This window comes from Martes martes, assembly GCF_963455335.1.
Source record: "Martes martes genome assembly, chromosome: 9".
In the NCBI taxonomy this organism is placed as follows: Eukaryota; Metazoa; Chordata; class Mammalia; order Carnivora; family Mustelidae; genus Martes; species Martes martes.
The window spans coordinates 105,063,926-105,208,104 of record NC_137896.1 but is presented as its reverse complement, the minus strand read 5'-3'; the positions used below and the strand labels follow the sequence as shown (position 1 = coordinate 105,208,104).

General features: G+C 43.2%; 3 protein-coding genes and 1 pseudogene across 7 annotated transcripts in view; 2 read left to right on the top strand and 2 right to left on the bottom strand.

Annotated features, from left to right (window-relative positions):
- EML4 (EMAP like 4) overlaps nt 1–2,481 on the top strand; it is a gene marked incomplete at its 5' end in the record, with an annotated part of 158,291 nt that extends 155,810 nt beyond the window's left edge. For 2 of the 3 annotated variants that reach the window (XM_080814856.1, XM_080814855.1), the window contains one exon: nt 1–2,481. This exon is cut by the window's left edge and continues 263 nt beyond it. In XM_080814856.1, the coding sequence (XP_080670982.1) occupies nt 1–211 (211 nt within the window). In that variant the 3' untranslated portion in view covers nt 212–2,481. The other variant, XM_080814857.1, reaches the window with a different exon arrangement.
- A 14,728-nt stretch (nt 2,482–17,209) lies between these two features.
- COX7A2L (cytochrome c oxidase subunit 7A2 like) lies at nt 17,210–36,254 on the bottom strand. Its single transcript, XM_080813319.1, has 3 exons — nt 36,101–36,254; nt 18,996–19,127; nt 17,210–18,080 (listed from the first exon to the last, which is right to left on the bottom strand). Exons 1-3 carry the CDS (start codon nt 36,170–36,172, stop codon nt 17,940–17,942), a joined length of 345 nt encoding a protein of 114 aa, XP_080669445.1. The 5' UTR covers nt 36,173–36,254; the 3' UTR covers nt 17,210–17,939.
- On the top strand, nt 26,183–26,676 carry LOC308349609 (large ribosomal subunit protein uL11-like; annotated as a pseudogene). The gene has a single exon. The product of its transcript is annotated as a large ribosomal subunit protein uL11-like (transcript).
- Nucleotides 36,255–95,745: 59,491 nt separating the features above from the next.
- Nucleotides 95,746–143,483, bottom strand: KCNG3 (potassium voltage-gated channel modifier subfamily G member 3; the record flags this gene model as incomplete). Of its 2 annotated transcripts, none has more annotated exons than XM_080814025.1 (2): nt 95,746–96,391; nt 142,819–143,483. In XM_080814025.1, 2 exons carry the CDS (start codon nt 143,481–143,483, stop codon nt 95,746–95,748), a joined length of 1,311 nt encoding a protein of 436 aa, XP_080670151.1. The 2 variants fall into 2 exon arrangements, with proteins under 2 accessions (XP_080670151.1, XP_080670152.1); XM_080814026.1 differs by having other exon boundaries at nt 142,852–143,483.
- Nucleotides 143,484–144,179: the final 696 nt, after the last annotated feature.

Genomic DNA, 144,179 nt, shown 5'->3' with positions numbered 1-144,179 from the left:
AGAAAGTAGAATAAGCAATTCTCCCACACTTCTGGAGAACAGCCTGGAACAGACTATGGCGCCCAGTGAGGACCACGTCGAGGAGCAGAGTGAAGGGGGCAGTGAAGACCTCGGTGAGCCTATGTATGAGGAGCCATCCACGGAGAACGGCAGGGAGCAGAGTGAGGCCGCTCTTCCCGAGCACCAGCACGACCCCTCGGCCCTGTCTTAACCGGAGGGCTTCAGTGTGACTCTCTCTGCTCCTTCAGCTGCATGTGATCTTGTGACAGTTCAGGTAACAGGCCGGGAGTGAGGGACGTCACTCTCGCAGCTCTGCGTTTCCACACGATGTTTTCGGTAGTCTTACCTGCCGTCTCTTAAGAGCCACTGGCCGGCCCAGCTGAAGGTTGGGTTTGGTGTGTGTTGAGAATTAACCAAACTTAATAGCAGGAAAGACTGAAACATTGTCTCAGAAATTACCCGCATACGTAAGTGGTATGATGTAAATACTGGAAACAAAGACAGCAGTTGTATGGATTTAAAATAAACCCCTTGTTATCTGAACAAGTTTTCTTCAGGAACAACCAGAGGCATCACAAACACTGTTACTCATCTGCTGGCTCAGACTGTGCTACTTTGTTTTTCCCCGGATGCAGAAAAATCAGAAGAAAAAAATGCTCTCTTACTGAGATATCCTCCCACCCCAAATGTGTAGTGGAAATCTTTTAGTTAAAAACTTCAGTATTGCCCCGTGTAGTGGGGTTGCCTTGAGTCCCAGCGCCATTTCCTTACACAAGCACTAGCTGTCCAGATGTGCTTGCCTCATCTGCCGTCTGGTGCTGCCCTTTTCTAAGTCGTCGTGAGGAACAGTCCCTTCATTTCTTGTGTGCAGATCTTATCTTAGAACTAAGAAAGCAGTGGTTTGTTAAAGAGCTTTTAATGTATATTAAACCATTAATACTCAGAAATAATGGATTCCTCCAAGGATTCCTGTACTGGCCGAAACATTTTTCAATGTTTGGCATTCAAGTGAATGGAAGAAGAAAAACCGCATGCCTATAAAACTCAACTGTAAGAATTACTTGGCTAATTTTAGCTTAGCCTTCCTCATAATTTGTTCTTTTGATAATAGGAGAAATATAAATACAGTAAGTTTGAATTGGTGCTTGAAATTCATCAGTTTAGTTGTAGTTTTTATACAGATTATATTGAGGGGTAAGACTGAAAATTACAAATTCTTTTTTATGGAAGTATGAATAACAGTCAGTAATTTTTTATAAATTGCATACTTAACAGACTTGCTACAGATGGTCAGTTTTCTCTGGTAGAGTTGCTGTAAGCCTTGCAGTTCGGACATGGGTGTCCTCTGCTATTTTGGGCAATGCATGTCTTATGCATTGGATAGTTTTGTTTTGTTTCTTGTCAAAAGACTGTTTTTTCTTAAGTACATGTTTCCTACTATAATTACCGACAAATATGCATTTCCTATATATTTGTTTATACATTGATTATAAAAAAACTTTGGATTTATTTTTTAACTTGCTGAATTTTTGTTATTGTTGTTAGATCATGTTTAGAAACTTTGAATGAGTTCAGAAGTCTTAAGTTTAAGTATGCAAGTGTTTACGTGATTGTGCCATTCCAAAGTGCATCAGAACTGTCATTCCCTTCTAGTACCTTCTCAGGAGTAATACAAATCAGGTATCTCATCATCATTTGGTAATTAATATACAAACTCCAGTGAACTCCCAAGGACACTCACATTTATATTCACATGCTGTATGTAAGGGTGCGGGTATGTGTGAAGGGGTGAGTGTGGACACTCTGTGTGTATCTATATAGGAAGATATACGCCACATTGAAAATACTCAGTGTATATCTCTATGTGTATAGGTATATGTCCATGTATATCTCTTTCCTTTTGTTTACAGTCTTTCAAAAAAAAAAAAAAACCTCAAAGTAGTTCTCTTCAGAAGGAGAGAGAGAGATTCCAAGCAATCCATCTTTTTTCAGTATGTTCTATACATAATTTTCAGAGAGCATCAATAATACCAGGCCAGCACGTGTTACTCCCTGCGAGAAGAATACTGAGAAGAACAAGTAGTCCTAGAAGAAAAAGCATTTCTTTAAGCACCTGGGCGATACGGCTCTCCGTGATCAGCAGGGAGTTTATTGAGGGACACCGGTCACCTCTGGGGTTGCTGTGTACAATGAGATTTATATTCGCGATACTCTTGGGTGGAAGTTTCACAAGACACTACTAACGCGCAGAAAGCGTCCCAGCTCTCTATTGCTGGCAACTACTGTTTAATGGTCAATTAAATCTGTGATAATGGTTGCAAGTGGGTGGGATTATGAAATTGTAGATGTTTTTAGGAAAACTTGTGAATGAAAATGAATCCAAGTGTTTCATGTGAAGATGTTGAGCCATTTCTATCATGCATTCCTGTCTCATGGCAGAAAATTTTGAAGATTATAAAATAAAATCATCAAAATGTTTCAGGCGTCTTGACTCTTCGTTTATACGGCTCATTTCCATGACTGTCCGTTATCAAAAGACACGGCAGTTAATCAGCTGATGCTGGGGATACCCCTATTCTGGTCCGAACGAGCCCCACCTCATAATGTTAGAGGAAATGACTTCTGATTATGCTTCCACTTACTAGGGGAGTAGCTTCATTTTAATTTATTTCATGTCTACACTTTCTCTAATGTTTAACATGGGCTAATCCTGGTGATCCTGGTTACCTGCCTGCCGGCCTCCTGTCGCTGCCTCCCCGCAGTCCGCCTCCATGAAGTCCTGGCGCTCGGCAGGGCCCTGCACTCCCAGCGGCCTCCCTCTCCCCCGTGCTGCTTCAGGACACAGCCTCCACCACAACCAGAAATTGGCCGCTCCAAATTTTTCTTTCTGAAAAATCAGGTTGGGAGCATTCTATACCTTAGTTTTTAAAAGCATGGAAATGATGAGGTTTTTTTCATTACCTGATTCATCCTAGGTGACTATATGTTCCCAGCCACTCCCAACACACTAGCCCCTGAGAGGCTGCCTCGGGGCGGGAATTAATCTTCTACCAATTTGGAGACAAAATGGCTTGATGGGCATCAGAACAAACCCACTGAACTATGTGGTTTTTCCCCTCAATACAAAGAAAGGAGATCCATAAAGGGGAAATGATGAAATTGATTTTAAACACACTGATGTGTTGGTGTAACTTCTAGAAGGAACTGGGTTTCCAGCTTAAAGCCGGAAGTGAAATGAAGGGATTGAGTTTACGAACATGTTTTTAGGACAGAAATGACAGGCTTGACGAGCAGTTAGGTGGGACTTGGGTCCAGAAGAGCAGCCAACAGAGGAGCATCTGTGTGGCCAAGCGTGCCTCCCCCACCTCGGGCCTTCATGTGGTGCCGGGGGAGTGTTACCCTGCAGGCAAGGACATGGAGATTTAGCAAGTGGCCCATGTTCCTTTACTTAGACAATGGCCATGCCAGGATGTTATGTTTTGTAACATCAAAGCTTGCTTCTGCCACTCATACTAGGTGAAAGACTTGAGTGCACACAGGGGAGAAAGGGAGAGAGAGAATCTCAAGCAGGCTTCACCTCAGTGCAGAGCCCAACATAGAGCCCAATCTCTGGACCCTGACATCACGCCTGAGCCGAAATTAAGAGTTAGATGCTTAACCGACTGAGCCACGCAGGTGCCCGGAGAAACACATCCTTTAGAAACGAGGAAGGAGGAAAAAATGAGGGTAGAGAATCTGGAAAGGAGACAGGGAAGCAAGAAGGCCTGTGTTCATCTTTGCTCCAGGAGGGGTGGGGGAAGCTGCCGCCCAGTGATGCTGCACATCGGCCCCCAGCACGGAAGCCAGGCCTTGCTGGAAAAGCCTCCTCTGCCTGGGCTACAGTTCTCAAGGACCAAAAGGTCCAGACCTTTCTACCAAAATATAGATGTGCCCTTTTGTAAAGAGGCGCTCTTGGCTGTCCTCACAGGGTCTCGGGTCATGTTAAATGTTCTGTGCTAATAATTAGTTTACCATCTCCAAGGAAAACCTGAATTTCTATTTGACACTCATTAGTAAGTCCCTACAATAACCCTTAATGCTCTAGTATAAAGAAGGCAAAGAAATAAAGAGAAATAATCCCGAACGGAAAAAAAAAGATTTCACTGACTCCTCTGGAAATGTCAGCCTGTTTCATTTCTGCGCCCATGGGTGACATGCTCAGAAGACCATGGCTTCCTGAACTCAATACATTTCTGTTGGGCGAATCCAGAAATCTGGCAGAGAAACTCACTGGTACCACTTCCACACCTGGACAAAAATACGAAGAGATGGGTGAAAACAAAACCCATGTCATGTCCCAACTCATGTCCAGCTGCTGTTCAACTGGAACAGTGCTAACTGCGCTCACTCAGTTCTTCCGTTCCAGCAACCCTACCTGTGAGTCTCTCCACTGAGCGCACAGGGCAACTCGAGGAACAGAGAAGTCGGGTCCCACTCCCAGCAGCTGAGCCGAGACTGGAGGCCAGATCCTCCTGCCCGCCAAGTCCTTGCAGCTGCCCCACGCACCGCAGAGGAATCACTCAGTGGTTCCTAATACAAAGAATGAGCTCGGTTAAATGAACCGCAAGCCCCGAAGAGCAGCGTAAGGAAAAGCTACAAAGCGATTCGACTTGGAAAAGGCAGCATTGGGCTCTGGACGGAGACACAAAGCTGAAGGGACCCTCCTCACACACAAGTCCTCTCTCCTGCCTCCCCCAAAACCAGAGCACGGGGCCGAGAAGCTTCCAGGCTCTTATGCCATCCCGTGGCACCTGCTGCCAGCAATGGCCTGCTCTCCTGCCGCCTTTCGCCAACTCAGTCCCTGACGTTCAGTTTAAACCTGCCGGTGTGGAGACGCTGCTCCCTTGTTTTCCAACCTTTGGGCAATTTACGCTGAAAATGAACGTAGCAACTTCTTCCTGTCCTTAGCCAAGTGCGTTCTCCACTTTGTCCTCATTCCCCATCCCACACTTCTCACAAGCCTGGAGGCTCTGCCGGCCCCGCCCAGCCAGAGAGCTTTGATCTTGCACCTCCTCTCCCTTAGCAATGTGAACACGTGGCCCTGAAAATAGATCTTCCTCGGCAGCCACCCATCCATGGAGATGAATACACATAATTACGAGGCTGATGGCTAAACATCGCAGCAGGATTACACAAAACCGGCTCCAGAGGCAGGTTTCAACCCCTGGCAGAGTTTACTTTCACCAGGTCTCACTAAAGGAACAGAAAACAAAGGAGAGTGGGGGCAGAAGAAATGGCCTCAGGGAGGAAACACAACTTTTTCAGTAAAAAGCAAAGCCTTCATACCTGGTCATCCTGTTTCATTCTTGATGTTCATGCAGCCACCAAGCCGGAGTGCGTCCTGGGAAAGGGCTTTGAGGCTGCCTCTGCACAGCGATGCCCATGCGGCCCCAGCTCGGTGGGGCTGACTTGGAAACCTGGTTGGAAGCGTGGACTCTAGAAGCTGGCATTCTCTTACCATGTCACCTGCAGAACACTAGTTCTGTTTACAGAACTATAAGGCAGGGATCCCAAGAAGGCAGGTCCTCTTCCTTCTATAGACTTCAGTCTCTCTACAACTATGTACTGTGCTGCCAGCACCTTCCAGCCACTTTGACTCTTGGGGCACGTGTACAGGACTAGGTCCAAAGGACCCGTCCGCACAGCAACTGTATGTCACCAGGCTGCCTCGTGCATGGAGCTGTGCTGGGCTCAGTGGGGAACCCCAGGACGAGACAAACAGCCCTGCCCTCAATGGTGCATGTGACCTAGGGAGGTTGTAAAGACAGGCCTTGTATGTTTAGAACTGGTATATGGCAAAGTCAGGTACCCCTGAAATTAGAGAATGAACCACATGCTCTAAGTAGCATATGATTTGAAATGTGAGAAGTAAATATCCTTACTAAAGAATCTTAGATTGGTCATCTATGGAAACCACCTAACCATTGCTTAAATTCTATAATAATATCCAAAAGGTTAAAATTTGATGTTTAATAATGACGTAGAACCCCTACGACAGAACACTGAATACAAAAGAACTATTGACACATGAAAATTTGAGGGAGCATAAGGGCATTCATTATACACAGGGAAAAAAGAGCCAATCTTGAATGCTTACCATATTTCCATTTATGTAACATTCTTGAAATGACCAAACTATAGAATACAGATTAGCGACTGCCAGGGGGGACAGAAGGGGGGAGCTCTGCGGGGATAAAGAGTCTGCAGGCATATTGGTGGGGACGGTGATCACACAAATCCATACATGGGGTTCAAAGCACAGAATGACATACTCACACGAACGTGAGCACACACAACAGTAGTGCCGACTGCACAAGGCCGGCAGTGTGGGTCACTGCAGCGGACACTTTCCTCCTCTTGGGGGTATACATTATCTCAGACCTCACCATCAGGGGAAACTGAGGGAAGGGCTCAACGGACTCTATACTATGTTGGAAACCTTCTGTGAGTCTACCTATTTCAAAATACAAAGTTTAAAATTATGATGTAGGAATATGACCTTCCCTTTATGCTTTTGAAGGGAACGTGGAAAAGGAAATGAATCTTAATACAACAATCTTTTTTCATAAAATTTCTGTCCTTGTGCACTTGAGGTACCCCACCTACGGGTCAAGTAGAACCTGGCTGCTTACCGAACCGCTGCTTCCACAGCCCGCGAGGCCCCCAGCTTTGCAGGTCTGTGGGAGAATTCCAAGTTCCAGGGTGGGGGTAAAGGGACCCCAGACGAGGCAGAGATGCTGCCAGAGGTGTGGCTGTAACGCTCAGCATCTGGGACAGCAGGGGAAAGAGCCAACCTGGGAGCCTTGAGGCTTCACCAGCTGGAGTGCCCCTCCGACAACACCCACCAGGGCAAGAAGGCCCTTGGGGTTCTACCCGCCTTGGACGGGCCATTTTGCACGCACACACGGGCACGGGCAGACACATACATACACACACCCCCCATACCCCCCACCCCCCTTACTTCTGGCTGGCTTTGTTTTTCTTTTAAAGATTTTTTTTTTTAATTCATTTATTTGACAGAGGTCACAAGTAGGCAGAGAGGCAGGCACGGGAGGGGGTGGGGGGGAAGAAGCAGGCTTCCTGCTGAGCAGAGCCCGATACGGGGCTCGATCCCAGGACCCTGAGATCGTGACCCGAGCTGAAGGCAGAGGCCCAACCCACTGAGCCACCCAGGTGCCCCTGGCTTTGCTTCTAACTGGTTTGGAAACTCCCTTTCTTGGAAACCCTCTCCGGACCGCTGCTGCCTGCCCTCGGGCGCTGGGGCTGAAACCTTCCCTATTCGGAAGTAATAAAATGACAAGAGAAAGAATTCCACTCCTTAGCCAGGCCCTGCTGCAGATGACAAGAGAAAGAATTCCACTCCTTAGCCAGGCCCTGCTGCAGAACAGAGATTAGGTTATCAGACCTGCTCCCAGGAGACTGACAGGCCCCGGCTTCCTTGGCAGAATCCATTTTCACGCGGCCCACTATTTGCTGCCCACGAATACCTCATCGCCGGAATCATTAGCAGGAATGTTTGCCAGGCTTTGACATTTCCATTTAGAAGATGAATTCATTCTGAGCTAAGCTAAGAGCCCCCCTCCTTCCTGGAAGAATGTGTTAAGACTCAGCCCTCGTGGGACCCTGGGAGCACCGAGAAGATCAGTCCTGTTCCCTTGGCACACAGGGGCAGCCCTTCCTTGGGGGCAAGGGAGGAATTTGAAAAAGAAAAAACTAAGCTGGGCCAAGAAAGCCATTTTCCACTGTGGTCTCTAAGTGTAGGTACTCTCGTGCTGCCCCGAGGCCCCGCCCCCCGGCCTTGCCCCCCAGAGTGGTGGGGCAGGGGGTGGGGGGGGTGCACCCCGCCTAGCTCAGGCTCTGCCCCTACCTGCTGGGGAAGGCCTGGCACTCCCAGAGCTGGAGCGTGAGCAAGAGCCACTGAGTCAGCACCAGCCCCGGGAAGGCCGTCCTCTCCGGGAGGGCTGGCTGGTGCTGCCACCACAACAAACGGTGTTGGCCCTGGAAGCGAGGAGCAGCGCGACAGATTGTCTGGGAAGCCAGGTGAGCCCGCAGATGGCTCTGGTAATGAAGCTGCCACCAAGGGCCGCCGCAGCTCAAGTGGTTTCTATGGGAAACCCACACATTAAAATAGAAGAAAGTCCTTTTAAATTAAATTACAGTCATTCATCACCTTTTTTAATTAAGCATTATCAAACTTAAACACAGGGATTTGTCGGGGAGGGCAGTCAGGAAGGCACGGACGCCGCCAGGCCCAGGCGGGAGCTGCGAACCGGGCACAGGACGCTTCTCGGGAAGGGCTTTGACCTGAGGATCTCCACTCCTCCCTGTTGGGAGTCCCTGTTGGGCTCTGTTCTGAGGCACTCCTTCCGCAGCTCTAGGGACACACACAGATAGACCCAGGAGGACAGACAGGTCAGCCTCCAAGGACACGGCCACACCCGTGCACCGTGGCGGAGCCAGCCTGTGGGGTGAGTGACCCGGACATCATTCTCCCCAGGATATCTGCCCTCTGCTGACACGCCCGGCTCCAGTCTCCAGTCTTCCTGCTTCCCTCCGGCCTCCCTCCCTCCGTCCCGCCACCTTCCCTCGCAGGTGTGGCAGAGCACGCCAGCCCAACACATGCCACTTTGGTACAGTGAGGCCTTGGAGCTGGAGGCCCTGAAAAGCAGCAGATGCAGGGGGAGCTTCTCGGAAGCCCCCGATCTGCCTAAAGTCCCCCTCCCTGCGAGAGGCTTCAGCCAGGGGAACCTGATCCTCGACACGAGAGAGGAGACCAGAAATGGATGCCACATCCTGACAAACTTTGTCACCAACTGTCGTACCTCCCATCTGTTCTTCTAAAGGCCCCTTCCTCTTCCCTAAAAGTCATTTACTCTCCCCAAGAGGCTTTTGCTCCTCTCCACTTTCCTTACTGAGAGGTACTAAAGCCTGAACTCCAAGCTGCCTCGGGGAGGGACTCATTGCCCCCTGGGCATCTCCCGTGTATCCAGGAGGTAAACACTTTGTTCTAATCTCTTTTATTTCAGGAGCCTCAGCCACTATGTCGGAAGAACGGAAAATATTACTTTTCCTCCCGTCTACATCCGCCTGCCTTCCTTTTTTTTAAAGCGTGGTTAGGTGGGGCACCTGGCTGATGCAGTAGGTTAAGCTCTCGATTTCGGCTCAGATCATGATCTCGGGGTTGTGAGATCAAGCCCCACGTTGGGCTCCATGCTGGGCGATTCTCTCCCTCTGCCCCTGCCCACCTACCCCCCTCAGATGCTAGTGCGTGCGCTCGCTCTCTCCCTCTCTCAGAAGAAAAAAAAAAGATTGTTGTATCTGTATAACTTACAGTACAGAGCACAAACCTCAGTGTCATCGGCATCCATGCACACATATGTACAACCACCCAGATGAAGACCTGGAACATTCCCAACACTCAGGAGTCAGCCTTGTGACCCCTCCTGTCAGGACTCCCCGACAAGGGTAACCTCTACTCTGGCCCGTTACCATGGATTAGTTTTGCCTGGTTGTGACTTTCACACACATGGAACGATATGGTATGTTGTGTCTGGCTTCTTCCACAGAACGTCGTGTTCCCCCTGCTCTTACGCCCCTATGAGCCATCACAGGCTCCTGCCCTCCCCACCCACTCCGGAAACAGGGACGTTTCCCCCAGTCTGTCTGCTGGAGCACATATACTCCCTAGCGTCGGAGCAGACGCTATGGTTTCCGCTGCTGCCGAAGCCGGCTCACTCTCCAATTTCTATCTCCAGACCCAACTGCCTACCAGAATTTTTGCCCAGGGGCCTCACCGACAACCCATTTCTCCCCAGCAAAACATGCCCCGCCGTGTACCCGCAGTCTCGTCCCTTCAGTCACCCTGAGTCATCACTGGAATCGCACACACACAGGCTGTTCGTGACCTGGCCTGAGCCTCCCTCTTCAGTCCTGAGTCCTGCCATTCCTCTCCCCATGTCTTCCCGCACATCCAGGATACTGTCCATCAGCACATGCTCCTCCCTCAGGCCAAACTGCTTCCCCACCATGTTTCCCTGGAAAGCATCTAGGCGCGCACTATGAATTTAAACAGTGCTCCTTCCCTCGCCCGCCTGGGCCCTGGCTTTGCCTCTAGACGGTTCTGTCCCACTTTGGTGAGCTCATCATTCTGTGAGCCCTGGAGGCCAGAGACAATGTCCTCTCTCTCTGGTCTCTACTGCCCAACACAGCATCTGGCATAGAGCACTCAGAGAACAGTCTGAGGTCACTGTGGGTGAAGATGGGACAAGTCCCCAGTCTGACAGGGAAGCAGAGTGCCTATCCTCCACCCCAGATCTGCTCACCGAAAAGCCATGTGCAAAAGGACAAGACACCGGATGGGCCAGAAGGTTAACAACATAAAACTCTGGGACACCTGGGTGGCTCAGTCAGTTAAGCATCTGCCTTCAGCTCAGGTCATGATCCCAGGGTCCTGGGATCTAGTCCCAAGTCGGACTCCCTACTCAGTGGGGAGACTGCTTCTCCCTCTGCCTGCCCCTCCCCCTGCTTATGCGCTCTCTCTAAAAATAAAATCTTGAAAACAAAACAAACAAAAACCACACATACATAAAACTCGTGAGGAGCCAGATACAGCCCAGGGAGCGAGGGACTCAAGAAGGAAAGGAAGCCACAAGACTTCCAGAGCCAGCTCAGCAGTGGTGGTGGGCTGGCTGGCAGCACCAAGAAACCCCAGGCCTGAGCAGCTGTTGGCTACGAAGCCTAAGACACGACTATCCTCACAAGTAGAGTCGGGCTGTCGCTTCAGTCTTTAATGGCACACCTTCCCCTCCTAACCCACAAACCCTCCTGGGCCTGCCCAAGCTGGCCCAGGCTGGACAGGCTATCCCACCATTCCTTAACTTTGGCTCCCACCGTCCAGGGACACGTTACAAGTTATGCCCCCCCCAACCAGCCCCCGCAGGGAAGACTTACCCCAGCCCTCGGCCACCACCACAGCCTGCCTCCCCCCGCCCAGTCCTTCCTGATGTTCGCTCAGTAGGTCCTGACTGAAGGAGGGACGGGCATACACAAAGTTACAAACCAATTTTCCAAATGACCGTTTCCTCAAGAGGACATAATTCCAGAGGAGAAAAGCGAACAGACACCAAGTATAAACAAAGGCTCTTCTGTGTGACTCTACTTTAATTAGAATGACAACTAATTGAAAGCAATTTAATGTTGGTTCATGAAAGGTTAATGGAATTCATGTTTTGGAGATGCCGAATGCAACACAGACTTAGCCGGAAACACAAATCTAACCTTTATTCTCTTTAATTATTCGGTCAGAATAATTTCCTGGGAGCAGGTTTAGTCTCTGGATGGCTTTAATTAAGCACCAGTGAACTTTGAAGTTGACATCAACTCATCCAGCTGCAACTCAATTTTCAAATTAATCTGCTGTCTAACACGGAGGTTTTGTGGCCTAAGCAGGGGAGAGCTGGGGGCAAGTAGGAGATGGGCTTGGAGTCTGACAGGTATTAACCGATTCTGGAACTTCCTCCACCTTTCCCCCACCCTCTCCAGTGGCAAGGCAATTCCATAACCTAAGGAAAACGGCTCCAGCTGAGCTGAGCAACCAAGCCGAGACCTCCTTCCTTGGCTTTTCCCACCAATGCTGGGGACAGCAGACCCCTGCCCAAGGCGCGCCCTGGCCCCCACCTCTGCCTCCTGCCCTCTGCCCACATCTCCCCACTCCAGAGATATGCTGAGACAGTTAGGAGCCCTGGCAATGCCCTCCTGTGGGGAGGTGCCCTCAGGAGCACTCCTATCGCCTACGTGGCTGCCTGCACTTCAGCATGGCCCCAGCCTCAACCTCCCCAGTCTGCCTTCCAAAACCCAGCTCCCGGATTCTTTCAGTTGTACCTGATAGCCAGACCCTGGCTCTTTTCCGCTGCTGACTGGGAGGCTACCCGAGCGCTTGCCACAGCCTGAGGCAGCATCAGTGGACTTCCACCAGACTGTGATATTTATACTTGGCTGATCTGGCTCCTGCTTGTTGAGCAGCATAAAGGGCCAGGGACTTGAGGTACACTCACATGACTATGACAAAGCTCAAGGTCACGGACAAGGTCATGGGCAAGGAAAGGCGTGATGTCCCAGGAGGGCTTTGTCAGAACTTGAGAGGGTAAAAAATTCTCTTAAGAATGCCATTCCCAGCCACTCTGCTTGCCCTGTTTCCATTCATATTTCTCCTTTGGAAATCGGTTCTAACCCATTCCAGACCCTGAGCAGAAGCAGCATCCACCCAGCCAACATGTCCTGAGGCAGCACGGCACAGCACGGCACCCCCTGCATCCTGGAACCACACAAAGGTCAGTTCCCGATTCAAGCTCCTGCAAGTGACAGTTGACAGTTGCCAATGCCAGAAAAGGCAAATGACCCATCCCACTCCTGTCTGCACCTTGGGAGGTGGCTGAGCCACCCCAGCTGCTCTCGTGTAAGAAGAGCAAGGCTCAGCTGATGCCTTCACAACAGCAGGGGCAACCTATAGCCAAGGTGCCAGAAGCTTCCCAGAACAGAAGCCACAGCCAGGGGCAGTCTGTCCTACAGCACCAGACCCCCTCCGACCCCACAGAGCACACAGATTGGGACAGGTGAGGGATAACGGCAGAATTCCTCCATAACAAAAGAGTTTCTTGGTCATATGGTTTATCAACTCTAAGCCACTGAGAGAGACCCTGAAAAGAACCTAAAAAATTTTAAGGTATTTCCTTAAATTTAATCACAGTGCTTGGTACAAAGACATCTGATTCATCTTTGGGTCCCTGGCACCTAAGAGCATGTGCGTTTGCACCCTAATGAAATAGCTGGTAAAAGTAGAGGATTAGTAGAATTCCTTGATAACCTTGGGTCAGAGGAGCCTTGGACAACCAAAGACGGCCAATGACCTTGACAAGAAGAGCACTGAGGACAGGATCCCACTTTCCAACCACACCCAACTTGGGCAATTTTGGGGGCTAGATTAAAGTCTGATGCAACCCAGGGGTGCCTGGGTAGCTCAGTCGTTAAGTGTCCACCTTTGGCTCAGGTCATGATCCCCAGGTCCTGGGACTGAGTCCTGCATCGGGCTCCTTGCTCAGCAGGAAGCCTGCTTCTCCCTCTCCTTCTGCCTGTCGCTCCCTTGCTTGTACTCTCTTGCTTTCACTGCAAAATAAATAAATAATAAATCTTTAAAAAAAAAAAAAGGCGATGCAACCCAGAATATAGGCAAAATGTCAAATAAATGTATTAATTGCTGAGTAGGTAGTATCTGAATTTCTAAACAATGAATCATTGCCCCTGGTGTAACCTCTACTAATGAAGGTCAACAGGTCAGAAAATGAGAGGTTTGCACACTCTGCAACTGTAAGAGAAGTCTGGAAGACTTGGGGAATGGAAACCTCAACACCAAACAAGCCCAGGGAGCCTGCCTAGAGCTCCACACACAAAGGGAAGGAAAAGTATACAAATCAAAGTCAGCCCGTGTTTAAAGCCACCACTTCCTTCACCAGGCCCCTGATGGCCTCACATCAGAGCCACACCAGACAAGAGCCCAAGCAGCAGAAGGAAAGCTAGTCAGACCCTGAAAGGGAATCTGGGTGACAGAACAAAGGAGGGGGCACTTCTTTGAAAGGAGAAGTACAAAGGAGCCATTTGCAACCTTTCTTGCTCTTGTGCACCTGAAAAGAATTCTGACAATCAACGTGAGCCCCTTTGTATATATAAGCTTACAATGAAAAATTTTAGATGTTATGTTTAAATAGCTGCAAAGAGTATAGTTTTGGGTGTCTGACAGGTATTGGTGTAAACTACTACATCACTATTATAAATGTATTCAGTGGCACATAAATAGCACTGCAATTAGACACCTCCCTCCATCTAGTTAAAAACACAAATGTCTATGTAACAGAAATTTCTCCTTCAACTTTTACTGATTCTCACTTCACTTTTCCACCTAAACTTTTACCCACCCCCCAAATTTTATCTTTTTCTTTAAGATTTTATTTATTTGTCAGAGAGAGAGACAGCAAAAGCAGGGAGAGCTGCAGACAGAGCAGGCAGATGGAGAAGCAGACTCCCTGTTGAGGAAGGAACCTGATGTGGGACTTGATCCCAGAACCCTGGGAACATGACCTGAGCTGAAGGCAGATGGTTAACCGATTGAGCCACCCAGGTGCCCCAAGGAAAACAACTGAAACCAGAGAAATGTTACCACTTACCAGAATGGCAAAGATAAAAAGTCTGATAGAGCATTCTGCTGGCAAAAGGGAGGAGGAACCGGCACCCTCACGACAGCTAAGTAGGAATGCACACCAGCACCATCTCTCTCAGTGAGGACCAGCTATCAAAACCAGAAACACACATTCCCTTTGCCTTGTAAGTCTCACTTCTAGAAATTACCCTACAAATACATTCAACAACATTTAAGATGACATGGGAAGATCATATATTAAAGCAGTGCTTATAAAAGCAAAAAATTTACAACTAAATACCCATCAAAAGGAGACTAATTAAATAAATTCTGATGTATTCATAAGGTGGGATAATTCAGAAAAATGAGGCAGAGACTCATTTGACGGGGCGCGTCGACATGACACAGAAGCCAAATCTGGGGTGCACTGAAGCACGGGAATGAATGTTGACAGAGGCGGTGATCATTCCAGTGTGAGGAAATCACACTAGAAGTCTGGAAGAGGAGAGGCGAGCTCATCTTCACAGGGAAATGTCAACAATGAAGAAAGAATGATAGAATGGAGAATCACATTTTTACAACTACCTTAGTATTAAATGCTTCAGGCAAGAATCACCAATGACTGCTACACTGCGTGTAAACTAACGATGGGATGTTCCCAGTCTCAAATACCACCCCACAGATTACTTATTACAAAGGGGAAAGGGTATCTTATAAGGGAGAAATCTGGCAGACAACAGCTGAATAAAGCTATCCTACCTTCAAATTGCTAATAATAGGACAATCTGGTATCAAGCTGAGAATACCACATCATATATGAAGAATTCCTGACAAATATGTTTAACCTCAATCCAATCATAAGGAGACAGTAAGACAAATCCAAGTTGAAGGATGTTCTGCAAAACACTGACCTGAACTCTTCAAACTCTTCAATGAACGACAGTGGGAGCTATTCTGGATTTAAAAAAGCTAACGGGACACAGGAATTAAATACAACATTTGATCCTCAAGTGGCTTCTGGACCTAAAACAAAAACAAAAGTCAGTTAGCATGGGGCACCTGGGTGGCTCAGTCGTTAAGTGTCTGCCTTCAGCTCAGGTCGTGATCCGAGGGTCATGGTTAAGCCTTGCATCGAGCTCCCTGCTCAGCGGGAAGCCTGCTCCTCCTTCTCCCACTCCCCCTGTGTGTGTTCCCTCTCTTGCAGTCTCTCTCTCTGTCAAATAAATAAATAAAATCTTAAAAAAAAAAAAAAAAAAAGTCAGTTAGCACTGCTGGCAGGAATATAAAATGGTAAAGCTGATTTGGAAAGTCTGGCAATTCCTCCAGAAATTAAACACGGAGTCACTACATGCCCAGCAACTCCACTCGTGGGTATATCCTAGGTACATACCCGAGAGAAATGAAAACACAGGCCCATTCAAAAACCTGTACACCAATGTCCATTGAAGCATTAATAGCATAGTCATAGTAGTCAAAAAGTGGAAATAACCCACATGTCCATCAACTGATGAAAGGATAAACAAAATGTGGCCTATTGATACAATGAAGTAGTATTCAGCCATAAAAAGGAGTGAAGCACTGACACATGACAAGTGCTACAACATGGCCGAACCTCAAACTCATTACAGGGAGAAGCCAGTCACAGAAGATCACGTGTCAAATGATTATATTCACATGAAACGCCCAGAGAAGCCAAATCTAGAAAAAGAGAAAACAGATCGGTGGTTGCTAAGGCTGGGAGGTGGGGTGGGGAAGGGGAAATGACTTAACAGGACAGAACCTTCTCTTAGGATAAGGAGATGTTTTAAAATTGATTGTGGTGATGGTTGCACAACTCTGTATACAGTAAAAACCACTGAATTATACACTTTAAATAGGTGAACTGTAGGGGCACCTGGGGGGGCTCAGTCAGTTGAATGTCCGACTTCCAATTTCAGCTTGGGTCAACATCTCAGGGTGGTGAGATTGAGCCCCGAATGGGGCTCTGCACTCAGCAGGGAGTCTGCTTGAGATGCTCTGTCCCTCTCCCTCTGCCCCCCCTCACCCATGCGTACATGCTTTCTCCCTAAAATAAATAAATCGTTTTAAAAAAAAGATAAAATGAAATAGGTGAATTCCATGGTGTGTGAATTATATTCCAATTAAAGCTGTTATTTAAAAAAACACAACTATAAAGGACACATTATTGGGATGCCTGGGGAAATTTAAATACAGAATAAATATTAAATAGTATTGTTATCAATGTTAAATGGAGTATGACAACTGTATTATGGTTACAAAGGAAAATGTCCTTATTCTTAAAGGTACTGCCTACAGTTTTTATGGCTGAATTATCATAATTCCATAGCTTAATCTTGATTCAGCAAAGAACAACTGTGAGTTTACATACATTCATTATATGTGCCTGCATTTGTAAGAGAACAAGAAAATGCAAATATATTGCTAAGTGAAGGTTATACAGGTGTATACTGTACTACTCTTATAATCCTTCTGTAGTCCGAAGTTTTCAAAATAAAAACTTGGAGGAAATACCAGAGAAGAATAAAGTTTAGATCTGTACAGACAAGTAAGGGCCTGCTAGCCTGTGAGGATGCTGCTGGGTGTTTATTTTACCCTCAGTAAAAGGTCACTGTTCCTTGCTACAGCAAGACGCAGACTACCACTTTATATATAATAAAATCCCACCTTTTCTCAGCATTCATAGAATATACGTATGTGAAGCCTACCGATTGTGAAAGCACAGGAAATTAATGTCTAAATGAACTGTGTATTACAGGCACATTTCACTAAGGGGCGAGCTGCTTTCTTATAAGGAACCACATGGTAATCATCAATATGCCATTAGCCTATTACATGACTTTGAGGAACCATTCTGTAAAGATCATCTGGTGCCTAATTAAAAAGAAAGAAATGAGACTCAGGTTTAAGATGCCTCTGGTATCCTGAAAGTATTCTGAAAGGTCATTCAAAAGGACTTCAAAATTGAGATTTTTCATTCATGTATTTATTCCACAATCAAAATAAATCATAATTTAAAGCCATAACATTTTGAAAAGGTAAAGGAGACTTTGTGTCACAGCTGCATTAATAAAACACACTGGTCTAAAGTGCAACATTAAACAGGTGTCTTCTGTTCCCGAGGTGGAATAAATACAAACAATTACACATAAAATTTCACTAACGATCTGAGGTGAGGCAAATAACCCTTGGAAACAAACTGTCCAATGAACAGAGTCAGGCTGCAAATAATTTTTAACATTTTACCACAAGAAGGAAAAACCCCCAAGGTGTCTACTAGCGTAAACCTCCGTTTCATACTCCTGGCCTTGGTTTCTCTCTTCCTTCCTCAACCACATCCAAATCCAGAAAGGCCTCCGTACCCCATGCTCAAAAACACCACTCTGAGTCCCTAAGGACCTCAGGACAGACTGCTGTCAATGAGCCTGTGTGCAGCCTTCCCCTAGAACCTCCAGGGAAATCAGGAGCCCAAGGAACAGCAGCATTTCTTTAAACAATAGTTTTAACTGTCCAATGAGCTCTGATGGACCATGTGCATTTCATAAACCAAAATACTGCCTTAATATCTTCCTATTTCTCTGGGAAAATGTTAAGTAAACCATTCAAGTAAAAAAGAAAATGTTTACAGAGCAGTGAAAAATGAAAATTCAAAGGGTTTATGCCAAAAAGCAAACCAGTCCTCTGCAGCCTAAAGTCATTTGTTCCTGGGCTGCGAAGCCATGTAGAGAGCAATCAGGCAGTAGATGGTCCCCCCCAGCGTCAGCGCCATGGTGGTCCGGTAAAGCATTTGGTCAGGCAGGCCTCGTTTCAGGTGGATAGGCACACCATCGGATTTCTGGAAAGCAAGAATTACCAAGGACATCGTTAATAATAAAAAGATTTTGCAGTTTAGGCTAATGAAGAACAAATGTCGCTACTTTAGAACTAATCTATCGACACACTGCAGTGGAAAAAGCTCTAATCCATTAGAATTCGGAGAGAAAGAGTGGGATACGTTTTCTTATAAACGCAGCCACAGCCTGTAAGGCCAAAGCCATTCTCCAAAATGGAGCCTCAGGAACACGCATGCAACAAATTCCATGTTTCAAAATAATTTACCGTATCTTGCTCAATTAGAAAAGCAGCACTGGTGGATTTCTTTTAAAGGCAAAGGTAATCCACAGTTAAATGACCACAGGCACAAGAAATGCCCTACATTTAGTCTGACCTCTGATCATTAGCCAGTGATGGCTGAGCACACCAAGTCAATTAATACGCTCTAGTCCATTTTGTATGCAGCTTCTTTCCAGTAAGCTGTTAAACCCTTGTTTAAAAAAGAGACTCCATAAAATGCTGAATCCATTATTTTGCAGTCTACAAACTCCCTCCCCATAGTAACTCAAGACCCCAATTGCCCAATCAAGTCTTACTTATTGGATAAAAGGGATTCAACTGACCCAAAGTCCCCAAACCGGTCCTGAATCTGCATACATTTCTGAGGGGGCAAGAGGAGGAGCTCACAGTGCCGCTCCAACAGCACCTGAGATGCAGCGGCGTCACTGACCTCTCAGTTATCTGTATGTAGATTACCGTTAATAACATTCTAAATTGCAGTTCTGGCTTCTCTCTGTTGATCAGCAAACCCAAGAGAGCCTCCCCTACATCTAATAGCTCAGTGAATTTTAATATCAAGCAAGCAAAAAATAACTAGAAGAAAACGCATGGCCGAAATAACTTATTCTCTAGTGTCTGTTCTAGTGTCTTCTCTCACCTGGAAAAACTTCTGCAGCTCGGGAACTTTGTTTTTCCCAGCATAATCATATACAGGAAAATCAGAACTCAGTTTGGTTGGTGTGGCAAATATGATAGGTGGTGCTTCTGAGGAAACCAAAGGCCTTAATCCCTGTAGGAAAAAGGAAAATGTCAAGTTGAAAGCATGCCTGGGCTTATGAACAACCTTTCAACAAGCAGGCTGTCTGGAATCCTGGAGGCAGTAATTCAACCACACAAGAAGGAAGGAAAGGCTCTCCGAGTCTGCATTACAAGGCCTTTAATTTTAAGATTTAAAGTCCTTAAACTTTCAGCAAAATACCGTAGTCCACTTTCCCACAGCAAACCCTACTGAGAAGAATTCCCTGCCATTAAGATGGGGGTGGGGAAGGAGGAGAAGCAAACAACCACAAAAGCCCAATCTGGGCTTCCAGAAATAACTATTATGTATCTTCCTATCAAATCAGTAAATCGTTTAAAATCTTTATGAACTTTTGGTTAGATTTCCAAAGAGACCCAGCTGTCCCTTTTCTGCTCTGGGTAAGCTAGCGTACTAACATGTTCTAACTCCAGAGTAGACAGCAGAAAGTGTGTAGGCATACAGTAAAAAAAATCTCTCAATCTGGAGGAGCCTGTAATGGTAAGAGACCTGTCTTTCGGGACCAGAAAACAAAACAATTAGAGTAACTGAACCTTCTGGCAATAATAAACCTGTAAGTTAAACAGACACAGTAAAAATAAAGGAAATTCAATGTTCTCATCTAGGACATGTATCTAAAAGCACTGGGATCTTGGGGCACCTGGTGGGCTCAGTGGGTTAAGGCCTCTGCCCTCGGCTCGGGTCATGATCTCGGGGTCCTGGGATCGAGCCCCGCATCGGGCTCTCTACTTAGTGGGGAGCCTGCTTCCCCCTCTCTCTCTGCCTGCCTCTCTGCCTACTTGTGATCTCTCTGTCAAATAAATAAATAAAATCTTTTAAAAAAATAAAAAATAAAAAATAAAAGCAATGGGATCTAGCCCTGAAAAGACGGCAGGCAACACTGTGTGCCTAAAGCAGCGTCCCTGCCACAGGCACACAGCACACAGTCAGCAATATCCACTCAATGACACTGGGGGTCAACACAAGTCTGCGATTAGCTGCTCCCTGGGCCACACGGACAGAACACAGGCTTAAAAAGAACCTAAAGGGGGAGATAAATGAAGTACTGTCACAGGCTGTCACAAGGATAACCCTTAAAAACATGAAAAGAAGCTAGTCAAAAAGACCACATCTTCTATGAGCCCATTCATATGCAAGTCCAGAATAGGAAAATCTACATAGACAGAAAGGAGATCAGCAGCTGCCTAGGGCTGGGAGGTGAGCAATAGGCGGGTGATAACTGCAGGGTATACGTTTCTTCTGGAAGTGACAAAAATGCTCTAAAAGTAATGTGGTAATGGTTGCACAATATCCATCAATACACTAAAAACTACTGAGTTATACCCTTTAAATGACTGAATGTATGGGATGTGAATTGTATCTTGATAAAGCTATTAAAACAAAAAAGAAGTACCTCAGGGGAACTCCGGTTTTCTATCTGATAGAGTAAAGCCACAGTGGCAGGTTTATAGATGGTTCTCCAAAATAACCTGGAGATTAAGACAGGAGCTAAGAGTTAAAAACCAATAAAATCGCATCCTTTTATATTAAATTCTAAAAGATAGGAGCTAAGAGTTACAAACCAATAAAACTGCATCCTTTTACATTCTATCTAAAAAAAATAAAATTTAAAGTTAGGAAGTAGAGTTCAAGCTCAGCCTCTTTCATTTTACAGATGAAAGAGAAAATCCTTTGCTCAAATTAACAGAATTGTCAGACCCCTGGTCTTTAATCTCCTCAAAGACATAAAAACTTAACCTAAAACTGACAAGACCTAGTCTAAAGATCATATATTGAAAGCTTCAATGATACTCCCACCAGGCAAGCATTAAGATCAACGGGGCAACTAAAAGGCATTAAAGCAAACTTGTTCCGGTCCAAGGTGGCAGCACAGAAAGACCCCCGAACTCACTTCCTCCAGGAACACACAAAATCTACACCTACACACAGCGAGTGATTCCGCTTGAAGAACTGAAGGCTGACTGAACAGCTTCTGCATAGCAAAGGACAGAGGGACCACACAGAGAATGGCAGGAAACAGAGACATGGTAACAACAGGAACCGCACCTGATGCTAGAACTGCAGTGGGGAGGGACAGCACTGGGAGGCCCACACACAGCCTGGGGGCAGGGCAAAAAAAACCCCAATCAGTTTAAAAGGCAAATAGAGGGCGCCTGGGTAGTTCAATTGGCTTAAGCGCCTGCCTTTGGCTCAGGTCATAATCCTGGAGTTCCAGGATCGAGTCCCTGGTGGGGCTCCCTGCTCAGCGAGGAATCAGCTTCTCCCTCTGACCCTCCTCCCTGTCGTGCTCTCTTTCTCTCAAGTAAATAAAATCTCAAAAAAGTAAAATAAAATAAAAGGCAAACAGACTATAAGTGAAGAAAACCTCATATACTAATGCTAGAACAACTGCTAAATGGTGGGAGAACTGCTAGAAATCCCTCTGGTTAGAAGGTGCTAGCAAGCACCATTGTTTCCGTTCCCGCTCTGCCTTGATAGTGCAGATGGGAGCAGGCATGCTAGCCCGCCCCTAGCCTCCAGCCCCAGCCCACACCAGCTGCAGCTGTCCCCGAGGAATCCTCCACCACACGCACCTGCCTCAGCTCCAAACATCCCACCGAGGCTGCCCCAGCACAACACAAATTAGAAGAAATGTTAAAGGGACTTTAAGCCAAAAAGAAAAGGCTGTAACTAGGAGAAAATTACAAAAAAACCTCACTGGTAAAAGCAAACATATAATAAAGGTAATAAATCAATCACTTACAAAACTAGTATGAAAGTTAAAAGATGAGTAAAATCAATTACCTATAAAATTTGTTGAGAGTCACAAAATAAAGATGTAAAATATGACATCATATACATACATGGGGAGGATTTAATACATAGTGATTTTAGAATCTGTTTGAACTTAACCATATATTAACCCTAAGCTTAATAGACTGCTATATCCTTAAGATGCTACATATGAAACTTGAGCTAACCAGAAACCAAAAACTTATAATAAATCCACAAGAAAATAGAAAGAAAGGAATCCTAACAAAACACAAGTCACCAATTACAAGGGAAGAGAGGAGAAAAAAATGACAAAAACCACCAGAAAGCAATTAACAAAATGTCACCTGTACATTATTACTTTAAATGTAAATCGTCTTTTAAAAAAATGGGGCACTTGAGTGGCTCAGTGAGTTAAGTGTTCAACTCTTGATCTAGGCTCAGGTCTTGATCTTAAGGTCATAAGTTTGAGGCCCACACTGGGCTCCTGGCTAGGTGTGGACCCTATTTAATAAATTAATTAAGTAAGTAAGTAAATGGTCAAAATGTTCCAGTCAAAAGATAAGGGTAATTCAGGGACGCCTGGGTGGCTCAGTCATTGGGTGTCTGCCTTTGGCTCGGGTCATGATCCCAGGGTAATGGGATCGGTCCCACATCAGGCTCCGTGTTCAGTGGGTAGCCGGCTTCTCCCTCTGCCTGTGACTCCCCCGTTTGTGCACTCTTGCGCGCTCTCTCTCTGACAAAGAAATAAAAATTTTAAAAATCTTAAAAAAAAAAAAAAAAGCAAGGGTGATTCAAAGAATAAAAAACAAGGGCCATCTAATGTTGCCTATTAAGAGGCTCTCTTCAGACCTAAAGACAGGTACAGACTGAAAGTGAAGGGATATAAAGAAAAATATTCCACACAAATGGAAGTAAAAAGAAAGTTGGGATAGTAAAAACTTTTATCAGACAAATTGGCCTTTAAAACAAAGACTGTAACAAGAAACAAAGAAGGGCACTATATAAAGGGAATAATCCAACAAGAGGTTACAACAACTGTAAATATCTATGCACCCAACACAGAAGCACCTAAATATACAAAGCAAATATTAACAGACACAAAGGGAGAAACTGACAGTAATACAATAATAGTAGGAGGCTTTAACACCCCACTTATATCAATGGAGAGAGAATCCAGACATAAAATCAATAAGGTAACAGTGGCTTTAAATAACATCAGACCAGACAGACCTAGCAGATATATACAGAACAATCCATCCATGAGCAGCAGAATATATATACTTTTCAAGTGCATCTGGAACATTCTCCAGGACAGATTATATGTTAGGCCACAAAACAAGTCTCAATAAATTTAAGATGCAGCATCTTCTCCATTCACAGCACTATGAACCTAGAACTCAATTATAGCAAAAACACACACACACACACACACACACACAAAACAAAAAACAAACCCTGGAAAAAACCACAAACACATGGGAGGCTAAACAACATGCTCTTAAACAATCCGTGGATCAAGGAAGAACTCAAAGAGGAAATTTTATTTTTTTTTAAAGATTTTATTTATTTATTTGACAACGATCACAAGTAGGCAGAGAGAGAGGAGGAAGCAGGCTCCCCACTGAGCAGAGAGCCTCATGAGCCAAGGCAGAGGCTTTAACCCACTGAGCCACCCAGGTGCCCCACAAAGAGGAAATTTTAAAGATACACGGAGAAATGAAAATGGAAACAATGGTTCAAAATCTTTGGGATGCAACAAAAGCAGTCCTAAGAGGAAGTTTAAAGTAATACAGGCCTACCTCAAGAAATACGAACAATCTCAACAACCTTAACTTTACCCCTATAGGAACAAGAAAAAGAATGGAGAGCAAAGTTAGTAGAAAGAATGAAATAACAAAGATTACGTAGAAATCAATTAAATGGAGACTAAAAAAAATGAAACTAAGAACTGGTTCTTCAAAAAGATAAACAAAATTGATAAACCTTTAGCAGACTTATTAAGAAAAAAAGAGCTCAAACAAAATCCCAAATGAAAGAGAAGTTGCAACTAACACCACAGAAATACAAAGGATTTTAAGAGACTACTATGAAAATTAGATGCCAACAAGTTGAACAACATAGAAGAAATGGATAAATTTCTAGAAACACGCAATCTTCAAAGACTGAATCGGGAAGAAATAGCAAAACTGAGCAGATCAATTACTAGTAGAGAAAGTGCATCTGTAATCAAAAAACTCCCAAGAGGGGCGCCTGGGTGGCTCAGTCATGAAGCGTCTTCCTTCTGCATGGGCCATGATCATGGGCCATGATTGAGACCCACACCAGGCTCCCTGCTCAGCAAGAAGCCTGCTTCTCCCTCTCCCAATCTCCGTTTGTGTTCCCTCTCTGTCTCTCTGTCAAATAAATAAATAAAATCTTGGAAAAAAAAAAAAAAAACAAAACCTCCCAACAAATAAACATCCAGGTCTACATGACTTCATAGGTAATACCTCCTATCAAACATTTAAAGAAGAGTTAATACCTGTCATTCTCAAAGGATTCCAAAAACTAGAAGAGGAAGAAAATCTTCCAAATTCATTCTACAAGACCAGCATTACCCTGATACTAAAACCAAATAAAAAAAGAAAATGACAGCTTGGTATCTCTGATGAACACAGATGCAAAAAATACTCAACAATTAGCAATACTCAATCAATTTAGCAAACTGAATTCAACAATACATTAAAAAGATCAAACCACGATCAAGCGGGACTTATTCCAGGATGCAAGAATGGTTCAATATCCACAAATCAATCAATAGGATATACAACATTAACAAAATGAGGATAAAAATCAAACGATCACCTCAACAAATGCAGAAAAAACATTTCACAAAATTCAATATCCATTTATGATAAAAAGTCTCAACAAAGTGGGTTTAGAAGGAACATACCTCAATATAATAAAGACCATGTATGATAAATCCACCAGCTAACATCATACTCAATGGTGAAAAGTGAAAGCTTTTTCTCTAAGATCAAAAGGAACAAAACAAGTATGTCCCTTCTCCCCACTCTTATTCAACACAGTACTGAAGTCCTAGCCACAGCAATCAGATGAAAAAAAAGAAATAAAGGGCATCTAGATAACAAGTAAAGCTTTCAGTATTTCCAGCTGACATGATACTACATATAAAAAAACCCTAAAGACTCCACCAAAAAATTATCAGAATACATGAATTCAGTAAAGTCGCAGGATACAATATACAAAAACCTGTTGCATTTTGATATGCTAATAGTCAAGTAGCAGAAGGAGAAATTAAGAAAACAACCCCATTTACAACTACAAAAAGAATGAAATACCTAAGGAATAAATTTAACCAAGGAATTGAAAACTATTAAGACAATAATGAAAGAAACTGAAGACACAAATAAATGGAAAGATACACCATGCTCATTAACTGGAAGAATTAATATTGTTAAAACGTTCACTACCCAAAGCAGCCTACAGATTCAATACAATCCCTATCAAATACCAACAGCATTTTTCACAGAATAAGAAAAAATAATCCTAAAATTTGTATGGAACCAAAGGTCCCAAATAGACAAAGCAATCTTGAAAAAGAACAATGCTGAGGGTATCACAATCCCAGATTTCAAGATATACCAAAAACTATAATAATCAAAACAGTACGGTACTAGCACAAAAACAGAGATCAATGGAACAGAGAGCCCAGAAATAAAACCATTATTTTTATGGTCAATTAATCTACAATAAAGGAAACAAAAATACACAATGGGGAAAAGACAATCTCCTCAATAAATGGTGCTGGTAGAACTGGACAACTACATGCAGGAGAATGAAACTGGAAGTGCTGGATGGCTCAGTCGCTGAGCATTCAACTCTTGGTTTTGGCTCAGGTCAGGAACTTGCAGTCATGGGATCCAGCCCCATATCAGGCTCTGTGTTCAGTGTGGAGTCTCCTCTAGATTCTCTCTCCTTCCCCTCCAACCCAATGCTTTTGCTCTAAATTAATTAATTAATTAGTTAGTTAAAATAAAACATTAAAAAAAAAGAAATGAAACGAAATTCAGGGCACCTGGCTGGCTGAGTCAGCAGAGCATGTGACTTTTGATCTCAGGGTTCTGAGTTCAAGCCCCATGCTGAGTATAGAGATTACTTTAAAAAAAATTTTTTTTTTAAAGAGCTTTGGGCTTTGGACTACGAGGAGACAAAGGTGCAACTGTCTCGGGTCATCCTGAATCAGGGTTCATCCAACACCAGCCACCTCCACCATGCCACCTAAGTTTGACCCTAACAAGATCAAAGCTGTACTGTATACTTGAGGAGCACCGGTGGGGACATTAGTGCCGCATCAGCCCCTGGCCTCAAAGACTGACCCCCTGGGTCTGTCTCCAAAAAAGGCTGGTGACATCGCCAAGGCAACTGGTGACTGGAAGGGTCTTTCACTTTACAGTGAAAGTGACCTTTCAAATTAGGCCCAGAATGAAATAGTACCTTCTGCCTCTGCCCTAATTATCAAAGCCCTCAAGGAACAGCCAAGAGACAGAAGCAGAAAAACATTAAGCACAGTGGAAATGAGACTTTTGATGAGATTGTCAACAGTGCCTGACAGATGTGACACCAATCTTTAGCCACAGAACCCTCTGGAACCATTAAAGAGATCGTGGGTACTGCCCAGTCTTTGGGCTGCAATGTTGATGGCCACCAACCTCATGACATCATAGATGACATTAATAGTGATGCAGTGGAACACTCAGCTAGTTAAGAACTACAAAGGAGGGCGCCTGGGTAGCTGAGTCAGTTGAGTGTCTGCCTTCAGCTCGGGTCATGATCCCAGGGTCCTGGGATTGAGCCCCGCATCAGGCTATCTGCTTGGCAGGAACCCTTCTCCTTCCCCCACTACCCCTGCTTGTGTTCCCTCTCTCTGTGCGTCTCTGTCAAATGAATAAATAAAATCTTTAAAAAAAAAAAAAAAAAAAAAAAGAACCACAAAGGAAAATACTTCAATAAAGGATCATTTGAAAATAAAAAAAACAAAACCCCACAAAAAATAAATTCCAAATGAATTAAAACCCAAATGTAAGACCTGAAATCATAAACTCCTAAAAACATACATAATCTCTTAGCTATCAGCCTTAACAACATGTTTATGAATCGGTCTCTCCGGCTAAGGGAAACGAAAGCAAAAATAAACAACTGGGACCATAGCAAACTAAAAATCTTTTGCACAGGGGCGCCTGGTGGCTCAGTGGGTTAAAGCCTCTGCCTTCAGCTCAGGTCATAATCCCAGGGTCCTGCTCCGAAGGGAACCTGCTCCCCCATCCCTCGCCGGTCTCTCTGCCTACTTGTGATCTTTGTCTGTCAAATAAGTAAATAAAATCTTAAAAAAATTGAAAAAAAAATCTTCTGCACAGTGAAGGAAACCAACGAAACAAAAAGGCAACCAACTGACTAGGAGAAGATTATGTGCAAATGATATATCTAATAATGGGTTAATATACAAAATATATAAAGAACTTATACAACTCAACACCAAAAAAAAAAAAAAATGTACAGAGTATATGAACACTTATTTTCCAAAGCAGACTTGCAGATGGCCAACAGACACATGAAAAGATGTTCAACATCACTAAGTATCAGGGAAATGCAAATCAAAACCACAACAAGGATAGTTAGTATCAAAAAGTGAAGAAATAACAAGGGTGTAGAGGATAGAGAGAAAAGGCAACTCTTACCCATTGTTCATAGGAATATAAACTGGTGCAACTATTATGGAAAACAGTATGGAGGTTCCTCAAAAAATTAAAAATACAAATACCATACAAACCAGTAATTCTAAAAAAACAAACAAACAAACCAGTAATTCTGCTTCTGGGTATTTACCCAAAGAAAACAAAAATATCAATGCAAAACAATGTGCAGCCTTATGTTTATTGCAGAATTATTTACAATAGCCAAGATATGGAAGCAGTATTAAGTGTACATTGATAGATGAATGGATAAAGAAGATGTGGTGTGTGTGTACACACACACACACATACACATAATGGAGTAAAACTCAGCCATGAAAATAAGATATTGCCACTGGCAACAACTTGCATGGACCTAGAGATAGTATGCTAAGTGAAATAAGACAGAAAAAAACAAATACCATTAGTATCTCACATATGTGTGAAATCTATAAAATAAAACAAAAAACAGAAACAGACCCATAAATACAGAGAACTGGTGGCCCAGAGGGGAGAGGGTGGGAGGATAAGGGAAGGAGGTAAAGGAAATTAAAAGATAAAACTTCCAGTTGTAAAATAAGTCAGGAGGATAAAAAGTACACCATACAGAATATAGTCAATAATGCTGTAAGGTGACAGATGATTAAGTATACTTACAGTGGTGAGCATTTTGTAATGTATATAATTATAGAATCACTATGTTATACACCTGAAATATAATAAAACACTGTAAATCAACTATATTTCAATTAACCTCCCCCTACAAAGTAAACATCATTTCTATTTCTTTGACACAGTCCCATGTGGGCATGAACTGTGGATTTTCTGCACTGCATCCCCTCAGCATATATGACTGAGCACTTACTCTATACTGAAAATGCACAATGACTAGGACAGACAGAATCCCTGCCATTATGGATATTAATGTTCTGAAATAAGAGCCACTAATTATGTACTCAGACTTTGTTATATGGCCAGCATCCTGTCAAGCATCTGACAAACATCATCTCATTTAATCCTGCCAGCAACCCTACCAAGATGTTACTATACCTATTTTACAGAGGAGAAAACTAGATCAGGGAGGGCAACTTGCCCAAGATCGCATAGCAAAAGAATGGTGTCAAAACTCAGGCCCCTCTAAAGTCCAGAGCCTTGGGTTTTTAAATATTCTACTACCTGCCCCCACTACCCTTTCTCAGCTGTTGCTTAAAGGCAACAACTGATTTTAAAAGAAAGTTTTGTGAGTAAGCTGCTAGTCTAAATTTAGTATATAACACACTCAGATTCAGAAGGAGTTAGAGATGGGACGGGAGGCCCTAACTACTGAGATAGGAACATGAGAAAGTACTGCTCTTTGAACTGAAGAATTTAAAACACTCCTTTATTCTGTGAGCTTTGTATTTTCTCTATAAGGATCATTTCCCTTTGAATGCAAAAATTTAAAAACTTTTTCTACTAAGCAGCTCTGAAAATGGTTTGAAGTCAAATTCTTGTTTTGACAGAACTAATGTGAGAGCATTTTTAGAAAGGATTATACCTAATCGCTCAGTGTTTGTTCACCTATCAAGTGATTGAAAACTACAGCAGTTTTTGAACAGTATCATTCAAAGAAAGGAGTATCAACCATCCTAATGGTTTGAAATAACTCCGTATTTCCATTTATAATACTGTAAAAGTTTCGAATATGGAATTTTAAAGTTACCAATAATCCAAGTATCTTATCCCATTAACTATTATAAGTTGTATATTCTCCTCTAATCTTTTTTTCATATTTTAACATCTTTACAGTCAGGTATAAAATTCTACATTCTAGGGTCACCTGGGTGGCTCAGTCAGTTAAGCATCAGGCTCCCTGCTCAGTGGGAAGGCTCTTCTCCCTATGCCTGCCACTCCCCTTGCTTATGCTGTCAAATAAATGGATAAAATCTTAAAAAAAAAAAAAAATTCTACATTCTGCTTTCATTTATAATAAGCATTTCTTTTCAGGACCCTACATAATCTTCATAAATAAATTTACTCTTCACATTAACCCTGTAAATGAGGTATTATCATCCCATGTTACAGATGATTTTTTTTTAAAGACTATTTGAGAGAGAGAGAGAGAGAGCATGAGGGGGGACAGTCAGAGGGAGAAGCAGACTCCTCGCTGAAGGAGGGGGGGGACTGATGCAAGGTCTCGATCCTGGGACTCTGGGATCATGACCCAAGGCAATGGCAGACACTTAACCAACTGGGCCACCCAGGTGCCCCCCACTCAATTACAAACGATTAAAACAAAGCTGAGATTCCATAAGAAAGATGGATTCAAACCCACGCACTTTTATTATACCATACAATCAATAACTCAGCTGTCCTGGCCCCACAAGTAAAAGGAATGGATATTCACCAATCTGTCATTAAATTTCTTGAGAATTTTTTTCTTTTTTAAGATTTTACTTATTTATTTGAGAGAGAGAGAAAGCAAGCGAGCGCACGCACGAATACAAGCAGGGGAAGTAGAATAGGGAGAAACAGGCTTCCCGCCGAACAGGGAGACAGACGCGGGGCTCAACCCCAGGATCCTAGGATCATAACTCGAGCCAAAGGCAGTTAATGACTGAGCCCCCCCAGGAACCCCAATTTCCTAAGAATTTAAGAGCAGTCAGTGCTTCCAATGTTTCAAGGCAGCTAGACAGGACTAGCTGGGGCTCCAAAGAATGGGCTTGACCAGGAAGCTGTATTTACAGGAAGGTATCTAAAGCAAATCCCTTCCCCTATGCTCCTTCCAGGGTTGCAGATGTCCCAATATATAAGAATTATGGGCCTACCCCATCTCAATAACTGACAATAGCATCCTTCCAGGTTCTCAGGCCCAAATCCTTGGAATCTTTTTTTTTTTTTTTTAAAGATTTTATTTATTTATTTATTTGAGAGAGAGCACGTGCGTGCGCACATGAGTCGGGAGAGTCAGAGGGAGAAAATCTCATTCACTGTATGCGAAGCCCTATACAGCTCAATCTCACAACTCTGAGATCATGACCTGAGCCGAAATCAAGAGTCAGATGCTTAAAGGACTGAGCCACCCATGTGCCCAGAATCATTTTTAATACAGCTTATACACTGCAAATCCTTTTGGCTCTACCTTCAAAGTACACTCAGCATCTGACCACTTCTCACCCATCTCCACCAATCCACACTCTGGTCCAAACACCTGGATTTTTACAAGAGCCTCCCAAGTGATCACCCTCCATTTCCACACCTACTGTCATGCAGCAACCGGTGACTACAGATGTCACTACTCAGCTCAAACCTCTCCAAAAGCCTCCTATCTCACTCAGCAAAACCCAAAGTTCTTTTTTTTTTTTTTTTTTTTAAACCCAAAGTTCTTACAGGGACTTCCAGGGCCAAGAGATGCACCCCTCAAACCCCACCACCCTATCATTTACATCATCCCCTTTCTCTACCCCAGTCCCTGAGACAAGCCCCTTAAACCTCCCAGGCACCAGGCACTGTTCCCTCTACCTAGAATGCTCTTCTCTGGGTATCCACATGGCTGCACCCTCACCTCCTTCAGGTCTTTGCCCCTGTGTCACCTTCTCAGCAAGACATTCCCTTACCATCCTTTTAAACTGCATGTCCCCCCCTTACCCCACTAACAACCTATCACCCATTCCTGGTCTTTTTTTTTTTTTTTCTCCACAGCACTTATAACCACCTAACATACTGAATTTTACGTTGTTTACTGTGTCTCCCCCTACTGCAATGGAAGCCTCACGAAGGCAGGATTTTGGCATGTTTTGTTCACTGCTCTTACTTCCCAACACTTAAAAAAGCGAAGAGCACATTTAAATATCTGTTGAATGTATAAATAAACTATAGCTTCACCACAACGTAGACTTAAATATTTCAGAACTAAAGTCATGTAAATCAAATCAGCAGTTGATGGCAGAGCCTCCCACACCTCCCACAAATGAGAAAACCAGTGAACGCTGTTCTTAAAATAGTGGACTGCAGACCAAGTGGAAATCACAGGTTTTGCTTTTTAATATCAAATCTCCGAGCTATTTACACAATCACTACCTCTACAATTAAGAGCCATTCAACAGCAACAATATTTAGCAGTTGAGTTCTTCCCAGTATAATTTAGTTGCTCCAGAAAAATTTTTTTAAGATTTTATTTTTAAGGGGTACCTGGATGGCTCAGATGGTAAAGTGTCTGCCTTCGGCTCGGGTCATGATTCTGGGGTCCTGGGATCGAGCCCATATTGGGCTCCCCACTCAGTGGGGAGTCTGCTTCTCCTTCTGTCCCTTTCCCCCCACTTGTGTTCTCTCTCTCTGAAATAAATAAATACAATCTTAAAAATAAAAAAAGATCTTATTTTTAAGTAACCTCTACACCCAATGCAGGGCTCAAATTCGGAACCCTAAGATCAAAGAGTCGCATGCTTCACCAAATGAGCCAGCCAGGTGCCCCTAGTTGCTCCAAATTTTTAAAGACAAAAGTCAACTTGATTTCTTTCCCTTCAAAGTTGACTGGCCCAAGTTTCCCTCTTCTTCTACCTTTTAGATTTGAGAAGGAGAGTGGAGAAATAAGAGAAACACAATTTTTTTTTAAATTTTAAATGACAGAATTTTTCAGTGCACTGATCTGAATTCACTCTGATTTAGGACTAGAAACAAATTTCAGTCTGCAGCAACTCAAGTTCGTTCTTTCTACCTGCCAGCAAGATATTACCACCTCCATGTTTCCAGGACACAAAATCCACCCAGCTTCTCACAAACCTATTCAGGGGTTCCCTGTTTATTATAAGGAAAGCACCACCGTCCTCTCATTACCGAGTCATCCTGGAGTCCTCCTTTCTCATCCCCCACAATCTCCCTCACTGGTCGCTAAATCCTTATTCCCCAGACTCCTTTCCCACTTGGAAGACCCTGAACTATTGTATGGGTTTAACAGACATTCCTGGTACCGGTTTCTCCCAGTCATATTATCTTTCCAAGCATAGCTCTGTCATGATACTTGCTCCTCCATCATAAACCTTCCACGAAACTGAAGATGAGAAGTATGCCCTTGTTTCAACCTCTGGACAAGACTCTACCACAGCTTTCTCCATCAAGATGCTTTGTAAATTCCTGTTTCTGACAAAAGTAAGCCCTACCATCCTGGACCCTTCATGATCTATCTCCACCTACCACAGCTAAACTTACTACTCAATGATTCCCCTGCAGCCCCCTCCCCTTCCCCTCCTTCATTCTCATAGTTTCCTTTACCTAGAATGTCATCCTGCCCTCTTAACTAGAATTGTTGAGTCATAAGGTAGAAATGTTTCCCTTTTTAAGAAACTGCCAGACTATTTCTAAAGTGGCTGCACCATTTTACATCCCTACCAACAATATAGTAGGGTTCCAGTGTCTCCACATTCTCACTAACACCTGTTGTCTATCTTTTGATTTTAGCAGTTGTGAAGTGATATCTCACCGTAGTTTTGATCTGCATTTCCCTAATGACTAACGATGTTGAGCCTCTTTTCATGTGTTTATTAGCCTCAATTTACTTTGACATAGGACACAAAAAGATAAGGAAAATGCTTTTCAATCAACCACTGGAAAATACAATTACTTGCCATCAAGTTGATTTATAAATATCTACCTGTACTATTATTAGAAAACTAGTTTTTCCATATCAGGTTATTCAACGCATGTTAGGTTATTTACTTCACATAACACTGGAAGTTATAAACATCTACATTTTACAGGGTGCTAATGTTTCCAAGAAAGGAAAAACTGAAGTAGTCCTAACTGCCAAAGCCAGAACACCTGGTTTGGGGGATGCCTGTCACAAGCACTCCGAAATCTACATACAAAACCTACACATCACTTCTAAGTCAGAAATCTTAAGTAACTAAGAAGATTACATTCTCAAGAGAAATACCATTTAAGAGGCACTAGAAATCTGAACGCCCTACCTGTACCACACGCATCTCAGGATAATCTCTGCTCTGGGAGCCAATTTAATTTCAATATGTTAGTTTCAGTCAAAAATTTTACTTCCTTGCTAGGTAGCAAAACCTAGATTATGCTAAAATTCTATTTAAAAAACATCTACAGGCCACCTGGGTGGCTTAGTCAGTTAAGTGTCTGCCTTCGGCTCAGGTCAGAGGATCAAGTTTGGCAGTGAGCTCCTTGCTCAGCAGGGAGCCTGTTTCTCCCTTTAATTGCCGTTCCTCCTGCTTGTGCTCTCTGACAAATATGTAAAAAGTAAAAGAACGTCTACAACCACAAACAAATCAGTTGTGATATAGTCACACAATGAAATCCTACACAGCAATAAAAGGAGCTACTAATACATGTAACAGGAATGAACCTCAAAAATATTGATGGGGGGAAAAAAGTCCCTACACAAAAGAGTACTGTGTGGTTCCATTTACGTGAAATTCAAAAACAGCAAAACCGGTTTATTTATAAGAGTCACAAGAGGAAGGTGGACAGGAATAAGGAAGAGAACTTCCTAGGGGTGATGGAATGTCCTATATGTTAACAGGGGTATGGGTTACAGTGTATGCATTGGTCAAAACTCATTAAACTGAAACATTTATGATCAGTGCACTGAAAAATATGCTTCTTCTACAGAAATAAATATGACAGAAATAGCTATTCCCCTGTAATCTGCAAAAGAAATAAATCACTGTGGACAACTTCTTCTTTAGACCTCATTACCAACTTGGCTTCAGTGACACCACACTGGTTTCCCTCCTAATCCTGGTGTGTTCTTTTGATAAATGTTCCTCCTCTACCCCCCCCTTCATGGTTCTGTAGTCCCACCTTCCTTCCCTATATGCTCCCTGGGTGATCTCCCCACCATAGCTTCTACTATCAACTATAGGCTGAAGACACCCAAACCTATTAAATTCCATACTCCCAAATCCAGCTACTACCAGACATCATCACAAGTTCAACATTTATAAACCTGGACCCTTCCTCCCGAATCCCCCAAACCTGCCCTGTCTTAATTCTTTTTAGAGATTTTATTTATTTGACACACAGAGAGAAAGAGCACAAGCAGGGGGAGCAGCAGGCAGAGGGGAAGGGAGAAGCCGTCACCCTCCTGAGCAGAGAGCAGGGCTGGATGGCTGGATCCCAGGGTCCTGAGATCTTGACCTGAGCTGAAGCCAGACACTCAACCGACTGAGCCACCCAGACACGCTTATTTTAGTTAATATTAACAGCACATCTAATCTTAGACTAAAATCACTTTTTAAAAAGATTTTATTGATTTGAGGAAGACAGAGAGCAAGCGCATGAGCGGGAAGGGTTGGATGGAGAGAGGGAGAAGACTCCCCACTGAGCAGGGAACCCGACTCCGGACTCGATCCCAGGACCCCAAGATCACGACCTGAGCTGGTCAGACACTTAACCAACTGAGCCACCAAGGCGACCCTCAAATCTCTTTAAACATCATCCCCGCTTGGACAAGTTACTGTGTACCCCAGAAAGGAGGAGGTAACAACAGAGCATCCCACCTGGGATCCTTACTATTGATTCCAGCTTGAATATTTCACCAACTGCATATTTCACCAACCGTTCCTACACTTCTGAGGACAGAAACGAACACGATGGTATCTCACACTCAACTTCTGAAGAATTAGCTACCTATCACCTGCCAGTACCAACACCTGCCAAAGACTACTAATGACGTGACAAGACACTTCATTTAACCTGTACTAAAGCTGCCCTAGATGAAACTAAGCTCACAAAAAATTAAGTAACCTGATAAAGGTCATAAAAATAAAATGGCAAAGCCAGTATGTTAGCTCTTACTAAGAGTCTACAACTGAGTCCGAAATTCCCAACCAACAAAATGAGTGAAATCAGATTACTTTTTAGACTCAAATAGCTGCAGTCAACCATTTTACAGCTGAGAAGCGTTTAAGGTCGTTGCACGTAGTTGCCCAGATTCAATTGGACTTTTGAAAGATCCCATTAAGTCCCTCAATTCTGATCTTACAGCCTCTCCCGCCCCTATGACTTCCCTCGGTGCTGTCTCCCAGCTCTCGAACCTCGTGCTTTGATGCGGCTTTTTGGGCTAGGAAGTGGGGATAACAGTAGAGCACTGCGGAGACCAAAAGCGGAACCTCCTTAAATAGAACAAAGCCGAACTTCAGACTCTTGCCAGGTAGCATTCTGGGCCACGCCGACCCCACAAGCCACCCCACGACCCAGAAGCAACGACCTCGGAGGTCACCTTGACCCCAGCTAAGTGCCAGGCCCAACTTCCGCGCCGGCCCGGCCCGGCTGGGGAAGCAGCTACAGAATGAGCGGCTCTACGGCCGCTGCAAGCAGACGTGGAGAGGGGCCGGGACGTGCGGGGCAAGCCAAACCGAACCGCAGGCAAAAATCCCCAGCCGCCTCCGGCCTCACGACTTCCAAGCGCAGAGGCTCGGGCGGCCGCTTCTGTCCGAGATGGCCCGGCGCTACCGGTACCTGCGGGCTATAGGCGTCGGAAGCCCATGTTCCGGTCAACTTCTGCGTGAAGCCACTAAACTTGTAATACATGACGCCCGGTGTCCGGCTTCCCGCAGCCGCTGCCTGCGCGACTGCCCCAGAGAAGGACCCTGCCTTCCCTGCCGTCGCCTGAAGTCTCAGCCCAAGGACCCTGAGCCAGGAGACGGGCTGCCCAGAGAGCGCCTAATTTATAACATACCCTCTTCAGCCATATCAGGGAGCAAGAAGCCGGAGTGCCAGGACCAAGAAGGCAAAAAAACAGCTCTAGGAGAGCTCAGAAAGCCACCGTAGCGGGGTTTGTAGAAAGCACGAAGTTCCCGCCCCCGCCTCGCACACATTTTTTGATTCGGGCAGTGCCGAGACGCCCCAAGAAATGCGCAAGCTCCCTGCGAATCAGGCCAGAGGCGAAAGGACTTGTCTGGACCGAGTGGGGCGGGCCTGGGGCGGGGCCTGGGGCGGAGGTCTGAGGAGGGGCGTGGAGAGCTAGAGTTGAGGGGTCACCCAGTTGGGCCTTGGGTGGAAGGCTTCTCTTCATTTAGCAAACTTGCAGAGAGTCTGGTTTCTTTCCTCCCCTCCGTAGGTCGCCTGGTGAAGCGCCTCGCTATCACTCAGTCGGAGTATGGACTCATTGGCCAGGCAGGTTGGGGGAGCAAATAAGAAAATGTGGAATCTTCTGCTGAGAGCTTTTTAGTACAGAGGGTTGTTAGCGGTTTCGCCCCAGTAATATAAAGATAACTTCTTGAGTTTTGTGCTCGCTCACGCGCTCTCGCTCTCGCGCGCGCTCTCTCTCTCTCGCAAATAAATAAAATCTTTTAAAAATTATAAATATCACATGAACCAATAATTTCATTAGTATTACCCAAAGAAAACAAAAACACTAATTCATAAAGATATGTGTGCACCCCTGTTTATTGCAGCATTATTTACAATATGCAAGATACGGAAGCAACCTAAGTGTTCATCAATAGACAAATAAGGAAGATGGTGGTGTGTATGTGTGTGTGTAGATAAATAGATATAATGGAGGGCACCTGGGTGGCTCAGTGGGTTAAGCCGCTGCCTTCGGCTCAGGTCATGATCTCAGGGTCCTCAGATCGAGTCCCGCATCGGGCTCTCTGCTCAGCAGGGAGCCTGCTCTCCCCCCCTCCCCCGCCTGCCTCTCTGTCTACTTGTGATCTCTCTCTGTCAAATAAATAAATAAAATCTTAAAAAAAAAAATAGATATAATGGAATATTACAGAACCATAAAAAAGAATGAGATCTTGCTATTTGGGACCTCATGGGTGGATCCAGAAGGTATTATGCCAAGTGAAGTAAATCAGACTGAGAGAGACAAACACCACACGATTTCATTCATAAGTGGTATCTAAAAAAAAATTGAGGGTTCCTGTGTGGCTCAGTTGGTTAAGCATCTGCCTTCAGCTCAGGTCATGATCTCAGCATCCTGGGATCAAGCCCTGCATCTGGCTCCCTGCTCACCGGGGAGTCTGCTTCTCCCTCTGCCTGCCTGCTCCCCCTGCTCATGCTCTTTCTCTCTCTCTCAAACAAATGAATAAAATCTTTTTAAAATTAAATAAATAAAATCTTAAAAATTGAATAAGCAAACAAAAAGCAGAATCAGACCTATAAAGACAGAGAACAAACTGGTGGTTGCCAGAGAGAAGGGGGGGTGGGCTAAATAGGTAAAGAGGAGTGGAAGATACAGGCTTCCAGTTACAGAATGCATAAGTCACAGGAATAAAAGGCACAGCATAAGGAATATAGCAATGATATTACAATAGTGATCTTTTGAAGCAGACAGTAGCTACACTTGCAGTAAACATAGCATAATATACTAACTTCTTCAATTGTGATGTTGTGCACCTGAAACTAATATATTGTGTGTCAACTATACTCAAATAAAAAATAATAATAATGACGGTGTTTTTTAAGTACTTTTTTTTTAAGTACAGTACCTCTATTATGTGCAAGGTACTGTATGAAAGGAGTAAACCAGTTTCCTACCTCCAGGGATGGAGCACAGCTTTTCTTAGCTTTATCATCAAACTAGAGGTTTTCGGGGCACCTGGGTGGCTCAGTGGGTTAGGGCCTCTGCCTTCGGCTCAGGTCATGATCCCGGGGTCCTGGGATCGAGCCCCGCATCAGGTTCTCTGCTTGGCAGGAAGCCTGCTTCCCTTCCTCTCTCTCTGCCTGCCTCTCTGCCTCCTTGTGATCTCTGTCAAATAAGTAAATAAAAAAATAAAAATAAATAAAAATAAAAACTAGAGGTTTTCACAAGCATATTACGATGAATTTATGAAAGCAAGTGGAAAATCAATAGATACTAACTTTTACATAGTATTTCTCACAAATAAACTCATTTAATCTTTACAACAAGCCTATGGGGCAAGTGCTATTATTATGTTCATCTTTATTATCTTTATCTTCATTACCTTCATCAAAGGCCCAGAAAAGTCCCTTGCCCAGGTCAGCTCCTAGCAGCAGAGCTAGTCATCTGGCTCAAAATCTGTACTCTTAAGCACAACATTATAGAGAAATAGACATAAATTCATTCTGAAGAGGCTGAAGGCTGAGTATTCCGGATCTAGGGTCCACACCAGCATCCTGACTTTGCCAGGTGTAAGCCCAAGAGCCCCAAGTGTTCAGCATTGCCACTACTCGGAGGAGCAAAGGTTTCAGGCATATTCACATGATCAGCCCAGCCAAAGTCACTGCTTTTACAAAGCAACATTGCCCTATAATAGAAGAAAAGATACAATATGGGTTTGAGTTGCAGTTTCTTCAAGGCTGAGCGATCTGCAACTTGTCATTTCCATTTTTGGAGCTTCATTTGCCTCTTCTGTAAAGTAGGAATCATCATCATCATCTTTCCCTCCCTAGTGTTCTGAGAATCAACAGTTCAGAAATTCATAAAGCTTACACAAATGTTAACTTGATGATCTTACCTTTTAGTCATTTTAATTTTTTTTCTTTTTTTTTTTAAGATTTTATTTATTTGACAGAGATCACAAGTAGGCAGAGAGGCAGGCAGAGAGAGAGGGGGAAGCAGGCACCCTGCCGAGCAGAGAGCCCAATGTGGGGGGTCGGTCCCAGGACCCTGAGATCATGACCTGAGCCGAAGGCAGAGGCTTAACCCACTGAGCCACCCAGGTGCCCCGTCATTTCACTTTTCCATAGCTCTTGATGATATGTAGAAGTCTTTTCTTGATTAATTTAAGTTCATCAATCAATCAATTAACAGTTTAATTAATTAATTTTAAAATGCTGGAATCACTCATACCAAGAAAGGATATAAGCTTGCTAACAGATACTGGGTGAAAGGAAAGGGTTTTCATAGAGTTTAGATTGAAAAGAGGAATTAAATGATTTAGGATAGCTCTTTGCTTCCATTCTGCTGTCTTCTGGACATATATTGGAAAATGAAAGCAGAGAACATTCCCCAACTTTTAGCAGCACCGAGGTGTACCAGCTTCTTGAAGTATAAAGGTGCCTGTCAACATTGGTTATTTTCCTAAAGTTCCTGCCATCTGATTTTAGATCCTGCAAGACATAAATTAAGAATCCTGAAAATGTTACAACAGCCGGGCTGTTCAGTGGGAGGTAAAATGTCAGTAGCAGAGTGTGGGTTGGGATGTCACATGGAGTGGCTGATCATAGGAAGATTTTGTCTCATTTCTCAAATAAAACCCAGTGCTCTGACAGCCCTGAACCAGCTATTCTCATTCTTATTTGCATATCCCACCCAACATCAAAGCATGATCTTTCTTTATATCATGATCCCTTCAGGTTGTTCCCTGTCCTCTTCGGAGGGGAAGTGACCACAGTTCCCAGGGCACAGAAGCTTGTCAATTGCCAAGTGATTGCGAGTGAGCGCAAACCCTGGTCTGGCTCTGGGTAAATCAGACTGCAGGGCCGTGTCTCCATTTGGGAGGACTGTGTGCTAATGGGGGTCTGGCAGGCGGCAATCTGAGAGCACTCCGGAGTGGATGGAAGACCAATATAAATTTTAAATTGCTTTGTACTGAATATAAATAGGAACTGCCTCTATGTGAAATAGTTCTTAATTTTTTTTAATTCTCCAATTTTCCGAGAATTGGCTTTTTAAAAATTGACGTGCGGTGGGTCTGGCCGAGTTAAAGCATGTAGGCATTGCAGTCGTTGAGGTCATTGTGGGCTCCTCTCCCTGATTTCTTCCATCCTTCCCTGTGTTCAGAAAGGCTCATATGTCACCTGGCTTTGGTGTTGCCAGTGGGAAGCAGAAATATAAGTAATGAGCATTCGTTCTGGGCTGCTTTACTATCGGGAGGGTGTCTCCACAATACAGGCCTCCAGGAAACCCTGCTTTCCCCCACTTTACTGTTTGTTCCTTTGCTGCCAAATCTGCAAACTAGAGAACGTTTCTCCCCTGGGGAAACATGTTTGTGCTTGTGAATTTTGCCCATTCTAAGGTAGTTTGCCTGGTGGAAAATGGACTATAATAGTGTCATGTGTTTTTTATTGTGGCTTTTCTCTATCCTCTCTTTGGCAAAAAGGAAGGCAGAGGAGAAACATTTTCCCAGCATTTAAAACTGCTAGTGATAGCCCCCAAGACAAGCACCCCCTCCCCCACCCCCGGTAAAATATTGGAAAATAAAATGGAGAGCTACATACATGTTATGATTTTTCAGAATGAAGACACCTGTCGTGCAATTATTTGGTAATTTTCATGGAGCAGACTAGAAATCTCAGCAGTCATCTCTTGGGTTTTGTGTCCAATAAAGCCCTATCTGGTGTGCAACTTTGTCTTTGAAACCTGAAATCTAGCTTGTATCGATATTATTGAAAAACAGTTAAAGCTTTGTTAAGGCGTGGTGTTTTTTCACAGAAGGAGTCGAGGGTCAAGATGGCACATTCCTCACCCGAAGGAGGGGAAATGGCAGCTGGGGCCTGCAGGTGCTGGGACAGCTTTACTGCAGGACAGGCTGACCATACCGACATCGGTTCCCTGCTCTGACCTTCTCGATGGTGAATGTCAATATGGCGCCTGAAGCTGCCTCACTTCTGTCCGCCTGCTTTTCCTTATGTGCAAGTCAAAAGCACATCCACAGAGATTATGGATTTAACTCAATTTTGACACATCCCGTTTCATCTCACTGGTGAAGAAAGGCTGAGGTGTGACTCATAATTTATTTTAAAGCATTTTAAATACACTTAATTATGCATAGGAAAAAAGTTGAAATCCAAAACAAGATTCCTGCAACTTTCCATTCACATCATCTCTACACATTTAGTATGGATGAACATGATGTTGTTCTGTCCATGCAAAGGGAGGATACGCCTTCTCCGGCATGGGTCAGAGGGTCATTCCTAACTACTGGAGAGTCTCACTCTCTGGCTCATGAGTGTCTGCAGTGTTGCAATATTTTACAGTGAGCATGCACGACCTTTTTTAAGTCCATATAGACACAGACAAATAATATGAAGCCCCCAAAAGTCATAAATATTAAAAATTTTTAAAAAGATTTATTTATTAGAGAGAGAGAGAGAGAGAGAGGGAGCGAGCACTCAGAGGGAGAGGGGGAAGCAGAACCCCCGATGAGCAGGGAACCCAATGTGGCACTCGATTCTAGGACGCTGGGATCATGACCTACACTGAAGGCAGACACTTAACTGACTGAGCCACCCAGGTGCCTCCAAAATTAGAATTTTAAAATGTTTCCGTGCACTCTTACCCCAAACTTCCAATTAATTTAGAATATTCTTTAATCAGCCCTTGCATAGGTGTGAGGAGGCTAGTGAGTGATGGTCTCCAAGTATTAAGCCACAGGAGGGGGTCACTTAAGGACCTTTCTGCCCATTCAGGTTAACACTGTGGTGGTTATTCTTCACGGGGCTATTGGAGAAATGAGTGAATGAGTGAAAGAATGAATGACGGACAAATGAACAAAAGAACAAACATCATCTCCACACATTGCTGTGAGAAACAAGTGACCATTCTGGGTAGTTATTTACATGAGCACTCTGATGGCCATGGAAACTGGTAATGAAGGTTTAAAAAAAAAAAAAAGATGAAAACCCTGGGTCTCAAGAAGGCTAATGTTAGGCGCCTGGGTGGCTCGTGGGTTAAGCCTCTGCCTTCAGCTCAGGTCATGGTCTCGGGGTCCTGGGATCGAGTCCTGCATCGGGTTCTTTGCTCAGCAGAGAGCCTGCTTCCCCCTCTCTCTCTGCCTACTTATGATTTCTCTCTCTGTGTCAAATAAATAAATAAAATCTTTAAAAAAAAAAAAGGCTAATGTTGATGGATCATTTCCTTTTCAGGTAGGAGAACATTTTGTCTTTGGAAAAATCTTTGTGACTCTAACCAATATCAAAACATGGGGTGCTCCATAACCATTCAAAGTTAATAAGTCCACATCCCAGCTCTGCATGAGACTTGTGACCTTAGGCTAGTTCCTTGACCTCTCTGGGCCACAAAATAAAAATTTCAACTTAACAGGGTGATGGCAAGAATTAAATAAGATTAGAGGCACCTGGTTAGCTCAGTCAGTTAAGCATCTGACTCTTAATTTTGGCTCAGGTTATGATCTTAGGGTTGTGAGATTGAGCCTCATGTCAGGTTCCACACTGGGCACGGAGCCTGCTTAAGATTCTCTCTCTCTCCCTCTGCCCTTGCCCCTGCCCCTGGCTCTCTCTTGTGCTCAAATAAATAAATAAATAAATTGAAAAAAGAACTGAAAAAATTAGATTATATGTGCTGAAAAAAATTAGAAGAAAATATGTAAATATATGGATGTCTATATGGAAAATAATATTGAGCAAAAACTATAAAACTGGATCTAGTCACTGACATGAACCAAAAGTTAATTTAGCGTGACATAAAGCATTAGAATTTTAAGTCCACTGGATTTTGTGTTTGTATAAAGTTGGCTAGTTACAATAAAACTTGTAACCTAAAAATCTTTCCATTTCTTCAAACCATATACTTGTCTCCCTTTTGCTTTTCCCTCTTCCTTTCTCCTTTCCCCAAGAGTGGTAAATGTTAGTTAAGACCATGGGACAACAGACCAGAGCTGTCAGGTAGAACCCAGTATGAAAACAGCCCCAAAGGATGTGGACTCTATCTTGAAAGCTTGAAGGCCTAAGAGACAAGTATCCTGCTAAAACAATAGCCAATCTTTTAGCATCAGCATGAAAGTAAAAAAATCACATCATTTTCAAATACCAAATCCATAATGTCACCTGCCTCTCCTTCCACCTCAGACTCTTAAACAGTGGAGATCTGGCATTTCTAGAATCTCTGTTACACAGAAACACAAAATCATAGGTCTAACTTCACATCACCTCTGGAAGGGAGTGGCAGATACTTGGCTAGAATATTAGACCAGCCTGGGAGTGGATCCCAGCCCTCCCTACTGACAAGTTCAGTTCCTTTGGGAAAGTTACTTCTCTACTCTTGAGTCTCAGAGGTGAAATGAAGGGTTTAAACCACAGGACTGTGTGATCAGTTAGCAAAGGTACCAGTCTGTGTTCACTAGTACCTGGGCACAGCCTGCCTGGTGGTTCTAGATGGCCAACCTGGGGTGGAGGGACAGGGAGGCCGGCCTGGAGGTCTTCTTCCAAGAAACAGTCATGCTTCTGACGATCACCGTGGCAGTCTGGGAAGCAAGGCCATGGAAGAAAAGGGTTGGAGGAAGTTATAAATCTAGGAAAAGTGTCTAATGGAAGACAAATCTCCCCCTTGAAAGAAAGGGGACTGGCAAGAGTATGACATTCCCAAAACCCATAACTGAGGAACTCAGGAAGCCCAAATCAAGCACCATTTGCCCTGGGCCTGAAACCCCAGCCACTACCCCGCCCTCCACTGACTCGGACCCAGGAGGAGACTTTGCTAAAGCACCAATCCCAACAATGCAAAGATTTCTAACAAGAGACTTCTGTTGAGGCCTGGCTTTCTAATAGTGAAGAGAGATGGAGGAGACATTTTTTTTTTTTTTTTTTAGCATGGGATTGCATGATCATCACATCTCATTCAACCCCCAGACTCCAAGGCTACCCTGTCCTCTTCCCTGGCACTTATCCTAACAGCCCATGGCTGCATATGGAAAAATAACTGCATCTATTTTCATTTAAATCATGGTAAAGGTAAAATTCAAATCAAGGTATCCATACTTTCTGTACCCCCCAACAGAAGCATGCGCTCTGTGAACACACACACACATACACACACACACACACACAGCCTTGTTTCAGCACAGATGTCAGGAACACAGAGCCTGTAAATCTGCCCAGGCAGTTCTGTTCTTGAATCATTAAGAACAACTGAGTGGGTGGAACGAGAACATGAAATTGCTGTGTGCACTCATGTTTTGTTTATGGGGCAATCATTTCTAGACGTGTTTTCTTTTTTTATGAAGAATCTTTTCTATGTTTGCCTTTTAACACCCCACCTTCCTTCCTGTCCCCAGCTCTCCCACACCCACTAAAAAGAAACATTGAGAGCGTTACAAAAATCTCCGCGAATCTGAAGAGATTACATTAAGTGTCTCTCTAAACCAATTCCTTTTACTCAGTCAAAATAAATGATTTAGTAATACGAATAACACAGGTAACAGTCGAACATGGTACATCGTTCAAAAAGCTCATAACAACCGCTCCCAAATCATAAAAATCACCTTCCTTGTTCCACCATGTGCAATGAGGACCTTGTAAACTCAGTGGTTTTAGTTAGTGGTTTATGTACCTGCCGCAGGATGTTTCACTTAACTTCGCTGTCCCTCAGTTTCTTTATCTATAAAATGGGCATAATATCTGCTTTGTGCAGACTAAGTGCCTAGAACATAATACACACTCAGGAAACTGTAGTCGCTGCTACTGTTGCTAATAATTGCAACAACTGGGCAGACAGGATGGCTTTTGCCAGATCCTATGAACCCTTTGCTCTGACCCACCCATCCCCCAGCCTTGGCCAGAGCAGACATCCAACAAACTGGGGGCTCCCAGACGTACCATGGCGATAACAACCCCGGTTAGAGCCCAGTCTTCTCAGACCCCCAGCAATTTCTGTTCATCTCTAGACTGACCTGGTGGCTGCTACCCCAACGCTCCCCACACCCCCCACGCCCCCCACTGTGGGTGGGGCCTGTGTGTGTGTTTGTTGAGCCCTGACGCTGTGTTTACCGTCTGGGGGGAATCTCACTTCATTTTTTTTCCTCTCTCGTTGTTTTTGGCTTCTTGGCGCTGTCCTGCCTGGCACCCACCCTGGGCCGTGTTCTCATCACAGCAACATCCCCTTGTTTTCGGTCGCCAGCTTGCTGCTTAGAGGCAGCCTGGTGGCGTCAGGTGCTTTAAAAGAGAGAGCGATTGCATTAAATTTTCTCTCGGAAAATGAGCTTGGTTTTTAAAAAACGTTCCACGGAACGGATCTAATAACTTAGCTCTGTAATAATGTAATAATTTCTCCTCTGCCTCTTCTAATTGCAAGGATTCTTTCAGCAACAATGGAGTATTACTGCTTTTCAATAGGCTGCTGAGAGCATCTGCAGAGGGCCTTCCAACCACAGGAGGGCCTTTCAGGCTTTACACACAACACGAACAGGTCCAGGGAAGACTCCCCAGCCCAGAAATGGCTAAAGGGGAGCAGCAATCCCAAGGCCGATCCTGGAGAAGGTCTACGAGGCCGCTTGGGTGCCATGGGCCTCGGAATCATTCCCTCCCGGGGACGGCCTCATGAGGTACCTGCCTTTGGATTGGAATGCCTGTCCAGCCAACAACATTCAATGTCCAGAATGAGGTTTAACCACAGGAATGCTAACCAGCCAGCGGCCTGACTTCCTGCAAATTCTGGGAGGGCTGGGGGCTGATCAAATTCAAGAACAGAGAGCGGTGACCACAGACTTTTCCAAGAGAGCTGTAATGCTGCCCGTCAAATGGCACTTAATTTCCGGTGGGTTGTAAAAGTGCCATTTACCCTGCAAGCTTCGGGGCGAGCAGCACGGTAGGATTCTAAGTTAAATGAAGCAAGAATAACTGCTCTCGGTAAGGATTTTGTGCTTCAGAATTAAAAACAAAGCAAAAAAGACCAAACCTACTTTTACACTGATTGCAAATATTGTAGCGAAGGAATCACCTTCCATTAAATTCCCTTGAGAAAGCCACGTGTAACCTGAGCTGCCGGCCACCGGACGCCCACAGCCATTGACCAGCACCTTGTGGGCACAAGGGAGTTTTGTCCTTATGACCTTAGGTGACATTTTTGCCACACTGACACTGTCCCTCTGATAAGAGGATGCTCCCTGGGGGAAATGGGTGGAGTTAGGCCAGTTAGGATCCGAGGTGGCTTCTGAGGCAGTTGGAAGGGGGGATGCAGCAGTGGGCCTGACACAGTGAGGTCATTGGCTGAGTTTGCTGCTCATCAAACATTTATACCCTCTCCTGGGCCTGCAGGCCTAAGATCTAGAAAATCCTAGAGAATTTTCCATTTCTAAGAACCACATACGAAGCAACTTCATGGGGGCATCTGGGTGGCTCAGTGGGTTAAGGCCTCTGCCTTCGGCTCAGGTCATGATCCCAGAGTCCTGGGATCGAGCCCCGAGTCGGGCTCTCTGCTCCTCAGGGAGCCTGCTTCCTTCTCTCTCTCTCTCTGCCTACTTGTGATCTCTGTCTGTCAAATAAATAAATAAATAAATTAAAAAAAAAAAAAAAAAAGAAGCAACTTCATGAGGCCATGTAGCTGAGGCATAGAGGCAGGGGGTTCTTTGTGCATGGTGAGGTCCAGGCAAGAAGAGATTTAGGGACAGAAACTATTAAGTGTTTCAGTGACTTGTTATCTGAATTACACATAGGATCAAAAAATGCTGTTTAATAAATACTACCCCAGGGGTGCCTCGGTAGCTTAGCCAGTTGAGTGGTCGACTTGGTTTTGGCCCAGGTCATGATGTCAGGGTCGGGAGATGGAACCCTGCATCAGGCTCTGTGCTCAGCGGGGAGTCTTCTTCAGATTCTCTCTCCCTCTCCCTCCACCCCTCCCCCTGCTCTCACTCTGAAATAAAGAAAAAAATCTTTAAAAATAAACAAATACTACCTCAAAACACAGTTAACTTTGATAATAAAGATAGACTAGCAGTACCATAGAATGTTCTGGGGGTGCTTGGATGTCTGAGTCAGTAAAGCACAGGACTCTTGATCTCAAGGTTGTGAGTTCAAGCCCCATGTTGAGTGTAGAAATTACTTAAAGAAATAAATAAACTCAAAAAAAAAAATAGGACATTCTGTGAGGGTGGTAATGTTCTATGTCTGTGCCAACCACACGTGGCTGTTGAGCACTTGAAATGTGGCTGGCACAATTGAAGGATTTAAATAGTAATTTTACAGTATTTTAATTTTTTGTTGGATAGCCCCCTACAGCTGATGGCTACAGTACTGGACAGCACAGATTTCAGGGGATCAAAGTGGGAAAGAGAAAGGAGACACTAGATCAAACTTCCTGTGTGCCCAAATTCTGGAAGTAGAAAATTCAACTCATTTGCTAATGAATTCAGGCCCTTGGAGTAAAAATTAATAATAATAATAATTTCAATTTGTATCAAAAATGCTTTAATGCCTGTCTAAATGTTGAACCATAATAGCTTCTCTTTTTCACAATATCTATGGGGAAAAAAATACCATTTTATGCTTCTGGAAAATGGATGTGTCATTCTCAGCATGTGCCCTCCATTAATCTCTCCATCTCTGAGGCATGTAGAGCTTTGCCTCTGTAGGCTTCTCCTGTCAGGTTATGATTTTTACAGCCAGAAGCATAAACAAGTTCTCTTGCTAATGACAGGTGAGGTTTCCCACCCCGATTGAGACAACCACTCCATGCGATCATTCAATGCACAGTGACATTCCTGCTTATGAAGTGGCAGCTAATTCCTCTGAGAGACGTGTCATGTGCAACTGATTGTTCAGCACCCAGCTCACATCAGTGGATCTGGGTGGCCTTGGGCCCCAGCTAGTCTCCTGAGGACAAGTGGCCTCTGCCCATGGTCAACAGAAATCAGGGAAGAGGCAGTACAAAGGCCTTCCTGCTGCCCAACCAGACACAAGACCCCAGCAACCCCTGCAGGCCTGGAACTCCTGACCCCACTTCCTCCAAGGGACAAAAGTAAGGCAGAGCGGGCACAAGAAGGCGAACAAAGGCTTCTCAAGCAGGGCCCAGGCCGGGAAGCAGGGGAGGAAGAGAGGGGTGAGGTTCTTCTGGTGAAAAACAGAAAAATTAACAACAATGTCCACAATAGCCAAACTAAGGAAGGAGCCTAGATGTCCATTACACCATACACAAAGATAAACTCGAAATGGGAAAAGACCTTAATGTGAGGCAGGAATCCATCAGAATCCTAGAGGAGAACATAGACAGTAATCTCTTTGACATCGGCCACAGCAACTTCTTTCAAGACATGTCTCCAAAGGCAAAGGAAACAAAAGCAAAAATGAACTTTTGGGACTTCTTCAAGATCAAAAGCTTCTGCACAGCAAAGGAAACAGTCAACAAAACAAAGAGGCAACCCACAGAATGAGAGAAGATACTTGCAAATGACACTATTGACAAAGGGCTGATATCCAAGATCTATAAAGAACTCCTCAAACTCAACACACACAAAAGAAATAATCATGTCAAAAAATGGGCAGAAGACATGAGCAGACACTTCTCCAAAGAAGACATACAAATGGCTAACAGACACATGAAAAAATGTTCATCACCAGCCATCAGGGAGATTTAAATCAAAACCACATTGAGATACCACCTTACACCAGTTAGAATGGCCAAAATCAACAAGACAGTAAACAACAAGTGTTAGAGGGTATGTGGAGAAAGGGAAACCCTGTTACACTGTTGGTTGGAATGCAAGTTGGTGCAGTCACTTTGGAAAACAGTGTGGAGATTCCTTAAGAAATTAAAAATAGAGCTACCCTATGACCCTGCAATTGCACAACTGAGTATTTACCCCAAAATACAGATGTAGTGAAAAGAAGGGCCATCTGTACCCCAATGTTCATACCAGCAATGGCCACAGTCACCAAACTGTGGAAAGAACCAAGATGTCCTTCAACAGACGAATGGATAAAGAAGATATGGTCCATATATACAATGGAGTATTATGCCTCCATCAGAAAGGATGAATACCCAACTTTCATATCAACATGGACGGGACTGGAAGAGATTATGCTGAGTGAAATAAGTCAAGCAGAGAGAGTCAATTATCAAATGGTTTCACTTACTTGTGGAGCATAAGGAATAACACAGAGGACATGGGGAGATGGAGAGGAGAAGTGAGTTGGGGGAAATCAGAGGGGGAGACAAACATGAGAGACTGTGGACTCTGAGAAACAAACTGAGGGTTTTGGAGGGGAAGGGGGTGGGGGGTTTGGTGAGCTTGGTGGTGGGTATTATAGAGGGCATGTATTGCATGGAGCACTGGGTGTGGTGTATGAATAATGAATTCTGGAACACTGAAAAGAAATTTTAAAAAATTTTAAAAAAAGATGTGGTATGTGGTGTGTGTGTACACACACACACACACACACACACACACACACACAGAATATTATGCAGCCATCAAAAATGAAATCTTGCCATTTGCAACGATGTGGATGGAACTAGAGGGTATTATGCTAAGAAAAATAAGTCAATCAGAGAAAGACAAGTATCATATGATCTCACTGATATGAGGAATTTGAGAAACAAAACAGAGGATCATATGGGAAGGGAGGGAAAAATGAAACAAGATGAAACCAGAGAGGGAGACAAACCATAAGAGACTCTTAATCTCAGGAAATATACTGAGGGTTGGTTGCTGGTGTGGAAGGGGTTGGGAGAGATGGGGTGGCTGAGAGATGGACAGTAGGGTGGGTATGTGCTACGGTGAGTGCTGTGAATTGTGTAAGACTGATGAATCACAGACCTGTACCCCTGAAACAATTAGTACATTATATGTTAATTAAAAAAACTAAACAGTGCAGGGTACAGCATCTTGGAAGTTGTGAGTCCGTGTGCGAGACAACATGCTTTTATTTTTTAAAGATTTTATTTATTTGAGAGCATGAGAGAAACAGAGCACAAGTGGGGGAGGGGCAGAGAGAGAGGAAGAAGCAGGGAGCCCCATGTGGGGACTCCACTCTGGGATCAGGACCTGAGCCAAGGCAGGAGCTGAACCAACTGAGCAACCCAGGTGCCCCTACAACACGCTTTTAAAAAGCCATGAAGGGCAAGCATCCCAAGAGCATGCTCTCTGATGTCAGAGCTCTGTCCTGGTCTTGTGGACAGTACCAGGGTCCCTAAGTGGTGGGGAGGGGCGTGGGGGTGTCGCAGCAGGCTGGGGCTGCAGAGAACACAGACAGGCCAGCCCACAAGGGGCAGGCCTGGACAGGCAGCTCAGCCAGGCCTGCTTAATTGACAAAGGCTCCTAATGAGCAGGATAAACACCATTTGGGGTCATTGGCTGTGAAATGGACCAGCATATATGGGAAGTCGGCCTCGCAGGGGCAGAAAACATCCACGTTGGCAGGAAATAATGTGCTGAAAAAGTTTTACATTAAAGACGTGCTGTTCTGGGTGTGCAGAGGCGTGAATGCTTATGTAATTAATCATTTCATATTTGAAGATTGGGATTTTTTTCCCTTTTAATTAATTAGCCAGTAGACTCGTTATAGTACATTTTTCATGTCAAAAAGGCAGCGGATTCTGAGAGAAGGGGTGTAGGCCGCGGGGGGAGAAGGGACGGCAGCTGCCGTGGGGTAGCGTGCTCTGCAGAGTACAGGGAGCCTCTGTCATCGCTGCCGAAAAACTCCCTTCGAAGGGCCTGGGAAGGCAGAATCGGTCAGAACGCAGGGCACTGATCCACATCCGGGGAATGCGAGGCTCCGCTGGTGCTCGCTTGGGCAGAACCTGCCCTCAGCCCCTTCCCAACAGTGGCCGCCTGCCCGGTCACTAGATTTGTCTTTTCCGTGAAAGAGGGTACAGCATGAGGGCTGAAGGTGGTTGGGCTCTGAAGCCAACCACGTGACTTCCAGTCCTGACGGCTCCTCCTCAGCCAGAGAATGTGGGAAATCACCAGAACCTCTTCCTGCCCCTGTTTTCTGCTCTGGATCGTTCCAATTTTAGTATATGTGCTGCCGAAGCGAGCACTGTTTTCTGCTCTGGACAATGAAGTACCGACCTCAGGGTGACTAAGAGAAGAAAATAGAATCGTTGACCTGGTGCCTGGAACCTTCTGAAGACTCAAAACCAGCAGGCTTTATTACTAGAAGAGTACACTTCGTGGGACGGAACACCTCCCTGGACTCCTTCACAAAGCTATTTTGTGTGTGTGTGTGTGTGTGTGTGTGTGGTAGAATGTACATAACAGGAAATCTACTGTTTTGACCATTTTTTTTTTTATATATATTTTTTATTTATTTATTTGACAGAGAGAGATCACAGTAGACAGAGAGGCAGAGAGAGAGGGAGAGAGAGAAGCAGGCTCTCTGCTGAGCAGAGAGCCCGATGCGGGACTCGATCCCAGGACCCTGAGATCATGACCCGAGCCGAAGGCAGCGGCTTAACCCACTGAGCCACCCAGGCGCCCCTGTTTTGACCATTTTTTAAGTGCACAGGGCTCTGGCGTTAAGGACTTCCATCGTTGTCCAGCCATCACTGGGACCTTTCCATCTTCCCAATGAAATTCTATAGTCATTAAATACTAACTCCCCATCCCCCCACTCCACCCCAGAGACCTTGGCAACCACCATTCTACTTTCGTTTCTGAACTTGACTACTCTAGGAACCTCGTCCAAGAGAGATCATGCATTATTTGTCCTTTGCGACTGGCTTCCTTCACTCAGCCTTGTCTTCAAGGCTCATCCGTGTTGTAACATGTGTCCAAAGGTCCTCTCTTTCAAGGGCTGAAGGATATTCTGTCATACGTACGTACCATACTTAGTTTATCCATTTACCGGTCCTTAGGTCGCTGCTGTCTTTTGACTACTGTGAATAATGCTACTGTAAACAGGAGGGTATGAATATTTGTCCGAGTTCCTGTTTTCACCTCTTTGGGGTATCTACCCAGAAGTGGACTTGCTGGATCACATGTCACCCTGTTTCATTTACTGAAGAGCCATCGTACCACTTTCCAAAGGGACTGCTCTGTTCTACATTCCCGCCAGCAGTGTACAAGGATTCCATTCTTCACATCCCCACGCAACACTCGTGGTTTTTAATAGCCATCCTAATCAGAATGAAGTGGTAGCTCATGGTTGCCATTTGCATTCCCCTAATGACCAGGGATGCTGAATATTGTGGAGTGTTTTTTGAGAGCAGATACAAAAGGGAGAGCATGGTAGAAACTCCTTGGGTTCTGGACACGAGAACTGCTGAGAGTACAGGAATATAAGCTTCTGTTTCTATCAAGATGATAAACAGTGATAGACAGATGGATAATAGATACAGAAAAATATGGAAAGATATTACATTTAATATACACATAAAAACAAAAGTCTAATTTAGTTTGTGCCCAATCATTAACTCACAGGATTTAACTCTGGGTTAGCGAGAGGATCTTTTCTATTCCTATTTTACTTTATGTGTTTTATGAAAAGGGAGAATAAAGGGGTAGAATTATAGGTGTTCTAGGGGTGCCTGGGTGGTACAGTTAGTTGAGCATCTGACTCTTGGTTTCAGCCAGGGCTATGGCCTGGGGGGGTCCTGGGATCCAGCCCTGTGTCGGGCTCAGTGCTCAGTGTGGAGTCTGCTTGGGACTCTCCATCCCCCCTCCCATCCCCCTCTAAAATAAATAAATAAATATTTAAAATAAATAAATAGGGGCACCTGGGTGACTCAGTCGGTTAAGCATCTGCCTTCGGCTCAGGTCCAGATCTCAGGGTCCTGGGATTGAGACTTGCATCAGGCGACCTGCTCAGTGGGGGGAGTCTGCTTCTCCCTCTCCTTCTGTCCACCCCCACGTGTGTGCTCTCTCTCTCCCTCCCTCTCTCTCAAATAAATAAAATATTTAAAAAGTGAAATTACATAAATAAATAAATAACATCCTTGGTAACATGTGCAATTATCTTTAACTTCAGAAGTCAATAGATTCAAGGAATGCAGACCAAGAGATGCAAACCATAAATGTTCACAGGGAAACCTTTCTACCGCTCTGTAGCATCCTTTCTGGTAAGGGCACACAATAGAGGTGACTCTTGACTATGACTCTGCCTCTCTGTTCAGCAACAGCCAGCTCCTGCCCTGGGGTTTGCTAGGAGGCAGAAGTGGAGACCACAGGAGTGTGAGATCTACATCTGCTGTCAAGACATTTACAGTCTGTTGATGCTTACCCAAGACATGGTGAAGGTACCATAGAGGGCTTCACAAAAGTGCAAAATTGTGCATGTGGATGTGACCGCAAAAGTGCAAAATTGTGCATGTAGATGTGATCGGCTTCTGAGACACGACTGTCCAGAATCTGCTAGTTTGGGAACCTCTCCTCTCCCCACAGGAAGCCTGCTTCTCTTTCTCCACCCTACTCTTCTCTTTTGCTATCTCTCTCTCTCAAATAAGTAAGTAATGCTTTTTTTAAAAAAGAAGGAAGGAAGGAAGAAAAGGTATGTCGGGTAGGAATGGGATTCCGTGAGAAGAGAGACGAACTCTGGACCAGAGAGCTGAGCAGCAAAAGGAACACAGAGATGAGGACCGGAAAAGCTTGGGTAGGAGAGAAAAGAATGAGGTAAAAAGGCAGGGATACCTCCAAGCCATAACTCTTCCCTGATCCTGGGTGCAGACAGTGTAAATCGAGGAGATGGTTAGAAAGCAGTAGGGCTCCCCAAACACACCATGAGGCAAGCATTTGGGTGCACGCACTTTATCTGAGAGACGACCTTGGGAAGCACAGAAAGAGAAATGAGACTAGGAGGGACGGAGCCAACCAAGGGTGGGTTGATGGGTGCTGTGGGCCCCCCTGGAACTCCACGTCCTGAGAGCCCTCAGAATTACCCCACACAGATGGGTCTATGGGGACATTCACTGCCCCTTGCTTGGACTGTGCATATGAGACTTGTTTCCAGGTGACCTGAGGGGAGCCCCACAGGGATATGGCAGGACCAGTGTCCTCTCAATGTGGTCATTACTACAAGGTAAGATTACATGGATATACGCCTTTGATTTTATTTACTTTTGTAATATTTTAAAATTGTATAAGGTTTTATAGAAAAAAAAGGAATATTTCCATTTTGTAAAAAATATAAGTAATTGTAGGAAATATATATACCTTCTCCTCCCCACAAGGTCCACGTTGGACCCCTGAAGAATGACTGGTTTTCAGCCCAATGCTAATATATGTACAGGAAACATCCCACTGGCATTTCTGTCTTTAGTTAACAATTCTCCTCTTTCTCCCACTCCCTGGCTTCACCACAGTCACTATGCAGTTATCACTTCCCAGCGTTGGTTCATCAAAGTCCATCTCTGATAAGTGTTTCTTCTCAAAGGAAAATAAATCTCAGTAATTATAAATTCATCGAGTTCATTCTGCCAGAATGAACTCCTTTTTTAAAGTTTTCTTGCTATAATTAATTTTGTTTTATCTGCCTGTTTTCAGACAGGGACTACCCCACACTGGGGCTGGCCTGTGAGAGTATCTGTATTCATTCCCTGGTTCTCAAGTGTGAGCTACAAAGAAAAATGCCACCAAATTTGTCGTCATAAGTAACAGGACCCTTCTGAGTATGAAGAAGCCAAGTGAACTGCCAGGCCCTGTGGCAGTGGGTGCCACTCCTTAGTCCACGACGTTTAGACAGTCACTCCCAGGTGCAAGTGAAGAAGGATGACCTTCCTGGAGACACCCCAGTTTGGGTGAATAATGTTTTTGTGGATCAAACCATCACCATTCAACCTAAAGACACTGGAGTCACCCCTGTGGTCTAGTTCCTTGAGAAAAAGACAAACCTACAACAGGTGTTTTGTTTTGTTTTGTTTTTGTTTTTCCACTTACTCATCCCACAAATTCTTGTTGCGTATCTAGGATGGGCCAAGTACTGTGCTAAGTCCTCAGTCAGAGATGAAATGTGAATTATTTTTCCCAGGAGGAAAATGTGCGATAGCATCCCAGGTCAGCTCTGAAACAGAACAGATAAGGGTGGGAAGGAAAGAGAGACAAAAGGGAAGAGGGAACAAAGAATCCACACCCAAGAGAAATGCAAGCAGAACAGCCAACTACTGACCGCCAGTGACAAAGTTTAGAAATACACGGTATCACATCCTATCCAAAGCCTCAGGAACAGGTTTTCCATAAATAAGGACGGCATGTGCACACACACATGCATATTAGAGATGTTCTACTAGCTGTCACACACAAATGGAGAGGGAGAGCTGCGTTTTTGTTTACTTTGGTCAATCTAAATTTGGATCTCGAGTTGCATCACGGAGCCTGCCTCGCAGACCCCGGTCCCTGTCACGAGTGCATCCCTGGGCACCAAGCCCTGGCAACCGGGAGAGCAGGCCAACCCACTAAAATGGGCTAAAGGCCAGGCCCGGGGTCCCCTGAGGGCTGTTCCTTGACTGCCCACCATTCTGCCCTTCAACAGAACAATCTGTCTTGCAAAAACAATTGGCACTCAGTTTGTAGGAGAAGAGCACCAAATGCAAAATATTTACCATTCAGAAGTTAAGCTTCGGCCCAAAACTGGTTGCCTCCTCAGTGAATTAAATTCAATTAGCTGCCTCCTTATCTCAGCTGTGCGTTGTAATATCAGTGACGCCTGCCTCTGCCCACACAGACGCACAGGAGTTCGGGGAGCAGGGGGAACGGGATGGGCATTTGGTAGGACACGCCATCCAAAGAATATTGCCACCAGACGATCATCTCCTTAGCAGAGAAGGGATTGCTGGGCTCTCCCTCCACATTTATTCGCACTAAGGATTCTGCTCCCCCTGCCGTCCCCACAGCCACACTCAGCACTCAGAGAGCGGCGGGAGACCACTCGGCTCTGACAACTTTCTCTGCCACTGACATTATCTCCTAATTATCTTCCCAGCAGTGATGGCCGGGTACCAGCCCTCAACTTGTACAAAATGATTCTAATACCCGAACGGATCGGGAGGAAAAGAAATGCTGTCATCCTTTGAGCTTCATGGGGCTGTTGTTACCACTTTTCCAAAGGCGCCTGAATAATATTCATGACGATCATAAGGGAAACACACACACACACGCACACACATACTACTTCAAACGACCATTACTCAGAAAACAATAACATGTTTTCAGCCGGATGAATATGTTTATGTAACAGGGTAACTCTTGTCCTCCACAGAGCTTCCAAGCACCAGAGCCATTAAGTTAATGGCTTGAAACCAAGCCCAAAACCCTTGTTTGTTCTATGACACTCGCTCTGGGTGGTGGGAGGCTCTGCAGTCTTCAAAAAGGGATTTTTTAATTTTTATTATTATTTTTTAAGAACAGACGACGTTTTCCAACAGCCTTGAGGTATGCAGCTGTGGTCCATGGCAAGTGTTCCGAGGGAAGAAGTCAGTTTGGCTGGGAAATCAGAGGGTGCTGTTTAAAGGTCAACTTCAACAGGTTTGTCCTTAGAGAAACAAGGCTGGAAGACCCACTCCAAGTCCCCACTCAGACCTCCAGCTCCTTCTCTGGCCTCTAGGCACCTCTTGGTGACCTCTGCCAGTTTCTGATGACCTAAGCACATTTCTTTCCCCACTGCCATCGAGGAACCCATGGATCAGATAAAGGGAGCCTAAGCCAGCTGAGCCTTGAGTCACTTCCCCTTGGTTTCATAAACCCAGAATTCTGGACAGCCATGCTGGTGGTCTCAGGAGAGTCACTGAAGGGGTGTGGCTGGAAATGCCACCTAGAGTGTTTGCAGGCCTGACACCCTGGGTTAGGACCACTGCTGGGGTTCCACTGTTGCTCAGTCAGCCACTCTCTTAACTCACCCTCCTCAGGCACGCTCCAGGGACAGCAAAGGCCTGAGAAGATGGCACAAGGCATGCCATGGCGTTCTTTTTTTTTTTTTTTTTTAAGATTTTATTTATTTATTTGACAGAGATCACAAGTAGGCAGAGAGGCAGGCAGAGAGAGAGGAGGAAGCAGGCTCCCTGCTGAGCAGAGAGCCCGACATGGGGCTCGATCCCAGGACCCTGGGATCATGACCTGAGCCAAAGGCAGAGGCTTTAACCCTTTAAGTCACCCAGGCACCCCGCCATGGTGTTCTTGAAGATAGCTTCAGTCACTAGCTTTTAGACCAGCAAACGGGAGTACCTGAGCGGGTTGGCTTTAACTAGGAGCTGGGGTTGGACCTCCAGCTCTGCTCTGACTCTTAACCTACCGTGCAATTGTCTAAAAACCACCCAAAGAGGCTTCTGGATGGCTCAGTCGGTTAAGTGGCCGACTCTTGGTCTGGGCGCAAGTCATGGTCTCAGGGTCCTGGGATCTCGTCCTGCGTTGGGTTCCCAGCTCAGGCTGGAGTTTGCTTGAGGATTCTTTCTTTCCCTGTCCCTCTGCTACTCCCTGCCACCCCCAATGCATGCTCTCTCACTCTCTCTCTCTCTCCCCAATATATAAATAAATCTTAAAAAAAAAAAAAGAAAAGGAAAACCACCTAATGGTTTAACAACAACAACAACAGGGCCATTTTCTTTCATTTTGTGAAAATAAAGTTATTAGAGCAACCTCCCAAGCCATCAGCTTACTGGTCATCAAACCTCAGAATTGCTCAGGTGAAATTTAAAAAGCGGTGTTAATGAGTCTATCATTGGCTTTAGGAGAGAAAATGTTGAAAGAGTGTGTGAAGTTCAAGCCAAAATGCCAGCTTCCCTCCAAAGTACGGCAGCTTGTGCTTCTCCAAGCCTGCCTTCCCCTTTCCTGCCTACCTGGCCTCCTGCCCCAGCTCTGCAAGGTCTCAGCCTGGCCAGCCTCTGAGTGTGGCTTTCAGCGAGACCACCACTGCCAGTCCAGGAAGCTGAGACACACGAGCCATCAGCTGTGTTCCCAGTGTATAGTTTATAACTTCAGGCCCCTGCAATTTCTTGTAAATAATTGGGGGAACAAATGCCTCCCCGATGCTAGACTGTCTTCATTCAGTCCTCAAATCAAGTCAACAAAGATTTTTCGGCCAGTTACTAAGCGCCAAACAGCAGGGGAGAGAAAAATTTCATCCCGATGAAGAAGTATTTATCATCGCTGAGGATCTGCAAGGCACTGAGGTGGGCCCTGAAAGTGTCAGAATGAACCAAAGCACTACCTTTGAGATGCTGACCTCACCTTTGAGGAACATACAGCTCCAGAGACGAATGGCAGGTGCCAGTCAACCACGGTGACACAAGGCGGGACAGGCCGGGCCATGGCCAAGTGTTCCAAGGCAGCAGAGGGAGGCCTTCCCGAAGCGGGGACAGGGTAAGGCTTCCTGGAGGCTGGGGCAGCTGAGCTGGACAGAAAAAGAGGCATAGGATTTCGGTCAGGAGAGAAAATGATGCGGGAACAGGAGGCAGAAAGTCCCAGTGTCGGCAAAGCGCAGGAAGGTTTCAAGGAAAGCCAGCCAGAGTGTGCAGGGGAGCAGAGAGATGGGCTGTGTGGGCTGAACAGGCTGCTGGGGGCTTGGAAGCCATGCTGGAGATTCTGAACCTGAGTCCGCACGGCAGCACATACTGGGTGGCCATGGAGAGGTTTAGAAGAGATCTCTAAGGACAGATGTCCTTGCTTCTGGAGATAAGTCTTATCTGGCAGACATCTCTGCCAGATGTCCTTGCTCCCTCTGACTGAGGTGTCCCCCTCCTCCTACTGAGGTCTTCTCACCTGCCAGACATAGGAGTAAGGAAAGGAGAGGGCCACTGGCTGGCCAACAGCTCCCTCTTCACTCCACCAGGGACAGAGCAAGGGAGGCAAGGGCTGAGGGTCCTGACATGTGGGTCAGTCCCAGCTCTGATCACACTGCCCAGCTGCGTGATGCCAGGCCAGTCCCGCCTTGGTCTGAATTTCACTCAGAGGTGCAAGTTGACATCTGAGGTCCTGAACAGTTGACGTCAAGACCTCCTTTGTGATTTAAGGACAGTCCATCTGGGGACAGCAACATGGTATGGGCTGCAGTTGTGCTTCCTCTATTTCTCTAGCAGAAAGGAAGTTCAAGGGGGAAAGACCAGAACCATCCCTCTTGCCAGTGGCTAACAAACCTTTGCGCCAAGACACACCAATCTGCACATCTGTGGTCAGCTTCCTGGGCCAGCAGCTGGGAGTGGTAGCAGCAGGTACCAATAAGCCTGAAGCCACAAACAAAAATGGTTACTGTTACCGCCGTGTGCTGTGCAATGCATGCTGGGTGCTTTGCATAATGTCTCATTTAAACCTGTGCGCTAGGTATTTCGTAGATGAGAAATCCGAGGCTAAGAGAGGTGAAGTAAAGTCGATCACAGACCCCAGAAGTGGGGGAGCAGCTGTCTCTGCCCCATTCCACACACTGTGCCCAGTGTCATCTTTCCTAAGCAGTTTGGCTCTTGTTCCTTGTCTTGCGTAAGAACTTCCTTCCAGGGGCACCTGGGTGGCTCAGTGGGTTAAGCCTCTGCCTTCGGCTCAGGTCATGATCTCAGGGTCCTGGGATCGAGCCCTGCATTGGGCTCTCTGCTCTGCAGGGAGCCTGCTTCCCCCTCTTTCCTGTCTGCCTCTCTGCCTACTTGTGATCCCTCTCTCTCTGTCAAATAAATAAATAAAATCTTAAAAAAAAAAAAAAAGACCTTCCTTCCAGGAAGATCTTCCAGGAAATAGAATTCAAATGTCTTAGCATGGCACTTCAAGACCTATTTTATGTTTCCAGTCTTATCTCCAGTCCCCAAACCTTGAATTGCGTGTCATTCTTTTTTTTTTTTTTTAAGGATTTTATTTATTTGGCAGAGAGAGGTCACAAGTAGGCAGAGAGGTAGGCAGAGAGAGAGGGGGAAGCAGGCTCCCTGCCGAGCAGAGAGCCCAACGCGGGGCTCCATCCCAGGACCCTGAGATCATGACCTGAGCCGAAGGCAGAGGCTTAACCCACTGAGCCCCAGTTGCGTGTCATTCTAAGACTCTGGCTTGTGTGTTCTCAATTCTGGGATTGGCTTACCTTGGCCCCTCCACTAAAATATCTTTGTGACCTTTTCTGCCTATCAGCACACGCCCCACACACCTGTCGGCATCAGCTCAGTGTCCTCTCTCTGGAAGCTTTAGCCTCTCCACCCAGGGTTTTTCCTGCACAGGATCCTCCCTTGAGACACTCAGCATTTTGAGCCAGACAAGTTTTTGTCGTATGGAACACTTCCCAAGACTACAGGGTGTTCGGCATCCCTGGACCTGCCCAGATGCCAGCGATAATCCCCAGCAATTATGACAGTTAAAATAATTTCCCTCCCATTTCCAATTACCATCCTGGATTGAAATCTGACTGCCTTGGGTAAAAATGTGGGTACATGTCTATCTCCCCCAGTGGACTACTCACATCTTGAGAGTAGGTATTCTTTTTGTGTTCAGCTTCGCATCTCTTATAAGCCTAGCACAATGCCTTCTACATTTCAACCACTGATAGGTCCATTTCACACAGAGGATGGTGGTGGTGTTTTTTTTTTTCTACTTTGTAAGTAAGCTGATTTTTCAACTTCCATACTCAAAGAAGGCGGTACCGATCCCCATACCAATACAAACTATTAATGCTTCTTCGTTTTTTTCCCCCTAAATTTTTATTTAACTCTATAAACATGAAGAATCTGGAAAGTACAGGTGCCTGGGTGGCTCAGTTGGTTGAGCATCTGACTCTTGGTTTCGGCTCATGTGGTGATCTCATGGGTTATGGAATCGAACCTCATGTATGTACTCTGTGCTCCGTGGGAGTCATTTGGATATTCTCCCCCACTGCTCCTTCCCCCGTTTACTCTCTTTCTCTCTCTCTCTAAATAAATAAAATCTTAAAGAAAAAAAAAAAGAATCTAGAAAACAGTGCCTATGTTTGCAACTGCTCATTCACCACTGCAAAAAATGCAAAATCCCTAAGAGGATTTCGGTTTATCCAAGCTCATACTTGCCAATATAGAACAAATACATAAACAAATCTGAAGCTAGATCCCAACACTGACAGATCCTGACTTTTCCAGCTCCAGCAGAGCCGTTTCAGACCGTGCCACCTTGCTTCTGGAGCCCAGTACCCAGGCTTCACCTCTGCAGCCAGGTGCGGCACAGGAGAGGTCAAGGCTGCCTGCTTGAGCTTCCATCCAAGCTTGCACAGCCTTTGAGTTTCCAGGAAACACGAGACCCAGAAATAGGTCATGGCTGGCATGGAAGTGGAAGAAAGTAACAACCTTCTGTCTCCAGTATGAAATTTATGATGACCAGAATTTGCCTGGGGTGGAACTCTGGAGGACTGAGTCAGCTCTCCAAATCTTACTCCTGAGATGGGCCAGGACTGCCGCAAAAGAAAGAGCTGGACAGGCAGTAACTGAGAACAGAGAGGGGCACTGGGCTTAGAGTCAAGAGGTCTGGGTCCAGGCTTCACCTCCACAAGGCACGTGATCTTGGCAAGTCCCATAACCTCCCCAAACCTCACCCATGAGGTATATTACCTGCTTGCTTATTTCTACGGTAGTCAGCTGGGTTAATATACACAGATGTGTGTTGTTGTTGTTTTTAAAGATTTTATTTATTTATTTGACAGACTGAGATCACAAGTAGGCAGAGATGCAGGCAGAGAAAGAGAGAGGGGGAAGCAGGCTCCCTGCTGAGCAGAGAGCCCAATGTGGGGCTTGATCCCAGGACCCTGGAATCATGACCTGAGCCAAAGGCAGAGGCTTTAACCTACTGAGCCACCCAGGCGTCCCCGTTGTTGTTTTTTAAGATTTTATTTTTAGGGGCGCCTGGGTGGCTCAGTAGGTTAAAGCCTCTGCCTTTGGCTCAGGTCATGATCCCAGGGTCCTGGGATCGAGCCCCATATCAGGCTCTCTGCTCAGCGGGCAGCCTCCTTCCCTTCCTCTCTCTCTGCCTGCCTCTCTGTCTACTTGTGATCTCTGTCTGTCAAATACATAAATAAATAAAATCTTAAAAAAAAAAGATTTTATTTTTAAATAACCTCTACTCCCAACACGGGACTTGAACTCACAACCCCGAGATCAAGAGTGAAACGTAAAGAGCCCCATTGCAGGTTGACTCCATGAGGGAATGATCGCCAACACTATTCCTGAAGGAGACTTGGGGAGTTGTGTTTCCTTCTGTCAGTGGTAAAGTGAAACTCTAAGGATACAATTGGCACATTCTTTGTTCTCCAAAGAATAAAGCAATTCCTATTCACTACAGAAAATCAAGAGAGCAAAAACAAGAAAACTCAGGATACCCACTGTCTCAGTCAGCTCAGGCTGCCATAACAACATATCACAGACTGGGTGCTGGAAACAACAGATACTTACTTTCTCACAGCTCTGGAGGCTGGAAGTCGGAGACCGGAAGTCGGAGACCGGGGTGCCAGCGTGGTTGGGCTCTGGTGAGAGCTCTCATCTTGGCCTACAAACAGCAGCCTTCCAGCTCTGTGCTCACGTGATGCACGTGCATGTGCCTGGAAGGAGAGGCCGCTCTTCTTCTTAGAAGGCCTGATTCCAGAGGCAGAATCAGGACCCCACCCTTAGGACTTCATTTAACCCTAGTTGCTTCCCCAAAAGCCCTATCTCCAAAGGCACTCAGTCACATTGGGAGCTCAGCGCTTTAAGGGGTGCAGGGGTGGCTCAGTCGGTTAAACATGTGAATTTAAAGGGGACACAATCCATAGCACCCACAATCTTATCTGCCTAGAGAAAACCACTCTTGATGTGTTGGTGAATCTCCTACCATTCTCCTAAGCGGGCATAGATTAAAAGAGAGACACCTGATACCATACCAAATAGTTTGTGGCTGGCTTTTTCCACTCCATGATATATGGTGACGGTCTTCTCTCATCAAATTTACTTCTTCACCTTGCTTTTGGGACCTTGGCATATTCCTCAGTGTGGCTACATCATCATTGTTCCTGGGGTCCCGATTTTAGCCTCTTAGCTTGAAGCCAACTGTCCCCATTACATGAATACCCTGGACTTTTTCCTCAGGATGGATTCCTGGGAGTGAAGGTATAGGTCAGTGGGCCCGCGTGCTTCTAAAACCTTTAATAAGCAGCGTCAGAACACCTGCCCTCATTGACGCTCCCACCAGTAGCCAGTGAAAATGTGGCCTTAAAAAAAAAAAAAAAAAAGATTTTATTTATTTTAGAGAGGAAGAGAGAGGGGGGCACACTCGAGCAGGGGGAGGGGCAGAGGGGGAAAGGGAGGGACAAGCCAACTCTGTGCTGAGCACTGAGCCCCATGGGGTTCGATCTCATAACCCTGAGATCATGACCTGAGCCGATATCAAGAGTCCGACGCTTAATTGACTGAGCTACCCGGGCACCCCCTCACTTTTTTTTTTTTTTTAACACAAACTTAAAAAAAAAAAGAATTTATGTATTTATTGAGAGAACACACTTGAGAGAGAAGGAGACAGAGAGCATGAGCTGGAGGGCTGGAGGGAGAGAGGAAGAGGAAGAAGAAGCAGATCCCCCACTGAGCAGGGAGCCCCCATGAGGCTCAATCACAGGACCCCGGGATCATGACCTGAGCCAAAGGCAGACGCTTAACAGACTGAGCCACCCAGGCACCCCTAATATAAGCTTTATATTTTGGAATAAACTTGTATCTACAGAAAAGTTGCAATGAAGTACAGAGAACAGAGTTCCATATGCCTATCACCCAGTCTCCCCTAAGGCTAACTAACGTATTACCAAACCAGGGTGCATCTGTCAAATCTAAGACATTAACATTGGTACATTACTATTCACTTACCTACAAACTTGATTCCCATTTCATCCATCTTTCTGGTAAGGTCCCCTTCCTATTCCCGGTTTTAATCCAGGATACTCCATTATGGAAGCAGCCCAAGCACCCATCGACAGATAAATGGACAAAGATGTGGCATATATACACTTTCTAACTCTTACTTTTTATCAGCCACAGGAAAATCCCCTGGTGTTTTGGGGGCTTGCTGTCTCTCCTGCTAACTCGTGGTTACTGTCCATTGCTTCGGGGATATCTTGTTCCATCAGCAAAGTCACTGCTATCCAGGGCAGTGAGGGTGATTTAGAGAAATTGATCGTTATGGCTTCTCTCTCCAAACTCTCTAACGAGCCAAGGGGAAGGCCCATTACGTGGGAAAGGTCCTGTATGTGTTCCCACAGGGTCTCTCGTGTCACTGTTAGGCAGGAATCATAAACAACAGCCCCACAATTGGATTTTGCTCTATATTTGGAAAATTTGGCCCCTCATTACAAGGCAAGCTGATGTTATCCTATTTAGTTCATTCTTTTGCTCATCTCCTGTAATCATTAAATTACAGAGCCATATTTCCAAAGCTCTAGGGAGAAAAATGGATTAGGAATAAAATCTTTTAAAATCCGGTAGAAAAGCACTGGATTCATTTACGGAGGATGGGTGCAGAGCCGGAGGAATGATCTATTCCAAGCCGTCCTAGGTGAATGATTTGCTTCATTTTCCGTGGCTCTATGATGTTCTCTCTTTAATGCAGAACAAGGATGGCACCTTTAATATTCTGTTCCTGAATGTATCCCTGATTGCTCCATGACCCTATCCTCGGGGGTAAAATTGAATGAAGGAACTAGAAGTCATGAAATACGGGAATGATCAGAAGGGAGAAAATGAAAGCCGAGAAGAAAAGGCTGCTGGGTTGTTTATCAAACTCCCCTGAATAAGGCCGGTTAGATTCTGTGGAGCAGGTCTGTGACTTTCTCCGAACTGTCTGTTCCAAAGTCTTTGTTCTTTCCTCAGAAAGCCTGTTGCTCTTAGGTGATTCAAAAACTTAACAAATACTTGGTGAGCTATTAGAACAATTCTCAGACCAGCATTCATAGGACTTCTTTCCCAGGCTCCAAAACTATCTGAAACCTTGATTGATTTTGCTTATATTATCATTTTCTTGCATTTTCTCTGACAGTCCAATTTGGACGCTTTTCAGCAAGTGTTCATGGGGACACCAATTTGTTTCTTCAGGCAGTCTACCTTTGGCTTAGGATCTCCCCCAGGCCATCACCGTGCACCCCTATTCAAACGGAAAGTGCTGTGGGCACAGATTCTCCTGAGGAATCTTCTAGAAGGACTCTTCTGGCGAGAACTGCTGCAACTGTTTCCTCCCAGGCAGCTCAGCCAGGATGTGGCTCTGCAGGCAGATTTGCATTCCAAATGCAGGACCCATGTGCTTCATTATCTTGTGTCTTCATTAAGAAGAGGGAAGGGGCGCCTGGGTGACTCAGCTGGGTAAGCATCTGACTCTTGGTTTCGGCTCAGATCATGATCACGGAGTTGTGGGATCCAGCCACATGTCGGGCTCCACGCTCATCTGGGGTCTGCTTGAGATTCTCTCTCTCCCTCTCTTTCTGCCCCTCTCCCTGTATGCTCTCTCTCTCTCTTCTCCCTAAAATAAATAAATCTTTTTTAAAAAGGGGGGGGGGTAGGGAGCGTGTAGGTGGCTCAGTCGTTAAGCATCTGCCTTCAGCTCGGGTCATGATCTCAGCATCCTGGGATCAAGACCCACATCGGGCTCCCTGCTCAGCAGGAGGTCTGCTTCTCCCTCTCCCACTCCCACTGCTTGTGTTCCTTCTCTTGCTGTCTCTCTCTCTGTCAAACAAATAAATGAAATCTTTTTTTTTTAAGATTTTATTTATTTGACAGACAGAGATCACAAGTAGGCAGAGAGGCAGGCAGAGAGAGAGGAGGAAGCAGGCTCCCGCCGAGCAGAGAACCTGATGTGGGGCTCGATCCCAGGACCCTGAGCCGAAGGCAGAGGCTTTAACCCACTGAGACACCCAGGTGTCCCAAATAAATGAAATCTTTAAAAAAAAAAAAAAAAAAAAGCATCCAACTTTAGGTTTTGGCTCAGGTCATGATCTCAGGGTTGTGGGATCAAGCCCCGCATCGGGCTCTGCATCCAGCTCAGGGTCTGCTTCAGATTCTCTCTCCCTCTCTCTCTCATGCACTCTTTCTCTCCCTCTCAAATAAATAAATAAAATCTTTAAAAGAAGAAGAAGAAGAAGAAGAAGTACATGTCTAAAATGGTGTTTTTGATCCATACCGTACTCATGGGGTCTCCCACAAAGCCCGCCCTCCGCCACTCTCCTTACTCCTGTGACCAGAAGACAAGCCCATGAAAGCCGCGTCGGGACCCAGAGCAAACTGACTCGCAGCCCCCACAAATCACAGCTAAGTACGTGAGCTCACGCTCTGCCTCGAGCACTTTCTAGCTTGCAAAGGTGTCCTTGAGGTTGGCTTATTTACAGTCACATTGGGGGACCAAGGACTGGAATTTATATCCCCAAGTATTGCAAGTTTCAGAAAGATCAGGCAATAACGGGAACAGCCCAAATTTCTCACTACAGCTTCCTGAGAATGTCGCACTCCCAGGCCTCCTCACTCATCAAAAGAGTTAACGTCTAGCATGCACTCATCTCCCTTTTCAATACTTTATATCTATTGTCTTTGATGAATTTAATCAGTAAAGACAGTTTTATGGCACCAAGCACTCTTATTAATATCTTAAAGTTTGGTCCCTAATTTTACCCACTGGGGACGTAGCAGAATCTAGGCCGCTCTCTTTATTCATAACTAGTAAAGCCTCTGAAATTGGCTAAAGAACTCTTTTTTTTTTAAAAGATTTTATTTATTTATTTGACAGAGAGAGATCACAAGCAGGCAGAGAGGCAGGCAGAGAGAGAGGGGGAAGCAGGCTCCCTGCTGAGCAGAGAGCCCGATGTGGGGCTTGATCCCAGAACCCTGAGACCATGACCTGAGCCTAAGGCAGAGGCTCAACCCACTGAGCCACCCAGGCAGCCCTTGGCTAAAGAATTCTTTCATCAGTTCTAGTCAAAGGAAGTCAAGATGTACCAAAGCCCACACTGGGGAATCTGTCCTGAGGAAATGGTGCTAAATGATTGAAATGCTTCGTAGACATGAGCACCAGGTCTCTCTCTGTCACCTTCCTCTCATTCATTTAGGGAAAGGGGCCAGGTGTGCTGTGGGCTCTTTGCCCGTGCTGCAGCCCACACCTCCCGGCCCTGACAGGTCGCTGGGCTCCTTCCTGCAGCCTCTGCTTCTCCTTCAGCCTTTGCTTGCACCATAGATGGTCGCACCCGGAAGCTCTGAAACCTCCTTCATTCACTTCAGTGTCAGGGGACAGATGATGTGGTGGATCCAGGGGCGGGCCTCCTATCTTGGAAATCATTCACCCACACTGGCTGACCGTGGTGGGTGGCAGAGTTCGGGACATCAGTGAGGACTGGGTTTGGCCATGCTTCGATAACAGAGCACAGTGCTTACAACGCCCAGGCTGCCTTGTTTTCTAGCCTTTACCATGTGGCCTTAGGCCGGTTAGTTCCTGTCTTTGTGCTTCATTGCTCAGGTGTCAACCGGGGACAGTAATAGTACTGGCTTCATAGGGTTCATGGTATAAAAATTAAAGTAGTATATAAGACAAGCACTTAGAAGAGTATTTGCCAGGGTGCCGGGGGGGCGGGTGGGGCTCAGTCGTTAAGTGTCTGCCTTCGGCTCAGGTCATGATCCTGGGGTCCTGGGATCAAGCCCCACATCGGGCTCCTGCCGAGCTTTTCCTCCCACTCTCCCTGCTTGTGTTCCCTCTCTCTTGCTGTCTCTCTGTTAAATAAATAAATAAAATCTTTTAAAAAAATAGTATTTGCCATGTGATAGGTGATTATCGTGATAAAATGGAGGGGGGAAAACAAAAAATTTCTTATGTACATTAAAAAAGAAAAAAAAGTCCAGAGATAAATAGTGCAGAACTGATATGGGAGCATCACAGTGTTATTAGACCCAGACTCCTCTCTTTCTGTGCCCTCTTCAAGGTTACTTCATAACACAAGATAACTGCGGGAGCTCCAGTCATCACAGAATTCTCTCAAAACTCTCTTCAGTGCAATCCTGGTCAATTTCTCTTCGCGTTACCCTCACCCATATCTGAATACCCAGGGGCCCTGTTCTGGCTGGGGGCAAGTCTTCCACAACCAAAATGCTCATCAGACTGATCAAGCATTTTTCTAAATCAAATACTGGTTAAAGCTGACAGATAGATACATATATCACTCCTGCTTCCTCCTTCCATACCTCTAAAGCATCAGTAAAGGGATTTGGAAAGGATGAAAACCCACAAGGGCCAAGAGGAGACAGAAGAGGAAATGGCAGCAACAATATTTTGGAAGCCAGAAAGCAGACAGAGAAGTGCTGAGCAATTTAGGCAGCTCCAGGAAAGCCAAAATTAAGCCAACTGGTAGAAAAAAACCCCAAACAAATGGGAATCCCCTTTATAGTACACTCCAAAGGCCCAGGGATTGGCAGCAATAGGTACCGTGGGTAATAATGGTGAAAGCAGAGCCAAAAGCAGGATTGGTGAAAAAGTTGTTTAAAAAGCAGTTGGAGGGAGGCGCTGGGGTGGCTCAGTCAGTTGGGCATCTAACTTAGGCTCAGGTCGTGATCCTGGGGTTCTGGGATCGAGCCCCACGTTGGGTTCTCTGCTCAGCAGGGTCTGCTTCTCCCTCTCTCTCTGACTCTCTTTCTCTCAGGCAAATAAATAAAATCTTTAAAAAAGAAGCAGCAGCAGCAGCAATTAGAGGGGCTCCTGGCTGGCTCAGTTCATAGAGCATATGACTCTTGACCTCAGGATTGTAAGTTCCAGAGCCATATTGGGTGCAGAGATTACTTAAAAAAAAAAAAAAAAAAAAAGGCATTTAGACCCCCAGGTTCCCTCTCCTGGGTGGTGGTCTTCCCACTACCTACCCCAGCTGAACGCTAGAGGTCTATTATCTGGAGAGAATAGAGGGCCTCTGGCCTGAGAAACAAGACCCAGGCTTTCAGTTGGAACACAGGGCAACTGAAGGATGTTTAAGTGTTGAATGCTGAAAGCCCAAAGTCCTTCCTCCCATTGGCTCTCAGGTGTACACCCTTCAGGCAGGAAATTGGATGCATCTTCCTAGGGAATGAAATTTACTGACATCAGGGGACATGTAAGGATAGGATCCAGCTGATAATTGCAAGACTCACAGTAAGGTAAACAATCAGCAATTGGCAGGGATTCCAATCAACCTAGGATTCATTAGAGGAAAACCTCTTGTGGGAAAGAGATCAAAACCAAAAGAAACTACATGGAGCGAACAAAAGTTAAAAAAGAAAAAAAGACGAAGAAACATGGCATAAAGGGAACAAGATCAATGACATCATGAAGAAGCCATCAGACAAATCCAGGATGCAGGACATTGTCACAAGACAAGTGGCCAAGTCTCCTCAAATCAATTTGATGACAAAAAAAGGAATGAGGGGAAACCTGCTTTAAATAAAAAAGATGTAACAACCAAATGCAGTCTGTGGTATTTGATTGGATCCTGGTTTAAAAAATAATTGAAGATATTTTTGGAACAACTGGGGAAATCTGAATCAATATTTGGTGTTAGAAACTAGAGACTTAGTCTACTTTTGAAAAATTACTTTTTATTATTGAAAGGTGTTGAATGGTTTTTGGGAGAATGTCCTTACTTTCTGTATTGCATACAGAAGTATTTATATATGAGGCATCATGATGTCTATAATTTCTTTAAAATAACTTTAGGGAGTGCCTGGCTGACTCAGCTGGTAGAGCGTGTGACTCCCAATCTCAGGATCCTGAGTTCAAGCCCCACGTTGGGCATGGAGCCTACCTAAAACAAAACAAAACAAAAAATTAAAATAGCTCAGGAAAAATATACATAGATGAATCAAATATGGCAAAATTTTAGCAATTTTTTAATCTAGATGAGGGAAGGTATTATGTCTTCATTGTCTGATTCCTTCTCTTTTCCTGTTTCATAATAAAAAGTAAAACCAAGCAAACAAACAAGCAAAAACAATCAAGGAATGATAAACTGGTATAAACTCTCCAAATTGCTCCAGAAAGAAGCCAGGCAAGGGGGTGGGGAGACCGGTGGGTTCCCGCAGGCATTTCAATCTGGGTCCATAGGGGGAAATGAGAGCTGGGGAAGAACCAGTTTGAGACCCCAGGGAAGCTGAGAGTCTCACTCGTAGGCCTCAAGTTCAGGGTAGGGGAGACGGAGGTCGGGGTCACCAAGGTATAATTCAGAACAAGGCAGAGAGAATTCAGAGCAGGAAGATAGAGGATGGGGTTTGAAGACAAGTTTTAAAAAGTGATGGACAGGTGAAGTTAGGCGTACTCTGTAACCATTAAAAATTACATTTACAGGCACCTGGGTGCAGCTCAGTTGCTTTAACGTCTGCCTTCAGCTCAGGTCATGATCCCAGGGTCCCGGGATCAAGTTCCACAGTGGGCTCCCTGCTTAGTGGGGAGTCTGCTTCTTCCTCTCCCTCAACCCTTCCCCACTGCTCGAGCCTTCTCTCACATGTGCACTCTCTCTCAAAAAATAAATTAATTCTTGTAAAAAAAAATTACATTTACACAAGGTCATTCATTGTGGCATTATTTGCAATGGTACAAAATTGAAAAGGACCTAAATGTCCATTGTTTAGGAAATTGGCTGAATGAACTAAAATACAGCCATGCAATGCCATAAAAAGCAAGGAGGAAAAAGTCTACTGATACGGAATGGTCTCCAGGATATACTGTTCAATGAAAACACAGCAAGGTACAGATATTTAGTGTGTTACTTTTCTCGTGGGAAAGAAGGGAAAATGCTAATTATACAAGCACCAGAAAGCAATCACCAACAAATAAAGTGGTTAGAAGCAGGGAACCAGAAGGGGAGGAAAGGAATTGCCACTTACATATACACACCCAGCTATAATACAGTTTCAGCTTTAGAACCACAGTTTTGGTGCCGGGGTGGCTCCGTTGGGTAGGCGACTGCCTTCAGCTCAGGTCGTGATCTGAGGGTCCTGGGATCGCGCCCACATCAGGCTCCTTGCTCAGCGGGGAACCTGCTGCACCTTCTGCCTGCTTCTCCCTCTCCCTCTGCCTGCTGTTCTGCCTACTTGTGCTCTCTATCTCTTTGTTAAATAAATAAATAAATAAATAAATAAAAATAAATATCTTTAGAACCATGGTTTCATAACCAAAAACTTCAACTGAAAAGAAAAAACAAACTCTAGGTTTACAAATACTGAAATAACGTGAGAAAGTTTTGTGATGTTAGGTTTAAATGCGACATTACAACATCTTGTGTTCCACGTGCTTCCAACAGTGGGGGAAAATAGCCCAATCCTTTGCATCAAGTGACAACTACAAGGGTGTGTGAATCAGAGTTATGTGGTTACTCTGAATGGTGGGACCGAGAATCTTCCTGTTTCTACTTGCTTATATTTTCCAAAATTCTTTCATGAATCCGAATGCATCTAACAACGGATTACAAAAAAGAGAACCTACTTTTAAGAAGCCTCAGCAGATCTTGTTCTGTATTAGGAAATCTTGCATTTGTAAGCCCCTATGCTCACCCTCACACACATCTGGTCATGTAATTCTCATGACAGCTCCAAGAGGCAGATGTCATCTTTAAACTCAAGGTAACAACACTTTGGAGCTGGACTCTACGTTCAGTGCCCAAGGCCATGGCTGTCTGCATCATTCTGGCAGGCAGCCCTCATTTTGCTCAGAGGTGAGAAGGCAACTCCCCAGGGAAAGCCCCAGCAAATTTCAGAAAACTAGAACCCTCAGCCAAGTCAAAAATAATAGAAGGGTAAAGTGTGCAGAAAGAAAAGAAATTTCTGAAGGGATTTCTTCAGACTTCTAGCCCTTCAATGAACAGTCCCCATCCCATCTCAGCAGGAGGTTGCTTCCTCCTTTGCCTCAATCCTAGAGAGAAGGAGCTTCTCCCTATGACACCACTCATGGAGGGGCACCTGCATGGCTCAATAGGTTAAGCCTCTGCCTTTGGCTCAGGTCATGATCTCAGGGTCGTGGGATCGAGCCTCACGTCAGGCTCTACACTCAGAAAGTCTGCTTGTCCCTCTCCCTCTGCCCTCTCCCTTCCCCCTGCTTGTACTCTCTCTCTCTAATAAGTAAAATCTTTAAAGAAAAAATTCCAAAACATCATCATCATCATCATACCACCACTCATGGAGCTCACTGGGTGTGTTCCTGCAGTTGGGGGGACTCTGTGAACCAGCGTCTGACTCCTGTCCGGGAAACCCAGAGGGCAGGCCTGAGAACAGATTGCTCAGATGGCAGAGCCAAGAGACCACTGCTTCTTTGGCTCCCTATTCTCTGAGTTCCTAAGGAAAAAGGATGCATGAGTGTTTCCATGAACAAAATGACAGCAGTGTGGAGAGAGCAGGCATGGGTGGCTGTGGTCCTGTCGAATGGGGTTACTTGAAGGAGCAAAGGGGACCCAGCAGCAAGAAGCTAGAGGGGAAGCCCCTAGGGGCTGGAAGGAGACACAAGCAACCACTCACAACAGAACACATCTGTCAGGGTGGAAGGACTTGCAGGGAAGAGGACCCTAAAGAGAATCTCTTAAGAGACCAGGAAAGTGTCCCCGAGAGGAAAAAAAAAACATGCTTTAAACTCTGCCAAGCCCACTGTTAAAGGCCAGGTTAGGACAGACGGTGCAATCCACTACCGTTCCCTCCTTCCTACCCCTGGGCCATGGAAAGATAAGAACCTAGGCCAGTGGGGCGGGTCTGGGGGCATTGACAGAGCCCAAGACAACGACCTAGGCAAAAACATCAACCACCCCTTCTTTCTTACTGCAGGATGGCACCCAAAGCAGGTCTAAGTCGGAGGAAGGAGAAATTTTTTACATTAAAGCAAGTTCAAAGTCGGATTTTTTTTTTTTAAGATTTTATTTTTAAGCAATTTCCACATGCAGCGTGTGGAGATTAACCCCCAGGTCAAGAGTCGCACTCTCCACCGACTGAGCCAGACAGCCACTCCAAGTTCAAAGTTTTAATTAAGATGCTGAATGGGTAACACTTACAAATTGAGACTAGGTATACGCCTTAAAGTGACTCTAAGACTTTTTGTTATCTAAGAATGAATGGAAAAGCCTCAGACCTGCCGGAGTTTTTAATCTAGGAGCAGAAATAGATCACTTCATTGAAATTTTTAAAAGAAGGTTGGAGCAAAAATTAAAAAGGTTGCCTTGGATTATTTCACAAGTCAATCTTGTCTAATATACTAAGACACATCTATTATAAACCTTCCATTTCTCTTACTTAGACTGTGTCTTTTAATTTGCACATGGTGACTTTCATTATAAATTTTCACATTTTGGGGCGCCTGGGTGGCTCAGTGGGTTAAACCCTCTGCCTTCGGCTCAGGTCATGATCCTGGGGTCCTGGGATTGAGCCCTGCATCGGGCTCTCTGCTTCGCGGAGAGCCTGCTTCCTCCTCTCTCTCTGCCTGCCTCTCTGCCTACTTGTGATCTCTGTCTGTCAAATAAATAAATAAATAAATAAATAAAATCTTTTAAATAAATAAATAAATAAATTTTCACATTTTGATGTTTATTGTTTTTCTTAGCTTTTCTCCGTTTTTGCATTTTTTTTTTTTTTAAGATTTTGTTTATTTATTTGACAGGCAGAGATTACAAGTAGGCAGAGAGGCAGGCAGAGAGAGAGGAAGGGAAGCAGGCTCCCCGCGGAGCAGAGAGCCCGACGCCGGGCTCGATCCCAGGACCCCGGGATCATGACCTGAGCCGAAGGCAGAGGCTTTAACCCACTGAGCCACCCAGGCGCCCCTCGTTTTTGCGTTTTTAAAAAATACTTTCCCTTTAATAGTTTCCAAGTTTTGTTTTCACGCTCTGATTTTTAACTCATCTGGAAGTTACTTTTTGCGTTTAAAAAAAGGGGTCAAGTACAAAAAAAAAATACGGGTGAAGTAATTAGCTTTGTCAATGAGATGGGAATAAAAACGAAGTGTGCCACTTCCCGGTAGAAACCTTTTATTTTTTTTTTTTTTTTAATTTTAATTTTTATTTTTTTTAAATATTTTATTTATTTATCTGACAGACAGAAATCACAAGTAGGCAGAGAGGCAGGCAGAGAGAGAGAGGAGGAAGCAGGCTCCCCGCCGAGCAGAGAGCCCGATGCGGGGCTCGATCCCAGGATCCCGGGATCATGACCCGAACCGAAGGCAGAGGCTTCAACCCACTGAGCCATCCAGGTGCCCCAGAAACCTTTTTTTTTTTTTTTTTTTAAGATTTTATTTATTTATTTGCCAGAGAGAGAGAGAGAGAGAGAGAGAGAGAGAGAGAGAGAGAGCACAGGCAGACAGAGTGGCAGAGGGAGAAGCAGGCTCCCTGCGGAGCAAGGAGCCCGATGTGGGACTCGATCCCAGGATGCTGAGATCATGACCTGAGCCGAAGGCAGCCGCCCAACCAACTGAGCCACCCAGGCGTCCCACCTTTTTTTTTTTTAATTTCAGAGAGAGAGAGAGAGCGAGAGCGAGAGCGAGCGAGCATAAGCAGGGGGAGGGGCAAAGGGAGAGAATCCCAAGCAGACTCCCGCTGAGCGCGGAGCCCCACGCGAGGCTCGATTCCACCACCCGTGAGATCAGGACCTGAGCTGAAACCAAGAGTCAACTGACTGAGCCGCCCAGGCACCACCCCCTCCCACACACACAGGAGAAGTCCTAAGAGCCTGTGTGCTTCTACTATCTTCTCTTTTTCATCAGACACAAGAACAGCAACATCTCAGATGAGGGCAGCTTCTTCATCCTGGATCCTGGAATGAAGAGGATGAGGCACAGAGTCAGAGCCGACCTGTGAAAGACATTACTGTAACGTACATCAAAAACAAACCTTTGCGGTTGTAAGGAATTAAGATTTGCTGGTTGGCCCTGCATTACTTAGTCCAAGGTGACTGATAAAACTTCAAGCTGTCAAGTGTAACTACATTTAAAAAATATTTTTATCACATATCATTTCTAAGTGTTTGAAGTAAATGTGAAAATTATATACCCGCTGTGCTTTTCTTTTTTTATCATGGCAAAATATACATAAAATTTACCATTTTAACTATTTTAAGTGTACAGTTCAGTGGCATTAAGTACATTCAAAATGTTGTACAAACATCATCACCACCATCCATTTCCTGAAATTTTCATTATTCCAAACAGAAACTCTATGCCCATTAAACAAGAATTCTCCAGTCCTACCACCCCAAGCTCTTGGTAACCTCTATTCTGCTTTCTTTCTCTATGAACTTGTATATTCTAGGTACCTCACATAAGTGGAAGCATACAATATTTGTCCTTTCATGTCTGGCTTATTTCACTTAGTATATTTTCAAGGTTCATCCATGCAGTAGCATGAATCAGAAATTAATTCTTTTTTAAAAAAAATATTTTATTTTATTTGACAGAGAGAGACACAGCGAGTGAAGGAACACAAGTTAGGGGAGTGGGAGAGGGAGAAGCAGTCTTCCCACTGAGCAGGGAGCCCAATGCAGGGCTCGATCCCAGGACCCAGGGATCATGACCTGAGCCAAAGGCAGACGCTTAACAACTAAGCCACCCAGGTGCCCCAGAAATTAACTCTTTTGTAAGACTGAGTATTATTCATGTGTGTGTGTGTGTACACCGCCTCCTCCCCATTTTGTCTATCCATTCATCTGTTAATGAACAGGAGTTATTTATACCTTTCTGGCTAATGTTACTGCACTTTCTTAATCTATTAGTAGTCAAATACATACATGCTATTATAGAAAAAGATCTAAAATATTACACAAGAAACCACTACCAGTGGGTACATATTGGGTGCAATTTAGAATGGAGAAAATTTTTCTTTCCATTCTATATATTCTTATGTTATTTAAATTTGTTATAATTTTTATGCAATTTTAAAAATTAATAGAGTTTTAAAAATAAATGCTTCTTTTTGATCGGAATAGGGACAAACAAAAGACATAATGAATCACTGCAAATGTGTGTGTGTGTTTTTTAAGTAAGCTCTACAACCAATGTGGGACTTGAACTCACAACCTCGAAATCAAAAGTCACATGCTTTACCAACTGAGCCAGCCAGGTACTTCCTACAAATGTGTTTTTCAAAATTATCAATAGGGGTGCCTGGGTGGCATGGTCAGTTAAGCATCTGATCTTGGTTTCAGTTCAGGTCGTGATCTTGGGGTCATGAGGTTGAGCTCTGCAATCCAGGTGGAGTCTGCTTGTGACTCTCTCTCCTTCTGCTCCTCTTCCTCCTTTCACTCTCGGTCTCTCTCTCTCATTTAACTAAATAAATAAATCTTAAAAAAAAATAAATAAATTAGGGGTGCCTGGGTGGCTCAGTACATTGAGCATCTGCCTTTGGCTCAGGTCATGATCCCGGGGTCCTGGGATGGACCCCCCCATCAGGCTTCTTGCTCAGCAGGGAGTCGGCTTCTCCCTCTGCCTCTGCCCTCCCCTCATGCTCTCTCTCTTTCTCAAATAAATAAATAAAATCTTTAAAAAATAGAAAAATAAAAATAAATAAGGTAATTTTAAATCTCAGGGTGCTCCAGTAGTGGGCCAGCTGCAGAACCTCCATAAATGAAGAACATTTATTAAAAACTAAAATTGCCCTTCAGGGAAATATCCAAAATAGCCAAAATATGGAAAGAGCCCAGATGTCCATCAATAGGTGAGTGGATAAAGAAGATGTGATGAATGCATAAAGAAGTTGTGGGGGTGCCTGGGTGGCTCACTCAGTTAAGTGTCTGACCAGCTCAGGCCATGATCTCGGGGTTCTTGGGATCGAGCCCCACATTTGGCTCCACACTCGGTGGGGATTCTACCTGTCCCTCTCCCTCTGCCTCTCTCCTCACTTTTGCTCCATCACTCTCTCAAATAAATAAATAAAATCTTAAAAAAAAAAAAAGATGTGGTGTATATATATATAATGGAATATTACTCAGTCATCAAAAGAACGAAATCCTGCCACTTCCAAGGACATGGATGGAACTATGACGTATTATGCTAAGTGAAATAAGTCAGTCAGAGAAAGACAAATACAATATGATCTCACTCACATGTGGAATTTAAGAAACAAAACATGAACATGGGGGAAGGGAAGAAAAAATAAAATAAGACAAAAAGAGGCAAACCATAAAGGTCTCTTAACTATAGAGAACAAACTGAGGGTTGCTAGAGGAGAGGTGCGTGGGAGATGGGGTAATTGGGTGAGGGGCATTAAGGAGGACACCTGATGTAGTGAGCGCTGGGAATTATGTAAGACTGATGAATCACTAAATTCTACCCCTGAAATTAATAATACAGTGTATATTAATTAAATTGAATTTTTTAAAAAAATCTTCAAAAAGTTACCCTGCAGGAAGCTCTACATGAATAAATGAGACTCTTGCACATAATACTATCACTTTTTTTCCCTCCTTTAATTCTTCTGTTCTCTGTATTAGATTTTATGGGCCATAGTGATTAATGGTTATTAGTATTAAGTCCTTTTTGGTCAAAGCTGAAGGTTATTACAGTATCACATTCCCTGCCTCTAAATGTGATTAAGAACACACTTAATTTCAGCTACATCATTTGCAGTACAAATGCTACCCTGCGTAACCACCCCTGGTTTTTCACTGAAAATGCTACTGTGATTCCGGCTGTTCAAACTGTGGCACATCGTTCCTGACAGGGCCGAGGGGAGTTCAGGTGCTTAGAAGAAAGTTCAAACGGCGCTTCCTGACATCCTCGGAAAAGGGTACCCTCAAGGAAACAGCGAGGTTTGCCCGATCGTGGGGACAGCGTGGCGGTGCTACTCAGCTCCTTCCACTGTCTGCTGCATGAGAACGACGTGAACTTTCAGCCCTAGAGTTCGTGTTCTGGGCCTGCTGGACCATGAGCCACCAGCAGCACTTTGGGCTGAATCCCAGCCTGGGCTCCCAGGCCAGCGCCACTCACAAGAACCCGGGCTGGTGGTCAGTTGTCACCCCAGATTCCCACTCTAGGGTGGCTCGGTCTGCCTAGGGTGAGTATTCAGTGTGGGAAGACCTGGGTTTAAATTTCAGCCCAGCCGCCTAGAGCTCCTAGTTGCAGAGTCCAGAGACTACTTTTCAGTCTTAGGCTCTCCTGACTGTTGGGAGGCATTCAACATTCCTACCTCCATGCAGAGGGGGGCCTCACCCTCCCTTCCTCCTCTGGCCCCCTTTGCTAGCCTCTTGGAGGCCAACCCAGGTTACTTCCTCTGTTCCCTCAAAACTCTCTCTCAGAGGAATTTCTTCCTTATCCTATTCCAGACCAGCCTCTATTTCCATCTATGTGCCAAGGATTCCCAGCTCCTGACGTCTTGGATGACTCTAGATCAGACCTCTCCCCAGGGCTTCAGGCGCAGAGTCACTAGCCGGCTGGCTATTTCCATTTGGATGCAACTCAGGCTCCTTCTGATTAAATAAGTCTAAAATAGGACTAACTCCCACCAAAAGCTACTCACTCTCTCCCTGTCTCTTGGCTTTGCTACTGGATCCTCTCTTATCCTTTCCTCCTATCTGGATAATGGCCATGAATTTCCTACTTGGTCCCACTGTCCTCGGTCTCTTTCCATCCTTGACTTAGTTGAAAGAGTGATCCTCCTTAAGGACAAATCTTGCCATGCCATTCTCCTGGCTTCTTTCAGTGGCTTTCTCCCTGCAGGGTAAAGCCCACCTCTTTGGCTGGCACAAGGCCCTTCCTAATTGGGCCTCTGCCTCACCAAGAGCACCCCTCACACACTCTCCTCCTTGTACACGCCAACCAGGCACAATTGCCAGAATAAGTCACGTTCTCTTGCTTCGCTACAAGCCAAACCCTGTAGGTGTTACAGATCCTTAAGGGCCTGTCTCCCTGCACCGAATTTAAGAATCACTCCTCCAGGAAGCCTTCCTTGATTCTTGAACTGAATGAGGTGACTGTCCTGTGGGATGCACAGCATGTATTTCATAAACTTTATCCTCCCCCTTGTGCACTTCATGTTTTACTACTGGTCTCTTTGCCCACTGGGAGCTCATCAAGGGCAGGAAGCATGCCTTCCATATGCATGTTCAAGGTCCAGCACAGAGAGAGACAGGGCAGCAAAAAGGAATACAGAAAGCCAAGCAATGGCAGGAACTTGTAACACTAACGGGGAAGTTTGTGCTTCTTTTTTCTTTTCTGGCTCCCTGTATTTTCTAGTATGTGTATTATACTACTTTTATACATTTTTGAAAATCGGTTCATTTTTAAGATGTGTCCAATCTCTCCTACATAGCTCCAATAAAAGAACTCACTGCCTAAGTAAAGTCAAATTCCTTTCTCCTCAGATGCCTCTGGCTCCTCAGGACCCTCGCCTCAAGCTCCACAAATTCTTCAGAACACAGCAGAGTAGAAACACTTACTTTCACATTTCCAGCAGACAGAAGGACCACCCACACACACAAAAATTCCTTGGCCTTGAAAAGGTTACATTGCTCTACCAGCTGAGTGCCAAAACCCATTTTTGGCCAAACATTCGTCAGAACCTCGCTGTATTCACAGCCTAACACAAACGAAGAGGTACATTCACGGAACCTCCCTAAGAGTAATAGAGGAAGGAGACGGTGGAACTTCTGCGGGATCTCTCTCTCCCCTTGTCAACTTGAGACGTTAATGAGAGATGGAGACTGGTGGGGGGGGGGGGGCTTACAAAAATTCTTCCCTTGTTTTTTTTTTCCTACCAAAATATTAATTATCTTCCCAGACATCAAAAATTTCAACCACGCACGCTGGTTCGTAATTCCTTTAAATATGTGAAAAATAATCCAACCATATCATGTTCAGTTTGACATTCGCTATTGTTTTTCCCTAAAAGAAAACAAAAACCTGATTAGTTCCAAAAATAAAACATAAAGAAAAACTCAGCTGAGAGGCAAACCCTGTGGTTTAGAAGCCATCACTCTGATTAGCAGCACAGGAGTGTTACCTGACGAATGGATTCCTATCTTAAATGCAATTATCACGAATTCCTTGTGGTCCCCACTGTGTTTATAGTTTATGCCCAGCTCTTGAAACAATAATTTTAATGGCAATAAATGAAAACCTCCCGCCTCAGCACCTGGGCTGACTAAACTGTTTCCCCACCTTGGTCGGCAGGGACTCTGGAGGGATGTGCTGGGCCCTGACGCCACAGCTCTCCAGGAAGGTACCTACTTCTCTGTCCTCAGCAGTCCCCACATTGACTCCTGGAGGGGTGCTGTTCCCCATCAAGCCCATGCCCGGTGCCTGCTGAGAAAATCAGGACAAGCAGGGCCTCAGCCCTCAGCAAATGCCTGCCTGAGGCACTGAGGGCCTCCACCCAGGAGAGGACTCTGCCGGGCTGTTGGCAGCACCAGAGAGCAAGGGGCTTCTGGGATTGGGGCTGAAACACACCGGATCAAGGGACCACTGGAGTACAAGAGTGTGTAATCTAAACTCACTTCCCCCAGAAAGTCAGGGGTGGGGAGTGTGGACAGGGAGCACGCAGAGGGGAGAGACATGAGGGATAAAGGGGAGGCAGGAAGGGTCATGTGGTCTTTTAACTAGGAAAACTGAAAGGATCTGGCAGACATTTGGGTCACTGAGAAGGTACTGTAAACACACATAGCATTTAGGAGGTACAGTTTCCAAAACACCTGACTCAATTCAACACGGATTATGTGCCTCTGGGCACCCATCATCATAGCCCGGAAACTTACCTCCTGTCGATTATTCATGTTTTTAGTCACAGAGAAGAGGAGCAGATGAAAGGGAGAAAAAGGGAGTGTGAAAGCAGGTCAGAGGAAGATGAAAAGATTGAGTCAAAGCCACGGGATCATCAGAGGCACTGTCACAGCCAGGAGACATCTTTTGTGCTTTATCCACCATGAGTTTATTGCAAAGTGAAGTTTTGGTTCAGAACAAAAGGGAAATAAGTCCACCAAGAACGAATTACACTAATTAATGAAGTCGACACTCAACAGATCGTAACATGGATTTCGTATCAGCTGTAGGTGGTTCTCAAAGTCAAAATTTATTAACTATTCAAATGTGCAAGCTGTACAGATTGTTTTCAGATGTACATACAACATATTTATATCATAACAAAGTTAATTTATTATAAAATATTTCCTTAAGGACTAAAGATGCTAAAAAGCTTCAACCACTAACTAATTAAATATTTGATGCACATTTTAGGTACCATTAAAGAACTAACATAAATATAAAAATCGCACAGCCGAGTAAGAAAAGCTATAACCCATATGATCGCACATTTTACTAATCCCATATTAAAGTAGAAAACAAAATTGCGCCACATAAATTGAGCTGATTTTAACAATCTTTTTATTAGAAGATAGAAACTATATCCATTTAAACTATCATTTCTGAAAGAGCTACCGAACAGTAAGATTATTATTACCTGAAATCCCAAACTCTATGTAACACAATCTTTACTCTCCAAATTACCTTCCCTCTTGTTTGATACAGTACGTCTGATTCCTCCATGAGATAGGCAGTGGCCATTAATAATGATGACTAGAAGTAGTTATGAATACACAGTGGAAGAAACAGAACTGGCCGTACACACACATGAATCACTATTCCCATTGAGAATAAGGGCAATAAAAATAATGGTTAAAACCAATACATATTTAATCTGTTCAATCACTTGCTATCTTTAGCGGTGAACGCCATACCACCCACAGGTGGTTTTTCCATAAAATCTTTACCTGTCAAAATGCCTTTTAATCTAGGTTATGACGACGAACAATGAAAAGATGTTCATCTTCTTCCTTACCTGCATGGACTTCATCAGGCCCGCAGCCAAGCAGGTGAACAGAAAGATGAGGGACTGGATAGACAGTCTGACCACAGCTGTTTGCAAAACAGAAGTGCTCTATTTTAAGGCAAGTATCTTTTTCACACACATAGAGAGCAATGAATCCGTTGGTGAACTTTATCATATGACAGCACAAACTTCAACAAAAAACTGAGGTGTAACCTTACTTAACATAAATACAGATGTCAGAAAATATAAAGACATTCTCCATGTACTTAACGGATTTTATCCATACTTAAATAGAAAACGCTTTTCAAAGTTCTTGTATGTCCAGAAATACCCAAGATTCTGAATTCTAGAAAAAATACCAGAAATTAAATACTCTAAAATCTCTGCAGTAAGGCTCTCCACATAAGGCTACCTTTGATGTAAGGCTACTTCAACTTGGTTTCTGAAAATAGCAAAAATGTGCACCAAAATTGAAGTGATTCTGAACTGAAGAGAGGACTTGGTCTCATGTGGGATAATGAGATGACAAACTTATTGAGCAAAATTAAACTTAGGCAAAAAGCAAATTTTAAAATACATCAAATAAAAACTTTTCCTACAATCTTTACATAAAACCAAACTATTGTGATATAAAAATGGCTGGGTGTATATAAGGTACCATTTAGTGCAAAACAGAATATATATACCTTTACTTCAGTAATTTAAATAGAATATAATCTGCAAGTTGGTATGTATAATATATTTTAAAAATCTACATTCTGTGACCTTTACAAAAGTAGATATACTCTTTACTTTCAAGTTAGAAATGGCATAACAGATTTACCTTTGGATATTTCCAGTCAATGGCTCTATAAAACGAAAGATAATACAAATCTAAGTCATAAGCATTCAATTCATTAACATGCAAGCCATCAGTTTGCGGCCCTAAAAGTGAAAAGTGATGGATACTACATAAAGTGGGAAAAAAATATAGCCCAGATTTCTGCTTGTTCAAAAACTTACAGTCTCCATGTATTTTTAATTATTGAATAATTTGATGCAATGACATTCAGTGAAGAAATCTGACTACTAACGGTACTCACATTAAAAACGTTTTCCTTAAGATGAAAGGAGTGAGTAATGAATAAGCCCCATGTACTTATTGTGCCTAAATACAAAAGTAAACTAATGACAGGGTAAAAAATTTTTTTAAGTTTGATAATTACTGCACTTGTTTCCTTTCCCAAACTCCCAGTGATATTAAGAGAAAAAAATTCTAATTATTTTCACCTAACAATTTAATCAGGTACTTTACAAAAATACTGTTCTAAGGGGAAGTTCAATAGGAATTGCTTATTAAATTTCTAAATTAGACCAAAACAAGGGAAACAAAAAGGGGTTCAAAAAATTAGATTACATAGGGGTGCTCAGGTGGCTCAGTCAGTTGAGTGTCTGACTCTTGATCTCAGCCCAGGTCTTGATGTCAGGGTCATGAGTTCAAGGCCCATGCTGGGCTCAAATATAATAATAATAATGATAATAATTTTAAAAATTAAAAAACTATACTATGTAACAGCATGGATAATAACAAAAAAGACAAATAATATCCGAAATTTAGAGGAGCACCTGGCTGGCTCAGCCAGAAGAGCATGTGACTCTTGATCTGACGGTCGTGAGTTTGAGCCCCATGTTGGATGTAGAGATTACTGAAAAAAGCAAAACAAAACAAAACAAAAAACCTTTAAAAATATTTTGGAAAATTCCACATTTTAATAGCTACAATCTTGATGGCAAAAGAAATCTAAGATTGTAGATGGATGAATGGAAGTGTTCATTATAACAGACATACACAGAGTAACCAGAAGATCTACTTGTATCAAACTCAGCTGCTCCTTTGCAAAAATGTCCTGACACTGGTTAACAGTAGGGGGCAAAGGACAGAAGCTGCAAGTAGAAATGTTGAGTGCTCCTTCGTTCATTTGAAAGGATCTAGAAATCTGCTTATTTAGTAATTCACCAAACAGGCCACTGACTTCAAACGCTTGGACTTCTAGAGACAGCCACAATTCAATCACAGCTTCTGCCCACAGAATGATTCACTCTTGGAACCGTGGCTAATCCCAACAGCAACCTGAACTCTGGATGACATCAGTTTTCTACTTCGGCTCCACCAGACAAGACCAGTCACGAAGTACTTGCTACTACTGCCTGTTTATTGTGTCCCACCGGCCCGGCACCATAAGCTGCGTGGCCCAGGGTGTGGTCGGTACCGTGTCTCTGCAGACCGATGACCGCACTTCCCACATCTCCTTTTTAGGGCAACTACCCAGCCCACAGCAATCAAAAAGATTGCTCTTCCCAAGCCAGGAGGCCTGGCTTGGAAAACCACTCCCTAACCCTGGTGATAGTGAGGCTAAGCCAATGCTATTCTGGAATGTGAACAGGGAAGAAAAGGAAGAGAAAAAACCAGTGTGTACCAGGGAAAGAAGACACTGGGAGAGGTGTGCTGCTGAGAGGGACGCCATCTTTGAGCTCAGAACAGAAGTCAGAACTGCCAGGCGCGGGCCACGGGGGCTCTCCCTTTTACAATAAACACCCCTTACCTCTGGCAGTCTGCTGGATATGTACCCCATAATTCAGGGACCTAGCAATACAGGGAGAGGGACAGATTTCTGAGTTACTCCTAGCTGAAAAATTTTTATTTTCTCTCTCAGCAAATTTTGTTTTTTAGGATGACCAACTATGGTCAGAGATTTACTTTCAGAATACTTACTAAACAATAGTAAGTAAAAATAAAGGAATTATAAAACATTAGTACATTATGTTCTATGAAAAAGTTGCCATAACTTTTATTACCCTATAAATATGAGGAATCGTAGCCATTATTCAAAGCATTATTAGTCATTTCAATGACTAATAATTGGGAATCCCACTATTCCTAAGAATGGCTGTTATGAATAGTACTGAATACATTTGTAGCAAGTATACCTCTTTCTGAAACTCTTTTTTCCTAAATATTTTTAATGTAATGTGTAACATTACAAAAGTAGCTTGCCTGAAATCCTGGGTCATAATTCCACTGGGTTTGATATCCACATTTGCTCTGAAGATTACTTATATTTACCCAGCATACTCAGGAGATTTATTAAAAACATAGCCATTAACTAAAGGCCTTTGGGACATACGTACAAAATTAGAGAACTGTAAGTATGCAGTCAGATACTACATTAGCAGTATTACTCACAAAAAAAAAATGCCAGTGGGGTTCTCTATCCATTAAAAGTTAGTCAGACTGCAAAACTCGACCTTGCAAGCGATCTTCCACACCATTTGGGTAAGTGTTGTTTACAGATAATAATGAATTTTCTCCAATTATTTTACTGACATAATCTCCTAGAGATATTTCAGAATGACATATTCATGATGAGGGATTACATTTTTTAAAATGGGCTTGGCAGGGCCCCTGGGTAGTGCAGTCAGATAAGCATCTGAGTCTTGGGTCATGATCTCAGGGTTGTGGGATCAAGCCCCAGGTCAGGCTCTGTGCTCAGAGCAGAGTCTGCTAAAGTTTCTCGCTCCCTCTCCCCCTCCCCCTTTCTGTGCTTCCTCTCTTAAATGCATGCTCTTTCTAAAATAAATAAATCTTAAAAAAAAAAAAAAAGAAAGAAAGTTGGGGCTTAGCATTTGTGTAAAGAACCCTCAGGTTAAACCAAAGGATGGATTTTTTGCACAGAACAGGACAGGTTTTTCAAAGGGCATCTGCCAGGGGAAGGCCAGCTGATAGTCATTTCTGTGTACCCCACAGGACCCAGCACAGCATGGATACTTGTTAGGCAAACACTCCTACTATGTGTACACAGAGGACTAAAAAAACCAACCAAACAAACAAAAAACAAAAAACAAAACCCTTTCCTACAGCAATGCCACAGGTTAACTATAAGGTCCTCCCTCTTCTGGAGACGACTCCTTCCCTCTCCTGGTAATTCAGTGATGCCTGCCCTTTCCGTAAGTACTGTTATGGGAAGACGCAGACTTACACACGCTCGGAAACCCAGTTCCAGGGAAGCACAGACAGGCCCCCTGCTTCTCGAGCTTTCTACCAGGTATCCCCAGACAGGGAGAAGAAGAGAACTACATGCAACTGCTCTAACATGGGCCATTCAAGGAGCTGGAGCTGGCCTCTCTCTACCCTCCGGCCTCCTGCCAATATTCCTGAACTAGCTGAGCATGAGAAGTGAAAGGTCAGGTAATAAAGAGGCATTAAAACAGCCGAACCAACAGGGGCCCCTGCGTGGCTCAGTGGGTTAAGCATCTGACCCCTGATTTTGGCTCAGGTCATAATCTAAGGGTCATGAGCCCCTGCACTGGACTCCAAACTGTGTATGGAGCCTGCTTAGGATTCTTTACCCCCTCCCTTGTGCTCGTGTGCACCCCGGCTCTCTCTTTCCCTGTCTCTCTCTCTGCTCTCTCTCCAAAATAAATAAATCTTTAAAAAAGAAAAAAGAAAAACTCAACCAGCAGAAACACATCCCCTTTCTTGTATCTATGCATCTCTGTATCTTTAGGCAAGTGAACACAAACTCAAATTAACTTGAGTTAATGAAGAGAATCAGTTTAATAGTCTTAGAAACCATTAAATGTACATCAGGTGACGAACCGTAAAAACTATCAACAAGCACTTCTATGGTTTCAGCCTGATTAGTTCTCCTGTATAGATTTAGAAACTCGCTTCAGCAGAATTTATTTCCGGACACAGATAGTACATCTCAACTCACAAGAAAACCTACCCATCTCTTCATTAAAACACATTTCTAGAATCTAAAAACCTTTCAAGATAAAAGCACTGAACAAATGAGAAATACAAGGAAACTTTTTCAACCCACAAAAACCCCGTAGCGAGCGTCACAATGGTAAAAGACTGAAAGTTTTCTTCCTGAGATCAGGAATAAGACAGGGATGTCCACTCTCACCACATCTATTTGACAATGTACTAGAAGTCCTAGCTGGGGTATTTCAGTAAGACAGAGACAAATGGAAGAAGTAAAAGTCTCTCTCTTTGCTGATGATATGACCTTATATATAGAATCCTCAAAAAACTATTAGACCTGGGCGCCTGGGTGGCTTAGTCGGCAAAGTGTTAAGCATCTGCCTTTGGCTCAGGTCATGATCCCAGAGTCCTGGGATGGAGCCCCGAGTCGAGCTCCTTGCTGCGCAGGGAGCCTGCTTCTCTCTTTCCCTCTGCCTACTATTCCCCCTGTTTGTGCTCCCTCTCTCTGTCAAATAAATAAAATCTTAAAACAAACAACAAACAAACAAACAAAAAACCCAACTATTAGAGCTATTAAGTTCAGTAAGGTTCCAGGACACAAGATCAATATAGAAAAATCAGTTGTGTTTCTATACACTAGAAGTGAATAATCTGAAAATGAAATTAAGAAAGCAACTGCATTAACAATAGCATCAAAAATAAAAAATACTTAAGAATAAATTAAACCAAGTAAGTGCAAAATTTCTATACTAGAAAATAGAGAATGCTGGGGAAAATTAAAGACTTCGTAAGTGGAAGGTCACACTGTGTTTATGGATCGGAAGACTCCGTATTGTTAAGATGGCAGCACTATCCTAATCGATTGACATTCTCAATCAGTTCAAAGCAATCCCTATCAAAATTTCAAATGCCTTTTCTGCAGAAATGGACAAACTGATACTAAATTCATATGGAAATGCAAGGGATCCATAATAGCCAAAGCAATCTTGTAAAAGAAGAAGAGCTCACACTTCCTGATTTCCAAACTTATTACTTCGTTTTCTCTGTGTTTACGGCGTAACAGACATAGAGATCAATGGAAGAGAACTGAGTATCCAGAAATAAACCCATACATCTCTGGTAATCTGATTTTCAACAATTATGCCAATACCACTCAATGGTGGAAAAAATAGTCTCTTCGACAAATTGTAGAGGGTACTGGATACTGCCTCCAAAAGAATTATATTGGACCCCTACCTCATACCATATACAAAAATAAACTCAAAACTCAAAATGGATCAGTTACTTGAAAGTAAGGCCTTGTACTAGAAAATTTTTTGAAGGAAACATGTGAGTAAATCTTCATGACCTTGAACTTCTTAGATATATCACCCAAAGCACAAGAGACAAAAGAAAAGGTAAACTGGACTATATCAAAAGTTAAAACTTGCATGCTACGAATGATACCATTAAGAAAGTGAAAAGCGGACTCTCAAACTGAGAGAAAGTATTTGCAAATCATGCACCTGTTAAGGATCCGGTATCCAGAATATATAAAGAAATCTTATAATTCAACAATAAAAAAAAACCATTTTTTAAATGGGAAAATTATTTGAATAGATATTTGTCCCCAAGGATATGTAAATAATCAATGAGCACATGAAAATAGGCTCAATATCATTAGCCATTAGGGAAATGGAAATCAAAATCCCAACGAGGGGTGCCTGGCTGGCCTAGTCAGTAGAGAATCCGACTCTTGATCTCGGTCGTTAGTTTGAACCCCATGTTGCATGTAGAGATTACTTTTTAAAAAGTCACAATGAGATACTACTTCACACCCACTAGGCTGGCGATTATTAAAAAAAATAAAAGGAAAGGAAAATAAGTGTTGGGGAGGCTGTGGGGAAAGTGAAACCCTCATACATGGCTAGTGGGAATGTTTAATGGTTCAGCTGCTCTGGAAACAGTAGCTGTTCCTCAAAAAGTTATACAGAAGTTATACATAGTGTCACCATGACCACCCAGTAATTCCATTCCCAGGTATATACGGGAGGGAGGGAAAACATAGGCTCACATGGTAACCTGTACATGAATGTTCACAGCAGTATTGTCATTTCATCCCCAAAGTGTAGACAGCCCACATACTCATCCACAGAGAAATGGGTGAACAAAATGTGGTGAAACTGCAGAAAAGAACTTCGCTCAACAATGAACGACTTGAGGGACTGACTGACGCTACAACGAGGATGAACCCTGAGAACATTTATGCTCAGGGAAAGAAGCCAGACACAAAAGGCTCCATGTTACCATTTATGTGAAATGATCAGAATAGGCAAAACTATATAAAGAGAAAAAGGAGATTAGTGGTTCCCAAAGGATAGGTCGGGGAGGGTGGGATGGGGAGTGACTGCTAACGAGGACAGGTACATGAAAATGTTCTGGAGTTAGAGAGTGGGGTGATGGTTGCACAGCTCTGTGAGCATACTAATGTCACAGGATTGTACACTTGGAAATGATAAATTCTATGCTATGTGAATTAATAGCTCAAATATTAGAATACGCATTTTTAGGATTGCCTCATATTTCATTAGCTGACAAAAATCCTCATTGTTCAGTCAAATGTTATAATTCTTCAACTCTGACTTCACATGTGGTAGATTTTCAGTAATTTGATCTGATTCTGATCCCTATGCAGGCATGCCCTTCTCAAGAGACCTCATTCTTATATAGATGAAAAATCAAATCTAAAAAACATCTATGTTAGGGGATAATAACATAAAAGAAGTTTGACTTGCAGGTTAAAAGGATTCTCTAGCTGAGTACCTGTATATATCCATTATTGTCTATATGAAATATGAAGTTTACCAGCTTTTTTCCCACACAAATGTAGGGAAGCCTATTTGTCACAAAAAGCAGGATGCAACTAATTATTTCTTGCATGCTACAGTGTTATACCTCTGCCTCGCACTGAAGCACACAAAGGTGCATACATTTTTTTAAAATGCATTTAAGAAAAAGACATAAACAAAAAAGGAAAAGAAAAACACACAAACATACATGTGTTGCTCAACTTCCGCCTGATCTTTTTCAGCTGAGTTGGTTGGAGGAGGTACTAAAAGGTGACTTCCCTTAAATTACTATAAAATGAATCTTATCAAGAAGGGGATCTTGACCCATTATTCTAATTTACAATTGTGATCAATACTATTTATTTTAAAACCTTCCAGATGGTAAGAAAACTGAATAAAAATACAGATAAGAAGTTAGGCAGTTGAGTCTATGGCCATACCACCCTGAACGCGCCTGATCTCGTCTGATCTCGGAAGCTAAGCAGGGTGGGGCCTGGTTAGTACTTGGATGGGAGAAGTTAGGCAGTTGATCTCAAACCAAAAAACCAAAACTTTCCAATTCCATCTTCTGAACAGGAACAGCCTTTCCCTTCAATCTGAAAGCTAAGCCTTACATCCATTTCATGATTTTGCCCTTTTGCCTCCAAGTGTTTCATATAAAAGATGGGCTATGGCTAAAACAATAAGACAAAATAAATATATGTATAGCTACACACACACACACACACACACACACACACCACATACCCCCTCCTGTATCAGAGTTCAGGATTTATATCTCAAATGCTGCTCTCCCCGCTAAAAACGTAAAATTTTCCTGCCCTCTAGGCTATAGAGAAGGAGCACATGGAATTCCATCAGAGCTATAAGATCAAGCTTGTAGCATACAGTTAAAAAGCAATATGTAAGTTGAGCAAATCATTCTCTATTAATACAGCAAAAACACCTGTCATTACTTATGTGTCCTTTCTTTAAAAACAAAATACCTTACAATAATACATACTCTGTATGTATGTGGCCTCTACTCTGTCATGGGCAGAATTATAGGATTATTTCAAAACAAATGAAATAATGTCTAAAAAGAGGAAAATCTACCTAATACAAAAAAAGTATGTGAAATTTAATTTCAGTTTTAATACAACATTGCATAAATAAAGCAAGGTCACTTCTTCAGATATAAGTGACACAGCATTGCTTAGTTCTGGTGGGTGAGGTCCCAATAATTACTCCCTCAGGCTTTCACCCACTAAGTTTCATTTTTTAGAAAGATTTTATTTATTTGACAGAGATCACAAGTAGGCAGAGAGGCAGGCAGAGAGAGAAGGGGAAGCAGGCTCCCCGCTGAGTGGAGATCCTGACTCGAGGCTCGATCCCAGGACCCTGGAATCAAGACCTGAGCTGAAGGCAGAGGCTTAACCCACTGAGCCACATGCCCCCCACTAAGTGTCATTTATGCTTTCACTACACTCGCTTGAGTGTTCACTCAAACGAGTCTCACCAAAGCTACTTAAAATAGATTTGTTTAAGTTATAGCATAAATGCAGGTTACCAAGTTCCAGTCACTAATCAACTGACAATTAAGCTGATGGTCCAAAGTTTAAGTACTTATTGGGACTGTCTGATAAAAACTGGAAAAATCTGGAAGTTTAGGCCTAAGTGGGGAATTGCTGAGAGAAAACAATAAAAAAGCTCATCACAGAACGGGACAATGTAATCACACTGGCAGATGACATTTCTTTCACAAGTCTTTGGAAGGCTCCACAGCCCGAGACAGACCTGACAGGCCCAGTTCTCTGAGCGCAGTTGGGTCTGGAAAAGCAGGAAGCAAAACACCATATTAAAGCATGCTGAATAAAGAAAGAAGTGTAAGCAACCTTCCCTGACCAAAATGGAACTTCTGTGGAACATTCCATGAAAGAGGGGGTTGGCTGGTTGGTAAGACGGTAGAGCAAGCGATGCTTGACCCCAGGGTTGTGAGTTCAAGCCCCACACTGGGCCTAGAGCTTACTTTAAAAAAAAAAAGAGAAAAGAACAGAAAAAAAGAACATTCTATATAAGTGTCAATCCGTGTTACTTCCTATTCAGCTATGACATTTCTCAACCTGTACCTCTAAACAATGCAATGATGACTACGAATTGCAATTATTTGTATATGCATGAATAGGTATACAACTATGTTGTTTTAAATCTGCAATTTAAAAACCTTACGGGGGAGGGGGGGATAAAACTTTACCGTAAGTCTGAATCCCCTATACCCTGGTCCCAAGCCATCCTTCCTGACATCTAGGATGTCTAAAAGGAACATTTGCCCTTTATTTGACCTACAAGAAAGTGCTCCAAAGCCCCAAAGAAAATATTTAAAAAAGAAATCCTTCATGCCTTCTGATGTTATGAAATAAAACAGAAGTATGTCAAAGACTACTAAACTAAAAATCTGGAAGCCAGGTTTCTGGGGCCTGAGCTGACACTATAGTGACCAACCGTCCCAGTTCACCTGAGATGAAGGGATTTCCCTGGAAGGGGGACTTCCAGTGCTAAAACAAAGAAAGTCACAGGCAAATCAGGATGCGAGCTAGGTCATAAGCCACTGGAAACACACTTCCCTGGCTGCTGACACATGGACAAGATAAAGGGCGAAGGAAGGGGACACGTAGACCAGAGGTCTCCAGGGCCCTTTAGTTCTAATTTACTATGGCCCTATGACATATTTACACTATATTCACTTAGGCTGTATATTGCATGCCATAAGCAAATGTATCCTTACATAGGATCAGAGAGCTCTGGAAATATTTTCTGAAGCTATGTGTTAAGTTTGGAGTTACAGAAGCTTAACCGTGAAGCATAACTAAGAGGTCTCTGTTTTTTTTTTTTTTCATTTTTCATTTCTATAGCAAAGAGAAAAACCAGCTCCTTTTAGAAAACATTAAGCCAACAAAAGATACCCTTCCAACACCAATATCCAATGTAACCCCCTCCCTGCCTCCCAGGTCACCGGAGACCCAGGCAAGATATCTGGGCAAAAACTTAAAAAACAGGATATTACTTTGATTTACTGACAGCCACTGTGAAAGAATATATTTCTACATTTTTAAGAAAACGAGAACTTACAAATGTGCGGTTACAAGTAACCCAAGAGCAAAGCAAATGCAAATGTTGGTTTCAAATAGCAACCTACCAGAACAATAAAGCCATAACAGAAAAAGACAAAGAAGGCCTTGAATTTTTAAGAGTATGTTCACTTTTATATATATGCTGTAATTTATATCTTTAATCTGAAAAAACACCATTTGAGAGGATACAAGACAAGTCATATGGAAGATTAAGTCATAGTCTCATGTGTGGTAAAATCAGAACAAATGTTCGGGTTTCCTCTTTCCTCACTGGGCATCTTAATAATTTAGGGCACTATCTGACTCGCTGGTACTCATGTAGATCCCGATGAAACTATTTGTGCCATGAAGGCAGAATTATGAGAAATGTCTGAAAGCACAACTAAAGAAGTATGGCTAAGCATCTGATTCTTGATTTCAGCCCAGATCATGGCCTCAGGGTCGTGAAATGGAGCTCTGTGTCAGGCTTCACACTGGGTGTAAAGTCTGCTTAAGATTCTCTTTCTCCCTCACCCTCTGCCCCTCCCCACCTCATGCTCTCTTTCTCTCTATTTTGAAAAGGAAAAAAAAAAGTCCAACTAAGTGACTATTTTAAGGCAGTAACGTTCAGGGAAAGTTGTAAGAAAAATGCCTCTGTTCTTAGAAAATGACAACATCCACAATATATTTTTTTAACTCATGAGTGAACTATTCTATCATTTCTCATCATAGTTCTTTGTAAATGGGTAGCTGAGCTGTCAGTAGAATTAGTCATTAGAAGTCCTTAGCTTGGCATCACCAACAAGAGATTTCTTGTTAAGGGCAGCCTTAAAGTCTCTGTGCGTGTGTGTGTGTGTGTGTGTGTGTGTTCACATGTGTGGCTCCACATGTATACATTCGGCTGTGTGCTTCTCTTTGCCTCTTCACACAGAAATTTCTCCCCCCAAATCAGTCCACAATAGCCTGTGCCCATATCTGTCACAGACATTGTGGGGATATGAAGGTGTGTGCAAGAAAAACGGGTCCCAGCCCTCGAGATAGTGATAATTTACTTGGGAACATGAGACATATTCCCATGAAGTCTTCCCAGTGCCAGCAAAATGGATGGCTACCATATTTTTATTAGTAATATGGGGGTGCTAACATCTGCAGATTATTTGCATGAATCACAAAGCCTTAATCAAAACAGGTAAGAAAAAATAAATCCATGCCATTTATTTCAAATATATTAAAATACAATAAATATACAATAAATAACAGAATTTATTTTGAGCATATAATGAGCAGCATACCAGTGCAGCATAGTAAAAAAGATGGGGTGAGATTCTTTTAATGGCCAAAATATCACATAGACTCAGAAATTAGGGAAAAGATACGATTTTGCTATTATTACCCCAGCAATGCCAATGGCAAAGAAGTGTGGCTTTGAGGCTTTTCTCAAACCTCAGATGTATGTTGAGAAAAATCTGCCGGGTGAGGCACCTGGGTGGTTGAGTCAGTTAAGCTTCTGACTCTTGGTTTCAGCTCAGGTCCTGATCTCAGTCAGGGTGGTGAGAGGCTTCAGGTTCACCAAGGAGTCTGCTTAAGATTCTCTCTCTCCTCTCCTTCAGCACCTCCCCTTTTGCGCCCCTCCCAAATAAATAAATAAACCTTAAAAAAAAAAAAAAAAAGAAAAAAGCTGCTGGACTAGATAGGTAGGTTTCTAGCGATCCAGGTTTTGGCCCTAATTCCTCCACAATCATATCCTCTCTTGCCCTGATTGTCTACCTGTACTAAATGAGGTCTGAACTACATGATGGTCAATATTCTTCTAATGAATATTTCATTCTTCGATAAATATAACCAGGTCCCATCTCCTATATATCTGCCCTCTACATTCCATTAAATTACAGTGTACAACATTAAACTATTTGTGAATCTATTATTTTAATTTTTTGTGCTTATATACTGACTTCTTTATGCCAACTGGCTAGCAAAGCAAAATCTTAATTCGTATTGCTGAGATTTAGCACTAAATAGTCATCAGTTTTATATTATCTAGTTCTAATAATCTACCCAGATTAATGTGGCATATTGTTCAATATTGGTATAAGAAGTTTTGGTGTAGCTGCAATACAAAATGGTGAAGCTCAGATCAAACAGTTATGTATTCATTGTTTTTAGCTGGCTTAAAATTGGCTTAGCTACATAGCAACCGAGAGTAAGGAAATATTTAATTTCTCTTTTTATGATAATCCAGTGACAACATCTAAGTATGACTTTGGTATAAAAAGGCTACATAAACATCCTTTCATCTGGTAAGTCTCATTAAACCCACAGCAAAAATTAAGAGCAGAAGAAGATAAATATGGGTTGTAGTATCAAACTATTTCTATTACCATTTTTACGTTGGAAATATTCTTGTTTGGACATCTGAATGTTAGGACAATTATCACCTAGTAACAGCGGTGAATTCAAGTAAAATGAACTCCAATAAAATGCTAAACAATACAAGCTCTCCTCATTCTGAAACACTCTGTTGAATCATTTCAGTGAAGAGATAAAAGAAATCCAAAATGGAAAAAAGAAAACATGCTCAAGGATCCATGAAGCTGTATGATAAGGTGAATAATAGAAACAAAAATAAATCAGGGAATTGAGAAATATGCTGGAAAAGTTTTTCACATACTATCCTTGCTTGTATCTAGCTCGATTATACAGTTTAAAATTTGGCCAAAATTTTTAAGTATTTGTTAAACAGTTCCCGCGTGTGACATATGTTTCCAGGATACTTCTGACATTGATATGAGAGATTATAAAACATTTAGAAATGAAAATGTTGCTCTCCAACAAAAAACACTGTAAACTTCCAAGCTTCTTCTGAATTCATAAGATGGAGAAACATTTGGAAAATAGTACCTTTCAGTTTTAAAATGTTCAAATAATATACTTTAAAACAAACACAAAAAGTGTAATCGTTCAAGACAAGGAGGAGACAAGCCTAAATAAAATAAGATCCTAAAATTTATTCTAGGAGTTATTACTTTTCCTTTGAAGTCTCAATTCTATTTACTCCATTCTAAGGAAATTCTTTCCTCCCTTCAGCTGGGAAGGATAATTTCTACCCTACCAGCACGATGACAGTACCACTGTAGGGCTCACCCAGCAAGCAACACATGATGAATAGGAAGTAGTATCAACTCTTTCTACCAAACGAAGTGTATGCAAGAATCGATTTGCAACGTGTTAATTGAGGAACTCGGCAGAGAGGCTTCTACTGTATCTAGCGGATCTAAACTTGAGCTCATGGTAGCACTGCACGAAGCTATGGTAGATAAAAGTGATCGGTAATGCCAAGAGAACAATCCCACTGACAACACAGACTCCTCCAAGAATTCTCCCAGGCATGGTGATAGGATACATATCTCCATAGCCAACTGTAGTCATAGAGATAATCACCCACCAGCAGGCAGCAGGGATGCTGGCGAAGTCCTTGTTGGATGTTTCCAGGTCCAACCCATGTTCAAGAAGCTGAGAAAGTGCACTAAAGATTGCCATGGCAACACAAATGAAGACGAGTAACATAACCATCTCTCGGTAACATCGTTTGAGAGTCAGACCAAGTGTCTGGAGACCAATGAAGTGACGGGCAAGCTTAATCACCCAAAAAATCCTCATCATTCTAAGCACCCTCAAGGTGACTCCAGCCCTCTGGAGTTGAGAGTTCTCGCCCGTAAACACTGTCATTAACACGGAGATGTAATACGGCGTGATTGCCAGTAAATCAATGATGTTCAGGGGTCTCTTGACAAACTCACACTTGTTTTTGGAGACGATGAACCTCACAATGCACTCCGCCGTGAACCAACCTATGCAGATAGCTTCAATTATCCTGTCAAGAGAACAAAGGAAGAATTGATCATTTTATTTTTAAGTGTTTTAATAGCTCTTAGATATCTTCAGATAGTACTACACCGAGAAACGACTTTAGTTACTTTTTCCAGAAAACATAAAGAACAGACAGCATTACCAACATCATCAGACCCACCAGGACACAACAGAACAACACATATTACAGTGCAAAGGAAAACTGAACTTGGTCAAGTTTCTATTTATAGACTGCACGTAATAACTAAATATGTTTGTTTGTTTTGTTTTGTTTTTTTTTGCCTGTCACTTGTCTTTTAAAAAACTGACCTCTTATTGGGTGTCTTAAAATGACCTCCTACGCAGCTAACCACCATGTGACACGTTACTGACTCTGTGAGCACAGCGGTTCTCTGCTGAGATGCCAGTTATGAGGTGGGTCAGAATGACTGTTCTGACAGAGGTGGACATAGCCAAGTGTGCAATGACTTATTTCTTGGTAAATAAGCGTGAACTCAAGATCATTTCCTAACATGCTACTCTGCTTTCTTTTCCTGTGGGCCGGTATGGGAAACACGGAAGCCAAGCCAGTTTTGGGGGTTTGGCAGGAGCGTCAGCTCATGACCACCCTCATCACAAGGGTCACCGTGGAAGGAAAGTCTGAAATAATCACTAGATTCTTCCCCAAGGACCCAACTGGCGGGTTGGTTTTTCCATAGCTATTTTTATGTGACACGCATTTTAAAATATAAGGCCACATTTTACCTAGAGCAGTATTTACCAACCTTTCCACATCACTGCATGCGTTGAAAATAAGAATATTTACAGAGCCCACTGGCAGCAAGGGTAGTATTCTTGACACTGAAGACACCGACCCCGGGGGGCTCTGGCTCCCCTGGCCCTTGCCTGCGCGCCCCAAGGCTGAGGAAATTAAATCTCAGCACACGGTTTCGGAAGCCTTGATATAAATAAAGCCCTGAATAAATAAATTGAACCGTGTTCCCCTACTATAGAGTTGGCAGGGCTGTAAAGGTTAATTTCATTTATTTACTAAATAGGTAGTACATTCACATGGCTTCAATTTAAAAGGTGAAAAAAGAAGAGTAGAGAAAAATAATTTTCTCTCTTGCCCCATTCCCCAGTTCCTGGGCCACAACTCTTTCAGAGGCTCTAGGGGTGAATCCACTCCTTGCCTCTTCCAGCTTCTAGTGGCTGTGGTCATTCTTCGGCTTGTTGTGGTATCACGCCAGTCTCTGCCTCCTCCTCTTCTGTCACAGTGTCACACCCCTCTGTGTCCTTCTTATGAGGATACATGTGACAGCATTTAGGGGCCCCTCAACTAAGCCAGGATAACTCCCATCTCAAGATCCTTAATTTAATCACATCTGCAAAACCCCTTCTGCCACGTAAGTAATACCAGCTGGTTCCAGGGATTAGGACCTGAAATGTTTAGGGTAAAAGGGAGGAACATTTGTCGGCCGACCACACAAAGTTACCACACCAAGTGAGCAGATGAAGTCACAGCTGCCCCCACTATTTCTCTACTATATCATCTGCTGCTCTGCTCACGAATCCCATTACCCTGTGGTTGCGGCAGTGGCCCTGTCCCCACCAGGCCATCAGTAAAAGCTGCTGCCATGATGGCCTCTTTGAACCTGGAGGCTTAGGGAAGTGGGTGGGTAAAGAAACTTGGTAGACCTAAAGAAGAGGAAGCTGTGGGCGGATGGATGGCTCAGTGGGTTAAAGCCTCTGCCTTCGGCTCAGGTCATGATCTCAGGGTCCTGGGATCAAGCCCCGCATCAGGCTCTCTGCTCAGCAGGGAGCCCACTTCCCCCTTTCTCTCTGCCTGCCTCTCTGCCTACTTGTGTGTGATCTCTGTCAAATAAATAAATAAAATCTTAAAAAAAAAAAAAGAATAGGAAGCTGCATTTTTCTCAATATACAGTTTTAACAAATAGAGTACCACATATGACTTCTCCTCAGTAATGCTCATCAAATATTCCATGGGTTCCCCCATATTTCCAGCCCCCCTGCAGGTAGCTAGGGTCATATGACCAGGTTAGACCAATGAGCCATGAGTGAAATGACTCTTATCACTTCCAGGCACTAGCACAGAAGGGTGAATGCTAAGTCTCTTCCCGGCCATGGCAACCTGGAAGGCATGAGTCCTAAGTGGCTCCAAGATGGTTGAGACCCCTACCAGCCCAAGCCCCTGGGTGTCCAGATGGAGAAAAACAGACAGTCCCCATCCTGACTCAGGTTGGACAGGACATGTGGGCAACAAACACATCTTTGTTGGATTCAGCTGCTGAGATCTCTAAACCGGATGTTTTCCTAGGGAATAACCTGGTTCATATGGTAAGCCGTGCGACGCACACTCAAGAGGGATTGCAGTAGCACACAGTGGGGATGGTCATCACTTTCTTTGTGGTTAAGATGCACCAGTTCTCCAGCTAGAGTGCTGAGTCTCTTCCCCAGCCAGACGGGAGCGAGAGCGCCACGCCCAACCCATGCCCACGGCCTGCTGCCTGGCGACAAGCTCACACTGGCCTTCAAAGGGCTCTCCCAGCAATAAAACCCGAAGATTCTATTAAATGAAGAAGAGCAAAAATTCTAATGGTGCCAAAAATACCAGAACATGTTCTAATTATTTCTACCAGCAGCCAAAGTTGTTCAGATTAAAAAGGAGGAAATCTAAAGGGTGCAGAATAATCCCCCAGTAAGGGAATTTCACAGAGGTGAACTCCTCTGTAATGAGGCCCTCTGGGCTCTTCCTGCCCCCCCAAGTCAGATGCAGTTTATCCAGAATCCCATGCCAAGGGGATGAATCAGTGAGACACCCCAGGCATCCCTCTTTCACCTAGGACGATGCCAAGGCAGTCTCCCAACAACAAACACGACGAAGCCTGCCAAAACGCCCCATGTTTCCAAATGGCACTCTCACCAAAGCCACCACCGACAACTGCTAGAAAACCGAGGTCTGTTTTACTCAGGGCTGGTGCCAACAGTCGGGCGCTCCCCAAGGTTATGTCTATCAAAAACAAACAGGAAAAGAGAACTAAAGATACTGAAGGACACCATAGTCCTTGGAAGCCCATTTTGATTTCGAGGCCTAAACACAGAAGTTCATGAATTCATGGCTAATAAAAATAGTTACCACTTACTGAAGTCTTTCCGTTGGGCACTGTGTGAAGCACTTTACAGACATCACTCCATTTAGCCCTTTCCTAGAACTCTATGAAGTGCATATTTCCTGATATCCCCATTTTCCAGATGATGGAAATGAGGCTAGGAAGTTAAACAAATTTGCCAAGGTCACACAACTGAGAGATTGCAGGGGCACGTATAACGAGACCCAGGTCTCTTGGGCTTTGAAGCTCTGTGGAACATCTGAAAATGCTGAAGATTTTTATGGCAATGTTCGCTGTGAATGTTAAGTGACAGATGTCAATCTTGTGGTCTCCATGGTTGATGTATTTGAGCAGCATTTTTCCAACTCTCACTTTTTAACCCATTAATGGATCAAACCTGACATTCGTTTCATAAATTGGAATTGAAAATATCAGAGTGCAAAGTATAGTTTTATGAAACTTCTGTTTCAGTTACATATAATTGTACCCTGAGGTATGACATAAAATGCGCTTCTTCCTGTAGGTACTAAAGACCACCACAATTACCGGCTACCATGGGTCACTCGATGGATCTCTCATGATAGAAGGCACATCCGGGAATGATGCAGAGGTTTCCAGAGGGTCCAAAGGGGAGTAGATGGCTTTAGTACTAACCAGTTCTACTCCTCACCCTCCCACCCGGACAAAGGCTAGACAGAACACAAGAGGCCAGTAACTATGCTGTGTGAGGTCAAAGTGAGTCTCCCTCTATGTACTATCTTCTCATTTTTTTCCATCAACATTTTTTTATGAAAAATTTCAAACATGGAGCAAATTCATTTACATTTATATTTAATACTTGTTTGTCACCTATTCACCTATCTACCCATCTATTAATCTTTTTTTTAGAGGGAAGTGCACTTCTCTCTAAAAACTTCAAAGTGCATATCATTAACTAGAGTTCAATATTTGTTTCATTTTTTCTTTTTTCTTTTAAGATTTTATTTATTTATTTATTTTAGAGAGAAAGCAAGAGAGACCGCATGCACGCATGCGAGTGGGGGGAAGGGCAGAATGTGGAGTGCAACACAGGGCTCGATCCCACAACCCTGAGATCACGACCTGAGCCAAAACCAAGAGTCAATGCTTAACGGACTGAACCACCCAGGCACCCCAAATCTATCTTTTTTTTTTTTAAGAACAAAGTGCACTTTCTTCTAAAAACTTCAAAGTGCATATCGTTAACTAGAGTTCAATATTTGTTTCATTTTTTTCTTTTCATGTACACTTTGCATGCCACGAAATACACAAATCTTAAGTGTGCATTCACTGAGTTTTGACAGAGGCATACCCTCTATCGTCCAAACTCCTATCAAGATATACAGCATCTGGAGCACCTGGGTGGCTCAGTCAGTTGGGCAGCGGCCTTGGGCTCGGGTCATGATCCCAGGGTCCTGGGATTGAGCCCCGCCATCAGGCTCCCTGCTCAGCACAGAGACTGCTTCTCCCTCTCCCTCTGCCTGCTGTTCTCCTTCCTTGTGCACTCTCTCTCTCAATCTCTGTCAAATAAATAAATAAAATCTTAAAAAAAATAAAAGATATATAGGATTCACTTCACCCCAAAGAGTTCCCCACCTTATTTTTGTTATCACCTTCTCTCACTTCCCAGACCCATCAGACATTTAGTAAGTGCTCCATAGATGTTTGTCCAGGACAGTGTAAATAACTTTGAAAAAACTCAAAGGCCCTGGATGTCCACTACACAGCCACAATAAGCTTTTAGGTTCTTCTGGGACCTTCAAGGGATTACCGAAGCACACCATCAAAAGGGTGTTGAATTCAGCTGGATCCTTTTCTTATACCTTATACAAAAATTAACTCAAAATGGATTACAGACCTCAAACACAGGGTAAAAACTTCATGACATTGGCCTTGGCAGTGATTTCTTGGGTATGACACCCAAAGCAAGAATAGACAAATGGGACCACATCAAAATCAACCACCCTGTGCATCAAAGGATACAATTTCTGAGCAGAGTGAAAAGGCAATCTACAGGGGCACCTGGGTGGCCCAGTTGGTTGATCCACCAGATCTTGGTTTCCGCTCAGGTCTGATGTCAGGGCTGTGAGACTGGGCCTCGTATTGGGCTTTGCACTAAGTGCAGAGTCTGCTTGCGTTTCTCTCCCCCTCTGCCCCTCCCCACTCCCCCACCCCCGTCCTCTTTGCTCTCTCTCTCAAATTAATAAAAAGATCTTTTGGCTCAGTGGGTTAAAGCCTCAGCCTTTGGCTCAGGTCATGATCCCAGGGTCCTGGGATCAAGCCCCGCATCAGGCTCTCTGCTCAGTGGGGAGCCTGGTTCCTCCTCTCTCTCTGCCTGCCTCTCTGCCTCCTTGTGATCTCTGCTTGTCAAATAAATAAATATAATCTTAAAAAATAAAATAAAATAAAATTATGTTTCTTTTTTTTTTAAGATTTTTAAATTTACTTTTATTTATTTGTCAGAGAGAGCGAGAGAGAGAGCGCACAATCAGGGGGAGCAGTAGGCAGAGGGAGAAGCAGGCTCCCCACTGAGCAAGAAGCCTGATGCGGGACTGTATGCCAGAACCCTGGGATCATCACTTGAGCCGAAGGCAGATGCCTAACTGACTGAGCCACCCAGGCATCCCTAAATAAATCTTTTAATCTCTCCACTCTCAGTGTGGGTCTGCTTGAGATTCTTTCTCCCTCTCCTTCCGCCCTTCCCACTCATGAACTCTCTCTCTACAATAAATAAATAAATCTTTAAAAATGTTTTAGGGTGCGTGGGTGATTCAATCATTGGGCATCTGCCTTCGGCTCAGGTCATGATCCCAGAGTCCTGGGATCGAGCCCCGCATTGGGCTCGTTGCTTGGCAAGGAGCTTGCTTCTCCCTCTCCCACCCCCCCTGCTTGTGTTCCCTCTCTCATTCTCTCTCTGTCAAATACATAAATAAAATCTTTTAATTTTTGTTTTAATGGTTAAAGTGGTAAATTTTATGTTTTTTTTTAATCAGAAAAGGCAATCTACAGAAAGGGAGACATTATTTGCAAATCATATATCTGATGAAGTTTCAACATCAAAGACATATGAAGAGTTCCTAAAACTCAACAACAAAAAAATCAAATAACTTAATATAAAAATCAGCAAAAGGCTTGATAAACATTTCTCAAAAATTATACACAATGGAAGAGTCAAGATGGCGGAGAAGTAGCAGGCTGAGACGACATCAGGTAGCAGGAGATCAGCTAGATAGCTTATCTAACCATTGCAAACACCTACAAATCCAAGGGGAAATCGAAGAGAAGAAGAGCAACAATTCTAGAAACAGAAAATCGATCACTTTCTGAAAGGTAGGACCTGCGGAGAAGTGAATCCAAAGCGACGGGAAGACAGACCGCGGGGGGAGGGGCCAGCTCCCAGCAAGCGGCAGAGCAACAGAGGACAAAATCGGGACTTTTAAAAGTCTGCTCCACGGAGGGACATCGCTCCAGAGGCTAAACCGGGGGGAAGCCCACGCGGGGTCAGCGTAACCCCAGGTCCCACGGGGTCACAGAAGGACCGGGGGTGTCTGAGTGCCGCAGAGCTCTCAGGTATTAGAGCGGGGAAGCCGGCTACAGCGACATAGCCGAGCAGTGAGCTCTCAGCCTGGGGTTGCCTTGAGCCGGTCACAGGCTGGGTGGGCTCAGAGCATGGCCGGAGGCCACGGAGACGGAAGCGACCGGGCGCTTTTCTCCAAGTGCCAGCAATTGACTGCTTCCCCCCAGGTGCGACCGGAGGCCAGGGAGGCAGGGGCGGTTGGGCGCTTTTCTCTGAGGGCGCACTGAGGAGCAGGACCCCAAGCTCTCGGCTATTCTGGGCCAGAGATTGGGAGGCCGCCATCTTCATTCCCCTCCTCTGGAACTCTACAGAAAGCGCTCAGGGAACAAAAGTTCCCGAAAGCAAACCCGAGTGGATTACTTAGCCCGGCCCGTGGCAAGGGCTATGCAATTGCGCCTGCGGCAAACACACTTGAGAATCACTACAACAGGCCCCTCCCCCAGAAGATCAACAAGAAACCCAGCCAAGACCAACTTCACTCACCAAGAACAACGGATTTCCAAAAGAAGAGAAAGCAAATCTTATCTGGACAAAATGACAAGGCGGAAAAACTCACCACAAAAAAAAGAACAAGAAGCAGTACCGAAGGCTGGGGACCTAATCAATACGGACATTGGTAATATGACAGATCTAGAGTTCAGAATGACGATTCTCAATTTTCTAACCAGGCTTGAAAAAGGCATAGAAGATATTAGAGAAACCCTCTCCAGAGAGATAAAAGCCCTTTCTGGAGAAATAAAAGAACTAAAATCTAACAAGTTGAAATAAAAAAAGCTATTAATGAGGTGCAATCACAAATGGAAGCGCTTACTGCTAGGATAAATGAGGCAGAAGAAAGAATTAGTGACATAGAAGACCAAATGACAGAGAATAAAGAAGCTGAGCAAAAGAGAGACAAACAAATACTGGACCACGAGGAGAGAATTCGAGAGATAAGCAACACCATAAGACGACACAACATTAGAATAATTGGGATTCCAGAAGAAGAAGAAAGAGAAAGGGGAGCAGAAGGTATATTGGAGAGAATTATTGGAGAGAATTTCCCTAATATGGCAAAGGGAAAAAACATCAAAATCCAGGAGATGCTAAGAACACCCCTCAAAATCAATAAAAATAGGTCCACACCTTGTCACCTGATAGTAAAATTTACAAGTCTTAGCAACAAAGAGAAAATCCTGAAAGCAGCCCGGGAAAAGAAGACCGTAACATACAAGGGTAAAAACATTAGATTGGCAGTGGACCTATCCACAGAGACCTGGCAGGCCAGAAAGAACAGGCATGATATATTCAGAGCACTAAACGAGAAAAACATGCAGCCAAGAATACTATATCCAGCTAGGCTATCATTGAAAATAAAAGGAGAGATAAAGAGCTTCCAGGACAAACAAAAGCTGAAAGAATTTGCAAACACCAAACCAGCTCTACAGGAAATATTGAAAGGGGTCCTCTAAGCAAAGAGAGACCCTAAAAGTAGTAGATCAGAAAGAAACAGAGACAATATACAGGAACAGTCACCTTACAGGCAATACAATGGCAATAAATTCATATCTCTCAATAGTTACCCTGAATGTTAATGGGCTAAATGCCCCAATCAAAAGACACAGGGTATCAGAATGGATAAAAAAACAAAACCCATCAATATGCTGCCTACAAGAAACTCATTTTAGACCCGAAGACACCTCCAGATTTAAAGTGAGGGGGTGGAAAACAATGTACCATGCTAATGGACATCAGAAGAAAGCTGGGGTGGCAATCCTTATATCAGATTAATTAGATTTTAAGCCAAAGACTATAATAAGAGATGAGGAAGGACACTATATCATACTCAAAGGGTCTGTCCAACAAGAAGACCTAACAATCTTAAATATCTATGCCCCTAACATGGGAGCAGCCAACTATATAAACCAATTAATAACAAAATCAAAGAAATACATCGACAGTAATACAATAATAGCAGGGGACTTTAACACTCCCCTCACTGAAATGGACAGATCATCTAAGCAAAAGATCAACAAGGAAATAAAGGCCTTAAATGACACACTGGACCAGATGGACATCACAGATATATTCAGAACATTCCATCCCAAAGCAACAGAATATACATTCTTCTCTTGTGCACATGGAACATTCTCCAGAATAGACCACATCCTGGGTCATAAATCAGGTCTCAACTGGTATCAAAAGATTGGGATCATTCCCTGCATATTTACAGACCACAATGCTCTGAAGCTAGAACTCAATCACAAGAGGAAATTTGGAAAGAACCCAAATACATGGAGACTAAACAGCATCCTTCTAAAAAATGAATGGGTCAACCAGGAAATTAAAGAAGAATTGAAAAAATTCATGGAAACAAATGATAATGAAAACACAACGGTTCAAAATCTGTGGGACACAGCAAAGGCAGTCCTGAGAGGAAAATATATAGCGGTACAAGCCTTTCTCAAGAAACAAGAAAGGTCTCAAGTACACAACCTAACCCTACACCTAAAGGAGCTGGAGAGAGAACAACAAAGAAAGCCTAAACCCAGCAGGAGAAGAGAAATCATAAAGATCAGAGCAGAAATCAATGAAATAGAAACTAAAAGAAACAATAGAACAAATCAACAAAACTAGGAGCTGGTTCTTTGAAAGAATTAATAAGATTGACAAACCCCTGGCCAGACTTATCAAAAAGAAAAGAGAAAGGACCCAAATAAATAAAATCACGAATGAAAGAGGAGAGATCACAACCAACACCAAAGAAATACAAACAATTATAAGAACATACTATGAGCAACTCTACGCCAACAAATTCGACAATCTGGAAGAAATGGATACATTTCTAGAGACAAATAAACTACCACAACTGAACCTGGAAGAAATAGAAAACCTGAACAGACCCATAACCAGTAAGGAGATTGAAACAGTCATCAAAAATCTCCAAACAAACAAAAGTCCAGGACCAGACGGCTTCCCAGGGGAATTCTACCAAACATTTAAAGAAGAATTAATTCCTATTCTCCTGAAACTGTTCCAAAAAATAGAAATGGAAGGAAAACTTCCAAACTCATTTTATGAGGCCAGCATCACCTTGATCCCAAAACCAGACAAGGATCCCATCAAAAAAGAGAATTACAGAGCAATATCCTTGATGAACACAGATGCGAAAATTCTCACCAAAATACTGGCCAATAGGATCCAACAGTACATTAAAAGGATTATTCACCAGGACCAAGTGGGATTTATTCCAGGGCTGCAAGGTTGGTTCAACATCCGCAAATCCATCAATGTGATACAATACATTAATAAAAGAAAGAATAAGAACCATATGATACTCTCAATAGATGCTTAAAAAGCATTTGACAAAGTGCAGCATCCCTTCCTGATTAAAACTCTTCAAAGTGTAGGGATAGAGGGCACATACCTCAATACTATCAAAGCCATCTATGAAAAACCCACTGCAAATATCATTCTCAATGGAGAAAAACTGAAAGCATTTCCGCTAAGGTCAGGAACATGGCAAGGATGTCCGTTATCACCACTGCTGTTCAACATAGCACTAGAAGTCCTAGCCTCAGCAATCAGACAACAAAAAGAAATTAAAGGCATCCACATTAGCAAAGAAGAAGTCAAACTATCACTCTTTGCAGATGATATGATACTATTGTGGAAAACCCAAAAGGCTCCACTCCAAAACTGCTAGAACTTGTACAGGAATTCAGTAAAGTGTCAGGATATAAAGTCAATGCACAAAAATCAGTTGCATTTCTTTACACTAACAACAAGACAGAAGAAAGAGAAATCGAGGAGTCAGTCCCATTTACAATTGCACCCAAAACCATAAGATACCTAGGAATAAATCTAACCAAAGAAGCAAAGAATCCATACTCAGAAAACTATAAAGTACTCATGAAAGAAATTGAGGAAGACACAAAGAAATGGAAAAATGTTCCATGCTCATGGATTGGAAGAACAAATATTGTGAAAATATTTAATGCAATCCCTATCAAAATCCCATCCATTTTTTTCAAAGAAATAGAACAAATAATCCTAAAATTTATATGGAACCAGAAAAGACCTCGAATAGCGAAAGGAATATTGAAGAAAAAAGCCAAAGTCGGTGGCATCACAATTCCAGACTTCAAGCTCTATTACAAAGCTGTCATCATCAAGACAGTATGGTACTGGCACAAAAACAGACACATAGATCAATGGAACAGAATAGAGAGCCCAGAAATAGACCCTCAACTCTATGGTCAACTAATCTTCGACAAAGCAGGAAGGAATGTCCAATGGAAAAAAGACAGCCTCTTCAACAAATGGTGCTGGGAAAATTGGACAGCCACATGCAGAAAAATGAAATTGGACTGTTTCCTTACACCACACACGAAAATAGACTCAAAATGGATGAAGGACCTCAATGTGAGAAAGGAATCCATCAAAATCCTTGAGGACAATGCAGGCAGCAACCTCTTTGACCTCAACCGCAGCAACTTCTTACTAGGGACATCGCCAAAGGCAACAGAAGCAAGGGTAAAAATGAACTACTGGGATTTCATCAAGATCAAAAGCTTTTGCACAGCAAAGGAAACAGTTAACAAAACCAAAAGACAACTGACAGAATGGGAGAAGATATTTGCAAACGACGTATCAGATAAAGGGCTAGTATCCAAAATCTATAAAGAGCTTATCAAACTCAACACCCAAAGAACAAATAATCCAATCAAGAAATGGGCAGAGGACATGAACAGACATTTCTGCAAAGACATCCAGATGGCCAATAGACACGTGAAAAAATGCTCCACATCACTTGGCATCAGGGAAATACAAATCAAAACCACAATGAGATACCACCTCACACCAGTCAGAATGGCTAAAATTAACAAGTCAAGAAATGACAGATGCTGGCGAGGATGCGGAGAGAGGGGAACCCTCCTACACTGTTGGTGGGAATGCAAGCTGGTGCAACCACTCTGGAAAACAGTGTGGAGGTTCCTCAAAAAACTGAAAATAGAGCTACCCTATGACCCGGCAATTGCACTACTGGGTATATATCCTAAAGATACAAACGTGGTGCTCCGAAGGGGCATGTGCACCCAAATGTTTATAGCAGCAATGTCCACAATAGCTAAACTATGGAAAGAACCTCAATGTCCATCAACAGATGAATGGATAAAGAAGATGTGGTATATATACACAATGGAATACTATACAGCCATCAAAAGAAATGAAATCTTGCCATTTGCGACGACGTGGATGGAACTAGAGGGTATTATGCTTAGCGAAATAAGTCAATCGGAGAAAGACAACTATCATATGATCTCTTTGATATGAGGAAGTGGAGATGCAATGTGGGGGGTTGGGGGGGTAGGAAAAGAAAAAATGAAAAGATGGGATTGGGAGGGAGACAAACCATAAAAGACTCAATCTCAAAAAACAGACTGAGGGTTGCTGGGGGGAGGGGGGACGGGAGAGGGTGGTGGGGATATGGACATTGGGGAGAGTATGTGCTATGATGAGTGCTATGAAATGTGTAAACCTGGCGATTCACAGACCTGTACCCCTAGGGATAAAAATACATTATATGTTTATTAAAATAAATTAATTTAAAAAAATTATACACAATGGCCAACAAGCATATGAAAAGATGCTCAACATCACTAATCATCTGAGAAAAGCAAATCAAAACCATGAGGATGTATCCTCACACCCAATAGGATGACTATTAATAAAAAAAAATAATAATAACAAGTTTTGGTGGGGGTATGGTGAAATTGGACCCTTTGGCACCACTGGTGGGATTACAAAATGGTGCAGCCATGAAGGAAATCATTATGGGGGGGTCCTCAAAAAAATTAAAAACAGAACCACCATATGATCTAGCAATCTTGCTTCAGGGTACATATCCAAAGAACTGAAAGCAGGGTCTAGAAGTGATATTTGCACACCTGTGTTCATAGCAACTCTATTCACAACAGCCAAGAGATGGAAGCAACCCAAAGGTCCATCAACAATGAATGGATAAACAAATGTGGTATATACATACGATGGAGTATTATTCAGCCTTACAAAGGAAGGAAATCTGTCACATGCTACAAAATGGATGAACCTTGAAGACATTATGCTAAGTGAAATAATCCAGCCACAAAAAGACAAATACTGTATGATTTCATTTTTATGAGATAATCTAAAGTAGTCAAATTCATAGAAAGTAAAATGGTGGTTACCAGGGGCTAGCAGGAGAGGAGGAAAAGGAATTGTTTAATAGGCATATAGTTTCAGATTTGTAGAATGAAAATATTCTGGAAATCCATTTCATGATGATGTGAATATATCTATAACGTTATTGAAGGGTACCCTTAAAAATTGTTAAAATGGGGTGGGGGCACCTGTGTGGCACACTTGGTCGGACATCCTACTTTGGGTTTTGTCTCAGGTCATGATCTCTGGGTCTAGGGATCAGCCCTAGTTTGGGGTCTGTGCTTAGCGAGGGGTCTGCTTGAGACTCTCTCTCCCTCTCCTTCTGCCCCTCCCACTCATGTGCATGCTCTCTCTCTTCCTCTCTACAATAAATAAACAAATCTTTTTAAAAAATTTTAATGGTTAAAATGGTAAATTTTGTGTTTTTCTTTTATCAGATTAAAAAAAATAAGGCTGTGGTGGGATTCAAACCACGAAAGACTGGAGCCTTAATCCAGAGCCTTAGACCACCAGGCCTTGCTGGCACAAGGAAAAAAAAAAAATGGTGCTGACCTTCAGTCGGAGAAAGACAACTATCATATGATCTCTTTGATATGAGGAAGTAGAGATGCAGTGCAGGGGGGTTGGGGGGAGGTAGGAAAAGAAAAAATGAAAAGATGGGATTGGGAGGGAGACAAACCATAAAAGACTCAATCTCAAAAAACAGACTGAGGGTTGCTGGGGGGAGGGGGGACGGGAGAGGGTGGTGGGGATATGGACATTGGGGAGGGTATGTGCTATGATGAGTGCTGTGAAATGTGTAAACCTGGCGATTCACAGACCTGTACCCCTGGGGATAAAAATACATTATATGTTTATTAAAATAAAAAAAAATAAAAAAAAATGGTGCTGACCTTGTCATTAATTAACTAAGTGACAAATTCTGCCTTACTTCAAAAGGATTTGAAGTTGGAGGCCCTGGGTGGCTCAGTTGGTTAAGCATCTGCCTTTGGCTCAGGTCATGATCCCAGGGTTCTGGGATCAAGCCCTACATTGGGCTCCCTGCTCAGTAGGAAGCCTGCTTTCCCTCTCCCACTCCCCCTGCTTATGTTCCTTGTTCCTGGCCCTTGCTCTCTCTCTGTCAAATAAACAAATAAAATCTTTTAAAAAGAAAAAAGAATTTAAAGTTGATTGTTCTTAGGATTTGCACCAAGCAGAACCTGATTCAAATTTGATACAACAGGGACAATTAAGAAATAAAAACATAAAAACAGTCAAAGACTGAATATTTTTACTGAATAGTTGATTTGATGAAGGTAAATAAAAATACATGAAAATACAACAGAACAAAACATCTGAAATAGTTACTAAATGCATGTTATAAATTTTATACATGTAAATACATTTGTACATACATACATACATATATACATATGCAATTATTACAAAACTATATTAAAAATAAGTAGACTATCACAATGTATAATAATACAGCTTATGGGCACCTGGGTGGCTCAGTCAGTTAAGGGTCCAATTCTTGATTTTGATTCAGTCACGATCTCAGGGTCATGAGATCAAGCCCCACATGGGCTGCGCCTAGAGCCTGCTTAATATTCTCCCTCCTTCTCCCTCTGCCCTTTCCCACTCTCTTCCTCTCCAAAAAAATTATTTAAATAATAATAAAATTAAATGAAAAAGAATATGACATAAGAAAATGCTATATTAATTCAAATCCCAATAACAATTTCCTATTAAATTATCTTTAAAATTTGTTTTCTATTCTATTTCTTCCAGTTTTGCTGTGATGTGATTGATACATAACATTATATTAGTTTCAGATATACAACACAATGATTTGGTATATGTATATACTGTGATTGCCACAATAAGTTTAGTTAACATTCATCACTTCACTTAGTTATAGATATTTTTTTCTTGTGATGAGAACTTTTAAGATCTACTTATCAGCCACTTTCAAATATACGATACAGTATCGTTGACTGTGACCACCATGCTGTACATTACAACCCCACAGAACTCTTGACCTTGTAACAGGAAGTCTGTACTTTTTGACACCTTCACCCACATTTCTCCCACCCCTGAGCCTGTCCTTGGGCAACCATCAAACTGTTCTCTCGATCTTTGAGTTTGGTTCTTTTTCAATTCCACATATAAGTAAGATTATACAGTTTTTATCTTTCCTTGTCTGACCTATTTCACTTAGCAAAATGCCCTCAAGGTCTATTAATGTTGTTAAAATGGCAAGATTTCCTTCTTTTTATGGATGAATACTATTCCATTACATTCTCTTTATTCACTCATCTGTCAGTGGACACTCACATGGTTTCTAAGTCTTGACTACTGTAAATAATGCTGCAACAAACATGGAAGTACAGTTATATTTTTTATGTAATAGCTTTGAATTATCTTTAAATTGGAATAGGATTTTAAAAATCAACTTTATTGTTTTGGGGGGGAAAGAGGTAGATAAATGTGTGTATGTATGTGTGTAAAGATAAAAGACTATGATCATCTTTTACCCAAAATAAAAATACTATGTCCTTCTTTTGTACATAGAACATATATAGAGCACAGGGAAAAAGACAGCAGGATCCTGAGGCAGGCCACCCCTTTCCACTAGCAACTCACTGCAGAACTTTGGATAAGCTATTTAGTCTCTTCTCCTGAATTTTCTTCATTGGTTAAATGGTGACAATAATAATAGAACCCATCTCTCAGGTTGTCATAACAATTAAATGAAATAATATAAAATAATAGTAAGGGCTCAACAGATTGTGGCTATAATTACTGTTGTTACAAACCATCTCTGGGCTCAGAGTCCTCCCTTCACACTCAAAAGGAGATCAGTTCAGTGCCTTCCTGAGCAGAAAGAGAAGGCAAGGATGAATATTCCAGCCTTCCGTTCTTTCTTCCTTCCAGAATTCTGCCTGTAGTCTTAGACACTGCTGGCTGCAGCATAAATTGGTAAAACCATTTAAAAGAGTAATTGGCAGGATATATCAAGCCTAATACCGTACATCAGACCCAGCCATCCACTGTAAGAATTTATCCCACACACGCACCCTCATATTCATACAACAACTGCACAATGAGATCCACTGCTTGTACTATGCAAGGATAAAAAAAGAGACACATCTATGCATAGGAGATTGATTATATAAATGCATTTCCCAAAGTTATTAGGTTGAATCATATGAAATTTATATCAGCAACTTTATGACTCTACCTTATACCCTGCAGGCAAGAAAAGGAATCAGGTGCATTACTGTGTTTTGAGGTGAAACATTCTTCAAGACATACAGGCGCAGAACAGTACGTAAATTACGTGATGATTGTGTGACTATGTGTATGCACACACATGTTCTGGAAGAACACTCAAGAAACCGTTAACACCGGTTGCTGCCTCGAGGGAGGGAGCCTGTGCAGGATGGAAACTCACTTTTTACTTCACTCCCTTTTGTATCGTTAAATGCTTTACCACGTGCGCGTATTATTTGCCCAGTTTAATAACAAATTTAAGAAGAAGTAAAAAAAGCGTGCCGGGAGAGAAGAGCAATCAGCATGATGGAGTTGTCAGCAGTGTGACTTGACCAGCATGACCCCAGAAATGCCACAAAAGGAGAAGTCACACCGTTCCTACCCCAAGCTTCCAGGCGTGAATGTACAAGGCATTTCCAATCACATTTCTAACAGGCACAGACAGTCTAAGAATACACGGCGGGATAAGAATTCTCCAACATGCTGCACGTCAATGTCACCACATGACCTGGAGTGTCTTTTCTGTCCTTACAAGAGTTTTCTCCCTAACAGTAAGCTGAATAGGAAAAATAGCAGAATTTTTAAAACAAATCTTGATTTTTTCCTGTGCACTTTAATTACCTTCAAAAAAAAATCTGTCTCATTCCTATCTTTTTATCTTCCAACCTAGATCAATAGCAAGAATAAAGACAAGCAGATTATGCACCCACTCAGGTACCAAGCATCTTTCTCTAAATTTACGTGTATTAATTCATTTAATTCTCACAACTAAATGCAATAGGTTTTGTTATTTTCACCACTCATGACAGAGGAAACTGAAGTAAAGACAAGTGGTTTGTTCATGCCCCACAGCTCACAAACGGCAGATTAGTAATACATACTCATTGGTTATGTACTACATTGAATCCTGGCTGGGATTTATGTATTTCCTTATTGCTGTAATCAACATATACTTGTTATTTTTTTTAACTTTATTTATTTGAGAGAGAGCGAGAGAGAGCACAGAGGGAGAGTGAAGGAGAAGCAGGCTCTCCACTTAGCAGGGAGCCCGATGTGGGGCTCAAACCCAGGATCCTGGGATCGTGAGCTGAGCCGAAGGCAGACGCTTAACCAACTGAGCCAACCCAGGCGCCCCTACACTTGTTATTTTATGTTCCCCACTTCACACTATGTGTTTACTCATGCCTGTGTTTGGATGGCCATTTCTTTAGAATACTGGCAGGAGGAGGACAGTGATAAATAGAAAGGCCAGTGGGAGTTGAGGATTGGCTATGTGGGTGGGACTGGGCTCCCTACTTGGATTTTTTTTTTTAAAGATTTTATTTATTTATTTGACAGAGAGATATCACAAGCAGGCAGAGAGGCAGACAGAGAGAGAGGAAGAAGCAGGCTCCCCGCCAAGCAGAGAGCCCGATGCGGGACTCGATCCCAGGACCCTGAGATCACGACCCGAGCCGAAGGCAGAGGCTCAACCCACTGAGCCACCCAGGCGCCCCCCTACTTGGATTTTTAAGGGGCTGCTGTAATTCTGCTGGATCTCTTGCCCTCTGACCACCTACTCCCCACGTAGCAGACAGGAGCCGCGGTTCTCTCCCTGCCTGAGTAAAACAGGCTCTACCTCCTAATTGCAGAGCACAGTTTCTCAACGTCGTCTCTCTGTCCTGTTTTACCAAGGCAGGTACCAGATCCACGTTCTCTCTTTAAAGATAAAGTCGGACCAGTGACCTTCTGCCAGGAACAACCGAGTTCTTGACTATACAAGCAAGGACTCCAAGGACCACAGCACCTGCTCTGTGGGGGGGGGGGGGGGGTGACTCATCTTACATAAATCTCCATCAAACTTCAGAGTGTGTTTCCATGAAAAATCACAGGCAATTGCTACAAATAATCCTTCCATTCTCCTTTAGGCATAATAACCAATTCATCTTCAAGCCAAATACATGAGTTAAGTGCACTGTGGTAGAACCTGAGGTGGTATGTACCTCACTAGGAAATCTGTCCTGCTAGTAAGAGTTAATAGAGGTGGATTCTAAAACCTAAGAAATGGTTATGGCAATGTGGCAGTTTGTGTGTGTGTGTGTTTAACGTTTGAGATGAAGAATTGAGACCCATTCAACATGCAAAAGAAGACAGAATGGTATTATGAACCCCCAAATATCCAGCCCCATCAGCCATCAGCTCGTAGCTAATTCCTACACACACACGTGTGCATGCGCGTACACACACACACACACACACACGCAACCACATCCCTCCTCGGGTATTATTTTGAAATAAGTCCCAGAACCCTTTCCCGTCCTCTGGTGGGTCAACCAGATATTAATGAAGAGAGTCAGGAAATGTCCCTGGCTTTGGTCTGAGTCTCCTTAGGTCAGTACTAGCCAGGGCAAACCAATGTCCTGGAGTAAGGCTGGGATGGAAATCTACTACTTGGCTGGGGTTCTAAGCCCATTGGAGCACATTAGTTCATTCATCATGCAATAAGGCTAATGAGTACCTACTGTATACCAGACTCTACAGAGCCACAGAGAGGTCTAAAAAGATGAATTACAAATAGCACTTAACTCTAGTTATGTAAGGTGTTATCACTGGAGGAAGCCAAATGAAGGAGACACTGGAACTCTCCACACTCTTTCTGCAACCTCTTGTGAGTATAAAACTATTTCAAAATAAAACTTTTTTTTTTTTAAGATATAATTTGGGAGATGACCAGCTGGCTCAGTCAGTAGAGCATACAACTCTTGACCTCAGCGTCATGGTTCAAGCCCCATGTTGGGCACAGAGAGTAATTTAAAAAAAAAAAAAAAAAAAAAAAAGATACAATTTCAAGCTTCCAGCTTCTAGGTTTGTGAAATCATGGAGATCTGAGGAGAATGGTGCTCCTGGAGAGGGCAGGGAAGCTCCACCTCCTTTCTCCATACCTTACCCTATGTATTTCTTCATTTGGCTGTCGATTTGTACCCTTTATCATATTCTTTAAAAAACTGGTAAATGGAAGAAGGAGGAGAAAGACAGACTATAACTTAGCCCCTCAAAAATTTAAAACTTAGTGAAAAGGTAAGACATCCCCTCTCCAACAACAACCTACCCACATACACTCAGATATAAAACGCAGAAAGTGACAAATGCTATAATCAACATGCATGAAGTTCAGAAGAAGGTAAGATTTCCTTCACCTGGGGGATTATGGAAGGCTTCTTTGAAAAAGTGGCGATTTAGGGGCGCCTAGGTGGTTTAGTCAGTTGGGGGTCAGCCTTTGGCTCAGTTCTTGATCCCACGGTCCTGGGATAAGTCCCACATTGGGCCCCTTGCTCCTGCCCCTCCCCCTGCTATGTTCTCTCTCTCAAATAAATGAATAAAATCTTAAAAACAAAAAAGTGGCAATTTAATTTGTCATGGGAAGACCAGCACAAGCAAAGATAGTAAAGTACTGGGTAAATTTGGGGATGTGAAAGCAGCTACACTTCAGAAGCCTTTTTTTTCTTTTTTTTTAGCCTAATGGAAGCAGCAGGTGACAAAGACAGAAGTTTATTTGATGGCAATGATCACAGGTGCCATTTATTAAAATGACTGGGAGGTTGGTGCTTTAAATATATCAGGTCATATTTATAAGTACATACGGACCCAGAAATGGAGCCAAGTGATCAAATTATTAACAGTGGTTATCCCAAGAGAATGAGGGAGACTGGCAGACAGAGGATTGTAAAGGTAGGAATCCATTTTACCATAAACATCTATGAACAGTTGAATTTTTCACAACTGGAATGTATTTAAATATTAACCATGTGGCTTTTAAAAACAACTTCGAGGGGTGCCTGGGTGGCTGTCATTGGGTGTCTGCCTTCAGCTCAGGTCATGAGCCCAGGATCCTGGGATCGAGCCCCGCATCCGGCTCCCTGCTTGGCAGGAGGCCTTCCCCCACCCCACCCCCCCGGCCCACGACTTCCCCTGCTTCTGTTCCTCTCGCTGTGCTCTCTCTGTCAAATGATTAAATAAAATCTTTAAAAAAAACAAAACAAAAAAACTTTGAGCTATATATTATTATTCTTCAGCGCCCATAAATTGGTCATCACTATTGCATTATCCCTATCTTATAGTTGAGGAAACAAGCTCCAGGCTAAGTCGGTGGTTAGCTAGGGCGCTGAGTCTGCAACAGGGACATTTCTGCTAGAGGAGAGACTGAAAACAGGAGGTCTGGTTAGAGGACTGCAAAATATTCAAAAGCAAAAATAAAGGCCAAAAACCAAGTAGTGACAGTAGGAAAAGGAGCAGAGGGGCCAAGTCGGAAAAATCACAGCAAGAAAAGCATCAGGGTGCTCCAGAACAGGGGCCTCATCGGTTGCAAAGTGAGATGTGCGGTGGGAGGAGGGGCTGACTGTGGGAATTATGGCTGGGTGTGTGTACATTAGTCTCACAGTGAAGCTGGTGAGTTATGAAAGTCAAGTTACTGCAAAGGAAACCCATTAGAGATTCGGCAACAGGTGGATTCATTCATTTAATAAGCATTTCTTAAGAGGTTACTATGTGCCGGGCATGCTGCCAGACCCCTGAGCTGGGAAGAGGCCAAGTGGACTGTGGGAATTTGCATCGGGCAGGAGTTTATGGGATGGCTGGAGGGTGTGAACAGTCAGGAGGCTATGACACAGACAAGACAAATGGAAGGCCCAAACTAGCGAGAGATGACAGGAATGAAATGAAATGACACGATGGGAGACAGACGCCAGAAGCCTTCAGCAGAACCCCGCCACTGGCTGGCTACGAGGAGTAGAGAGTCCAGCTATAAGGATATGAGCAGATGCCCAGTACTCGGCAGGCATTCATCACTGTCCCAGACCTCCCAGAGAGATGTATGAGGCAGAGGGAACCAGGCTGTCCCTAAATTGAAAGGCAAGTGAAGACAGGGAAAACACCCAGCAAAATCTCACTACAAGAAATAGCCACTCTGAACCATCTTCTTCATTTTCCTAACAGATGGAAAGACAAAAATCATCTTTCTAGAGTGAAATTAGGTAAAGAATTTCATCAACATCTTGGGCAGCCTGGGTGGCTGTCAGTTAAGCGTCTGACTCTTGATTTCAGCTCAGGTCACGATCTCAAGGTCCTGGGATCCAGCCCCTCAATGGCTCTGTGCTCAGTGGGAAGTCGGCCTGAGGATTCTCTCCCTCTCCCTCTGCTTCTGCCCCACACCCCACTCGTGATCTCTCTCTCTCAAGTAAATAATCTTTAAAAAAAAAAAAAAGAAAGAAAGAATTTCATCAATATTTTGCTTAAGTGTTCATGTTCATTGCCTTTTTTTTTTTTTTTTTTAAGATTTTATTTACTTATTTGGGAGAGAGTGCATGTGAGCAGGCTGAGCCCAAGGCGGGGCTTGATCTCGGGACCCTGAGACCATGACCTGAGACCAAAACCAAGAGTCCAATGTTCAACTGACTGAGCCACCCAGGCGCTCCATGTTCATTACCTTCTAATTGAGGACCTTGGCTCTGGGGTGACTGTGAAGAAACCATCACGCCTTGAGGTGTAAGCTGAAAGGCTCCCCAAGTCAGGGACATTGGAATAGCTTCTCTTCCTCCACTGCTAAGGAATGTGTTTTAGAAGACTACCATGTTCTCGGTGGACACACACATATGAGTGAAGAAACCCAAAATCTGTGGCTCCAAATCTCCTTACTATAAAACTTCCAAGAGATGAGAGCATCAGAAATCCAGACCCATCAGCACCCGCCCTCCTGGGCCACCCGATTCTCCACTCCAGATGGGTCCCCCTTCATCCAGCAGGCACAGTCATCTCTCCCCGCACTTTTACCACAGCCCCCAAACAACACGAGTCCATCCAAATACTACAACAAAATCGATCTCGCCACAAGAATTAATCTGTTCTGTTCCCATTCCATATATAACGACCCAGATGGATTCTACTCCCTTTTCATTTAATTGTCAATTCACTAGTAAAAGAATTAAGAAACAAGAAGCAATATCAAAAGGCCACCTTCTTCAGACAGGATCATCTTATAAAAACTGACACCAATTCTTTTCTTTAACAGCATTTTATCATTTTGATGTCAAAAATAGTTTTTACCTACCAAGCCACTCAAAGTGAATTTCAAAGGAATGATATTTTCAAAAGTGAGGTATTTCATGGTAATATCATTATTTGCTATTTTCTGACCACAGGTAAATAACAGGTCCAGAGCTCAAGTTGAGTTATTTTTGCTTAATTACTGTGTACCAGGTTCTCACATGCAAACATCAGGACATAAATGATGTTTTGTTTTTGTCACACAAAGCTTCCCACATACACATATAAACAAAAGATGATTTCTGTCTTTATAACCAATTATAGGGCTATTTTAAAATATGCACAAGTTAGGGGCACCTGGCTGGCCCAGTCAGTGGAGCACGGGACTCTAGATCTCCCAGTTCTAAGTTCGAGCCCCACGTTTGATGCAGATTACTTAAAAAAATATATATATAGGCACAAGTTAGATCTTATTGAAACAACGAGTAAGTGTTTTTTTCTACAGTCAAGGATACAAAACATTTGCAGCACGAAAAGCAGCGATGTTCAACTCCCAGTAATGAGTTACTGACTCCTAACCATCATCAGATAAAAGCTGAATTCATGATCACACCATGCAAGGCTCCAGATCATGCCACTCACCGCCTTGCACCATCTGTTCCAAGCAATGTGAAATATTCTCATGCCTCTTCCTTTGCACATCTAACCCCCCCCCCCCCATCTTGGCTAACAGCTACCAGGCCTTCGAGTCTGAGCTCAAGTATCTCCACCCTTGGAGAGCTTGCCTTCGGTTCCTAGCATGACTGGGTTTCTCCAATGCCCCCTGAAATGGCCAGTGCTTGCCTCTAGCATAGCACATAGCACACAGCGATGTGATTGTGCATTTATCTATGCTTCCCCAGCTAAGGGTCGGTGGGGGCTGTGTCTGTCTTTTAAAAAATCACTACAGTGCCTAATCGTGAGGTATTCAGCAAAGGTTTGCATAAACAAAAGGTATAATAAATCTCACCATTAGTGAGTTCAGCTGCTTTATGAGGCTCATGAAATATTTAGGACAAAAGGACATTATTTGTTGTGATGATTAAAAAAAAAAAAGGGCAAAACAAAGATGGGGCACCTGGCTGGATCAGTCAGCATGCGATTCTTGGTCTTGGGATTGTGAGTTTGAGCACCATGTTTGGTGTAGAGATTACTTAAAGTATTTTTTAATTAAATAAACACAAATTACAAAAACAAAGATAATGTATTACAATCCTTACTGCATGTCACATACAGAAATTAATGAGATGGAGTGTAAAAGCTAAAGTGATAAAGATCTTATAAGAAAAATACAGGAATAGGGGCGCCTGGGTGGCTCAGTTGGTTGAGCGTCTGCCTTCAGCTTGGGACATGATCCCGGAGTCTGGGATCAAGTCCCATATTGGGCTCCCTGCTCAGCAGGGAGTCTGTTTCTCCTTCTGCCCTTTATCCTGCTTGTGCTCTCTCTCTCTCTCTCTCTCTCTCAAATAAGTAAATAAAATCTTAAAAAAAGAAAGAAAGAAAGGAAGGAAGGAAGAAAAGACAAACATGGTGGGGCACCTGGGTGGCTCTGTTGTTAAGCATCTGCCTTCTGCTCAGGTCATGATCCCAGGGTCCTGGGATCAAGCCCCACATCAGTCTCTCTGCTCAGGGGGAGGTCTGCTTCTCCCTCTCCCACTCCCCCTGCTTGTGTTCCCTCTCTCGCTGTATCTCTCTGTCAAATAAATAAATAAAATCTTTAAAAAAAAGAAAAGAAAAGAAAAGAAAAATACAGGAATCATCTTTGGGATTTGGCAGTGGACAAACTTTTGTATGCAGGACACACAAAGTAGTTATCATAAAAGAAAATACTGACAAGTTAGATTTCATCAAAATTTAAAATGTTGGAACATTAATCCTCCCCTTATTCATGGGGGTACATTCCAAGACCCCCAGTGGATGCCTGAAACCAAAGACAGTACCAAACCCTACATATATTGTTTTTACCCTATACATATATACCTCTGATAAAGTTTAATTTACAAATCAGGCGCAGTAAGAGATGAACAACAATAAGAAGAAAACAACGTTTACAATATATTGTAATAGAAGTTATTGATTGTGGTTTCTTGCCCCCTTTCTGTCTCAAGATATTCTACTGTACCGCTCTCACCCTTCTTCTTGTGATGCTACGAGACAAGAAAAAGCCTGTGTGATGAGATGAAATGAGATGCACAACACAGACACGGCGACATAGCATTAGGCTACTACTCACCTTCCGATATCAGAAGGAGAATCATCTACTTTCGGACTGTACTTGACTGTGGGTAACTGAAACCGTGGGAAAAAAAACTGCAGATGGGGGGGGGGTTACTGTACAACAAAAGACATCACCAAGAAAATGATGAGGAAAGCCAGAAACTAGAGGAAAACACATACAAAACATTTATCTGACAAAGGCCTGGCATTCAGGATGCATAAAGAACTCCTATAACTCAATAATAAAGACAAAAGACCAATTAAAAAAATAGGTTAAATATTTGAACAAATACTTCACATAATAAAATATATAAATGGCCAATAAGCACATAAAAAAGATGATCGATATTCTCATCATCAGGAAAATGAATAAAACCACAATGAGATATTACTATTTACCCAACAGAATAACTAAAATTAATAAGATCGGTAACACCAAATATTGGCAAGGATATGAAACCACGAAAACTCTTATACATCGTGGGTGGTGATAGGGCATGGCACAACAACTCTGGGAGACAGTGAGGCAGTATCCCAATGCCCTAGATGGACTTCTGATGGACTAAAACATATGACACAATCAATGAGTTAATGATTTCCTGAAATGAGTTTTCATTAAAGCAAATGCTGTATGACTCAGAAACAGAACTGGAAGGCAGAAGGGAAAAGAAAGAATAGAGAAAACAATAAAGATCAAAAACACAGAAATATAAAGAGTACAAACTTACAAAAAAGAGAAGGACAAAACCAAAAGCTGGTTCCATGAAAAGGTGAACTATATCTTGTCTGCAGCAAGATTCAGCAAGAAAGAAAAATAAAAAAGAAGGCAACAAAAAGCAATGGAGAGTAGTGAACCCAGAGGTCCATATACTCACAGAGATGGGACACATGGCAGACAAGGTTTTTCACATCAGTGGGGTACCTACTGGACTGGTCTACAGTGCTGTGGGAATTGTTATCCACATGAAAAAACAAATTAGATCCCTCACATCATAAATAATTTTAGGTAGATTAAAGACCAAATTTGAAAGATGAAAGTTAAGGAAATTTTTTCTAAATATGTTTTTTAAATTTTAAGAAAATATTGAGAAAATACAAGAATCCTTATGATGTTGAAGATATTAGATGTTTTCTTAGGAATATTAAACTACATAAACTATAAAGGAATATATTGATAAATGTATCTATGTTAAATGTACACCTTTTGTACACCAAAACACACTGTAAACAAAGTCAAAGACAAGTTACAGTCAGGAAGAAGATATCTGCGATACACATGACTGAAAAAAATTAGCACCCAGGGCATATAATAAATTATTAAGGAAAAAAAAAAAGAAGTAGAAAAATGAGCAAAGGATACGAACACGTAGTTCACAAAGAGGAAATGCACATGGCAAAAAATAATACGAAAAGATGCCCAACTTCACTAGTAATCAGGAAAATGCAAATTAACCACCACAACATACCATACACTCCCACTAGAATAGCCAAAATTAGAGACTGACAAGACCTAGTGTTCGTGAGGACACAAAGCAACTGGAACGCTCATACGCTGCTGGTGGGAGTAGAAAATAGTACAACCACTTTGGAAAACAGTTTGTCAGTTATCTTCAAAATTAAATATACATCTACTCTATGGTCCAACAGCTCATCTGAGGTATTTGTCCGAGAGGGAAAAAGAAGTATGTCCATACAAACTCTGGTATGTGAATGTCCATACAAACTCTGGTATGTGAATGTCCATACAGATTAATTCATTACAAAAAAAAAAAAAAAAAAACAAGAAGCAGAGGAGGCTGGCTGGCTCAGTTGGTGGAGTATGTGACTCTTTACCTGAGGTTGTGAGTTCGAGCCCCACCTTTCATGCAGAGATTACTTAAAAATAAAATCTTAAAAAAATTTCAAAAATGAAAACAAGTAGCAGTGCAAATGCCCATCAACTGAAGAACTTAACAACAAAATGTACATTCATACCATGGAATACTACAAAAAGGAATGAGCTTTCCTCAGAATATTACCTGGAATTGTCACAGGACCAGCAACTCCATTTCCAAGTATCTACCCCCAAGAAATGAAAACACGTGTTCACACAAAAACTTGCATATACGAATGTTCACAGCAGCATTATTCGTAAAAGTAAAAAAGCAGAAACAACCCAAATGCTCATCAACTGATAAACAAAATGGGGTACGACCATTCATGCTACGACATGGATGAACCTTGAAGACATTATGCCAAGTGAAAGAAGCCAGACACAAAAGGCTCCATTGTGGTAGAACAGCATTTATAGGATGTGTCCAAAACAGGCAAATCCACAGAGACAGAAAACAGATCAGTGGTTTTCAGGGGATAGGAGGAAGGGGGTTAAAGGGGGAGTGCCTGCTAACAGGTAGGAGGCTTCTTTCTAGGGTGATGAAATGTTCTGGAACCATGGTAATGGTTGCAAAATACAATGACTGTGGTAAAAAACATCGACTGTACACTTGAAAGTGGTGAATTTTATGTGAATTACATCTAAAATTTCTTTTTAAGTAACGAACTACTGATATAAATAACACATGGATGAATGGGTTTAAAAACATAAAGCTGATGGAACGCCTGGCTGGCTCAGTGGGCACAGCATGCCACTCAGTCTCAGGGTGGTGAGTTCAAGCCCCACATTGGCTGCAGATTACTTAAATAAATCAACTTTAAAACAACAACAATATTATGTTGATGAAAAGAGGTCAGATGCAAGAGAGTCAACCTATCTGACTCTAGTCATGTTAAACTCTAAGTACAGTGACAGAAATCAGTGCCTGCCTAAGGCAATCAGGCAGAAGCAAACTTTTTAGGGTGAAAAAGAAATGTTTTGTATCCTGACTGGGACAGGAAGCACACAGATACATACCTTTGTCCAATGCCAGTCAGCCTGCTTACTTGAAAATGGATACACTTCATTTTATGTAAGTTACAGCCCAATAAAATTGATTTAAAAAAGAATTAAACATGAGATATTATTTTATACCAATCTGATTAGGGAAAGTTTCGAAGTCTGGCAGCATGTGAATACCGCAAGGACTGAGCAAAAAAGACTCTATTCTCCACCAGGAAGGGAATGAATCAGTACAACTACCCTGGAGAGCTAATGACAACATCTAAGCGCACACCTTTCAATATAGCAACTCCAGACCTTGGTAGACACATTAAAGCAATTCTCCTCTATGTGTACTGAGACATAAACAAAACTATTCATTGCAGCACTACAGTAAAGGCTAAATTTCCACTGAGGGAAGAACAAATAAATCCATGCTTGCTACATTACAGTTAAAATGAAAGGGCTACCTTTCGGGATGCAGCATGCGTGCATCCCGAAAACAAAGGTGAGCTAAAAAGGCGAGCTGCAGATTCCACTGATGATGCCATGTAGAGAAATAGTTTTAAGTGTGCAAAACAACACTGTATGTCATGTGTAGCTGCAGACATGTATGTACAAACACAGAAATAGTCTTTTTAAATGCGTGGAAACCATAACAGCAAAGTCAGGAAAGGGGCTATTTCTGTGGTTCACAAGGAAAGGATTCCAACAGCAAAGGGGCACCCAGTGGACTTCGACTGTACTTTTCATGCTTTATTCTTAAGTTGGGTGGTAGGTACCCAAGTGTTTGGCGTACTACATTCTATACTTTTTTTACATACTTGAAAGACTTGTTAATGGTTTTATGTATAATCTCCTCTTCTACCTTTGCATAAAACATGTTTCTTTTATTACAGATTGATTTGTTCTGCTTAAGTTATTGGTAGTTGTATTCTAAGAAAACACATTTTGATTGGTATTGGTACCTTTTTTTAATGATTTATTTACTTATTTGAGAGAGAGGGAGCATGCGCGCTCAAGTGGGGGGCAGGCAGAGGGAGAGACTCTTCAAGCAGACTCCTTGCCCAGCACAGAGCCTGCCTCAGGGCTGGATCTCACACCCAGAGATCACGACCCAAGCCAAAAATGAAGAGTCAGACACTCAACTGCCCAAACCACCCAGGGCCCCAGGAATTCTGTATTTTTTTAATGCTTAAATTTTGCTTTATTTTCAATGGTCCCTTATTTAAAAACAAACAAACAAACAAACAAAACAAAACAAAACAAAACTCAGAGCATTTGTTATAATACCTTAAAGTAACAACATTTAAATAAATTATACAGATTGAGAAAGAGGGACAATTTGTTTAAAAGCCCATTGCAGGGGCACCTGGGTGGCTCAGTTGGTTAAGCATCGGCTTTCAGCTCAGGTCATGATCCCAGGGGCCTGGGATCCAGCCCCACGTGGGGCTTCCTACTCAGCAGGGATCCTGCTTCTCCTTCTCCCTCTGCCCCCTCCATCCTGCTTGTGTTCTGGCTCGATCTCTCATTCTCTCTTAAATGAATAAATTTTTAAAACTTTACAAAAATAATAATAGAATAATAAAAGCCCACTGCATATTGTACTATTAACTAAACTTAATTTTTATCTTTGTAGAGACTGAAAAATTCTGCTTCCTTGTTTACTTTCATTTATTTAAATGACATATGTAAAAATAAGTATTTATTAAATTCAACAAGGTCCTTAATCTGGTTGCTGGGATAGGAGTCAAGGGTCTCTACACCTCCCCAGCATTCCCAGCAGAGGGGCCACTGCGCGGAATCCAGTAGTTGTTTTCAGCCAAGCATACAAGCCCTGGAACCAGACTCGGGGGCTCGCAGGGCTTTCACATTCTTGAGACCTGCAGCTAGTCCCCTGACTGCTCTATCGCCTGACCTGTAACCTGACCTACTAACAACCTCCGCGCGTTTTGCCTGGCTGGCTCAGTGCACACAAATCCTGATCGCAGGGCTTTATGTTTGAGCCTCATGTTGGATGTAGAGATTACTTAAAAATAAAAAATCTTCAAAAATAAAATAAACAAGTAAAGCAAATCACATGTTGCTGGGCATATACTGGGAGCTCTGTAATATTTATTTCACCCACTCCCACCTTGAACATATGCGAAGGTGCTCACAAGATGATATGCAGACTACCCATAATGCTTCAAAGAGTTTTTGCTTTAAAGCAACAAAAAGAAAAAAGGCAGTGTTTCTATTTCTCTTCAAAACATTACATCGGGGGGGCGCCTGGGTGGCTCCGCAGGTTAAAGCCTCTGCCTTCGGCTCAGGTCATGGTCCCAGGGTCCTGGGATTGAGCCCCGCAACGGGCTCTCTGCTCATCGGGGAGCCTGCTTCCTCCTCTCTCTCTGCCTGCCTCTCTTCCTACTTGTGATCTCTCTCTCTCTGTCAAATAAATAAATAAAATCTTTTTAAAAATCTTTTAAAAAATAATCTTTAAAATCTTTAAAAAAAAAAAAACATTACATCGGGGCGTCTGGGTGGCTTTATCATTAGGCTCAGTCATGATCCCCCGGTCCTGGTATCGAGCCCTGCTCAGTGGGGAGCCTGCTTCTCCTTCTCCCACCCCCTCTCTCTCTCCCTCTCTGTCAAATAAATAAATTAAGTCTTAAAAAAAAAGTTAATGCACATTTTCAGTAAATGAATAAAGGGGTAGGTAAAACCCTGTCATGGAGTGTTCTATGAAGAGGGATTATATAAAATCCAAAAGCTTAATGCTGTCTTCCAGGTGTTTGTATTGTTATTTAAGATTTAAATGCTCCTTGGCATCCTGTCCCCTTCTTATAAAGTTACTTAACACGTCACTCAGAGAACTGCCGTCCAACTTGATGCCCCATCTGTGACTACCCCCATTTCCTGACACTTGGTGATGCTCTCTTGACTTACTGACCTGTGGTCCCCCAAAGCCATCCTGGCAGCTCTCACCTGCCTCTGACTCACTCAAGTACAGGGCTCACCAAACCTTTTGCTCATGTGACTCCTGAAAGAATTTAGAAAAACTATATTATCTCCCTGGGACATTTTTATGATGATGCAATAATTTTTAAGTCAAAACAGTTGCAAAACTTGCTCATTCTTGCATGTTGCAAATATTGACATTTTTAAAATGAAATGGTTACCACACTTTGAAAAATTACCAAATGGGGGCACCTAGGTGGCTCAGTCAGTTGGGCATCTACCCATGGGTCATGATCCCAGAGTCCTGGGATAGAGACTGGCATTGGGCTCCTTGCTTGGCAGAAAGCTGCTTCTCCCTCTGCTTGTGCTCTCTCTCTCTCTCACTCTTTCTCTCTCTGTCAAATAAACAAATGGAATCTTAAAAAAAAAAAAAAAAGAGGGGTTCATTCCCTTAAAAAAAATTATCCCTTAAAAAAAAAATTCCAAATACTGTAGTGTTTTGATACAACCCACCAAATCTCATTAAACAAATACACTAACAAAGTTTACATTGTTACTTTTTCTCATAAAACTTGTATTTCGATTCTGCTTCTCTCACATAATTTTGCTGATGCAATATATTTCTAAGACTTGAAAAAAATTTAAACATCATTTACATCTGAGATAACAAAAAATGCTTATATTTTAATTTTCTTAATTTCCATTAGATCTGTAATTTAATTTCCTGTAAACTGTGTTCATTTTTTTCATTGAATTGTCATTACAAAATTCAACATATAATAAAAAATAAAATTTTATTTGAGCTGTATCTTTTAATGAAATTGATAGGTTTCTTTCCTTTTCACTTACTTCATGTCTTTGTAGCAGGTGGATAATTTAATCCAAATTAATAAATTAATATTTCTAATCATGTCATGGTAGAATGACATAGATCAGCATCATTTCAATTCCTATCTTTGTTTCTACACATAAAAGGGCTGAGAATTCTTATTTAAACAAGTAGAGGAAAATGGAAAGAGTTGTATTATAGGAATGGCATTTGACTCTTTTACCTCCTTCCAAGTATATGCAAAAAATATCACATTTTGATCTATTATCATGTATCATCAAAAAGAATTTACAGGGGCGCCTGGGTGGCTCAATCGTTAAGCATCTGCCTTCGGCTCAGGTCATGATCTCAGGGTCCTGGGATTGAGTCCCACATCAGGCTCCTTGCTCAACGGGGAGCTTGCTTCTCCCCTTTCCTCTGCCTGCTGTTCCCACTGCTTGTGCTCTCTCTCTTTCTATGTCAAATAAATAAATAAAATATTTAAAAACGAAAAATAAAAAAAAATTTTTACATCTACATAGTATTTCTACAGAGAAGGTTTGACTTGAATATAATTATGAAACCATCGGGGCACCTGGGTGGCTCAATCAGTAAGTGTCTCACTTCTACTCAGGTCATGATCTCAGGGTCCTGGGTTGGAGTCCCAGGTAGGGCCCCATTCTCAGTGGGGAGTCTGCCCCTACCCCCATTTGTGGGAGAGAGCACACACACACGTGCTAGCACATGCGCGCCCTCTCTTTCTAATAAATAAGTAAAATCTTAAAAAAAAATACGAGGCCATCGGGCAAGTTCAAATTCAGGGACATCTATAAAATAACTGGCCTAGAGTCTCCAAAAACTTCAATGTTAAATAATACCCTGAGTGTGATCACTATTTTGTTAGATGGGAAAATGTCCTTATTTTTAGCAGCTACATACAAAAGTATTTAATGATGGAGTGTCAAGACATTTGCAACCAACTCTCAAATTAATAATAATTATATAATAATATATATATTATATATATGTATTATATATAATATATATTATATATAATATATATTATATATATTATATATATAATATATATAATATATTATATATATTATATATATATAATAATATATATTATATATATTATATATATATAATATATTATATATATTATATATATTATATATATAATAATAATTCTAGATAGAGGTTGTTCTTTGTATTATTCTTGCAACTTTCCTATAGGTTTGATATTTATAAAATTAAAAACTGGAAAAATTGTTTTTAATAATCTATCTACTGTAGAATCAATTATGTTCTTGAAATTTGCTGAAAGCAAAATTGACAACCACTTAACTTGCAAAAGGATTCATTGCCCATCATTAGAATCATCCACTTTCTTACTTCCTGGGAGGTACTGCATTAAAAAAAGCACTTAGACCAAGACTTACTCAGTAGCTGCCAAACACAGCAATTATTCCTCTACTTTCAGAAACCAGTCCTAAATCTGGTAATATTAGCTAAGGTTGAGATATTAAAATATCTCAATACGTCTTTGTCAATACAACATCTTGTTTTATTTTAAAGTTCATTTACTTATTTATTTTAGTAATCTCTACCCCCTACGTAGCGCTAGAACATATAACCCCGAGATTAAGAGTTGCATGCTTTTCTGACTGAGTCAGCCAGGCACCCCGTCAATACAACATTTTAAATTAAATATTTATATCTTATGTGCTTTAAGTATATTTTCACCAAAACCTAGGAACTGCAAACTTATCTCAATCAGCTTTTGGAACATGTCCATCATGTAATTGAATCTGCAAAGCCAATCTTCACTGTCAAACCAATCATTCACATCAGATGTACTTTCTTAAGGAACAGATGGATTTATTTTTTTCAATTCAAATGATGTGTAAATGCATTTCCCTATGACAACCTTCTCCACGTTTGAATTTTAAGACAAAAGTAAGGAAAAAGAAGGAAGAGAGGGAAGGGGAGAGAGAATTGAAAAATATATATAGGACAGCTGAATTTTCTTATCTGTTTCTGCATTCAGTATGCTGTTTTAAAGTACATAAAGAGAATTTAGCCTTACAAAAATACGTCGTTGGAAAAAGAAAGTTTTTTAATAGACTTTTCTGATAATTGTGACTATGCTTCTTTGATACTACCCCAAAACTCGAGAAAAGTGGGACTTTTTTCAAAGTTAGCTGCAATGTGGAAACAATTCTGTCACTGAACTTTTGGTATTCGGTAACATCAAAACCCCTTAGTTCTTCAGACACCCAGGATAGATCTTTTGCATGGTTTTGTAACATCAGGTGTTGGGTCATTTAGGATATATTGGTTACTGAATTACGTAGATCTCCCAAATGTGAACACATTTCATTCTATATTTTAAAAGTCACAATTATTAATATCACTACCAACCTCACCAGAAAAATTAAGAGCCAGAAGCCAGCAAGTGCACAGTGGCAGACTGGAGTTTTTCAACTACCTAATTTTTACTTGAAAGCTCTAATTTTAGGGGTACCTGGGCAGTTCAGTTGGTTAAGCCTCTAACTTCAGCTCAGGTCATGATCCGTGTTGGGCTCCATGCTCAGCGGGGTGTCTGCTTCTCCCTCTCCCTCTGTTCCTCTCCCGCCCCCCCAGCTCTCTCTCTCAAATAAATAACTAAAAACTTTTTTTAAAAAAGACGCTTGGGGCACCTGAGTGGCTCAGTGGGTTAAAGCCTCTGCCTTTAGGGGCACCTGGGCGGCTCAGTGCGTTAAAGCCTCAGCCTTCGGCTCAGGTCATAATCTCAGGGTCCTGGGATCGAGCCCCGCATAGGGCTCTCTGCTCGGCAGGGGGCCTGCTTCCCTTCCTCTCTTTCTGCCTGCCTCTCTGCCTACTTGTGATCTCTGTCTGTCAAATAAATAAATAAAATCTTAAAAAAAAAAAAAAAAGCCTCTGCCTTTAGCTCAGGTCATGATCCCGGGGTCCTGGGATTGAGCCCCACATCGGGCTCTCTGCTTAGCAGGGAGCCTGCTTACCCTCTCTCTCTCTGCCTGCCTCTCTGCCTACTTGTGATCTCTGTCAAATAAATAAATAAAATCTTAAAAAAAAAAAAAAGAAGCTCTAAATTTTAACAAATACTGTCCTGTTGTTTTCCTTGAAGTGACTAACTCACCTTGCTCACTTATGAGAAAATGCCTGCTACACTATATACTCAAGCCTGAATAGCCACAGTTTGTCAGTTGTTCTGTCAAATAAAAATGTTGTTTCGTGAAAAAAGCTGCTAGTGCAGCTTGCAACTCATCCAACTGTACACATACTCTCCTTCGAGACAGCCAGCATCTCAGTATGCTGCAGAAGTGCCTTCTGCAACTTCCCATTTCATCCCCTAAGATACTTAAAAATATACACTTAAGGACCAGCTGTGATAAAAGCAATCATTTTGACTGCATTGTCAAGGGCATTCCTGGTGACACTTTTTTTTTTTTTTAAAGCTGTGACGTAAATGGTGGCGGAGAATACAACTGCTAACACTGTTTGGTGCCCCTCCACTGTCTCTGCTCTTGCACCTGACATTCTGGGAACGCAGGGTCTTCCCTAGACTTCAATGATGTCTCACCTTCTTCTCTCACCATCAGTGACTCCAGTGCCTCTTCTCACTATACAGGAAGCTGTTGCACGGCAAGGGCTGTCCTGATTATGCCTTGAGACCAACTGAGTTATACCCTCTATTAATGATGATGACTCACTTCCTTTTTTGAAATGTCCTTCCCATTCTGTTTCCAAAACAATCATAACCTTTTAATATGTTACACAAATGCAGCCCCTGATTTAACAGGACCTACACCTTGCGAATCCCAGTTTTGGCCACCCATCCCGTCCCCAGCCATCTCTCACATGCATCAGTGCAGAGGAAACCAGTAAATCTAAATCTGTAAACTGAAATTAACACACAGTCCCTAACTTGTAAATACATGATTTCCCACACCAACCGTGAATACTCATAAAAGTCCCTGCTGTACCAGAACTCTTATGATGGAATAATGAGCTCTGCTTAGGGGAAGTATCTTGAGAAAATAGAACAATCTGTGAGTCAGGGTGGGCCTCCCTGAGATCAGAGGGCAGCATTTAGCGTCAGGCTGGTTTAGAAGACAGCAATCAGCAACCCACCCTCCACCCTCTATCTGCACCTCTATCTGCTATCCTTACTTTACAAAGGGGGACGCACCAAGGCTGAGAAGGAACGTGCTCGAGGGCACACAGATGGATAGGCCAAAACCCATAATGAGACCATTCTACACCAAGATTTGACAAGCTTTTCCTGTAAAGAGCCAGAGGGTAAATGTTGCAAGCTTTGCAGGCCATATCGGCTCTGTTGCAACCATTCAACCCCACCGAAGCTTCGAAGCTTCCGGAGAGCTGCCACAGACAACATGTAAACAAATGAGCGTGGCTGTGCTCCAATAAAACTCTATTTATGGACACCGAAATTCGAATGTCAGATAATGTCATAAGCCAGTATGCTTCTTTTGAGTATTTTTCCACCATTTTTAAAGTTAACAAGTGCAGCACCTGGCTGGCTCAGGTGGTGAAGCATGGTGCAACTCTTGATCTATCTCCGGTTGTGGGTTCAAGCCCCATGCTGGGTCAAGAGATCACGTACAAATGAAATATTTAAAAATAATAATAAAAGGGGCGCCTGGGAGGCTCAGTCATTAAGTGTCTGCCTTCGGCTCGGGTCATGATCCCAACATCCTGGAATCGAACCCCACGTTGGGCTCCCTGCTCGGAGGGAAGCCTGCTTCTCCCTCTCCCACTCCCCCTGCTTGTATTCCCTCTCTCACTGTGTCTCTCTCTGTCAAATAAATAAAATAATAAAATAAAAAATAAAAAAATAAAAATAAAATATGAATGTGTAAAAACCATTCTTAGCTCAGAGGCTGTACAAAAGAACAGACAGTGGACCTGAGTTGTCGATGATGTCAGAGGCAAACCTGACCAATTACAATAATTTCTTCACCCAGAAAAAGAAAAAGGAAACCCTGCCACCACAACCCAGATCAACATGGCAGCTAGCAGCCTGGACATGGGACTCTAGGCAGCCCACTGACTTTGAGGTGTGATGGTGGTCCTGCCTGGCCTCACTGGCTCCACTCTCGCCCCTAGAGTCTGTCTTCCACACCAAGCCCAGAGCGAGCTTTAAAAATTTTGAAATTAAATCACGGCTGCCTGGGGCAGTTGTGTGGCTCCACTGATGAAGCATCTGACTCTTAATTTCAGCTCAGGTCATGATCTCAGGGTCGTGACATCGAGCCCCACACTGGGCTCTGAGCTGGGTGTGGAGCCTGCTTAAGATTCTCTCTCCCTCTCCCCCTACGCCATCTCCCCCACCTCTAAAAATAAATAAATATATATATAAATAAATAAATTCTTTTAGCTGGTGTACCTATAAGGCTCTATAAGGAATACATTCAGGGCACCTGGGTGGCTTAGTCAGTTAAGCATCTCCCTTTGGCTCAGGTCATGATCCCAGGGTCCTGGGATTGAGCCCTGCATCAGGTTCCTTGCTCAACGGGAAGCCTGTTTCCCTCTCCCTGCCGCTCCCCCTGCTGTGCTCACTCCATCTTGCTATCTCTCTCTGTTAAATAAATAGACAAATAAATAAATTACATTCTCCCATTGTCACTATCACCATCACCCCCAATTCCCTACCACTCTGCATCCTTGCTGTTCTTCCAGGAGAACAACAGCACCCCTGCCTTAAAGGTTTGTGCTTACACACCCTAGGCTTGGAACTCTCTAGGCCAGATACTTCCATGGCTGCCTCTTGCATCCCTCCCAGGCCTTGTTCAGACATCCATCACCTGATCAGACAGGCCTTTCAGGACCATGGCTCACACTCTATAAACCCCCCATTCTTCTTTGTTTCTTCATAGCACTTATCACTATCTGCTATATATTTATTTATTAGAGTAGACGGATGGCTCATGAGCACAGGGACTCTGCTTTGTTCACTGCCTTATCCCCAGCACCCAGAAGAGTCGCAGATATACAGGGTTTGCTCAATAAATGTTTGTTGAGTTTAATGAATCAATGAATGGAAGGCCATAAAACCATTTGCAACTGATTTCTTAAAATATAACCTGCTCATAGGTTGAAGGCAACTTATAAATACACACTTTCCAGTCAAAAATGAAAATGTGGGGCACTTGGCCGGCTCAGTTGGTGGAGGGTGCAGCTCTTGATCTTGGGATTGTGAGTTGGAGCCCTAATGCTGGGTGTAGAGATTACTTAAAAATGAAATCTTAAAAAAAAATAAAATGCTATTGTATTTGCATTTCACATGTGTAATCATTTAAAATACACGTTGAGGGACGCCTGGGTGGCTCAGGGGGTTAAGCCTCTGCCTTTGGCTCAGGTCATGATCTTAGGGTCCTAAGATCAAGCCCCGGATTGTGCTCTCTGCTCAGCAGGGAGCCTGCTTCCTCCTCTCTCTGTCTGCCTACCGCTCTGCCTACTTGTGATCTCAGTCTTTCAAATAAGTAAAATCTTAAAACTAACTAAATAAATAAATAAAATACATACTTAGTGACTGCCCATATGCAAGGCATGGAACTACATGTAATGAAGCACAGAATTTCGGTTCTCAAAGAACTTGTAGACTAAAAGGACACTAAGACATTCATAAGCAACCTCAAGAAAAGAGAGACCATGAGAAGGGACCCAGTACAGGGAAAGATAAAGAACTAAGGAAGTTTGATTTCCTCCTGAGGGCTCAGTCTTCATTCTCTCATTGACTCTTCTGTGAGAAATCCCCACTGATGAGGGTACAAGCCCAGAGGAAGGTAATGAATTAACTTGAGGGAGGCCTCCTGACTTGGGAGTCCTGGGTACTTTCCACCATAACCTTTTCCTTTTGACTTTTTTTTTTTTTTTTTTGCCTGAGAAAGTCAGATGATTGCCTCAATTACACACTTCCCTTTGTCAGTAGAGTAAAAGCTGAGGAGTCCTTGCTCACAGGCAAAGAAAAATCACTTAAGTATGTATAACTTTTCCAAACACTCCGAGAGAACCCACCAGTTCATGACTGAATGATGAACGCACACAGAAATGTTTTGCCTATTGCTTCATCTGAATCATCTGCTCAGCCAAAATGCCTGGGTTTCTTTCTTGGCTGTTAATGGGCTCCAGCTTTCTAACACACTTCTTACTCCCTCAAACACACCATCAAGACATAATGCTTAAAGTGGTATGGATGATGACACCTGTACCTCTCTGTGGTAAAGTTCACTGAGCTATACCCTTTAAAGGTGAGCTCAACAGTATGTGACCTATATCTCAATAAAGTGGTTATATTTTTTAAAAGGTGCTTATTTCCAAATGTTTGCTATTATAGGTTATTAATATTAGCCCTTCTATTGATTATTGCTTATTATTATAATAGTCACTATTGTGAATAAAGAGTAATGCTGAATTTCATAGTTTAGGGGGAAATTGGGTAGTATCTGTCAAAAAAAATTTTTTTTTCCTAAAGATTTTATTTATGTATTTGACAGAGATCACAAGTAGGCAGAGAGGCAGGCGGGTGGCGGCGGGGGGAGCAAGCTCCCTGCTGAGTAGAGAGCCTGATGTGGGGCTCGATCCCAGGACCCTAGGATCATGAACTGAGCCGAAGGCAGAGGCTTTAACCCACTGAGCCACCCAGGCGCCCCTCAAAAAAAATTTTTTTAAACACAATCCTCTTGATTCAGCTATTTTTCCACGTAAGAGTTTATCAAACATATATACTCATACGAATTTGCAAAGATATATGAAAAGGATAGTTCTGTACCACTGTGCACATTTTTGAAAAACAGGAGTCAAACCAAACTTTCCACGGCAGCGTGGAGCAGGGACGTGGGAATCGAATACCAGGGGACCACTTACCCACTCTGTGAGCCACTTCACCTATCCAAATCTCGGTCATAAAATGGGGACAGTAACAACGCCACCTCCCAAGTCTGTTAGAAGAGACTCAGGTAACAAAATACGTGTAAAAACTTAACAAGTTGGCTAGCATGTATTAACAATTAAATAAATATTATTATGAAAGCCATCACTGTTACTGACAGGACAGATGCTTGCTGACTGAATTGTGGCTCACCCATACAATCAAACACTCTACAGATTTTCAAAAGAATGAGAAAGATTTCTATCAACTGATAAGGAAAGAGTTCCAAGATGTTGAGAAAAACACGAATTGTTGAACAAGATTATAGAACAATCCCGGTTATAAATTTTAAAAAATATGCATATAACATAAGCCTGGGTGACTCAAGTCGGTTGAGCCTTGGACTGTTGGTTTCCACTAGGGTCATGATCTCAGGCTGTTGAGATCGGCCCGCTATGGGCTCCCTGCTAGTGGGGAATCTGCTTCCTCCCTCCCTCTCCCTCTGCCCCTCCCCCTGTTCATGTGCTCACACTCTCTCTCTCTCTAAAATAAATAAATAAAGTTTTTAAAAATCTACATAATATGCATATATAACCTATACACATATGTGTGTGTGTGTGTGTGTGTGTTCATATGTACATTTCTGGAAAGAATACCTAGAAACGGGGTAATGGGATTGAGGAGAAAAGGACATGTTTACTCTTCACTTCATAATACTTAGAACCATACTTTTTTGCAGTGAGCAGTTTTCATTTAAAAAAAAAAAAGAAAAGAATAACATTGAAAATTATTACTTGCTTACTAAGGGAGAAAAAAAGCACCTTGATTTAAAAAAGGGTATTGACAAAGGAAAGTTTCCACTGAATTCTAAAATTGGCAGCAGATAGAAAACCCTACACATATTAAAAGAAACAGTCCACTGTGCAAGAACAGAATTTAACTGAGATTCAGGGCTATGTTCAATCCTATCACAGATCTATTAATTACCGGCTTCTGAAAATATCCACCTTATCTGCAAAGTAAAAGCACTGAGACTTTCACCTTCAGTTTCAAATATTGCTTTTTATTTTTAAAGTACTTAAAAACCTACTGAATTTATACAATATTGATCTGATAGGCAATAGAAGTAATACAATTGATTTTTAAATTTTCATCACTTGGTGTTTCATTTTGATTATGTATTTCATTTTTTAAACTTGGGCTAAAAATAACACTGCAAAAAACTTGAACATCTTTACATCTCCTCAGAGTCTCACTACTGTAACACAAAGCAATACAAATTAAAGATCGAAATTCCAACATGAAGGAATTTTAGAAATAATTTCTAAAGAACAAATTAAAATTACAGCAAGACTCTGCACGATAAAGAGATTTAAAACTCAAAAGAGAACACTAGGGCTGAGACTGGCTGAGGGGACCGAAGTTCAGAGGCAAGGGACCAAAAAGTAAAAGGGGTAAGTACTTTGTATCTGACCCATCCTTCTCAAAGTTCTGACTACCAGAGAGCATCTTTTTATGACACAGGCTAGCAACGCTGAGTGATTTTAAAAATGAGTATGTCGGGGCACCTGGCTGTCTCCGTCAGAACACAGTGCAACTCTTGATCTCGGGATTTTGAGTTCAAGCCCCATTGTTGGGTATATAGATAATAGATTGATAAATAGAGAGATAAAGTTGGGTATAAAGATAATAGATGGATAGGGGCCCCTGGGTGGTTCAGTGGGTTAAAGCCTCTGCCTTCAGCTCAGGTCATGATCCCAGCATCGAGCCCCACACCAGGCTCCCTGCTGAGTGGGATGCCTGCTTCTCCCTCTCCCCACTCCCCCTGCTTGTGTTCCCTCTCCCGCTGTATCTCTCTCTGTCAAATAAATAAATAAAAATCTTTAAGATTACCAGAACCGTCCATAGGTGAAGGCTGAGAATGCATTTACCAACGACCTTTAGCAGAAGTCCTCTTGATGAGATGGTGTGGGTTGTACAGAAAGGAAAATGGCAAACGGTCCCTCTCCCACTGACTCTCAAAAGATTCCCTCCTCCAGATCCTTCTCCTCACAGTACCCCCCAAAGTGAGAAGCAGACCCTGTAGAAAACAACTGGACTCCCAGCTAACGACATGTGGCCAAGCCAGTTAAGCAGGAGGGACCGCACAGTAGCCTTAACTGCTTCACTCAGTAAGACCTCACACTTTTCCTAGTATTGGTGGATGAGTCACCATTAGGAACATGATAAAGACCTACACATCCACCTGAATCCAGTGACTTCTCACCACCTCCGCGGTGACGCCCCTAATCAAGCCCCACATTCTCTCACATGTCATGTCTTGCTATATCTGCTGTTGCCCCTGATAGGCCTCTGCCTCCCCTAGAATCTCATCTAACCCCCTCTTGCCCTTAGACTAACTGCTAGCCCACATGGGCTTTCCTTCCATTCTGGTGACAAGCCAAGCTCACTGTCATCCAAGAGCTTCTGCTTTTGCTATTCCCTCTGTCAAGAACACTCTTCCCTTCTTCCAAGGCTGGGTCTTTCTCATCAGTCTGGCCTCTGCTCAAGCTACCTCCTCACATCCTATGCAAGGGGCATTCCTGCTGCATTCTATACCCATATACCCTATTTGATTTCCCTTCACAATCTGAAATTCTTATTTGCTTCCCTTGCCGTCTATCCTCCCTTCCTACTACCACCACCAGGCCACCAATTCCATGAGGAGGAACCCCATCTTGTGCCCCTGAAGCCACACTGCTGGGCACAGTCACCAGAATCAAAAAATAATTAAAATCTGCTTATGATAGAAGGTTCAACTGTGCAAAAGCCGGGATGATTTGAAAGTTTCCCCTAACATATTTTCTGACATCAAATACTGCAAGACTGTGTATTTCTATTACATTTCAGTATATGTTAAAAAAAAATAGTAAGGCAAAAATAAAGTAAAGCTACTAGATATTTCTCCAGTACAGTATGGTAAAGATCAGAAGTATCACAACACTTTATGGTGTTTGAAGAAGCATGTCCTCCCACACATTGCCGGCAGGAGTATAAAATGACATCAATTTTTTGGAGAACAATTTGGAATTATCTATGCAAATTACAAATGCACATGCCCTTTGAGCCTATGTCTTAACTTTCAGGAATTTATCCTATGGACAAAAGCAAAAATAATGTACCCATACAGGATATTCACTAAAGCATTTCTACAGGTGAGACAACATAAATAAATAAATAAATAAAAATTTAAAGATTTTTTTAAAACAGTGGAATATTATGCAGCTGCATAAAAGAATTTGGTATCTCTTTATAGACTCATACAGAACAATCTCCACGGCATGCTGGCTGATTTAAAAAGCAAGTTTTGGGACAGTATTATTGTACTGTTTTTGTTATTGTTTTCTTGTAAATATTTATGATATGCTTATAAATACACAGAATGTCTCTAAAACGACATACAAAATACAAACAACTTTGGTTACATCAAGGAAAAAGAGCAAAATGCCCGGGAGATGGAGAAAGGCTTGCTTGTGTAGCTTTTAAACTTTAAACCATTATTTGATTATTAACCCTCAGAACATATCAATTTAAAAGTGTCATATTCATACACAAAAAGCTTTCAAATTATTGATTTGGAAGACCTCCCAAGGTTTCTTCCAAACTTGAGATTGTATGCTATTCCAAAATTTCAAAGTTTAATAAAAAGAAATGGTATGCTTGTCTTTATTCCTTTTCCACAATCAGTACTTGATGAAAGAATCATTCTTGGATTTAATAGGCTTTTTATTCTCATTTCTAGCACAAGATCCCATCCTCCTCAACTAAGAGTTCCACCAGCTGAAGTCCGCGGCCTTACCCCAAACAGCTCTTCAATTTATGCAACAGAAGACATATTCCTGGAAGGTTACAGTATAAATTGTAACATAAACAGTAGACATTTACTGTGCCAGAATAATTTTTTTCTAAAAGATGCTGTCATAATAAATAGGATAGGAGAATTTAGCTGCCTTCTAGGGCTTTTCGTCTCATCTAGTTTAGGAGCTAGGACATGTTTATATGTAAAAACAACGATCACGCTAGGAAGGATATTATAGATGGCAAATACATAGTACTAATAAGCAATCCCTCAAGAAATTCAGAAAGAAACATCACATCTAAAGTAGGCAGGAAAAGCTTCAGAAAAGAAACAGAATCTGAGTTGGGCTTGATGGATGATCCAATTTCAACAGGCAAGGGACTGCAGAGGAAGGAACATTCAGGGGCTTTGGGAACAAGTGAGCAGGCCAGTCTGGACAAAAGGAGGCTGCAGGTGACAGGAGTGCTCCTAGCTCCTGGAAGCCCACGTAATCAGTCCCTGACACCCGTCTCTATCCTTCCCAGGCCCTGGATTAATTATGAGTCTTCCTAATATTTCCAAGAGTGGTCATTTCTTCTACATTCTTACCACCTCCATACAATCCACACCCCCATTCCCGCCCTCTGCAAAGATTTCCAAACTCATCCTCCCATTTCCCATCTTCCCCATCCCCAATTCACAGTACACAACTCATGACATTTGTTATTTTATATGCATAACCCACTCACCTCAAACATGCCAACCGCTAACTACTGCCTACAAAATAAAATCATTCCCTGTCTCAGTCGAGGCCTTCTAGCATCTGCTCTCTATCCACCTCTCACTCCATCACTGGACTCACACTCCCTAATATGCAAATTTCATGCCTATGCCCCTGCTGTTCCTTCTACCTGGAAAATATTCCTTTTTATGTTCTCACGCGGGGCACACATAGTGGTAAAGACTGTGTATCCTACAGTTCATATAAATGACACCCCTCACCACCACTGATGGGCAGTGCACAATCCCTGTAACCTTCCAAAGATGACTTGTTTCTATCCTCCTCCCCGACTCTGAAGGCCAAATTGTGTCCCAGAACAACTCAATTGTGATCAGTTTGCCTCTGATTCCTACGTCACCTACTTAACACCATTTCTTTATTTAAAAAAAAAAAAAAAAAGTTACAATATTTGGAATACCAACAGTGCCTTGAACTCAGCAGCTACTCAAAAAGGATGCTTGCAAATGAAGACAGGATTAGTTAAGAAAGGCAGATTGTGGGGGCAGCTGGGTGGCTCAGTCAGCTAGTGTCTGCCTTCAGCTCAGGTCATGATCCCAGGGTCCTGGGATAGAGACCAGCATCTGGCTCCCTACTCAACAGGGAGCCTGCTTCTCCCCTCTCCCTCTGTTGTTCCCCCTGCTTGCACTCTCTCCCTTTCTCTCTGTCATCTAAATAAATAAAATCTTTTTTAGAAAAGAAAAGAAGAGGAAAGGAAAGAAAAGAAGGGAAGATTGTGGTGAAACCATAAAGACCCTTAAAGACTAAGAAAAAAGTTTTGGCTTTATCTGGCAGACACCAAATATAGTCAGATGATCAGAATGATGTTTCAAAAAGACTAATTTCAGCAACAACAAGCAAGCAGGGTTTGAGAGACTATTGTCGAAGTGCCAGTGTAGAGGCCCTGTCAGTCAGAGGAGGCCTATGGGAGGCTCCCCTGTGACTTTCAGCGTCCTCAGCTGCTCACTCATCCTTCAGCTTATCTGTTTGGGATTAGAGGTTGGCTTTCATATACCTACACTTGGGAGAGTGGAGCTTAAAACTGGACCTTTAAGCCAAGAAAAACATGCTTTTGCCTGAAATATCTGGGTATCTAGGAAACAGTTCTGACTTGGATAATTACATACATATATAAAATACACACACACAAATCAAGCATCCCTCTTTTTCTCCCTTCACTTCTTTTGCAGTCCCAGGAAGTCTAACTCAATTCTCCTGTTTCCTTTGCTAATGTAGCTTGAACTTTCACTAACCTTAGAATTCCACAATTACTAGTGAATCATTTCTGGGCCAGCTATGGCTCATTTTCCTATGGTCCTCTAAAAGAATCAAGGGCACTTATGTATTTAGATATATAAATTCATTTCATTGTACTGATGGAGTACTAAATAAGTAATTCTTCTCTGTAAATCAAAAACTCAGAACATAATACATTAAACAAAATTAGTTTACTAATGAATTTCCTTTTAAAGCATGTATCTTGGATTTCATGCCAAGATATCAATATATCAGTAATGGACTCTGTGGTACTAGACAATTTTATTTACTACCTCTTAGTTTAAAAAACAATCTTCACTCTCCAAAGGAAGAATATTATGTGTAAGTAATGCACTCAACCTCACAACACATAATATCATTGGAAACATGCACATGTCTAACAGGAAAAGATTATCAGGCACAACCTAATTTTAAAAATGAATGGAGGAAAAATAAATAAATAAAACAAATAAAAATGAATGGAGCGGGCCTCTTAAAACAATATCAAAGGGGTGCCTGGGTGGCTCAGTCCCTTGAACATCTGACTTCAGCTCAGGTCATGATCTCAGGGTCCTGGGACCAAGCCTCACATGGGGCTCCCTGCTCAGCCAAGAATCTGCTTGTCCCTCTCCCTCTGCCCCTCCCCACGCTTGTGCTCTCTCTCTCTCCCTCAAATAAATAAAAAATGTTTAAGTTAACGAAAATTTTTAAAAAATCAAAACAGAATATACAACTTTGTGTTTGTGCCCAAAGAGACTGTCTCCCTTGAAAATCCAAATATACTGTTTATTTCTCCTGTCAAATATGCAAAATAAACTCACTAGTACTAAAAACAGAAGTCTGTTATCTCTATTAAAGGTAAACACGACAGAAGGAAAGATTCAAATATTTTCCTTGCATCTTAATAAACTGAAAAGAAAAGCTATTAACTACTCCAATACTGTTTCTGGATTTCGGGCAGTTTAAATGTTTCTTCTTTTTCAAGGGAGTGATTTTTTTCCCCTCCCTATACTGAAGATCCTTCTGAAAGTCACAGTGTGTATCTTTGGTACTGAACGACGGACAGGTGCTTTGCTAACTCCATTGGAAAAGAAAAGAGAAAAGGGCACAGACATCCATTATTCAGTCTATCGTTAAGTTAATCTCCTTTATAACAATTCCATTAAAGTACATACTATGCAAAGTGTATGCAACGTGTGGCCACCGTATTTCACCATAACAAGACTTCATCTTTCCAAACACCACCAAAAATTGGCAAAAATTCAAGCTGCTCTTAGCCCAAGGTTAAATTGTTGAGTACTAACAATAAAAGTTTAGGGACATCCAGTTAACTAGTTGCTATTTGCTCCAAAGTAAACTAAAAGATGGGGGAGGCTTGTTTATCTCTACCTGCCCCTCCCCACGCCTGGCGACTCGCACTCAAGAGGCGAATCTAGTGTACGGACCACTGCCGCCTGGTGCCAGGAAAGCAGGAGTGGGGAGTGAGGGCCAACCCGTCCCCTAGCTGGCCTCGCCGGGCCCGGAACCGGCCTGGCTCGTCCTCCCCGAGGCAAACAGGACCGAGACGGGACCGACGGACCGGACGGACAGAACGCGACAGGACGGACGGGACGGGCAGAGAAGCAGTGCGTCCTACCCGGAGGGCTCCCTCCCAGGGCCGGCGGAGTACCTGCTCCGGTCATCCAGGCTGCGGTTGTCGGCCGCCGCAGCACGCCAGTCCGGCAGGGTGCTGGCGCACAGCACCACCATGGACACGATCACGAACACGACCGACACGCTGGCCAGGATTTGCGCGGCCAGCGACGACGTAGGCTCCTCGAAGGTCCGCCGCATGCGCTCGAGCCAGCGGCGGGAGGGGGCCGCCTCGGCACCGCTAGGTCGCGCCTCGTCGCGGCCCAGCGCGCCCGGCTCGTCGGCAGAGTAGAAGGTGTAGGTGTCGGACATGCGGTCGTCGAGGCGGCGCTGGCAGCAGTACTCGAGGTGCGCGCCCTCCAGGCCCCAGTAGATCATCTCGTTGTAGAAGGAAAGCTCGCACATCCGCGGCGCGAAACGCAGCTTGCCGTGGCCGCGCACGTAGAGCAGGATGAAGCCGAAGGCCTCCGAGTGGCGGTCGAAGAAGTATTCGTTGCGCTCGCGGTCGTAGTCGTCGCACACCTCGAGCACGTCGCGCTCCGAGCGGCAGCCGTGCAGCCGGCTCACGCGGCGCAGCGGGAAGTCCTTCAGCAGCTCCCGGGACAGCGAGTACCGGGCGCCGCCCACGTTCAGCACCACCGAGGCAGCCCTGCTGCGCCCGAAGGTCATGGCTGGCCACCCCGAAGCCCCGAGGCCCGAGGCCGCCGCCGCCGCCGCCCAACCCCGGCCGCCGCGCGGGGCCTGCCTGCCGTTGGCCAACGGGGGAGCGCGCCGTCGGGGCCCGCGGACCGGCTGGCCGGCTCTCGCTGCGGGCTCTGCTCTTGCCCTTCGCTGGCACGGAGACCCCTCGGCTCCAGTGTCCTCGGCAGCCTGGCGTTGCTGCTAGCGACGCTCCCTCGGCGCGGCGGCACCTGCAGGTGGCCGGGGAGTCCCCTCAGGCGCCAGCGCTGCGCGCCCACTGGCCGGGAACAAGGCTGTCAGCGCCCGGGGATGCCCCCCTGCGAGGCCGGCGTGTCCTTTCAGACCGTGGCGCGGCCCCCCAGCCCCCGAGGGGCGCGGGCGCCGGGAGGAGGCGCGGGTGCAGGATGGCTCCCCGTCCCCGGCGCTCCCTCTGGCCGCGGCTCCAGCAAGCGCCCCGCCGCCGTCCAGAGGCGAGAGGCAAAGTGAGCGGGTTCGGAGGCGGCGGAGAGCCGGCTCCGCGAGGCGGGGGCGGGGCCTCCTCGCGGTTCCCCCTCTTCGCCTCCCCGCTCTGCTCGGCTCACCTCCCTCCGCGCACCGCCCTCTTCTTCCCACCCGCTCCCGCACCTCCCGGGCTCGCGCGCCTGGGATTCCCCGGCGCCCCGCCCTGGACCTCGGGCTCCCCGC

What these genes read in the sequence shown, in the direction of transcription:
- COX7A2L (XM_080813319.1), bottom strand. Translation starts at nt 36,172, where the DNA reads ATGTATTACAAGTTTAGTGGCTTCACGCAGAAGTTGACCGGAACATGG. An exon ending in CCGACGCCTATAGCCCGCAG is followed by an intron (nt 19,128 to 36,100) that starts GTACCGGTAGCG and finishes TTTTTCCTACAG; the next exon opens with GGATTAAGGCCTTTGGTTTC. An exon ending in AGCTGCAGAAGTTTTTCCAG is followed by an intron (nt 18,081 to 18,995) that starts GTGAGAGAAGAC and finishes CTTGCTTTCCAG; the next exon opens with AAATCCGATGGTGTGCCTAT.